The following is a 144,179-nucleotide window of genomic DNA, read 5'->3' as shown; positions in this document are numbered from 1 at the left end:
AATATTAGAAAAGGCCGAGGCGGACAAGATACAGGCGTCATCGTCGGAATCGGAAGGGCAAGGGCAGTCGACGGGATGACGGGACAAGCACTCTGCATCTGGGTGAAGTCGGTCGGACTTGCAAACGGCAGAAGAGGTATATTCTTGCAATCGGAGCGCCCAGTGTCTCAGACGGCCAGTAGGATCTTTGAGGAAGGAAAGCCACCACAAGGCATGATGGTCTGTTATAACAGTTGAGAGGCGTCGAACAAATAAGGGCGGAAATTTATAATAGGCCAAACAAGAGCGAGGCAGTTGAAATCTGTCACAGAATAAATTTGTTCGGCCGTAGATAGGAGACGGCTGGCATGCGTAATCAACCTTTCGCGGCTGTGTTGCCGCTGAGCGAGTATAGCTGCAATGCCATAGCCACTTGCGTCGCTGGGGAGTTCTGTAGAGGTGGATGGGGTGAAATAGGCCACAACGGTGAAGTAGTGAGAGCAGGAATAATCTTTGAGAAAGATGCAAATCGTTCCGGCCTCGAAGAGAATGAAGCATTTTTCTTCAGGAGTGAGTGGGAGGACGAGAAGGTGCTGTGATGTTCGGGAGGAATTGTCGGAAATAGAAACATCAAACAATAAAGCTTCGAAAATTGCTGATGAACGCGAAGTCGGAACATCTGACAGCATGAATATTGTCAGGGTCAGGCTGAATGCCAGCAGCGTTAACCAAGTGACTAAGGGCTGATTTTTCACGGACTCAGGCTGCACTTCTTGTCGAGCGCGACAAAAACAAACGAATGCAGAAAGGCGGCGGAGGTCAAAAAAACAATTACATTGTTAATACAACACAAACAATGGTCCACTTGAAGCCTCAGAGCAGAGTCTGTCATGCGTTTTAAGGTTTCTGGCGCATTGCAAATTCCAAAATGCCTGGCTTTGAAATGGTAGTGGCCGTCAGTCAGGGTTGATGAACGCAGTTCTTTCGCGTTCTCTTTCGTCGACAGAGATCTGGCAGTAGCGGGATCAAAGGTCAATGGATCAAAAGTAGCTGGCTCCTTGCAAACTATCAAGTGCCTCGTCAATACAGGGTAGAGGATAGATATCTTTCTTGGTTATCTTATTCAAATGGCAGTAGTCAACACAGAATCTCCAACTGTTATCTTGTTGACCAACACGACAGGGGATGCCCAGGGGCTACATGAAGGCTCGGTTATGTCATTTGTCAACATCTTCTCGACCTTCGTTTGAATGATTCGTCACTCGGCAAGCGAAACCTGATAGGGCCACCTGTGAATAGCATTGGCGTCACCGATGTCAAAATGGGAGGTGAAAACTGTAGTTGGACCCAAAAGGTGGGCACTGAAGTTAAAAGTGTCACTACAGGCAAATAAAAACTTGTGTATCTCCGCGGCAAAGTGAGGTCGAAGATCAGCTGTAATGATGTAGTTAACAGGATCAGGACGCGATGTGGAGGACGGGAGACGGGCTTCAGGGATGGCAGTTCGATGATATGTAGGCAAAGCTAAAATGGCACAATCGGTCAGCCGGCACAGCGCAGCTAATGAAATTCCTTCTGGGTTAACAGTTAAGGACAAGGAGATTGGTGCGGTTCTGGGAGATGTGTAAATTTATATGAGGAAGGTCGACGTACCGCTGCGGGATGACATCACTTATGGGACGGAGGAGATAGTCACCCTCTATTATGGGTGGGAATGGCGATTTAGGGGTGGAAACTGCAGCTTCAGGAGGAAGGCGGCATAACTGTGCTGAGCGAAGGCGGGTGAGCAGGCAGTGTTTTCAGGGCAGAGTGGAAAGTTCAAGCGATGATGATGATAAGCTCTATATTTACTCCCAAAGAAGGAGAACCAGCCGAAAGACTGGTTGCACTGCTTTGAGAAGGTCAGCAGGTATCCCTTGGGACTCTGTGGCCTCCAATGCGCGCACAATGAGCTGGCGCTGTTGGGCGAGCTTGGTGGTACGCAGGAGGGACTCCCACGCATCCACTGTAGCTGTATTGTCGGCGTTGTGTCGTGTACATCTCCACACCATGTGAATGAATGTGGCCGTTTGTGAGCAGTGTTTGCAACTAGGTGCAATAAGAAGTGCTTGAGATTGAGCTAGTTTGAACATCTCACAAATGCTGCTTTTCTAAGAAATAAAACTTCAGTTGGTAGATTGCGCTTAACCTCAGCGTTTGTCCAGTTCCTTTGTCCGTGTACAACTAAGCAGCGCAGCATTTGTGAAAGGAGGAGCCATAAGATTTGGGAAAATTTTGCTATATAGCTATGGGGGTTAGGAAAGGTTCCTGCTGGAGGATGTCCTTGTATGTAACAAGGCATGATTGAGTGACTTGGGGAGTGTCAGAGGATGCGGCAGGCTGAGGAGGGTGCTCCGCCCGGTAGCTGAGTTCTCGGGCTAGAGCATGCGCCTGTGCCTTCCCGCTGAGTGCCTCATGGGTTGGGGCCAATAAGACAAGACGAGGTGTAGATGGTAAGGGGATAGATATACAACTCCCGATGCAAGTCGTATATCCCTGTCGGGATGTACGACTTGTATCGAAGTTACGAATTGCCTGTTGGGAATCGCTAACGACTACTTTGGTGGAGGGGTCGGTTAGAGCTACGCGATGGCAGCCTTTTCCGTGGTGGTAACAGTTGCGGTGTTGAGGCCGCTGCAGGCGTTGTGCCAGTTTCGGTGTGGTGCCAATGCAACCGCAACCATAGCGGAGTGACGGGGGTGGTGGCAGGCATCTGTGTATGCAACGTCGGGGCGACCGGTAAAACGTTTGTGGAGTTGCCGCGCTCGTTCGGATCTGCGCTCTGTATGATACTCTGGATGCATACATTTAGGAACCGGAGGTATACGAAGACTGAGTCTCTGCTCAGGTGCGAGGTGCAAATACGTAGAAGCCGCCCTCAGAGGGGTGATTCCTACCTGGCTCAGTACTGCGCGGCCCGCATGTGTCAGCGAGAGGCGCTCATATTGGGAAGTTAGAGTCGCTTCAATCAGCTCTTCGACTGTGTTAGAGATCCCGAGTGTCATCAGTTTGGTGGTGGAAGCGGATATGGGTAGACTCAATGCTGTCTTGTATGCCTTGTGTAGTGATGCTTTCAGTCGCTCCCGATATGTTTGCGTGAGGCGAAGGTAAGGGGCAACGTAGGCAATGCGCGTACAAACGAAGGCTTGTACGAGGCGCAAAAGGTTGGATTCGCGCATGCCCTTATGCTTGTTGAAGAATCTCTTGAGCAGGCGGCTGATCTGGATTACAAATTGATCTGTTGGCTGAAGAGTAGTGGCGTTTCCTCCATTATCTTGTAGATGAAGGCCCGGGATACGGATTCGGTCGGTACGGGGTATGGGGGTGCTCAGTACTTGCAGATTGAGGGATGCCGGAGGTGATCTGGGGCGTCTACCATGGGTTGGGACAATAATGTATTCAGACTTGGTGGCCGAGCAGGATAGGCCGACTGTGCCCAGGTAGGTACCAACGCGATCGATGGCTGTCTGCAGAGTCTCCTCGATCTGGCCGTCACTGCCATGTGTAATCCACAGAGTGAGGTCGTCGGCGTATAGGCTGTGGTGCAAGTGGGGGATATCAGGAGTGGAGAAATCACTGAGCCTTGGGGTGTACCCCGGCTTTCAGGAAATGTGATGGAAGGATCTCCTGAGCCGGTGTAAAGTTGCAATGTGCGGTTTGTGAGAAAGTCGCGTATATATATATATATACGTTCGTTGTCCCACACCTAGGGTCTGGAGGTTCTGCTTAATGGCTTCGTGCCGGACATTGTCAAAGGCCTTCGCGACATGTAGACGAACTATGACTTTGGTGTCCAAAGTGCTGTGTGTCAGCACCTGATGCTTGAGCAAGAGCATGATGCCGGGGGCCGCAAGGTGTGGTCGAAAACCAAACATCGTGGCTGGAAGTAGGTGATGTTCTTCTAGGTAACGAAGAAGACGGATCTGAATTGCATGCTTCAATAGTTTTCCCACACAGGACGTGAGAGAAATGGGGCGGAGGTTCGAGAGAGTAGGTGGTTTGGGCGGCTTGGGGATGAGCACGAGGTTGGCGCATTTCCACTTTTGCGGGGTGGCTCCCCGCTCCCAGCATTTTTGCAAAAAGTCTGTGAGTGCATGAATAGAGGCGTCGTCGAGGTTCCGAAGCATACGGTTAGATATCCGGTCCGTGCCTGCAGCTGAGTTTGTCTTGAGAGGATGGAGCTCGGCTCGTACCTCCGGTAACATGATGGGAGCATCTAAACGGACGTTTTCCTTCCGCTGATAAGGAGGGAGAGATTTCACTGGTTCTGGGCGGATGTAGGTGTCTACTAGCTCCGGTTTGAAGGCGTCTGAGGTGCCGAGAAATTGGTGGAAGATACGCTGGAGCTGCTGGCGATCTTGAACTTGCTCCCTTCAGGGTCGAGGAGGTGACGGAGTAGTTTCCAGGTGCTTCTGGTGTTAGAAGCCTTATCCATCTGGCCACATATATTGTGCCAAGTTTGGCGTGTAAGCTCTACGGCATAGTTCTCAATGTTTGTATGGATTCGGGCGAGCCACCGTCGAAGATTCCGATCCCACTTGCGAGTTTGCATCAGGGCCTCCAGCTTGCGCTTGCGGTCCCACAGTTGGGCATAATATCTGTCGCAGTTTGGTACGGAGTCTTCCACAGCTACTTCTGCAGTGACATCTGCAACTTGTTTGAGGATGTCGGCTGACCAAGCGGCGATGTCTGTGATAGGTTGAGAAGAGCCTTGATCTTTTCGCTTGGCGCGAAAGCCGTTTCAGTTGACCACTTTAGCTGGTCGCGTACGTTGCCGAGTAGGCCCCTGAAAGACAATCTCCAGAATGCAGAGGTCGCTTCCAAATGTTTCCCGAGTATTGCACCAGATAGCCGCAATCCCCGGCCCCATAAAGTCGAGATCCGGGGTTGTGTCCCGCGAGATGCCAGTTTCTCTCCGAGTGGGTTGGGCGAGCCACCGGGCGTTAAGGGGTTCAGATGGAGTGTGCGCCAATGGCCCCAAAGCAATTGGCCTTTAAGCGTGTCGTAGTGGTAACCCCATGCTTGATGCGGAGCGTTGAAATCACCGAGGGCAACCTCTAATTAAAGCCCAAGCGAAATAGGCCGATAAAGCAGTCGATAAGGGCACATTGGGCTGTTAAAAAGTCAATCACAGCAATAATGTCCTAAAGCAATGTAGGACGGTGAACAGCACTGGGCATAACGGCCAGCAATGTTAACTCGCGTCTTACACATGCCAACCACGGCAGCAGGGCTGCCATTGTTGACGTGAACTGTGGACGAGACGGCTAGTGTGAGGCCTTTCTTGAGGCGACAGCGAAAGAGAAGCTCAGAACGGACAGTTGGGCACCGGTGTCAATAAGAGCAGAAACTGGAACTCCATCAACAAGGACTCGATGCGGTTATTGCGTAGTGCAGGGGTCAGCAGATGCTTTTCGGTATGCAGTGTCACCTCATGAAGCTGCATTAGCTAGTTTTCCGGTAAGTGGACGGGAAAGGAGGTTGAAGATTTGGGCGAGGAAGAGGAGAACGCGATCTTTGGGCTTGCGGGGATGGCGAACGGTTGGAAACAAGAACAGTTTCACCGGGGTCGACACGGGGCTGGTCGGGGCAAGGTGAGGAATAACGAGGGGCATAGCCTCCGCGGTGGTTGAAATAAGTGAACTGACGCGATGGCAAGTACTAACGGCTGCAGCAGTAACGGAAGATGTGGGCAACACGTAAACAAGTAAAGCAGATGGTGTGATGGTTAGAGGTACGCTATTCATTCGGATTGCGGTACCGATGTCGGATGAGAAACCGGTGTTGGAGGCAACAGCAATCACTGGAAGGGCAGATCGGAAATGCATGGTGTCGTCGACGCAATCAGAAGCTATCCACATATTCTTAACTTCCTCAATTCGTAGCCTGAATTCATAGCCCCATATTCGTAGCCTGAATGTGTAATATAGTAGCCAGGCTGTTGATCGGCGTATGCGATAGGGAGGTTGCGGGAGTCATTGCCGTATGTTCTGGATGGAAGATTCTGGTCGAATAACTGTCGTTGATATGCGCTCGAGTAGTCGCTAGATCAACACAAGAGGAGCTAGCAGCCGTGCTCAGCAGCCGGTCAAAACGGTGAGAAATGAGCCTCTGTTTCGTTTGCCGAAACCTCGGCACAGCTGCAGGACAGAGTCCATGGTGGAATAATTCTTGCACAACAGGAGGTTTAGGGCATCATCAGCTACGCCTTGTAGTACGTGGCCGAATGTATCTGCCTCAGACAGGGTTCGGCCGAATATGCGGCACAGAGACAGGACGTCCTTGATGCTGGTGATATACGACTCTGTAGACGTCTGAATGCGAGAGGCGAGCTCTTTCTTGGGAGCCAGTTGACGGCCAATAGGATTACAGAACAGGTAATGGAGCTTCTGCTTGCAGACAGCCCATAATTGCAGATCATCTTCATAAGTTTCAAACAACGTCCGCGCAATCTCATCCAGGTAGAAGATAACATTGGCGATCATAAATGTGGGGTCCCACCTGTATTGCTTGCTGATGCGTTCGTATTGGGCCAGCCAGTCATCTGCATCAAACTTGTCGGTCCCGAAGAAGGTTCCAGGGTAACTAGAGTGGGTCATGACGACAGAAGATGAAGCAGACGGTGTCAGAGCGGTGTCTGTATACATTGCGGTGGTACTGACGTGGCGGCCGCTGCCGATATCCAGCTTTCCACAGGGGACTCAATGGATTCACCTCCACCAAGAGATGTTACGAGGAATATCAACAAGCGTAGCAGTCCCTCCAAGTAGCGTTGATGGAAGCTCAGATCTTTCCACGCTCAACGTCGTCGTCTTAAGGCTGACTGTCTCACTTCATCGTCCTGTGGTGTACCAACAGCGAATACCGCTGGTAGGAGAATATGCACAATATTTACACCTGCATGATTGTTTTTGTTTTTATTCTGCGTTGTGCATGATTGCATGCACTTGATATGTTTGGGCATATCAAATGTGGTATTGTCTAGGTATAGTAGTGTCTTTAATGTGTGTGTGTAAAGACTGGAGGTACGGCGGAAGCATGGCAGCTCAAAAGTGCTTGCGTATGATGACAGTTTGTGCTGTGATTAAAAGCGACTGCTCTGCTTTCAGAGAAACCCCGGCTGATAAGAAGAGGAGAAGTTCAGTATTAGGCTCCCTGAGTGACACAAAATATAGACCCTGGCGTTTGGTTTGCTCATTGGAGATATCCTGCGTGGTTTCTGCTAGAGGAAGGGAACGACTGTCAACCTGCTGTCCCTGGCCTCCCATAACTGCTGCTACTCAACTTCCGTTCCGTTCTTCCCGTGTCGGCCTCGCATCTCCATTGGGTCACCTCCCATTGACGTACAGGGCCCTTCGGCGCGAACGCGTGCACGGAAAGCGAACGAGGACAATACTACCAACTCGGGCCGCAGCCCTAGTTGTGAACGCGCGCACCTTATATGCTTGCTCGAATCCAGGCCCGAAAACCTTCCGGCGTTCGTCATTGTGGCACCGCCGAGACCGCTGAGTCGTGAGGGCCTGATCTAGAACGACTGGCTGTCACCGCCGGTCTTAGCCGGTGTCCACGTGAGTTGAGCCATCTACTTGCGTCCTGGGTCATTGAGACGTGCCCCACCCATCCCCCATACTCAGAGTCGTCGTCTTTAGGCAGTCTATCTCACTTCATCGTGCTGTGGAGTACGACCAGCAAATACCGCTTGTAGAAATATATACGCACTATTTACAATAAAGATGTGTCGCGCGGGCTTTAATCCCTTAGTTGGCCATATAGCCATGTGTGCCTTAGCTCCACTGTGAGACATGAACAGCCTTTGCACCGGAAGCGCAGGCGTGTTGGGAATGCTGGCTGCGCCCACGCCTTACTCTGGTCCGAACCCGCTATGTGGGTAAAGAGAATGACTGCGCTAACTGTACCGTTTTTGAAAAATAGTCCCACAATGCTAATCACCGAGAATATGGTGCAGTCAAGAGCGCCCGCAGTGCTTTTGTATATACTTTGAAGATTGGCCTAGTCTGTGGTGATTGAAATTAGTATTTGTTCGCACTCAATTGAAGGAAAGAAAATGTTTTAGAGTTCTTCATCCACGGAGCTCTCGAAACTCCTTACAGTCTTTTTTGTTCCGTGCGCCCTTTTTTGGCGTGTGTAATATACCACAAAGTTCGCCAATCATAAACGTTTGAAGGGTTGTTATAAATTAGTTTCTGCGAATGCAATCATTACAATTGTAAGTTTTTATTGTTTTGAAAACAGTAATCGCTTTTCAATAATACCTTTCAAATTATTTTGTCGCAGCAATGTTTTTACCGATGGAGTATATTCCTGTGCCTTTTTCGAACTGTAAAGTGCCACATTTTTCTTACAGACTAGTAATTGGCTATATTTTGCATCTATATTTCAGCTCAAGTGGCTCACAAGATCTTCTACACCTCCACGTTCACTGCTATAGGGAGGTGAGCATGTGCGTTTATATAAGCATTTCGTGCAGTGAAACAACCCAATGCCCAATCTACGGTAGTATATGCTTTCCTACAGCCTCTGGGAGTGAAGATGTGCTGTGAAAGCTTGTTCATGGGTGCTCGATGAACGCACAGAGGATCACCATTGTCCTCTACGCGTGCGCGCACTGCCTCGCGGCCATAGGAGCCTCTCGCTAATGTCAAAGATGATTTCGAGCGCCCTATAAGCCGTGAGCACCTCTCGACGTGGCTCTGCGGATGCGGTACAGTCAAGAATCCTCTGCTCTAATGGCCCACTGCACCGAGTCAACCCACGCGTCGCTCGAAGAAGCTCCGGGTCTCCCCCTTCTTACACCGGGCCACACGCAGCCGACGTGCATCAAGATCATTGTTGCACGCTAGTGCGACAAAGAGCGCACGACGACAATAGAGACGCACTTTTGAGCGAGGAATTTAGGGAGGCTCTGAACTTTGTAGGGGAGAAAGAATACCAGGGCTCTGATTTATACCGGCCTCTAGGGCCTTAAAATAAAAAATGAAGAACGATTCCGGTTGTTCCCGTTCGCTGTTGCTATGGAAGCCGCTCTGAAGCAGGATAACTATGAGTTTGTCGCATTCGTGACTTTTTTGTTGAAGGTGTTTGGATAGGGGAAGCTGCGGGAGCGATTTATTGTGCGTGCGATGGTTGTTGAATCGATTGCGCAAGGAGTTCCTATCGAAGGGCGTGTTATGCATGCAAATGCTGAGAAGGAGCAATAGATCACACACACACAAAAACACACATACACATATATATATATATATATATATATATATATATATATATATATATATATATGTGTGTGTGTGTGTGTGTGTGTGTGTGTGCGTGCGTGTGTGTGTGATCTATTGCTCCTCCTCAGCATTTGCATGCATAACACGCCCTCCGATAGGGCTGTAGTATATATATATATATATATATATATATATATATATATCATCACCCACTGCAAGGCGAAGGCCTCTCCCATATTTCTCCAAGTAACCCGGTTCTGTGCTAACTGCATCCACTTGACCCCAGCGAACTTAACCTCATCCGCCCAACAACGTTCTGCCGCCCCCTGCTACGCTTTCCTTCCCTTGGAATCCAGTTTGTTATGCTAAGCGACCATGGGTTATCCTCTCTTCGTACTACATTTCCTGCCCATTCCCATTTCTTCTTCTTATTTTCCACTAGAATGTAAGTAACGAGTTATTTATCAGACCCACTCTGCACGCTTCCTATCTCTTAATGTTACCCTTACCATTTTTGGTTCCACAGCCCTCTGAGTTGTCCTCAACTTAAGTAGAACCCTCTTGGTTAGCCTCCACGTTTTAGCCCCATAAATGAGTACAGGTAAGATGCAACTGTTGTATACTTTCCTCTTGAGTGATGTCGGTAAGCTGCTAATCATAATCTGCGAGTGCTTACAAAATACGCTCCATTCTAATCTTATTCTTCTTGTTATTTCCTTTTCATGGTCCGGATCTGCAGTTACTACCTGTCCTAAGTAGACATATTCGCCTACTACTTCCAATACATCGCTACCTAATGTAAACTGCTGTTCCTTCCCGATGCTGTTGAACGTTACCTTAGTCTTCTGCATATTGATTTTTAAGCCTACCTTTCTGCCTTTCCTCTCTAGGTCATCAATCGTTATTTGCAGTTCATCCCCCGAGTTACTTAGCAAGGCAATGTCATCAGCAAATCGCAGATTACTGAGGTATTCTCCATCAACCCTTATCCATAACTGCTCCCATTCCAAGTCTCTGAATACTTCCTCTAAACAAGCTATGAATAGTACTGGGGAGAATGTGTCTCCTTGCCTAACACCTTTCTTTATGGGAATTTTGTTACTTTCTTTATGCAGAACTATGGTTGCTGTGCAGCCACTATATATATATATATATATACATATCTTCCAACACTTTCACGTACGGCTCGTCTACCCCCTCATTTCGCAATGCCTGCATCACCGCCGAGGTTTCAACTGAGTCAAAAGCTTTTTCATAATTAATGAATGCTATGTTCAAGGACTGGTTACATTTCGAGCATTTTTCTATCACCCAATTGATGGTATGGATATGATCGACAATAGAGTACGGGTTCCGAAACCCTGCTTGATCGCTTGATTGAAGTTTAGGGTTGTCCTGATTGTTTTAGCGATTACCTTAGTAAGTACCTTATACGTAACAAACAGAAAGCTTACTGGTCTGTAATTTTTAAGGTCCTGAGAGTCCCCTTTCTTATGAATGAGGGTAATGTTTGCATTCTTCCATGGTTCCGGTGCCGTCGATGACACCAGGCACTGCGTATACAGGGAGGCCAGTTTTTCTAGCACGATATGCCCCCCTCCGTTCTTTAACAAATCTGTAGTTATCTGATACTCTCCAGCTGATTTCCCCCTTTTCATAGTTTTAATGCTTTCTTGACCTCGTCCTTCAGTACCGGTGGAACGTCTGACTATTTTTCCCTAACGCCAATATCATTACAGTCCTGACTACTTTGGCTATTGTAGAGATCTGTATAAAACTCCTCGGCTACTTTGACTATCTTGTCCATATTCGTGATGACGTTGCCCGCCTTGTCTCTTATAGCATACATCTGGTTTTTGCCTATGCCCAATTTCTTTTTTGCAGCTTTAAGGCTTCCTCCGTAATTTACAGCATGCTCAATTTTCTCCTTGTTATGCTTCCTTATATCGGCCACCTTGCGCTTATTGATCAGCTTTGATATCTCGGCGAATTCTATCTGGTCTGTTAGATTAGAAGCTTTCATACTCTGGCGTTTCTTAATCAAATATTTCGTCTCCTTAGCTTACCGGTATCCTCTCTTACTATCCTGCTGCCTACTTCTACAGCGCACTCAGTAATGATATATCTGAAATTATTGTTCATTGCTTCTACGGTAATGTCGCCATCCTCAGTTAGAGCTGCATATCTACTCTGTAGCCAGATCCCGAACTCGTCTGCCCTTCCCCTCACCGCTAATTCATTGATGGGTTTCTTGCTTACTAATCTGTTGCGTTCCTTCGCCAGATTTAGGCTAATTCGGGACCTCACCATCCTGTGGTCACTATATCGCACTTTCCCGATTACCTCTACATCTTGCATAATGGCGGAGGTTGAACACAGCACGAAGTCAATTTGATTGTTAGTCTCCCCGTTAGGGCTTTTCCATGTCTATTTCCGGTTCATCCGTTTGCTGAAGGAGGAATTCATGATTCTTAAGTTATTGCGCTCTAGAAACTCAACTAGAAACTCCTCCCTGCTGCTCCTAGAGCCAATGCCATAGTCACCTACAGCCTGGTCTCCTGCCTGCTTTTTCCCTACCTTGGCATTGAAGTCGCCCATTAGTACAGTATACTGCGTCTTTACGTTTCGCATTGCCGATTCTACATCTGCGCAGAAGCTTTCAACTGACTGGTCATCATAACTACATTTGGGTGCATAGGCCTGTACAACCTTCAGTTTATAGCACTTATTAAGCCTCGGTGGTGATGCAGCTAGGCATTACGAAATCAAGGGGTAGACGAGCCGTACGGGAAAGTGCTGGAAGATATATATAGTGGTTGCACCGCAGCCATAGTTCTGCATAAAGAAAGTAACAAAATTCCCATAAAGAAAGGTGTCAGGCAAAGAGACACAATCTCCCCAGTACTATTCACAGCTTGCTTAGAGGAAGTATTCAGACTTGGAATGGGAGCAGTTAGGGATAAGGGTAGATGGAGAATACCTCAGTAATCTGCGATTTGCTGATGACATTGCCTTGCTAGAAACTCGGGGGAGGCACTGAAAATAATAATTGATGACCTATACAGGAAAAGTAGAAAGGTAGGCTTGAAAATCAACATGCAGAAGGCTAAGGTAATCTTCAACAGCCTCGGGAAGGAACAGCAGTTTACATTAGGTAGCGATGTATTGGAAGTAGTAGGCGAATATGTCTACTTAGGACAGGTAGTAACTGCAGATCCGGACCATGAAAAGGAAATAACAAGAAGAATAAGATTAGAATGGAGCGCGTTTGGCAAGCACTCGCAGATTATTACTAGCTGCTCACCGGTATCGCTAAAGAGGAAAGTATATAACAGTTGCATCTTACCTGTACTCACCTATGGCACTGAAACGTGGAGGCTAACCAAGAGAGCTCTACTTAAGTTGAGGACAACCCAGAGGGCTATGGAGCGAAAAATGGTAGAGGTAACACTAAGAGATAGGAAGCGTGCAGAGTTGGTCAGAGAAATAACTCAAGTTACCGACATTCTAGTAGAAATTACGAAGAAGATATGGGCATGGGCGGGACATGTAGTGCAAAAAGAGGGTAACCGATGGTCGCTTAGGGTAACGAAGTGAATTCCAAGAGAATGAAAGCGTAGCAGGGGGCGCAGAAAGTTTGGTGGGCGGATGAGATTAAGTTCGCAGGGGTCAAGTGGATGCAGCTAGCACAGAACCGGGTTAAGTGGAGAAATATGGGAGAGGCCTTCGCCCTGCAGTGGGTATAGTCAGGCTGCTGCTGCTGCTGCTACTGATGATGATGATGATTAAGCCTAATTACGATGTCTGCACCCTCTCATTAATACTATAGAATTCATCTATATTACCCGCCATGTACTTATTGAGACGGAAACCTACTCCTAGTTCTCGCCTCTCCGGTAAACCTCGATAACACAGTACATGCCCATCCATCAGTACGGTATTATGCTTCATTCGGCCTCCTAACCTCACTAAGCCCGATGACATCCCATTTCATACCCGCTAGTTCCTCTAACAGTACTGCTAAACTAGCTTCACTAGTTAGAGTTCGAACGTGAAACATTGCCAGGGTCAGTTTTCAATGGCGGCCTCTCCAGCGGAGCCAGAAATTCTAAGCACCCCCTGATGCGTCACAGGTCTGACCGTCGCCGTGGCCAGTTGTTCCGCAGCTGCTGGTGACTAAGGGCCAGGGTTTTATAAAGCTAATCATGAAAGGTTGCTGCCAATTACTGCACCAGGGTGGCCAACTCTTGTTCTGGTGAGGGAGTGCGTTGCCGGAGGTGTTCACCGGCATCAGGTCGCACCCTAAACCTGTTTATGCAATTCCAACGACACGCGGATAGTTTGTTTTCCCCCGGTGGAGAATTGCGCGGCGCCGGGATTTGAGCCCCGGTGCTCTTGCATGCGAGGCTGATGTTCTACCGCTACGCCACCGCTGCACTCATTTATATATATATACATATATACATATATATATATATATATATATATATATATATATATATATATATATATATATATATATATATATATATATATATATATATATATATATATATGTATATATATATATATATATATATATATATATATATATATATATATATATATATATATATATATATATATATATATATACCACCCTATCGCAGGGCGTGTTATGCATGCGAATGCTGAGAAGGCCCAATAGATCACACACACACGTATATATATATATATATATATATATATATATATATATATATATATATATATATATATATATATATATATATATATATATATATATATATATATATGAGTGCGTATAGGTATGTATATAGCCAGTTTAGTGGGGTCGTCTACACGCAACTGCTGAGATGGAGCAGTGGATACTCTTCAACACATAAAGACGCAACTTTATGCGCAGCGTATGTTCACACCGGAGCATCCTTCGCTTTGTTGTCAAGCAAATAAAATCGCGATGTTCATGTGGCGTTCTTCTTCAAGAAGTATTTATTTTAACTTCTGGTGTGAAATAAAATGAAGGAAGCCAAAGTCTTTTGACCCCATATGGCGGGAGAAATTATTTCTGTTTCTGAATCTGCTTTGTAGTATGAGATATTCAACGCGAAACAGCGTTTTTAAACACTTTTACACTGCCTTTCTCATACTATGGTGTGACTATCTTGGATCACTTGAATACTCTATATATTATGAAGAAAATGATTGTTTGTTCATAGCTGACTCCCTTTTATTTGCTCGTAACGCCATTTAAGATGATGCTTTTTTTTAGGAATCTGAAACGAAGAAATCTGCATAGTGCGGTAGGAAAACAAATGATTCATGTACGATATCCTTCGCCAATGCGAAATCATAATTTTAGATTGTATACGTCCTCAGATCTCCCACTTTCTAGCTTATTGTGGCCTATATCCAAAATAAAGACAAGTTATTAGCCAGAAATTTTGTTTTTAACCTTTGGTTTGCGTACACATTGTAATTAATGTATACCTTCTTTGTAGTCAGTAGTAGCGTGCAATTCACGTAGTGTGGGTGCGGAAGGAGTCTAACAGACACAGCATATGTTTTTCTGCTCTCAATTAAATCCTCAGGGTATTTGTAATCCTTAGGTATGTCTGTTTATTTTTACACGAACACTTACCTGCTATTGAGTTCCATGTTTTTAACCTTCTTGATTTTTTTCAATACTTCAAATTCTGACCCCAGTTTTCCTTTGCTAACCAGTGTAATTCAACCCAGAATTCACGGGAGTGCCCAGTTGGGTGTCTCTGTTTCCCGGAGACCAGTCGTCGTTGGAAAGGATCGTGCCTCGACCCTAGCCTCCCCCTACCTCCGGGCTTCAGTCGTAGGCCCAGGCCCAGGCACAGACCACAACGTCTGACTGGTGTTAGGCGTTTGGCCTTGCATTGAAGAATAATTTTGATTTAAAAAAAAATCTTTCAGTGTTTTTGGAAGCTGAAAGAGCAGCAATAATCAAGTGTGAAACTACGATGTCAGTAAAAATAAAGCGATCTCTTGAGCAAAGCAGGCATGTGGAAAAGAAGAAATACATATGGGGTATACAGTACTCCACTAATCTGCATCATTTGCTTGAGGCCTATGGGGAATTTCCAAAAAGCAGTTTTAAAAGTGAGTGACCTCCATGAAATAAAATTTATTTCAAAAGAATATAAACTCCTCTCATTTTTCCCAATTGCCAGTTTTAACTTAAATCTGCTTTCGAAAGCATTAGGTTTAGTTGTTTGAAATCATTGTTTCGTACTCTTATAAAACGAACAGTTTTGGTTAATGTCATATTACAGTAAAATAGCAACTATTTGCTGCCACGCCAGGTTCACACTAAAGCTGACATCTTTCTTGATGATGGGCTTGTTGTAGGCTCGTAGCACATGACGAAACTGTTCGCAAAAAAATCTCAAACTGCCTCTATCTAATCTTTAAGCTAACCTGGGAAGAACAGCCTTGTGCAACGTGTTTAAACAAGCCTAACTAAAACTGTGAAGTGAAGGGAGATTCTCTCCTACCTCTGGTGCGAGGCCATAGCAGGAGCATCGATGGACCCTAAATCTACATGAACCGCACTCTCATAAGCGGCGCCGCCTCTACAATCACGTAAGAGTTACGAGTAACTATTTGCCTTCTCGTGCTCCCTCAACTGACACAAAAGACAGCAACTCTAACCCTCTTCTCCACACGAGCGCTGCAAATGTGAAAGACCCAATTGCCTTGAAAGGCAAATCGCTTCCGCGCTAGGAACTGCTCGAGGATTGTTTCCACCAAGCAAGCTTTACGCGCACTTTTCTTTATTTACTTCGAAGCAGACGCTTGACAGAAGAGATGATAAAGTGTGCGAGACCTGTCTACCTATCTTCGACAGCTGTAGCCGTAATTTGCTGAGGTAAGAGAAAAAGCAGTTTGACGGAAACGTAATAGAGTCGAACGATGAGCTAGTTGGTCACACATCTCTTGGAAGAAGGCAGCAGAGCAGGTAACACCAATAGGAGCAGCGTTGTCTTTGTGTGCGTGTGTGTGCCTCTTGGGCTGCGTGTTGGTGTTACCTGCTCGGCTGCCTTCTTCCAAGAGCTGACGGAAAAACTTTATCTACATTATGCAGAACCAACTATTGCGACAGCACGTTAGTTTAAGCTACAACCATGCTTTTGGAAGCATTTCTCTTTATTCAACATATCTGGCGCCACGCGTTCAAGGTTTGGTCCGAAAATAGTTCGCGAAGAAAGCCTATGCTAGCGTTTACAGGTCAGTACCAGTAAGACGGAACTTTTGTATACTTCCTCCTTGAGCGATACCGGTAAGCTGATTGTAATATTTGGTGAGTACTTGCCAAATGCGCTCCATCCCAATCTTATTCCCCTTGTTATTTCCCTTTCTTGGTCCGGATCTGCGGTTACTACCTGTCCTAAGTAGATATATTTGCCTGCTACTTCTAGTGATTCGCTACTTAACGTAAACTGCTGTTCCTTCCCGAGGCTGTTCAACGTTATTTTAGTCTTCTGCATACTGATTTTCAATCCTTTTTTTTTCTGGTTGTCCTGTCTAGGTCATTATTTATTCTTTGCAGCTCATCCCTAGTGAACTTAGCAAGCCAATGTCATCAGCGACTTGCAGATTACTGAGGTATTCTCCCTCTACCCTTATCCCTAACTGCTCCCATTCCAAATTTTTGAAAACTTCCTCTAAGCAAGCTTTGAATAGTACTGGAGAGATCGTGTCTTCTTGCCTAACACTTTTCTTTACTGGAATCTTTACCTTCCTAATGCAAAACTATGTTTGCTGTGCAGCCACCATAAATATCGTCAGTACTTTCACATACTGATTAGGTGGCACTGACAAGCTGGCAGCTTATCTAACGTTACGTGACCACATGACATAGCCGAGCTAGTAACCGCCATTTATAAACTGTAGTATGTGATCTAACCTGGTACACACTGATCAGGAATCGGACATAATACTGACCCACAAGCTACGCAAGCATATGCATACGGCCTAAATAGAAGTAGGGATTTATTATATGTCCGGTTATCATTTGCTTAATGTCGTGACTTATGACTGTGAGCAATTCTATTTGGAAATATATCGTACGAGATTTTCGCAATTAACGAATAGCTAAGTACAATGGGGTGGTGATTGCACAGGCGAATGAGTGTAAATGCAGCTGCAGACGGAACAATTTACGCTCAGGTGTCGTAATCATAATTGTCTAGCCTAAAGTCTGCCACAATGTTGTCACTCAGTTCTTGTATAAGCTTGAAGGACCTTTCAGATGTTGACGAATAAAATCCAAGTTATGGGTTATTGCCTTCAACGATAAAAAGCCATTAGGGCTAATAGGGACACCTTAGGGGAAGGAGGGCTCCATGGTTCCAGGTTTTAATGTGTGTTCTTACTGCAAAGCAAAGCGTTACGGGGGTTTGTAGCATCACAATAATTTCTTGCGCAGAATTCGGCGCTGAAAGACGAGCGACAGAAATAACCATGGAGAATGATGTCCACAACTGCTGATCCAAAATATAGCGCCCTCTGGTAGACTGTTCTGACTATTGGAAATCAGCTGAACCCTTTCATGTGTTCCTGTGTATCAGATTTGCAAGGAGTGGCAACAATATTTTAGCGGCTGTATAAAGAATGGGGGACACTGGAACCAACGTATAAAACCAAGACATTGCCACCACAATCTGAGAGATGTTGAGGTGCAATAGCGCTAGCTCATAGAGTTTTCTGTGCTCACAGCATTTGAGATTAGAGCATGATTTGAGCCATAACTGTGTACGGTCAGAATTTCTTTGTTCATTTTTTTTTAATCGTCTTAAAACCCAATTGCATCATTTTATTCAATCACTGTAATCAGCACTTTCAACACTGAATGGATGGATTGTAGCGTCCCTAATGAAACAGAGTTCTCATAGTCATCACCAAGCTCAAACTTTATTTTTCATGTTTTTATCTTAGATAACCCATCAACTTTACCGACTTTCGTTTTAGTCACGGGTTATCGTTAAATACCCGTGTTTAATTTCGATTTAGCTTTCATGCGCTCCTTCTCTGCTCTTTACCCACCAATCTTCAGATCGTCTGCTGCTTACTTTTACTGCCGATTCATTCACGCCTCTTTTTTTGCCTCTATATCTCAGCGCCTCGGCTAGAGTCAATATGACCGTGTCTAAATCCGGATGGATATTGCCATACTCCAGTATTAGTTTCTGGGCATCTGCCGCAGATAACACAAGCTTCGTTTTCTTGGTGAAACTTCCTTGTGTTGCACGGTTTCTAAGATATCCTGATCTGGCTTCATATAGAAGGTAGCTTTATCTTGAGTTGTCATAGAATGTTTTCTTAATCCGAGCTTCCCATTTTCTCTGTACGTTTAGGATTGGCGTCTTTTTCATTCATTTATTCCAGTTTTGAGCCCCTGTTTTCGATACCTGTCATTTAATGATCTTTGTTTCTCCATCCTGTCTTGCTATGTACTTACTGGCTAGTTTTCTGTTCCTTTTCCGCCCCTAAAGTATATGTCCTTTCGGTATAAGTATTTAAATGCTTTTGCTGCCCACCTACTCTCGTCCATTTTACTGAGGCGTTCTTCGTAAAATATTTTGCCCTGAGCCTATCGTCCAACGAGACACGCTCAGCCCATGCCTTCCTCTACTGCTTCCTTTGTAGTTTTGCCGTGGGCTCCAAGTGCTGACCTTAGCACTTATATATGATTTATTTCTAACCCCGACTGGACTTCTGTCCTTAAGCCCAAGCCGCGATCTCGGAGGTAAGTCTGTGTACCATTATTCCTTTCCAAATGCAGTTGAGTATGTCTTATTTGTTGTACCCCCATATTTTCCTTTACTTCATTATTGCAGCATCCATTTGCCCCCTCGCCCGTTAGGCCTGGTAGTCTGTTCATGTTAATAAATGTATACCTGTCTTTTATTTACCCATAACCCGAGGTACTTATAACCTGCCAGTTGTGGTACCTCACTTTCTTGTGTTATCAGCTTTTTATCACTGAAACCTTTGAATGACATCAGATCCGACTTAAGCACCCTAAAGATAACGCCAACTGCATCTCGTTCTTTTTCACATATATTAACAAAAACTTGTTAATTTTCCTGGTTATTAGGTATTAGAAAAATATCGTCAGCGTAGCTTAATCCTGGAAACTTGTACATGTACGTCCGTTCCACCCAGCTTATACTGGAGGCCAAAACTAAGGTTGCTTTCTTGCAGACTATTTTTCATGTTTTCCATATTCTGTGTACAAAACATGAAAAACAGCAGTAATAGCGGTCGTCCTTGCCTTAGTCTATTACAAACCTCGACAGTAGACGTACTTTTTAAAACCCTCTTATACACTCTCAAGTCTATTAACTCTGTATATTTCCTTTAGTGATTCAATTACACTACCGATGCCTTCACATTTGAGTATGTTCCACAGAATTTCCTTGCTTCTGCTGTCTTATGCACTGCTTACGTCAAGAAAGGCTAAATTCAGCGGTCTGTTTTCTGCCCTGGCAATTTCTACGCATTGGGTTATTACAAAAGTACCATCAAATAAGCGCCTACCACTCCTGAACCTGTTCTGCAGTTCGCACAGCAATTATGGCTTTCAATCCATAGCTGCATGTTAAGTTTTACTGCATGCTATGCCATTCTGTACGTTACTGACGTTATCGTGATCGGTCTAACCCAAGTAGCACAAAAGTATTGGACAATTACAGGCTCAGCATTGGACTAAACATGGGAAAATGTTGTACTTTTATTAGCATTCGACCCAAACTCTGGCCGAGCCAATATATAGTCGGGCTAAAAACTGATATAGAATCGAAATTTATCCATTGAAAAAGTCGGCATACATACGTTGCTAATATCACAGTTTTAAACCAATAATACATATTTTTCTAATGACTGGCTGTTCTTTATTGGGAACCCCATCGTATTTGTCGGCTATCGCAATATTTGCCATCGGATGTTCTCCACATGCTTCTGAATAATTTCTTGCTCTATAATTCATTTGCACCGCAATATTGTAAGCCAAGCCTACCTTCTGGCATGCATAATGTTATTATCGCGATTTATATATCGGTTTCACTTTTTCTTGTCAATCTGTAGCGTGGGGCATTCAGATGCATAGAGCTGTTTGTGCAACTCATTGGAAAATGCACTGAATACAAACCAGAAATATATATTGCTAATAAGATTTGTTTAGTAATAAAAGAGCGCGCATATTGCGCAGAGGTTTGAGTAATATCCACTGCGGAAGTTGTGACCGCTGCCAGGCTCACTGGAAAGCCCAGCTACAATGTAAGGCAAGCAGCACATGTGTTTAGGTCGCTAGTGAGTATCCGGCGCCGGTATTGTCCGAGACCAAGGCAAGACGCTAAATGATGGGCAGTTCCAGATGCGGCCTGAGAGAAGTCAACCAGATATCTCCTTCAGTCTTTCCCGCGGTCGATTACACAGGGTATTCATTTGATGATGGACACCGGTATTTTAGCGAAGTCGATGTGGTCCTTGTAACAATTATGCCATCTGTAGAAAAAAAGAGAAAATCAAGCACGTTTACATTTCGCGGGACTTCCCACGCACATTAATCGTGTGTCATGGCTCTATTATAGAGGTCTCAGCAACAGTCTACGTGTCACACCCTAGCAAGACAGGTAATATGTTCTTAATCATTTTCTTCTGCATGAATCACAAATGCACTCTACTGTTAAACGAAACGCGTGTTCTGTGGAGACACAAATTATAAAACAGCCGGGGAGATTATGGAGGCCATTATAATAAGAAAGGCAGGCGATAATTGTGTGACAACGCCATTGAGGTTATATTACTGGACTCTTGGTATACATATCTTGAACATGTACTTATTCTTGATACGGTTTGAATTGTTACACGTGCCTTTTTGATTTGACATGAACTGGACTGCACATGTCCCTTTTTGTTCTTGAGTTGATTTTTCTGCTTTCTATATAATTGATGTGTGCCATTAAATTTTGTCATATGATATGAGCACTTGTTCTCTCCTTCGTCTCAGTTCTCGTTCTTGTCGTGCCCCAAAAAAATGGATTTCAAGAATGTTGTTAATATTCATACTCCATTCTGACCGTAAATTACATTTACTACTATAGATAATCGTCTACACAATGAGCACTATTTGCACGTTTGTGTTGAAAAGAACGCTTCAATGTGCTGGTCAACATAAGATAAAATTTATACCTTAAAGGTTTTTTGGTAAAACGCACAAAAGAATCTATGCTGTTCAGAGCTATTTCAGGGAAAAAGGGTCTCGGTAGGGCACTTTGTCTTGCTTCACACAGCGGCACCTTAGAGATATTCCGCTAGATCTGTTTCTGATTAACATTTGGATGGCATTCTTGAGTACTCCTCTGAATCTGGAGCTTCCAGTGAAGAAGCTTTCGCTTTTTCAGTTGATGTGGAAGATTTGTTCTCGTGTACAGCTCATCCTGAGTTATTTCACGCAGTAAAAAATTTTGAGGTTGTATCTCTTATTCCCGTGTATCACCTTTATTGAGCATCATTATTTCCAACAATAACTGCATAGGTTCCTGCCTGCCAAGCGACATGTTTAAGTGATACTTTTTGCGATGTTTATTACCCCGGGGATAAAACGAAAGTTATGAAGCATGGAGGATAAGGCCGAGTAAAGTAAAAAATGTTTTCTGATGTAATGAACTCTAGAAGTGAACGATGAAGCGGTCCCTGAGTTCAATCGGCATATGACGACAGGTTATGAGGGACAGGAGAGCTGCCACCAGGTGCCGGATCCACGTCGGCTCTAGCGCAGGACATTCCCATAGCATGTGGCGGATATCGGCTTCTGTATATTGGGGGTTGCAGACGGGAACCCAGGACGAGTATACAAATCTCGAAATGGAGGCCACTTCCGAGTCACTGCTGTTGATAGGGCTACTCCAACTCGAATCCTCCGAAGCGTCGCCTCCTCTCTACGGGATAGACCGCGGGGGTGGTTAAACCTACCCCGAGCTATGGAGCCCGTGCACGACGTCGCAGTTGCTTCTTTCTGTTTTAAAGGAGGGTAGCTGTATCCAATTTTAGTACGCTTGGCGATGACGAGTTGAAGGTTAAAGGCGGGTAACAGAATCAGCATGGTTTTGAGAACTTAAAAGATCACGCTGGATGTATTCAATCCGAATCGGCAACAGTATGCGCACCGCCTGCCGCTAGACTGTGTATGGTTTGGAAAATTTTTGTGATGCTGCTGACACGTCTAAGTAGCTGTGTAGCCTAGAGAGCATCAGTGCGTATAACAATGCGAGCCGTACGGAGCAGGGTATGGTGATCACGGAGCGAGGCGCTTCTTGCACAGCGAGCAGCTCCACATAAAGAGAACCTGGAAGTTACGGTCAATGAAAAGTTGGTGTTTTTCTCAGGGCTGACTAGCAAAGGCAGTAAACAGCAGTTGTCACTTTGCAGGCCTTTGAGCTTCCGTTGACGTAAATTACGATGGAACCTTGTGGCAAGCGGGCGCCTTGTTTCATAAGTCGGTTGCGAAATGACGTTCCGATTCCTCTATTCTTGGCCGTCGTAAATCTGTTGGCTTGTTGTCACGCAGTTGAACAAAACGCCAAGAAGGAAGAACTCCCAGTGGCGGCGGTAAAGTGAAATGAGGTGAACCTTAATCCCTAAGTGCGCAAATTGTTTTAGAGTGGATGGCATTAGGCCTGGGATCATGACGTCATTGTTTATATATTGGGTTCAGCTGTGCGTTTCCTTGGAACACTTCGTTTGAGTTGATGTGAGGATGGTTAGTCATAATCCTCATCGCCTGTCGATAAATAACTTCAAGGCGATCCCATTGTGCGTTTGTGAAATGCTTAAACTGGCTTTGATAAACAAAGCGCAGTTGCAAAATTGCCCCCGCAAATTGTCATGCATCATGTGAGTGTGCACGGCTTGTTTTCCAAGCAATGGGTCTTATCATGCATAAAGTTTGCATCCCCTGTTTTTTAGAGCGAGAAAGCCATGCAGTTTCTTTTTCTTACTAATAAATTGTTAAATCTAATACTTTTTACTTTTGTACTTTCCTGAATTGGGATTCTGGACAAATGTTGACGAATAGCTGTGGAAGCTAGTTTACGGCGCCCATAGGGATTGGTGACTGACATGAATGCCGTTTTACTGCGGAAAGTGTAAGTTCAATTAAAAAAGAATATGTAGTAGTAATATGTACACCTGATTGCAGGGCAGCGGATTGAGTCAGCAGATTGTTGTGTGCGCTCCACGTCGTAATGTCACCAGCGTATATTAGGAATTCAACATAAGAAACCTAATTCCTGCCATGCAATATTAAAAAATTAACACCACTACAGAATCTGCACTGGAATAATGCGAAAGCGCGGATGCTGCTTTTGATGTTGCTTAATTCTCTCCTTGTTTACCCATTTTAGTCTTTAGTACTTTCAAATTGTGCACCAAACAGTTCCTATGTCCTTTTCGTATCTACTTCCGGTTGCGTGACGTCACATTCTCTACGTCACATTATTTACTTCTTTTTTATTCATTTTATTTTTGGTACTTGTAACCTACCGATAACCTATAGTCGTCATCTTTTCTAGGAACGTGTTGGGCACGAAATGTATTTCTGAAAACTGCACGAATATTGCATCCAGTTCTTAGATGTGTGCCTTATATTTGATCAAACGCGTGTGTACTGGCAGTACAAGCCACGTACGTAGAGACAAATTCTTAAATACCGATCGGCGCGTTCCCGGCTCGTGAAAGAGCTTTGAGCGTGCGATCATCAAGTACCTGACAGCATGCATGCCCAGCTAAGACGATTGGGAAGGCTGATTTTCCTGCAAAATTGTGGCCTCTGTGATGGAAAGCTATATTCATAAGGCGAAATCTGATGAACGGGGCATGCAAGGAGAAAAAGCGTGATCGCAATAGTGACGTGTAGATGTGCTATGCTGCTATCATGTGTCACAACGCTTCAGAGCGGCTGTGACGTTTCCCATCTTGCACCGGTACGAACTACCGAGGGACTTGAGCGAGAGCGAGATTTTGAGAACAGTTCTTCACGTAAGATTGGTTTATCAAGCCGCCCATTTTTGCCAAATTTTCTGCCACTTAGCAGGCTAATATTTCTGTACTTGTAAAGGGTGGTATTTTTTCCACAATACTACCACCAGCAAATGCGGCGAGAACTGGTTCTGAGAGCACAAGTCCTGGATGAATTGCTTGTAAGAGCATGCCACGTATTTTATTAATATGCAATCCCCTACACACCGAAATCGGGGCGAGCAGAACTCTCCATAGTTCCTTCTACTTGGCGGATTGCTGACTCAACCACCTGAACGATCTTGCTTTGAAGCGCACAGAGGCTTAATGTTTTGGCGCTCGTATATACCAGACCCAAGCGTCGCCTAAGTAATGTCTGGGGCCAAGATATGTCTGGAGCGACCCCGCCACGAATAGCGAGAGATCACAACCTTCCCAAGCCATATTTCTTGGGCGAGTAGATTTTCTTTGTCATATGGGATCGCGGTATTGACTGTCACCACTGATATCTTGACAAGGCTATCGCACCTTAGCAGATTACGTCAGGACTATGAATGGACGGTAAGGGGCAAGCCGAGTCAAGTGGCGTCGCCTCACCACATTCTCAAAGCTCTTGAGCTCAGATTCATTTCCTGAGCCTTTATCGATCATCCGCTCGTCGTGACGCTCGCTGATTGTAGAGAAGATTGTGTACCTGCCTTGTTAAAATTTCTGCGGGGACGTCTTGACCCGTACAGGCAAAAGCTGCGTCCTGTCGATATCCGAGCGGCAGATATCTGTAGGGTACGGCGAGAAGGACTCTGGATTGCGCAGCATGCACCCACTGAATAACCTGTACGGCTAAATGCTTAAAGTGCTCATGCGGCTCCTCAAGCATTGAATGCACGATAATCTATTTTGTCCAGTAACGTATTTAGGAATGCCCATTTTTGTATCCCCGGTTGCATTAAGGCCGCCATGTGCTACGCGGGATATGTCAAAAATTTTCTGTGTGTGAAGAAGAAGCAGGCGGGTGAAAGTCGAATGAAGAACGGAACTAGTGAAGCTGTACGAGACGTTCAGAGCGTTGAGGCCCCAGAAAGACTGGCATCGATGCAGCGGAAGAAAAAGTCGACAGAAGGAAAACTGGTCCAGCGCAAGAACAGGCGGTGTGAGTACAGCCAGTCAAGAGGCTGCGAAGCGGGTGTTGCGTCAGCAGTGAGAATAGAATCAATGATCTGGATGGTGCCGAGGCATTCACCGCGACGCAGCCATACGGAAATGAAAATAGATTAGAAGTCCAGAGTGCGGTGAGGCCAGCTGATATAGAAAATACGGCGTAAGGCAGAGGACGATTTTTGCGGTTTAGAAAGATAGGCGAGGGGGTTAACAGTACATCTGTACGGCGTGAAAAAGCACAAGCGATGGGCACAAGAACAAAAGAGGACGCAGGCAGATCAGTATCTTCGGCAACGACGACTTTGGGAAAAGGAACGTCCGGCGACGGTTCTTCTAACGCAAAAAACTCCAGTTCAGCACGAGCACAGGTAATAACCGTATTATGATGTGGCAGAAAATCCCAACCCAAGATGAGATCAAGAGCACGAGGGCAAAACGACAAACTCAATTGCGTACACAACGTTTGAAATGATGACTCGAGCTATGCACACCGCTATAGCCTCTACAGGCTGGGCACTTGCAGTGCATAGCGAGAATCCTGAAATAGATGTCGTAGTTTTGCGCATTGAATGGCAAAGACTTCAGCCATGGCAGAAACAGCAGCGCCGGTGTCGACCAGAGCCAGTATTACAACCCCCTCAACAGAAACTTCAAGCAGATTTGTGGGAGATAGGTGAGGCCTTTTACAGTTCGCGCGTTGCGCCATTCTCGCCTCAGGAACTGCGGCATTCAGTTTTCCTCTCGAGCCAGATTGGAACGCCGTCGTAGGGGAGATAGGGAGCGACGACGCGGCACAGTCGAGCGGCGAGAATAGATGGCACGGTCATTTGCGACGGAACTTGCAGATGGATCGGCGGCTGCGCACTTATTTCAGGACGACTGCCAGAAAGCTGACATTCAGCGAGGCATACAATAGTTGGGAGCGCAATTTCAGCAGTAACTGGCAATACGGCCAGGAAATTCACAGGCGTAACATATGGGCCTGTTATCACTTGTTCGCCAAGAATTGCGGAGCTGCGGACGAGGTGGAAGCACTGAAAACAATGCAAAACTTGTTATAGGGGGTGAAATCAATGTCAATTTGCTTGGAAGCTATGCTAGAGAAGCTCACCTATCTTCAGTTGTTAGCGTAAATGCGTTTGATATAATATCTACTAGCTCAACACAGGTGACAGGAACAACTGCTACACTACTAGACTTCAATATAACAAACCATCCACTACCACTTGTTAGGACAGGCGCTATAGGCACTGATATCAGCGACACTTGCCGGTCTATATGCTTGTAAGCGGAATAAATAAAAGTGGAAAGGAAAAACAGCTTGTTTTTAGAGAGATATCGGAGAACAATTTAAACCGATTTAGAAAAATTATTCAATACGTTTCATGGGATCAAATGTATAATGCAAATAGCCCCGATTAGGCATATGAAGAGTTCTTAAGTTTAATTTTGCCCAAATATAACTCATCTTTTCTTGTAAAACCTACGAAGAAGGCACAATGGAATCGTGGGCCGTGGGTAAGCACGGAAAGATTAGAAAAGATTACCCTAATAAATCGCTTATATCAAAAATTGATTCAAACTAAGGACGAAAACGTTATCACAGAATTCAAGTGCCTAAAAAATAAACTTACTACTGTACTGAGAAAGGCAAGGGCAGCGTATTACCATGATTTGTTTTAACGAAATGCAAAGAGAGCAGATTTGCAATGGAAAAACCTGAACTCTGTCGTCTGTCGAGGACAGGGAAAAAGCGATGTCCAATCAGTTTTTTTTATGCTGGTGAAACTTTTGCTGGAGCTCGGCTGGCAAACCTTTTGAAGGCATTTTATATAAATCAATTCTCAAACTCACCGGAAAGAGATAATGTGAGCAATTTGTGTTCACAGACGACAGCAAACACTTTGTTTTTATCCCCGGCTGACGAAAGCGAAGTTGAGTCTACTCTTCTGAATTTGATCAACAGTGGTGCTTGTGACGCGGAAGACCTACAAGTAAAACCAGTGAAGTTTGTAGCGTACCTTATAGCATCGCGTTTCACATATATATCTAACTTGGTTTTATCAACAGGAATGTTTTCTGACAAAATGAAAGTTGCTAAAGTGATTTTAATATATAAAGGTTCCGATAAAGATATCTTAAAGAACTACAGACCCATTTCAATCCTACCAGTTTTCTCAAAGCCGTTTGAAAGACTTATACACCGCAGACTGACAAAGTTCCGTCTAAATATTCATTGTTAAATAGCTTTCAACATGGATTCCGAAGAAATTGTTCACCTGAAGCAGCGTTATTAACACAAAAAAGAATAATTTTGCACAATTTTTTAATTATACTCCTAACATTAGTTGTGTACATAGATCGGTCGAAAGCATTTAACATCCTCTGGCACAAAAGGTTATTGCACAAAGTCTTCTCTTATGGCGTACATGGCGTAGCGTTTAACCTCTTCACATCATATTTAAGCCATCGCAATCACTGGCTGCGCATTCCTCGGAACTGAAATCCATTAAAAGAGGTGTACCACAAGGAACTGTCTTGGCACCACTGTTATTCTCCCTATATATCAATGATTTGCAAGATATTGTAGCGTGTGCAACAGCAGCCGCTAGGCGGCTGCTCATCGAGAGTCTCGTGCGCGGACTCGAAGAAGTGGCCCCGTGGCGTTCGAGAAGCTGAAGTCTGCTGCTGTGCTCACTCAGTGCTCTCTGGACCTGCTCTTCGGTGCTTACTAGGCCAACCCCCTATTAAAACCAACCTTCTGGTTACGGGCCTGAACGTCTACGTGACACTGGTAGAGGTGAGGCCTTGAATTACATGCCTCGGGCCTTTTGCAGCCGCTCATCGAGTCCCAACCGGTTTCCGCTCGTGTCGACACCCGTTCATCGTTGCAGCCGTCGCCTCTGAGGTCTGGCGCCGGAATTCGCTCCTCTACCTGAACCGACGCCAGCTGACCAGCAGTTCGAGACTTCTGTAATGGCGCAGGCAAGTCAGCATCAGTTGCTGCTTCAGCAGCCTCGTACGCCCCCCAGTTTCCATGGCGCTACTGCGGAAGATGTTGACGACTGGATCGACCAGTTCGAGCGAGTGGCGCAGTTCAATCAGTGGAGCCCTATTCAGAAGCTGCGCAATGTATATTTCGCCCTTGAAGACTGCGCAAAAACGTGGTATGAGAATAGGGAAGCCAGTCTTCAAAGTTGGGATTCCTTTCGCCAGTAGCTTCGGGACACTTTTGCCAGCCATGACCGCCGTGATCGCGCACGCCGCCTCCTAGACGCTCGTGTGCAATTACCTAACGAGAGCGTGGCCATGTTCACTGAGGACGTGACCCGTCTCTGCCGACGGGCTGATTCCGACATGACAGAATCAGCAAAGTTGCTCCACCTGATGCAGGGCGTAAAAGAACCCCTCTTCGCTGGTCTGGTTCGCAGTCCACCCCAAACCGTCGCGGACTTCACCAATGAAGCTACCCAAATTGAGCGAGCCCTGCAGCAACGATACCGGCGCACGGAGTCTGTCTGTCGTCAACCCTTCAGCAGTGTGGCCACAGTGAACGGGTCCACTGAAGATCACTCTCTGCGTGAGCTGATCCGCGAGGTAGTTCGCGAGGAGCTCCTCAAGTTCAATCTTGGATCGCCTAACCCGACTGCCGCGGCTGTCAGCGAAGCCGTGCGTGAAGAAATCCGTCAGACATTTTCACCGCCTGATTCACTATTGGAGCCACATTCTATGAACTACGCAGCGGCTCTTCGACGGCCTGCAGTGCCTCCTGCGCAACAGCTTCGTTTCGAAGCACAGCCGCCGCCCACTCTGCAGTCACCGTTCTACCAAGCTTCTTACTAGCCGCCAACCCAGCAGAGCCTCGCCATGCAGCCGTCCGCTCCTCAGCCACTATCCTACCAGCCTCCCTACCAGTTGCCATCCCAGCAGAGCCCCGTCATGCAGCAAACGGTTCGGAAGGCAGACGTCTGGCGCTCTCCTCGCCAACGGCCGCTGTGCTACCACTGCGGAGAACCTGGCCACTTGTACCGTCGTCGTCCATACCATGAACTCGGTCTTCGGTGTTTTGCTCGTGCTTCCCCGCGTGCCCGGGTCGGCGAACGCCCTCCAGAAATCGAAGAATATCTGGCAACCCGGGCAACCTCTTCGAGCCACAGTACACAGTCGTCCCCCGTGCACTACTCGTCACCCGGCCGCCATGAGTTTAATCATGTGCCGAGGCGCCGGTCGCCAAGCCCACACCGGGGAAGCTGAAGGCGGCGACCTCAGGGGGGCAGGTTGCTGACGAACGGAATCGATGTCCCGAAGACCCTCCCGTGACGACTCAGCCCGATGCTGTGACTACGATGCCTCCGCCGCCCCATGAACCCGAAACTCCCAATCAACCTCAAGCCGATCACGTTGTTAGCGCCGACCTTTCCGTTCTCGTCGACGGACACCCAGTAACCGCTTTGGTAGACACCGGAGCAGACTTTTCAATAATAAGCAAGAATTTCGCAGATCGGCTCTCCAAGGTTAAAACTGAATGGCTGGGGCCGCCAATTCGTAATGCTGGCGGTCACCTTATGACGCCGATCGGACGATGCACTGCCCGAGTAACCATCGCCGATTCAGCCTTTGTAGCCGTTTTTGTTATCCTGCCGCACTACCGCAAGGACCTCATACTCGGCATGGACTTTTTAAGTGAGCATGGGGCGATTATTAATGTTCCTCGCCGTACTGTAACGTTTTCGACGCCTGCAACAATGACCGCTGATTCAGAACGACGCCACGCTCCTTTACGCATCGTTGACGCGGATGTATTCATGCCGCCACGTTCGTCTGCTCTCGTCACAGTCAGGTGCGATGACCAGTCCTGTGCTGCCGGTGTTGCCGAACAGAACACAGAGCTTCTGTCACATCATGGAGTCTGTGTTGCACGCGGTATAGTTCATCTGACTAATGGCCTAGCTCACGTGCTGGTTACGAACTTCGGAAACGAACGGCAACGCATCGCTAAAGGCACCACGGTAGCTTACTTTGAAAATGTCGCAGAAGCTGCCCACGACTGATTTGTTCTTGAGACCAACACGTCTGCCAGCCAAACGCCCAACTTCTACCCTGATGTGAATCCCGCTCTATCATCGGCAGAGAAGGAAATACTCGTTGGGCTACTTTTTCAGTTCCAAGACTGCTTCTCATCCGCCTCCGTGGTTAAACAGACGCCCTTGACCAAGCACCGCATAATAACCGACGACCGCACCCGACCAGTCCGACAGAACCCCTACCGAGTGCCACCGCGGGAACGCGAAGTCATTGCTCAACAGGTCGAGGAGATGTTAAATGACGGTGTCATCCAGCCATCGAGGAGTCCCTGGGCTTCGCCTGTCGTCCTCGTTAAGAAGAAAGACGGAAGTTTAAGGTTCTGTGTGGACTACCGTAAGCTCAATCAGGTCTAAAAAAAAGACGTCTACCCACTGCCACGCATTGATGACTCATTAGACCGGCATCGCCACGCGCGCTACTTTTCATCGCTTGATCTTAAGAGCGATTACTGGCAGATCGAAGTCGATGAACATGATCGCGAGAAGACAGCGTTTGTCACGCCCGATGGACTTTATGAATTCAAAGTCCTATCTTTCGGATTGTGCTCCGCTTCAGCGACATTTCAGCGAATGATTGACGCAGTTCTATCTGGTCTTAAACGGCAGATGTGTCTAGTCTACCTGGACGACGTTGTTGTGTTTTCACCAACGTTCGAGGAACACCTCCAACGTCTCTCCGCTGTGCTACGGGCTATCAGATCTGCCGGCCTTACGTTAAAACCACAAAAGTGTCACTTTGGCTATGAAGAGCTCCTGTTCTTGGGCCGCGTCGTCAGCCATTCGAGGAGTTCGTCCCGACCCCGCTAAAACAACAGCCGTCACCAAATTCCCTAATCCATGTAACAAGAAGACAGTTTGCCATTTCTTGGGCCTCTGCGCCTATTACCGCAGATTTATTGAAAACGTTTCACGCATTGCCGCTCCGTTGACACGTCTCACCCGGGATGATGTCATCTTCACCTGGACGGACGAACAGCAAAAGGCATTCTACGAGTTACGGCACCGCTTGCAGACAACACCTGTGCTTGCCCATTTCGATGCGAATGCCGAGACTCTGCTCCACACAGATGCCAGCAACGTGGATCTAGGCGCTGTACTCGTCCAGTGGCATGACGGTGCTGAGCGAGTTATCGCATACGCCAGCCGGACTTTGTCCCGTGCCGAATCGAACTATTCCACCACCGAAAAAGAATGTCTGGCTGTTGTATGGGCGGTGATGAAATGTCGACCGTATCTTTTATGGCCGGCACTTTCGGGTTGTCAGTGACCACCACTTTTTGTGCTGGTTAACGAACTTGCGAGACCCCTCGGGACGCCTTGCACGATGGAGCTTACGGCTACAGGAGTTCGACATGACCATCGTGTATAAGTCTGGACGTCAGCCCAATGACGCTGACTGCTTGTCCCGTTCACCTGTGGAGGCTGTGCGGGAAGACGAAGAACAAGGCTTTCCCCTTATCGCAGCCGTCGATGCGCTCACTGTTTCGCAGCAGCAACGTAACGATCCGGCTCTCGCACCACTTATCGATTTTCTGGAAGCGCGCACTACAGAAGTTCCCCGTCTCTTCGCCAGAACGCATTCATCGTTCTGCATGCGAAACAATGTCTTATATAAGATCAACTTCGCTCCGACGGGAAGAGATTACCTCCTCGTCGTACCACAGTCTCTTTGCGAAGAAATCTTACAGGCATGTCATGACGAGCCCACCGCGGGTCACCTGGGGTATGCTCGAACTCTGGCCCGAATAAGGAAGAGTTATTACTGGCCAAACCTTGAGGCCGCAGTACGACATTACGTGAGAACATGCCATGATTGCCAGCGACAGAAAACACCGCCTGTGAAACCGGCCGGCTTACTGCATCCTGTTCAAGTGCCAAGATGCCCATTTGAACAAGTTGGCATGGATCTGTTGGGTCCTTTTCCAATCTCTGACTGCGGCAACAGGTGGATAATTGTCGCTACAGATTACCTCACGCGTTACGCTGAAACGAAGGCCCTCCAGCGTGGTACGGCAATCGAGGCAGCGAAATTTTTCATCGAACGCATAGTCCTGAGGCACGGCGCCCCGACAGTTATAATGGACCGAGGCGCTGCTTTCACTGCCAAGCTACTGGAATCTGTCATGCAGCTAAGCGGCACTACCCATCGCAGGTCAACCGCCTACCATCCACAAACTAATGGCTTGACAGAACGTCTGAACAAAACTCTCGCCGACATGATGTCCATGTATGTGGATGTTGAACATCGGTCTTGGGATGACGTCCTCCCGTACGTCACGTTTGCGTACAACACGACGCAGCAGGAAACAACGCAAATGACGCCGTTCTCCTTATTGCATGGCCGCGAAGTTTCGACAATGCTCGCAGCCATGTTGCCCCACGACGGCCGTGACCTCGAAGTTGGCGCTGAGGAGTTCACTCAACGCGCAGAAGAAGCGCGACAGCTGGCGAGGGCACGCATCCGGAACCAGCAAGGCCGAGACGCCCAGCGTTACGATCACCGCCACCGTGTAGTGACTTTCGCACCGGGCGACAGAGTGTGGCTCTGGACTCCGATTCGACGTCGGGGACTATCTGAAAAACTTTTGAAGCAGTACTTTGGGCCATACAGGGTGCTCCGTCAGCTGAGCGACGTCACGTACGAAGTGCTTCCGGACGCATTTTCTTCTACTCTTCGCCAGCAGAAATCCGAGGTTGTCCATATCGTGCGCATGAAGCCGTACTTTTCGCGAGAAAATTAGCACACCGCCTAACGCATGTTTCTTGCTTTTTTTTTCTTTTTCTCTCTGCTTACGAATTCATCAAGTTAACATTTATTTTTTTTTTAGAGAGGGGGTGATGTAGCGTGTGCAACAGCAGCCGCTAGGCAGCTGCTCATCGAGAGTCTCGTGCGCGGACTCGAAGAAGTGGCCCCGTGGCGTTCGAGAAAAAGCTGAAGTCTGCTGCTGTGCTCACTCAGTGCTCTCTGAACCTGCTCTCCGGTGCTTACTAGGCCAAGCCCCTATTAAAACCAACCTTCTGGTTACGGGCCTGAACGGCTACGTGCCAATATTGTATCTGATCCTCATGCCACTCTCGTATGCTACGCTGATGACACAACACTTTAATTGCCGGCTGTGACATCGAAAAAAACACTAATACGATCTTAACACTGGTTTTAGACTATATAAGGACAAAACTGTTACCTTACCCAAAATAGCTTATGATGAAATTTTCATTGACATTGTTGAATGCATAAAAACAGTTGGGGTTCACTTCTACTGCAGTCTGAGTTGGGAGTCCCAAATCAATGGACTACATAAAAATTGTGCAGGATAAATGATCTACTTAAAGGTCCACGGAAACGGACCCCAAGAAGAAACTGATAAACGTGTTCAGTGTGTAGAACACATCCTTTTGAGCATTAACGCAAAGTATAACTCCTTGGAACAAAGGCAGCGATTTATTATTAATTTTTATAAACAGCGTTTTTTGAAATTCGCGGGCAGAGAGAATGTCGCTTGGCGGAGTCGCATGGAACTATTTCCTTAAACCATGACGTCACGGGTGAGTTGACTGGCAAGGCTTGCTAGAAGCTGCCATTCCCTGCGGCCGCTGCGGCCACTGCAGCCATGACGTCACGGACACACTTCCGGTAGCTGCGAAAGTCGTCTGCTCGTGCGCTGCTCGAACTCTGTGCGGGCTGTTACACATCTCGCCGCCCTCATCGGTTAGGTGACCATTGCCCATTAAGCACAACCACCGAAGCGACGCAGGGATCGGCAGAACGAAGCTGCATTTACAAATATCTTATTTATGTAACGTGGTTTCAGGAGTACCGGAGTGTCGTCCGACGAGGCATCAACAGCACGGTCAAGCACCGCACGATGGCAACACCTCCTCGACCGCCGTAAACACCACTGCTGTGGCCCCTCCTCCCGCATACCGTTTGCGAACGACACGGCGCATCGTTAGCAGCGATGTCCGAAATAAAGCGTGCCAAAATTTGTTGGCGTCTGGAATGCTGAGCCGAATATCAAGTATGAAGCCCTCGTGAGGATCGCTGACCAGCAGCAAATTGCTGGTAAGAGCGATAGCCGTGATACAGGCTAGTTTCTGCTCAAGCCAGCTGCCGCTGGTGCATTTGGGCTGATCCGAACTGCTCATACTAGCTCTGCGATTAAAGCGGGAAACGCATGTGAGCGAAAAAGCGAGCGACGCGACAAGGCGGCGCGGCGAAAGCGACCATGGTTCGCTCCGTCGCCTACTGGGGAAGACGCATAAACGCGACAGCGCAAACCGAGCGAAACGGCGACGACGCTCTGTGTAGGTTGTGTGTCTGGCATTTGGCTGGAGTAGTGGCTTAGTACACCGCAAAACTATTGCCAAATCCAGCAACAGTCATAACGATTGCAAGAATTAAAGTTATTTTGCGACAACATGGCAAAGTATGTATATACAGCAAACCGTATTGAATGTGTGTGAACTTGCACTGTAGTCGGCCCAAATGGTCACATGACCCCTTGTTTTTATTGTTTCGGTTGCGATTAGACGTTCTTTGAATCCTTGGATATTTACCATTTTTCGTACAAAGCGAAATATTTACGCGATAATGCACAATCACAATAAAACACAGCAAAATAAAGAAAGCATGCGAAATGAGCGGCAGTGACGTACGGTTGCTTCCGGGCGAACGAGCGAAATCTTCTATTTCGGCAGATCCGAGCGACAAGCCAAGCGACACATGCATTTCTGTTCGCGCAAAGGCTTCGCGCGACGCGTGCCGCCGTCGCGTTCGCGTGAGTTTTCACGTGCATGCGATTCATCCTTAATGCGTCGGCATAGTTGATCCTATAATTATTTCACTATGGCAGGATAGGATTCACTATAAGGCAGTTTCATAAGTAGACGATTTACGACAGTGTTGATCATGTTCCAAAACGTCGTCCGCCGCGGCTTCGAAGCGAAACAATTTAGGCCTAGCGACGACTACGGACTGTCACGCACGGCGCCGTTGTTCGCCGCGTTCACGCGCCCCACCCCCGCGGTAATTGTGTAACGTACCTCACCCTGCTCGCGGCATCCCGTGCTGCAAGCGTTGCAAACTCGTGTACTTCCATAGCTAAGGCCGCGCATTTTTTGACGTTCTGCTCAGCAACAAGCCGTTCAAACGATACTGCAGGCAAGACAAGGCTTCAGTACGCAGTCGCTGCGCTGTCGGCCGTACTCGAAGACGTCGGGCGGGAGCATATTCTATACATCGATCTTTAAACGTGATACAGTGGGCAAATGAATAACTTTGTGAAGCAGACCCGCTCGTACGTTTCGCGCACTCGGGCGCCGACGAGTAGCTTCCGTCAACAGACGCCAAACCAAGGTCGTCAAGCTAGGTTTGCGATAACCGCGGTTAGTGGTGTAACCATGGTTTGGTCCGCCGTGTAACATAGGGTAACCACGGGTTCGCGGTTACACTAACCGTCGCTGCGCGAACTGGCGAACTCCTCAGGCGAGTGCGAGCGAGGACAGGTTGATGCGAGTTACACAAGCGAGCGCGCGGCAACCGGAAGTTCGTCGAAGGGACGTATGTCTGGGCGGAGCTTTGAACTTGCTTGTATTTTTTTTTATGGCTCCCTTCGGCGTACGAGTTGAGAGGGAAAATTGTAAGGGTCATTTTTATTCGCCGATATCTCTGGTGTTGCACAAGCTAGATCGAAAATGTTTGCGGGAGAATGATGGGTGGCTTAATAACTATCAGTGTTATGGCGTTGTTTACCCTTCTAGGTGACACCTTTCAGTGGACCTTTAATAAATATAGATATATATTACCAGAACGATTAAAATTGTTGATATATACTTCTTTAATTCTGTCCAAAATAAATTACGTAGTCTTGGTTTGGCGGACAACAACCAGAACCAATATCAACAAGTTACTCATTCTGCAGAAAAAGGCGTTAAGGGTAATTGCAAATATTCCCTTCGACTTTCCCTCTGCAGAGTTTGACCATTTTAAAGCAGTTAGAATGGATAATTTGTATAAGCATCATTAGGCCGACTCGTATCTCATGGCCACTAAAGGAAATAATCCGTTCTTTGCTGATCTCTCTAAACTCACGCCAAACTCATTGCTGTATAATACCCGCCAACCCGAGTACTGGCATGTTCCTACACCCCGAAACAACTATTCCCTGCAGTCCTTGACATATACGCTTCCGTCATGGTTACATAATTTTCATCACTGAAAAATTTATATCCCTTGTATGTCAAAGAAAGGCCTTCGAAGGGTTTTCATTTGATTATGATTGTATTCTAGTGTTTCCCCGATGCTCTCGTGCTTGACTGTCGATTTGGGGTTTGTGTACAATTTTTTGTGTTTTCCGACTCTCGACTCTTTCTTACTTTATCATGTGTGTATATAACAATCATGTAGTTTGTGGGAATTCAAAATTTCCCTCGCTGGCACGACGAAGCGAACACCCTCTCTCTCTCTCTCTCTCTCGGGGATCCCTCATCTTTCACCTTCTGACCTCTTTCCTCCGGTGCTGTGGCGGAGAGCGCAGGGGTGAGAGAACGACCCCTCCTTCCTCCTCGCCTCTCATCTTGGTGGACAGCAGCTTCACCCAGAAGAACGACGCCGCGACGCCGTAGCGCGCGGATGCTGCAATGACATCGAGGAAGAACATGGGCGTTCCCAATAAACAGCTTGGCCCGCTGGCTATGTTTGCCTCGGTGTAACGTTCTTCACGGCCACCGTTGTGGTCAGAGATAGCGGTGTGGCCCCGGTTCTCAGAGCGGAGCCGGAGCCTCATGAGAATCCCCACAAAATGGCGCCCCATGTTGGGCTCCAAAATGTGGGATTCTCTACGGGGCAGCGGCTCCGCTCTCAGAGCAAACAACACTCCGCTAGCTCAGACCACAGTGGTGGCCCCCAAGAACAACACGAACACCGAGGACCAAAGGGTAAACCGGTTTAATGGTTTTCATCGGCCGCGCGCGCGCGATCAACCAATTCAGTTCTCCTGGTTCCAGTCCCTCTTTTCCTGGTGACTATGGTTTATTTTTGGGGAGGGGTACTGGTCACGTCTTATGTTAGCCATCTTTGTGGCATCACTCTTGGTGACCAGGGGGAAGGGGAAGTTGGGATTAGGGGAAAGTTGGGGAGGGGAAGGTTGCTGACGCCGCATATGTCGCCGCCATTTCCGCACGAAGCACTATAGGCCCATGCAGGCCTACAGAACAGAGCTGAGGCCAGACTCCTCCAGATAAATCAGGAGGAGCCGGTGAGCAGAAAGTTGGTTCCGAGCTGGGAAGAGCAATTGCCCTTCCGTATCAGCAGGGAGGCCAAGATTCCGATAGCCATTCAGAAGTTTCTGGCGATGGCCAGCGGAGGCTGGACACACGAGGAGCAAGTGTCCCAGTGTGCCAGTATTGCCGCAAGAGGGACAGGCTGGGCTGGGAGCTCGGCCACAGGCATACATGCGGGACGGAGTCCCCGTGCAGCCTATTCGAAGTCGTAGGAGGAGGGATTTGTCCTTTCGTGAAAGTTTGGCAGAGAGCCGTTGGAGATGTTCACCAGCGGCAATACGACGGTCAGGATGGAAAGACCTTATCGACCTTCTCAAGAGGGGTCTTGAAAAGTCAAAAGTTGTGACAGCCTCAGTGACTGGGGCGCCGTTGTCGTGCGCCGCTTTGGCCAGGGCATCCGCCTCTTCATTGCCCTGGACTCCAGTATGTCCTGGAACCCAATGTAGGGCCAGTTGATACCCCGAGTCCTGAAGGGCTAGGAGACGGGCTCGGAGAATGTTCACCGAGAGGTTGGTGCCGTGGTAGATATTCAGGAGCTGCAGAGCAGATCTGGAGTCGCACAGAACATTCACAGGTCCAGGAGGGACACTGGAAGCGATGAACTGTGCGGCTAGATGTAGACCGGCCAGCTCAGCAGCTGTTGAACTGGCAGGGAATGACAGGCGGCAGTACCTAGACTGGTCTAGCTGCGATGCTGTCATAGCAGCAGCTTCTTGGAAGGTAGCGGGTCGAACCGAGCCATCCGTAAAGAGGAGTGTAGGTCCTCTACACTTCTCAAGGAGGGCTGCAGTTGTCTGCTGGAAGGCAGCTGCAGGGGTGTGACGTTTGGTGTGACCAACCGTATCCAAAAAGACAGGAATTGGGGGTCGATTGGGTGGAGGGGGTAGGACTGAGAAACCTGGGACAGGACCGATGATTTCTCTGTACACTGTATACAGCTTACCCATACGAGAATGGAATTTGCTGTGCAGCCGTGCTAGGAGTGAGGCACCATCTGGAGCATGGCTGAGACGATCAATGTGGGTCAGTCCCTCCTGGGCGAGGAGAAGATCCAGAGGGTAGATACCAGCTTCCGCAAGGGTAGCGGGAATCTGTGAGGATTGAGGGACTCCGAGGAATCTTCTAATCCAATGCCTTCGAATCGTGTCGAGACGAATGACTCGAGTCGACCGAAGGGAGACGAAGGGAAGGGCATATAGGATGACCAAAGTCGCCGCTGCCTCGAAGAGCTTGATTGCCTAAGTGGAAGAGCAACCATTGCCATTTGCAAGGAGACGCTGGACTGCTCTTCCCACACGATCAAGATGGGGAATGAGGGCTTTGTCAGCTGGGATCCAGGTGAGACGGTCCTTAATTGTGAGGCCTAGGTATCTCACCTGGCGTTTCCACGGAAGAGGGGTTCCTTCGATATGCAAAGTTGCAAGACGGCGGGAACTCCGTGCTCCTCTGGGATGGTAGACGAGGGCCTCAGACTTAGTAGCCGAGGGGGTCAATCCCTTGGATGATAGGAAGTACTGGACGCCGTCCAGTGCCTGTTGCATAGCCTTCCTAGCGGAGACAATACGCCTCTTTGGAGCTCGGACCCAGAGGGCTATGTCATCTGCATAGATCGCACACCACCACACCCACACAACAGAGCGCACGCCTCCCTCGCCACAGCAGTCAAGAGAGAGAGCGGGGGAGGAGACTGCCACGTGAAGTGGAGAGGAGATGCAGCGCCTCGCCCTCGCCGCCTCGCTGTAGCCAGGAGAGGAAGGAGTGGTAATATGTGCCTTCCCACAAATTGATTTTGTTAACCGTGCGGTGCATGCAAAGCAGAATGTGTATATTATTGTGAACTGAAGTGTTTAAAATATGCTTGGTTTTATACTGCTCAATGTACGCGCGCTGCTGCTGTCATCACTTGTAGGGGTAGCCAGCTCGTCAAGCTACCGCGAACGGTAGCTTTATGTGGCTGCTCCTTCCTTCTACACAAGGAAAATAAAATGAATTTGAATTTGACTGTGGCACCTGACAAAATTCCTGAGAAGGTCCGGGAGGCGTAGCGTACACCAAATGGTAGCTAAGGTGGCCTTGGTCGGGCAGCGACGGCAGCGTGCGTCAGTGGTGTGACAGGAGCGGCTGCGCATGCCATTGGTGAAGGGACAGGGACGTCGGCGTATGCGAGGGGTTCAACTGCTGGTGCGGTCAGAGGCATGGGGGCTGGCGGAGTGACACAGCGAAGGGCCTCCGCCACGCGTCGGCGATGAACTGTCGAATGGGCTCCACATTGCGGGAGAGCTCGCCGTTTGTGGACAGTAGTGATATCTGGCGAGCAACGTCCTTCCGGATGAAGTCTGAGCTGGTGCAGAAGCGAGGATGTATCAGATGTAGAAGGGAGGCCAGAAAGTGATTGCACAGGCGCGGAATGCTGCCGAGGGAGGAGGCGCTGCTTGCGAAACTCTTCGTAGCTCTGGAAAAGGGCGAATACTTGGGCAACAGTAGTCAAATCCCGGAATGTTACCCTTTGAAAGGCTTCATATTCGATGCCCTTCAGGATTTACTTTATCTTTTGTGCCTCGGACATCTGGGCGTTTATGTGAGTGCACAGGTGGAGCACATCTTCAATGTAACTGGTAAATGTCTCGCAGAGTAGGTGGAATTGCTATCGCGCAGATCATCGTGCTGGTCTGAATCGCCCTGCTTCCAGCCGACCTTGCAAGCCTCTCTGTCTTGGACTCCGTGCAGTCTTGGATTGACGTCAGGGACATGCCAGCCGAACAACGAAAATATCCATGGATCGCATCTCTTACTGACTACCTTTCCACACATTCAGTGAGTACGCCTTCACGCGCCCTTTGCCGTCAAGCTTCCCACTATGAGATTCGGGGTAACCAAGACGTACACTCGAATTCATCTTCACTGCTATTGGCGCGGTATATACAACTCACGTTTTAGGTACGTCCGATCATGCCTGACTTGCCAGCGCCGCAAACCTTCCTTTCCCCGTTTGGCTGGTGAGTTATAGCCTCTCACATGCCCGCTTAGACCCTTCGCTCGCATGAGAATTGACCTATATAGCCCTATTTTGTACACAGGTGATGGCAATCGCTGGGTCATTGTCGCCGTCGACCACCTGACGCGCTATGCCGAAACCACTGCGCTCTCAGTTGCAACAGCTCGCGACGTGGCCAGTTTCCGATTGAAGAACTTCATTCTCCGTCACGGTGCTCCTCATGAATTTCTCTGCGCCAGAGGCCATGTTTTCTTACCCGACGTTATTCAAGCCCTGTTAACTCATTGCAAAATTATTCACTGGACGTGCACCGCCTACCACCCGCAAGCAAACGGCCTTACTGACCTATTTAATCGCCCCCTCGGTGACATAATCGCGAAGTATGTCGGATCCAGCCACACGAACTGGGACATTGTCTGTCCTTATATCACATACACGCACAAGGCTGCTACGCAATTCAGCACGGGTTTCTCTCCGTTCTTTCTGCTTTACGATCGGCATCCATCTGCTCCCCTTGATATTGTTCTCCCCCACAATCCTGACGCACCACAATGTACTACAGTGACCGAAGGTGCACAGTATGCCAAAGGATGCCGCCAGATTGCCCGGATGTTCACTACCGACTCTCAGTGGCGCCAGAAATATCGCCATGTCCCCGATCAGAACAATGCACCACAGTTCGAGGCCGGCTGTCACCCGTCAATAATAAGGACGATTATTAACGATGCGCCCTTAACGGTGCGCACACTCCCAGACACCCTTAGAGTGAGGGGGGGGGGGGGGGGGGTAGCTTTTCCGGTAGCAAAGGAGATGCCCTCGACTTGCGTGGCAAGCTCACCCGGCATTTAACTACCTTTCAGTGACAGAAGAAGGTTGCCGTTAGGTGGCCAGCTGTCGCCGGTTCAAACCAGAGTAAGGGTCGGAGTCAGAAGTAACAAACAAAGCACACTTTATATACGCAGCAAGAGACGATACAGAGGAATACAAAAACACTAAAATTGCACAGACGAGAGGTTCACAGAAAACCCAAACGATAAGCATGCAACTACAGAGGTATTCAATAACACAGAGGCTTTACAACACAGATCAGACTCGGGAGAGTCGCCCCATAAACAAACACCAAATTATTCACCTGGCACTGTTGCAGTCCGACGCCTCGAGGGTCAGGATGTGGCTGCCATTCAAGACGAGGGCCGCTCCCTCGCAGGTCCGTGGGCTTGCTAGCAGCGGGTGATTCCCGGGAGTGCAGTTGTAGCACTTGCGAACACGCCCCAACCACTGCCTGACTGACTACACAAGCGGCGCGGCCTCCATAAATAAGACGCGCCGCGTCTGTCTGTTGAGGCGCGCTAAGGCTAGCGCGCACACGCACTTAGCTTCGCTGGTTAGAGCGCTCCCTTTTCCTCCCGTCGAGCCGAGCGTCGTCATTGGCTAGGACCCGTAGAAAGTTCTGGCGACGCCTGGCATCTTCCGAACTGATGAATCACCGTCATCGCCGGGTGATGAGAAAGAGGGTGACGGCGACGCGTAAAAATCTAAGTGCTCTCTCGCGCGGGGAAGGAGGCTTTTCTCGAACATTGTAGATCCTTCGATGCGGTGCCGCGCGGGCCTTCCGCCGCAGCCTCGGCCTCTTTGCAAAACTGATCTCCAGTTATCATGGGTGCTACCTTGTCGTCGAGCGCACTTCACCAGTGAACTGCATTGTTGAGCCGCTAACGCCATCTTCTGATTTTCGACGCCGCTGCCGGGAGACTTTGGAAGTACAGTGCCTTAAGCCGTTCTACGACCCCATTGTATATTCGTCTCTTTAAGTCGGCAGAATGACTCTTTTTTCTATGGTGGGCAAGGTGAAGAAGAAAACGGACACCTTCGCTGGAAGCTGACGAAGAAGATGGAGTCTGCGGAATTGTCACCGCGCAGATCATCGTGCTGGTCTGAATCGTCCTTTTTTTTTTGTCGACCTCAAAGCTGTCATCGGCGTGTAAATAAACCTTCTCCTAGATGTGAAATATTTAAGGGATATTTAAATTATTGTATCTAAAAAAATTAAACCGCGCTGTATAAATACGTTCCTGCTTTTCTGCATTATTGGCTGGCTGTTGCAGAGATGTTTTGGATCAACATTATTCGATTCAAAATCTGAAAGCAATCAAAGACCTCTTCATTAGATACTGGAATAAATTTTCTAAGAAGCGTAGATTCCTACATGAAACATTACCTTCAGCATTATTCTAATAAATTGCATATCTGAATGCGAAAGTCATACAGATAGAAGAAACTAACACCGGGAGTAAACATTTTACAGGAGGAAGGTAAGACCCTGGCTATTACTAATAGCACAATATTTCCTTTTTTTTTCTGATAATAGCATCTAATGAGCGGCTCTTTGCAGTCTTACCGAGGATTGGGCTAGCATCGGTGGAAACTGCAAAACGGAATATTAAAAACTTTCAGTATATGCGATCATAATATGCAAGACGCGATAAGAGCTATGCATCCGCCCTCATCATCTGTGTGTGATGTATCTCTCACATACTCGATGCAGCGACATCCGCACTAATTACGCTAACAAAATGTTTTATTCCTGAAATTTCATGTCATATATAAGGCTCGGCGACTCCGTTTCGGCATAAGCTTTAAGACATCTTACGTGGCTCTAGAATCTTGCGTTTGAACGCAATGAAGTGCTTGTGCATTTTCTACTTTCTATTGCTCTTCACAAACCACATAAAGTGAGTATAATTTCATGTAGCTTGGAAATTAAAATTGAAAGAAAAAATCAAAAAAAGATTTGAAGCTTGTATAGCCATAATAACAACGCCGTCTGATTTATAGAGTAATGTAATTGAAAATTCTAGCGTTCACTACTCATCCAAACATTCATTTTCAAATAGTATTTGAGCAATGTAATATTTATTTTGCTACACATGCGTGATTCCTCGTTACAGAGGCCATGACAAAAGATTTGTTTCAGCCTGAAAAGAATCAGAAACTATACCTTCAACCAATCTATGGATTGGCCTGAGCTCAAGCTCACAGATGTATCATGGGAACGACGTCATCCATAATCTGTGTCCCGCCACCAAGGTGCAAACAGACGTAATTTATCGTGAAACAAATTAACGCGGGGAGGAGCGGCAGTAGAAAAACTCTGATAGTATAACCTACGAATGTGACGAATTAAAAGCGAGTTGACTGTAGCAGGATTTTGTTGAAGCCGACACCTTTTGTTACATTCGTTTGACTTGAAGTAGTCGGATACTGACATCTAAAAACTGCAACCTGACCTAAACAACCACTGCGGAAAATATCTAGGTCTAGCAGCTGTTCATATCGACCTACACGTCTAAAACGCCAATAAAGTTTTTTCCTCCTCCTCCTCCTCTAAATTACTGTAAACTTCGGCACCCTTCCGTGGTCAGAGAGAGCATTTGTGCTTTTTTACAAAAGGATACGATATATCGTTTCTCGGTAAAGCAACAGAAGAAGAGCCTGCCTTGTAGTCTCTACCACAACTTATTTGTACGCCAGGCCGCTTAAATAAAGTTCGTTTGGTTATTGCAAAAGTTAAAACAACAAATTAGGGACTTTCTCTTAAGATTCAATACATATTGCGATGTGCTGTTCATAGTTCTACTACTATTCTGCATTTAAAGACGCAAGCATTATAATGAGCATGTATCATCGCTCAATATAGTGTAGAAAAATTCACCATGATGTTTTTGAAATAATTGCTCTGTAGTTCTTTCTGACGAGCACGTTTTTCTAAAACCTTCGTGATAAATATATTTCCGGTTAGCGTATAGTATCGAAAGTTATTAGTGTCATTACTGGAGAAATGACGAATGTATTATTGTTTTTGTGCAGACCAATCCTTTCTATTTTGAGTGTTCGTGTACGTGCTCTGCTAGATTTGTGGATTGAAGGACTTGACAAATAAGGTGGACGATGCATATCCCTGGTGTTTATAGTGCATAACGTCCTCTACTTTGATTTAGCGCTGAATAGCTGAGTGATGGAGGTGATAAAAGGTACGGAACGCTCAGATCTGTCCGTGTGAGTTAGTCTTCATTTGACATTGAAGGCCACTCATTGACTGTTATGTGTTAGTAGGTAGCTTATAGTTTATAATACATTATTGTGCTGTGCGCATATGCAGTGCGTGACGCTGCTTAGAAAATTACTAACCTTTAGGAACTTGCGGTAAGGCAGGTATATTTTTAGGCAGATTATCTAGTTCCTTTTTTGCACTACAAAGACGTGTTTTGCTTTATTTTGAGCCTGCACGTCTGTTTTGTTATTAGTAGATAAACGTGCAACATATTGGCAAAATAAATTGGGTGGTGCTTTGGCAGTTTTTTCTCGTTTTGTAACTGCATGAATAGAAGCAGACTTGCGTTAGGTTGATGTGGCTGATTACAAAACAGAGAAAAGTACATGCAGAACTCTAGTTACAGGTGTTGCAATCAGTAGCACTGCTACGCTGTCAAACATATTTCCGCTTACGTGAGATAAGCAATGGTGACATCATCAAAATTGTATACTTAAAATTAGAGAAACCATCGTACTTCGGCTATCAAAATAACTTTAGAAAATTCACAATTTCTTATCTGCATCTACTACCTCAAAAACGGTCGAACATGTTCTCCTTGTTCGTGTCAAGAATGTTACTTCAATGCATTGAAAGACGAGATTATGATATAACGTTGGGTATGCTCATTCAGCCGCATTCTGTGCAAACTTTCAACCCGTACAAACGCAAACAATCCGTCCGCATTCCAGCGTGGATAATAGAAATTATTCTGCTCGAAGGGAATTCGCATACTTGCAGAACTTAGAAAAGAATCGCTGTTATTTTTAATTGCATGACAATCTGCACCGAGTTCTCTCTATATCAAACATTCTATAATAAGCTTTCTCTTTATCATAGATCGAAGATGAATAGTTAGTTTTGTATGCTGTCCATCACCCTCCTTTCTCTTAGTATGATAGTTGATAGTATGATTGTATGAAGTTACGAATATTTTAGGCAGATGCCGAGCAGGACTGCATGAGCGAAGCCACATTTGCTCACTCTTATGTTCACGCTGTAATAATATCGCCTGAACGCAAATAAATGTTGCACAATCAATGCCTCTTTTTTTTATTGTTTTATGACACTTCTCTAGAACAAACAAATTTATACAGACAGCCCAAATCCATATTCCACATTGAAAGGATAAAACACAAAGTGCGTTTCTTTAGAAATTTTAAAGGTGTCTGAAAAGCGAAGCCTGGACAAATAACACAAAAAATAAACAGAAAACATAGAATTCATAAGAATACACATGCAAAAAAAAAACGTATTTTAGGCTGGGTGCAAAATATTTTGCACCGTTCAATTTCCTTTCTTTTTCCTATTTTCAAGCTCTCATATAAATGAGGTACATTTCCTCAGAAATGCCTAAAGTAATAAGGTCAATGCACTCTCACTCTCTTCTAGGGCTTTCTTATTGTCGATATCGGGAGTCCCTATTTCACGCACTACCCCCGTTGGCTGTTTAAAAGCACTGCTGTGCAATAAAATTCAATTTAAGCAGCTTTCGCGTCGGATAAATGTTCATTGATGAAAAAAAGACAAAAAAACATGCTTTTTTTTGGTCTTGCAGTTGAGTACGATGTGGCTGTCTTCTCCACGTGCGCTTAGGTTCTGAACTTTTTCTGATGAAAAAGAAAAATTATTCCTATACATACCAGAAGACGAGTATTGAGAAAATTTGAATGCGAAAGCGAGAAAAGCATCGGGGTTTAATAAGGCCCTTGCTGCTTCGTACGCAATTTCATTATTCTCGGAAACATTTTTAGAATCAGACGCGCTGCTGGTGGAAACCGCGCCCATTTAGAAAGATTTAGAAATGCCTTTTTGTTTTGTTTTAATAAACATGCAGTGCATTGCTCTTTATTAATACCCCAATATATCTTTCCTCACTTGATTTTCAAACCTATACATCTTCAGCAAAACAATACTGAAGCATTGTCGCCATGAACACAGCCTTAACTAGGGTAACCCACATAAGTACTGCGAAAAGTAAGATATTTACCTAAGTACATACGTTCGTCCGCCTACGTCATATATTGGGAAACTTCGGTTCAGGCGGTTAGCTACAAAGAGTCAAAAAATTTTTAACTATGATTTTTAAATAGGTAATATGTTTTCTGATTGATCATCACTATGTTCCGCTATCCGTCACAAGCCTCAGGCGCCCACCTCTGATAAAATATCTTGTCTTTGCACAGCAACAAGCAAAATGAATATTTGCGATAGCGCTTTGCGGTTATTTGTCCTCTGCGTTCTTCTACACATAATTTCTTTACAGCAATTTTGAGAATCGATTGTCGTCACGCACCAAGAGGTTATAAAACTCTTTGCATCGCGCAGTGATTGGAGGAGCGTATCAGAATTCCAAAATATCCCCAGGCCTGTTGCCTAAATGAGAATTGTAACCTATTTATTGCCGGCCTGGGTGAAACTACTGCTCATTTCGACAAGGGACGCGTCGTTGTCGCACGTCTATTAAGCAAATAACTTGAAGCAATACAGTGCAGGAAACAACGCAAATAAACTGATGTGAATTTTCTCAGGTCATGCAACGGTGCACAAGATGCAATGAGTCCGCAATGAGTATCGCCTTTTCGACTTGAAACATTCAGAAGTGTAACAGTCTACAGGAAAGGGCGGGAGAAAGGAATTTTGTCTGAAAGCCACTTGTAACTGTTTTGACAATTTGGACAAATCAAAGCTCTGTCAAATATTTTGTTACCAGTTCGAATGCAACCTGCGGATATAACAAATACTGTTGCATTATTGAAGAAAACATGTTCTCGCTCATGCTGTCCTCTGTTTTCTTTTCAGCAGCTCTTTATAAGTTGACATTTTCTCTGATAATGTTTTTTCAATAAGTCCCATATTTTATGTTTTTTGAGTAGCATTGGTAGCCGATGTGTATCGCCTCTACATTTCAGGGCGGGTTTCACTGGTCCTCAATTTTTTGGTCACCTCCACTGCGTGCGAACGGTACGTTTCTTGCATATTTTTAGCATTACATCAGAGAAAAACAAGCTCCAATTTAATAGCACTACGCCGTCATCTAAAGACGATTAACCTGTTTGAAAGTATTTCCAATACGTTTCTATGTAACAGAAAAAAAAGCTAATTATCAGAGTGCTATTTGTGGATAACAATTGCATTTGGCATCTAGCATACCATGTATGGAATCATAATATAGCTGCACTGGCGTAAAATAAGTAAATCTACATAACAACACACTGGAAACTAAAGACAGGAATACAGCCCGTTATATTAAATGAAGGTACTTCAGCCACCTCAGTAAAAACAAGAATACAGCCCGTTATATTAACTGAAGGTATTTCAGTTACCTCAGCATTGATCGCAATAATATATGGAGTACAACGACCTAAAGCTTATCTCTGCTGCGCGAGGCACCATAAGCAAGGTGTTTGCGGAGGTCGGTTTGCTTATATTTCTCTAACCGGCATTTATCTAATTTTAAAACCAGCAGTTTTCGATTCGGCTTGACTTAAATGATCCACTTTGGTCGTAATTTTATATGAGAACGCTAAATCCCGCAATTTCTCATTGCATCCTCTTTCAAACAATAAAAGTGCGCGCTCTCTCGTTTTAAAGGCGCTCCTGATCACTTTAGTTCCCGCCGACGCCTTAGCGTCAATGGCACCTATCACCGCCTTCCTTAGGAGATCATGGCTAGCGCACAGCCGCCCAAATCGTTAAAGGACGTGCGGGACGGCAGCATGTTTTGTGGTTCTGGGCGTTACAGAGGAGCTATATTGCACAAATTCCAAGTATAAGCAAGCTCGCACCCACCCTTGCGTAATCTTGACCTTCTGGCAAGTGTTATGAGCACTTTGGTGCAGGAGCGCAGAAATATTGGGCGTCGCGCATACAAGTTACAAATTTGGGCTTCTGTCCATGCTCTTTGGTACTCCTTTAACCTTGAGTCGCTTTATTTGTGCTTTAACTATCCTACAAGTAGTCATTGATGTGCAGTCCTGAGATACGAAACTGGTTGGTTTGTGGGGTTTAACGTCCCAAAGCAACTCAGGCTATGAGAGACGCCGTAGTGGAGGCCTCCGGAAATTTCGACCACCTGGGGTTCTTTAACGTGCACTGACATCGCACGGCACACGGGCGTCTTGCTTTTCGCCTCCACCGAAAAGCTGCCACCGAGGCCGGGATTCGATCCCGCGTCCTTGGGAACAGTAGTCGAGCGCCGTAACCACTGCTCCACCCCGGCGGGGTGAGATACGAAACTGTGTGAAAGGCCACTACGCACAAAGCTCCGCTTCTACCGGTGCATAAGAGTGTGAAATAAGTGCGTCCATCAAGGCCAGTTGGTGCATATTAGCGAAAGATATCAAATTTGCGCAAAACGTTAAGGAAGAAAGAGACGTCTCGTTTTGAGCGCAAACTTCCAACATGTTTATTTGAAACGGCATTTGCATATACCGTGTCCCTCTGCTCAACTTGTGGGCTGCCCGTCGACAAACAGAATTGATTACAACTACAGAACCGACTCCTGTGCACGCACGGCGCAAAACATTGAATTACATTAGTGATAAGGCTCGACAATATGAATGGGATCTCTCACGACGGCAATGGCATCTATGGTGCGAGTAGTCTTCCGCACACTCTTGGAATGATCTCTGGCGAAATTTTCATGCCACGGGGCTCCGTTGTCGTCGCCAGGCACTGATGCCATGGCACGCTTTGCAGCGAAGATGTCTCTGGATGATATCACAAGGCAAGCAGCGCGCATGTTTTTCCACAAAATACGATGTGTTCCATGCACCAGTTGGAAGAACTTACTTGGTTCGCATACCATTCGACGTTGATAAGCTGATGTCTACTGCCGTAACCGAAGGAACGCCTTAACTGCTTTCAGCTATAGATGATGCGAGCGGAAAGACAGAGCCCGTTCCAGACTTCACTACGTACGAGGTTTACGAGGACTTCACTTGTGATGCTCTTCCACTCCTTGACACTACAAACAAGATACAGCTAGACGGCAATGAACCATTGAGGAGGAAAGCGGCTGTTGTCACCCCTATTCCGAAGCCGAGGAAAACTCCAAAGCAACTTTTGACCTAAACCCTTAACGCCAAAAATTTGCAAGCTTTCAGTGAAAATGCTCGCCGCACGACTCAAGTTGTTGCTTTCACTTCACGGTTTCTACCACCCGGCCCAAATTGTTTCGTCAATGTATGGGCACAGCAGACGAGATGGCTGTCTTGGCATCCTCAATATTATCATCTACCCGCCGCCACAATGTGCACATCGCTTTTGCCGTAGATGTCGAAAACACGTATGATAATATCAGTCATGTTGCAAGTCGGGGCTCATTTGACGGGCTCATTTTAGCGCTTAGCGTACACGATTTTGTAAAATGTTTCCTTGAAGGAAGGCAACTTATAATACATCTAAGTAGCGATGCCATCGGATCATTCGTCCCTCTTCTTGGCGGCGTATCCCAAGGATCAGTGTTGTCGACAACCTCGTTTATTATTGAATTTATCTCCCTTGCATGGGGGTTACATGACGTACTGATGTTAAATTCCTAATATACGCTGATTATATCACGGTGTGGGGCACACACAACGACCTACTGATTCAATCCGCTGCCCTGCAATCAGCTTTAGATATTATGTCTACATGAGCCTCTTAGCTTGGGTTGAACTTTCCGCCAGCAAAACTACGATCATGCGTGTCGCCTTCCGCTGGCTGTGGCGTAAACTAGCTGCAACACCTATTTGTCTACAGCTGCCCGGAACCACAGTTCACGAAAGTACGACAGCAAAAATATTGGGTTTGACAATTCATGACTAAGGAATTAGAATTGCATGCCTGTATCGCGCTAAAAAATAGGCGATCCAGACTCTAGGTCTAATCAGACGCATTGCTCCAAAAACAAGACGTGGCCGCTCAAATGATGCAAGACAGTTTGTTTGGGCGGTTGTGCAACCACGCCTTGTTTATCAAGCCCAATAACAACATTTTACAAGCGCACAGTGTGATCGCCTTGAAGCGTTAGATCGAAAGCCGATGAGGGTCATGGCATGCCTTCTTCGCTTCACCTCAATCATGGCTCTCTAAGAAAGCGCACAGATGAACACAGTTGCTGAAGAATGACGCGATGCTCGCCGGCTGAAGGCCACTCCCTCCTGTCATGCAACATGCACTCTCAGGGCTTACGTTTTGTTGCATTACATTCTACCGCCGCCGCGTTTTGTACGACTGAGTGATTACAAGCTAACGGATTTACAGCGATCAAGAAAGCAAGAATTGTCGTCGTCACTTCGCAACCAAATTATGCAGCAAGACGCCTGCTTCCAACATGGTTCCATTCTAATTTGCGTTGATGCAAGACAACTGTAGTTTACTGCCATTGCGAGTCTGCACTGAATACATCAAGGTTTCAATTACCAGAACCTCCATCTTCATTTTGTCGGACCTTCTTGCTGTGCAAGAGGCGCTTCGCTGCGTGAGTGCCATTTCCCATACTTACCACTGCCCGTATTATCATACGCACCGATGCCATTCACGTAAAAAAGCTACTTATAACCTATACGCGTCAGTACATGCAGAAATATGCAAAAATCTACTTTCTAGCGCTACACATTCCGCAGCCAATTCGTGAATTCCGCCTGACTTCCTAAGTTCTCAAAGCCTTGCGGGTTTCGCGACCCGCCCCCACCCCAACCTCGTCATCGCCAAAGCCCCTAAAATTAGATAATGCTACCCTTCTTTTCATAAGAAAGAAAAACCTCCGACGCCGTACACGTGCTCTCATACCTACGTGTTTGGTAAGCCTCCACAGCGGTGTAACCTGTCAAGAGGAGGTGGCGCTTCGGAGGATTCGAGTTGGGTTTGCCTCAACACCAGCAGTTATTAAAAACTGGCCACAATTTCGAGATTTGCATCTCCCTTCTGGGAGCTCCGTCTTGCAAGTCCGGAGATGCTGAAGCCGATATCCACCACCTGCTGTGGAATATTCAGTACTTAAGCCGACGTGGATTCGGCCCCTGGTGTCAGCTAGCATGTCGCCCGATAATCCGTCGTCATATTACGTCAGCCAAATTGTTTTCATTTATTTGACCACACCCTCTCTTCCTTCATAGCATATCCTTTCATGCCACGAGGCAATGCACATCGTGAAAAATCAGTTTTCGCAAGTATCCGATACCAAAACGTGCGCACGCAACAAGTGAGAATGCTGCCAAGCAGGTCAAATAACTGTCCATGCCTCAGCCTTTTGAAGAAAGCTTACCAAATGTTCCTAGCGTGATACGTATAGCCGAAGATTTAAAAATATGCTAAACCCGCTACGCTCAAGCGCTCATACGTGCGAGACTGATCGCAGCCCAGCGACCAACAACACCCAGGCGCGTGCGTGCGCGCACGCACACACACACTCACACACACACACACGCGCGCACGCATGCACGCACGGAGGCACACGCACAAACAAACAATCAGAGCCACGCACACCTGTGGACAGCACACATAACCACGTAACACCGTGGCAAGGGCAAGTAATTTCAAAAGCCGCAACAACCAACAAAAAAAAAAGAAAAAACAGAACGAACATTGAGTCCAAAACTAGAACTGCCAAAATGTAAAAAGAGCCGCTTTAAATGAATGGTTTTCCAAGGCATAAGCCGCGTCAATCGTAAAACAAATATCCAGACCTAGATAACACAAAATAGTAATTTATTAACGAGGGTCAACGAAGTCGAACTAGCACATTTTCACCGAATATCCTTATTATGTAGGCTGCAATGATTTCCGTCCTCAATTTGGTTTTGGCACGTTCAAGAACAACGGTGCCCCCATAGACAGGTTTGAAGTTGAGATACCTATAGTCATACAGATTGCCATTTTTGTAGTTTTCTACATTACTATTATGTTCATCGATTCAATATTTCACACAACTTCCCCTCTGTCCGATATGGTGCATCCACAAGTGAGCGGCAGGCTGTATACAGCAAAGACGGAGCATTAGATAAAATGAACTGCGCATCATGTTTCTTTCCATACCGTACATTTTTTTCGTGAGTACAGTACATACGCCTGAGAACTTTATGGGCGCAGAGAACACTTTCACATTACTCTAGAGTCAATCTTCTTCAGCTTGTGCCAGATTTTATCCAGATATGGGATTACTTCAAAGTGCTGTTTAGGTGGAGGCACGATGGAGTCTTTCTTACGCTCGTAATTTTCGCTCCACATTAACACGAGTGGCTCCACATAAGTTCTAGATAAAAAGCTTGTGCAATTACTCTATATGGAAACAGACGTTTGTATCTTGATCAATGTGGAACGAAACACTTACGTCGTGTCTGCGTTCCCGTTTCTAGCTGAAACAAGCTCGATTTAATAAAAACAGCTGGTGTGGTACTTCGCTTTGTTTAACGTAATTACACCATCTTCGAAAGAAACATTGTGGTGTTTTAGATGAAACTCACCCAGTCGGAAAAATATTGATTGCATTTTTAAAATTTCCAATTGTGCTTGGCTCTCAGTTGGAGCAGGTGGCATCATTTGAAATTCGTCCCCAACGCCGCTTAGTACCCTGGGTTCAAATGGGGGCAAATATAATTTGTAAAATTTGCAGTCGGAGTAAAATGTTGTTTTTTGACTGTATACGGTTGCTGCAGAGCACTATGGCAGCAAGCACAGAGCGCCTTGCAAATTTTTGATTCCTAGTTCGAAAATTTTCTTCTAATGGCTTCACATTGGTAGGCAAAGGTATACTTGGTGAATGTTCGGGATATTGCACACAGGTAAGGCTAAAGCAGCGGAAATGAAATAATGAGATATTAAATTTTTCTACGTTTTCTATATATTTGTCTTGTTTAGTGGCACAAGCTTTTAGTTCTGTGCACTGATGTGTGGGTCTTGCAGTCGTGGAGACGCAAATTGTTATTGCATATATTGTCTTTGAATTTTACCCGGCTGTTCTTTAGTCAAACAAGCAACATTGCTTTAAGCCACTTCGAGAGCTAAATATATATACGTCTGTCGCCTTCCGATATGGTTGCCAGGTAACCCGAAAGGCTGTGATGATTGGACGTGTCTGAAGATACACTAAATATAAATTATCCATAAACCATTGATGGGCCAATTATTTATTTACATAATCGCACGCATTAGGGATACGGTGTCTTGAAGTGTGAAGTTCGAATAACACCCTGAGAAAGGTCTTAACGATTGAACGTCACCGCGTCACCGCGCTTGAAATTCTTCTTCCCGCGAAACACAAAATACTGTTTTATCATTCTTTTCCCGACTAAGCTATTGCTTCCTAGATTGGGGAACAGCTGCTGTAAAGATAACGTATATACATAATGTAAAAAACAGTTTTGAGCATAACTTTACATGTGAAATTGAACTCGGTCGCAATTGGATATCAATATAATTCAATTCTCGCTTAATTCTACCGGACCTCAATGAAATAAATTCTGCTTAACTCAAGGAATATGAAGCTAGGAATCTACGTCACATCGGTGATGACGCAAGGAGAGCAAAATTATGCAGTTAACATAGTCACAAACTAATATGATCATCAGATTATACGGTACCAGTTAACGAATGGATTATTTTATTATGACCATTTTACCCCTCCTAAAAGCGTAGTCTGCGTTTCTGATCATCCCATATCGATCCTTTTTACTCGTAATAATAATAATAATTGGTTCACACGAAGGGAAAGGCACACTATCGGTCACACTTGCTTCCGTGGACACCTGAACCGCGCCGTAAGGGAAGGGAGGAAGGTGGGAGTTAAAGTGGAAAGAGAAAAAGAGGAGCCGTAGGGGTGGGTTACGAAGTAATTTCGACCAGCTGGGGGTCTTTAACGAGCGCCGACATCGTACAGCAAACAGACGCCTCTTCGTTTCGCCTCCATCGAAACGCAGCCGCCGAGGTCGGGTTCGAACCCGGGTACTTCGGCAGAGTGGTCGGGCGTCTTACCACTGCACCACCCCGGCGGAGCCTTTTGTACTCGTATATTATTGTTTTCCTAGCCTGCTTTCTTCTCGGCGTACATATGTAAAAATACCGTTTGACTATGTTTTCCGCAGTCATTTTTTGCTTGTTATCTTCATCGTACTGTGATTTCTTGTTTTAACATCTGTTGCATAGTTGCACTTCAAGTCAAAATGAACAGTACTGAACTTGCACTAGCCAAGTTTTTGCACGCCGAATTTCAGTGGTCCAGGTGGCCAGTGTGTTGGTGTCACCTAAACGTGGAGGTCATTAGTGAATTACAATAATAAAATTAGGTTCGATACCAAATATTGTTAAATTCGGGCAAGGTAATATGTCGGATGTCCAGGTGGCCGGATTTTGAGGGTGCGGCCAGAGATTCTGCATAGATATTGTGCTGTACTAAAGAAATAATATAATGAAGGTTCGTTGCTGCATGGGCACCGCTATTTTTATCGCCTGGGTCGGTATACATACGCATGAACAGCGTAGAGCCGTTGCCTCTGCGATCAGCTCCGAGCTCGCGGCCTGAGTTAACCGCCGAGGCAGCAGCAGAGAACACCAGCGCCCTTTGTCTTTCGCCTGTGTATTCAAATGCAGCTGCCGCGGTCGGGTTCAAACGTATTTGCTACTCCGGTTGAGGCACCCCGAGAGTTGGGTATGATGCCCTCGATGTTACATTCGCAGCGGCGGCGGTCTTTATCCACGTCGATGAAGGCAAAACCTCGCTGCATGAATTGAAGTGGAGCCCTCCATTTTACAGACCAAATCGCTTTAAGTAGGTCCTATTCCTCCCATGCATTTTAGTCCATATTTGTGACCCTTTTTATCATGATATGCTAGGATTAGAGCATGCATATTGCTATTATTGTAATCAGCAATTCGATATAGTGATACCGAACTAGAATGATTATTTTCTGAATGCTAAATTTTTTGTTTCAAATGTTTTACTAGGGCTACCAAAATTTAACGACAAAATCTGCAGTACATAGCCTTCAAATCAAAACTCCACCCATAAATGGGGCTAATTCTTGTTCAGTAAACTCTCTGGAATGTAAATTTCTATTCGCCAAGCTCCTGTAGTTTCTGAAAAAAAAAGGTCAAATGTGCCAAAATTTTATGTTTTCAGATAACTGCCTTTAGAATAAAGAAAGAGATTTATTACAATATAGCACTCTGTAAATGCAAGCTGACGAATTTTTTTATTAACCACCAGCCTGTTAGTCACCTCCAGTATCAATACTTTCTTCTCGTGCTAGCTGCCTTGCCCTACGGACTGGCTTAGTGACTGGTCGTGTAGCCCTCTACAGGAAGTATATTCGTCGTCAGTCACCTTCCGATAAACAGGGGACTGTGAACCACCCTGGACAAATTCGGAATGACCTCAAATGTCACCTAGAGCCATGTGCCTGATATATTTCGTTTGAATGTCTAGAACAGGTGCACGGAAAACTGCTTTAAACACTGCTGGGAGAACGTGCAAGCAACTCCTTATCGGGCAGCGTCTTTAACGAGGTACATGCTTTACACGAAAAGCTTTCGGTGGCAGCACACGAGAGATGGTTAATGTCAATCAGGCCATTACAACGGTTAAAAATTTTACTTGCCTTTATGGTTTCCATGCGCCCCGCTGAGCACGAAAGCTTCAAAGGAAAGGCTCACCGTAACGGCGGCGACCGCCGCTGGATTGTTGCGGAGATTTGGTGTCATTGGTGATCGGCATATGCCGGTTGCCTTGGAAGCTTTGTCTTCTAATCCACTTCTTTGTCTTCGTCATTGAATGCGCACTAATTGTCCAGCTTCAATATAAAAAATGTAGCTAAATAAAAAGCAGCGGTAGCAAAAGATAGGAAACGCAAGTCGCGAGAAATCTGGCTGCGTCTTAATATTTGTTTGGCAAAACAAAATGTGCGATGTAGCTTTTCACTGTCGTCAGATGAGGGACGACTATCCTGTTAAACGTGAATAAAACAGGCGCTAAAATGTTTTGTTCCACTTCAGCAGACGCACAGGTCTCAAGCAGGTGTAAAAGAGGCAACCTGTATGACCATATGTTTTACAAAAATAATTCTGTGTCTGAGGGCGCCACTATTCTTGCACATGGCAATGCCAAAGAACAGAGCGAAATCATTGAAGCCTTTTTAATAAAAAAAAAATCGGTAAAAACTGTGGTAGTTTGATTTCTTTCACCCTCCTAATTAAAAGCTTGTATATTTAGAAGGACATGTGTAATCTGCCCCATAACCTGTTTGTGTCATGTAGATCTATGTTTGATTATTATGACTAACGCGACTTTTGCCTAGGAAATTTTTTATTCAGAGTGATTCTTTTTACACTTTGGCAGCTTTCGCCAGTTTTAGTTTGGGACTGAATGCCTTTCGTGTTTTCTTGTTTTCTCTTCGTTACTGCTGTTTCAGAAATTACTTGGAGTTGTCATGGTGATACATTGTTACGCATGCCGAATACAGGTGTGATTGCTTGTGCGTTTATGTTTTCGTGTTTATTTTGACGTTTTAGCGCCCGTAGTCTCGAGTGGCGTGCGTTTATGCTTGCGTTAGGTGAGTTTAGCATTTGTTTTTCTTAGATCGTCCATGAGACGCAAGGAATAGTTGGCTTGACTTTCTTCAACACTGTGTAATGGACGGTTATTTCAACTACTTGGAAGCAGTGTCACTGCTTGAGTGCGTAAGCGTTAATATCAGATCCATACGACAACAGATTTCGCATTGGTATAAGATGTTTTTTTCAAATATACTTGTTGGAAGTTTGTGCTCTGACCAATCGTCCCCATTTTCTTCCTATGCCTTATGCGCGAGTTCATTACCTCTCTGCTAAAAAAAGTGTGCATGTGCACAATAGTAGTAGTGGCCCTGACCGTTACATGTTACAGCGTAGCAGTTTTTCTGCAAGGCAATTCAAACGCAAAACCTGTCCATACTTTGTTGTCAGAAATCCGAAACTAGTCGATTTGGTTTCTAGCAAGTACGCAAGCTTAATATACGAACAGCAATGAATTTAGAAACATTGCCAGTGAAACTGCGGCCGCACAGAAGAGTAATGCTCATTTTCATTCTAATAATTAGGTAGTCTTAATATTCTGCAATCAATTTGTTTTACACCCTTTGATTTTTGATCTAATTTCACATTCATTTTATATTATACCTTCTTTTATCTCGCTAACTGGAAACTCGGATGTGGTGTAGAGGAATTGCCACTCCTACCAATGCCTTACACCCCATGCCTATCAAGTGCTTCATCTTTTTTTTTCATCGAAATGGTTCTTCTATATTCTGCTAACTTATAAGCGGCTCTTCTGGCCCGTTAGGAATTGCGAAGAGCTTAAACTGTCACCTGTTCTTTAGTTAATTGGATGTTTATATTTAGGTGCACGCCAATCACCCTATCCGTCTCAACAAGCATGCAAGCGAAATTTCATACGCTGACGCCATTTCTCTTTTCTTCGTACACCAGTGCTATCTAGATGGAAGAGGACGGCCGTGCGAGGTTGGATGCGAGTGCTTTCCAGAGAGAGGTAACCACATTAGGGGAATGTGCCTGGACCCTACCCGCGAGCTGCCGCCTGGCTATGGTCCCATGGTCAATGGACCTCCGCCGCGTGTGCAGCGGCATTTAAAATATAGTGGAAAATAACAATGAATTAAATGTTCTGTCGACGCTTCTCGTTCATGTTTTAAGTAAATATGCTTCATATCAACGTTTATTCTATCTTTCAAGTTTATTGACACAAAAATGTAAGCAAACTCCTGAACCGCAATTCTTCACCTTGATGTGTGGCGTATTCTCGTTTTGTACTTCGCACTGGTAATCTTTCTATTTATAAGTAAATATGCTTCATATCAACGTTTATTCTATCTTTCAAGTTTATTGACACAAAAAATGTAAGCAAACTCCTGAACCGCAATTCTTCACCTTGGTATGTGGCGTATTCTCGTCTTGTACTTCGCACTGGTAATCTTTCTATTTATAAGTAAATATGCCTCATATCAACGTTTATTCTATCTTTCAAGTTTATTGACACAAAATTCTAAGCAAACTCCTGAACCGCAATTCTTCAGCTTGATGTGTGGCGTATTCTCGTTTTGTACTTCGCACTGGTAATCTTTCTATTTATAAGTATATATGCTTCATATCAACGTTTATTCTATCTTTCAAGTTTATTGACACAAAAAATGTAAGCAAACTCCTGAACCGCAATTCTTCACCTTGGTATGTGGCGTATTCTCGTTTTGTACTTCGCACTGGTAATCTTTCTATTTATAAGTAAATATGCTTCATATCAACGTTTATTCTATCTTTCAAGTTTATTGACACAAAATTCTAAGCAAACTCCTGAACCGCAATTCTTCACCTTGATGTGTGGCGTATTCTCGTTTTGTACTTCGCACTAGTAATCTTTCTATTTATAAGTAAATATGCTTCATATCAACGTTTATTCTATCTTTCAAGTTTATTGACACAAAAATGTAAGCAAACTCCTGAACCGCAATTCTTCACCTTGATATGTGGCGTATTCTCGTTTTGTACTTCGCACTGGTAATCTTTCTATTTATAAGTAAATATGCTTCTTATCAACGTTTATTCTATCTTTCAAGTTTATTGACACAAAAAATGTAAGCAAACTCCTGAACCGCAATTCTTCACCTTGATGTGTGGCGTATTCTCGTTTTGTACTTCGCACTGGTAATCTTTCTATTTATAAGTAAATATGCTTCATATCAACGTTTATTCTATCTTTCAAGTTTATTGACACAAAAAATGTAAGCAAACTCCTGAACCGCAATTCTTCACCTTGGTATGTGGCGTATTCTCGTCTTGTACTTCGCACTGGTAATCTTTCTATTTATAAGTAAATATGCCTCATATCAACGTTTATTCTATCTTTCAAGTTTATTGACACAAAATTCTAAGCAAACTCCTGAACCGCAATTCTTCAGCTTGATGTGTGGCGTATTCTCGTTTTGTACTTCGCACTGGTAATCTTTCTATTTATAAGTAAATATGCTTCATATCAACGTTTATTCTATCTTTCAAGTTTATTGACACAAAAAATGTAAGCAAACTCCTGAACCGCAATTCTTCACCTTGGTATGTGGCGTATTCTCGTTTTGTACTTCGCACTGGTAATCTTTCTATTTATAAGTAAATATGCTTCATATCAACGTTTATTCTATCTTTCAAGTTTATTGACACAAAATTCTAAGCAAACTCCTGAACCGCAATTCTTCACCTTGATGTGTGGCGTATTCTCGTTTTGTACTTCGCACTAGTAATCTTTCTATTTATAAGTAAATATGCTTCATATCAACGTTTATTCTATCTTTCAAGTTTATTGACACAAAAATGTAAGCAAACTCCTGAACCGCAATTCTTCACCTTGATATGTGGCGTATTCTCGTTTTGTACTTCGCACTGGTAATCTTTCTATTTATAAGTAAATATGCTTCTTATCAACGTTTATTCTATCTTTCAAGTTTATTGACACAAAAAATGTAAGCAAACTCCTGAACCGCAATTCTTCACCTTGGTATGTGGCGTATTCTCGTTTTGTACTTCGCACTGGTAATCTTTCTATTTATAAGTAAATATGCTTCATATCAACGTTTATTCTATCTTTCAAGTTTATTGACACAAAATTCTAAGCAAACTCCTGAACCGCAATTCTTCACCTTGATGTGTGGCGTATTCTCGTTTTGTACTTCGCACTGGTAATCTTTCTATTTATAAGTAAATATGCTTCATATAAACGTTTTTTCTATCTTTCAAGTTTATTGACACAAAAATGTAAGCAAACTCCTGAACCGCAATTCTTCACCTTGATATGTGGCGTATTCTCGTTTTGTACTTCGCACTGGTAATCTTTCTATTTATAAGTAAATATGCTTCATATCAACGTTTATTCTATCTTTCAAGTTTATTGACACAAAAATGTAAGCAAACTCCTGAACCGCAATTCTTCACCTTGATATGTGGCGTATTCTCGTTTTGTACTTCGCACTGGTAATCTTTCTATTTATAAGTAAATATGCTTCATATCAACGTTTATTCTATCTTTCAAGTTTATTGACACAAAATTCTAAGCAAACTCCTGAACCGCAATTCTTCACCTTGATGTGTGGCGTATTCTCGTTTTGTACTTCGCACTGGTAATCTTTCTATTTATAAGTAAATATGCTTCATATCAACGTTTATTCTATCTTTCAAGTTTATTGACACAAAAAATGTAAGCAAACTCCTGAACCGCAATTCTTCACCTTGATGTGTGGCGTATTCTCGTTTTGTATTTCGCACTGGTAATCTTTCTATTTATAAGTAAATATGCTTCATATCAACGTTTATTCTATCTTTCAAGTTTATTGACACAAAATTCTAAGCAAACTCCTGAACCGCAATTCTTCACCTTGATGTGTGGCGTATTCTCGTTTTGTACTTCGCACTGGTAATCTTTCTATTTATAAGTAAATATGCTTCATATCAAAGTTTATTCTATCTTTCAAGTTTATTGACACAAAAAATGTAAGCAAACTCCTGAACCGCAATTCTTCACCTTGGTATGTGGCGTATTCTCGTTTTGTACTTCGCACTGGTAATCTTTCTATTTATAAGTAAATATGCTTCATATCAACGTTTATTCTATCTTTCAAGTTTATTGACACAAAATTCTAAGCAAACTCCTGAACCGCAATTCTTCACCTTGATGTGTGGCGTATTCTCGTTTTGTACTTCGCACTGGTAATCTTTCTATTTATAAGTAAATATGCTTCATATAAACGTTTTTTCTATCTTTCAAGTTTATTGACACAAAAATGTAAGCAAACTCCTGAACCGCAATTCTTCACCTTGATATGTGGCGTATTCTCGTTTTGTACTTCGCACTGGTAATCTTTCTATTTATAAGTAAATATGCTTCATATCAACGTTTATTCTATCTTTCAAGTTTATTGACACAAAAATGTCAGCAAACTCCTGAACCGCAATTCTTCACCTTGATATGTGGCGTATTCTCGTTTTGTACTTCGCACTGGTAATCTTTCTATTTATAAGCAAATATGCTTCATATCAACGTTTATTCTATCTTTCAAGTTTATTGACACAACAATGTAAGCAAACTCCTGAACAGCAATTCTTCACCTTGATATGTGGCATATTCTCGTTTTGTACTTCGCACTAGTAATCTTTCTATTTATAAGTAAATATGCTTCATATCAACGTTTATTCTATCTTTCAAGTTTATTGACACAAAAATGTAAGCAAACTCCTGAACCGCAATTCTTCACCTTGATATGTGGCGTATTCTCGTTTTGTACTTCGCGCTGGTAATCTTTCTATTTATAAGTAAATATGCTTCATATCAACGTTTATTCTATCTTTCAAGTTTATTGACACAAAAATGTAAGCAAACTCCTGAACCGCAATTCTTCACCTTGATATGTGGCTTATTCTCGTTTTGTACTTCGCACTGGTAACCTTTCTATTTATAAGTAAATATGCTTCATATCAACGCTTATTCTATCTTTCAAGTTTATTGACACAAAAATGTAAGCTAACTCCTGAACCGCAATTCTTCACTTTGATATGTGGCGTATTCTCGTTTTGTACTTCGCACTGGTAATCTTTCTATTTATAAGTAAATATGCTTCATATCGACGTTTATTCTATCTTTCAAGTTTATTGACACAAAAATGTAAGCAAACTCCTGAACCGCAATTCTTCACCTTGATATGTGGCGTATTCTCGTTTTGTACTTCGCACTGGTAATCTTTCTATTTATAAGTAAATATGCTTCATATCAACGTTTATTCTATCTTTCAAGTTTATTGACACAAAAATGTAAGCAAACTCCTGAACCGCAATTCTCCACCTTGATATGTGGCGTATTCTCGTTTTGTACTTCGCACTGGTAATCTTTCTATTTATATTATTAGGTTTTTTTATTCACCACCTTACACGTGAACATGCAGTTACCTCATCATACTTTCAGCAGGTTTGGAACTGCAAAAATGAAATAGGACCTGCAGGTTGAAACGGGCAAGTAAAAATTCTGGTCTGTAAACTTTGAACCATAATAATCCGAAGTATTTATCACCATATTTTACTATATGAAGGAGCTCTGAACAAGGGTAAAATGAGGGGAAACAAACGTTCCGACAAGTCGACTTGTCTTCGTCTGGGCAGCGCGAGCATCACTGACAGGGGTTTAAATACAGTTTTACTTCCGAAGAAGAAACGCTGAAGCGGGTGAGATTGTGTGAAAAGAAAGTAGGGCAAGGAGTGACAAAAATTAAAAAAATGGTCCTTCAGTATGTATATCTCAGCCTGGAACCGGTTTTATACCGTTTTTTATATTTTCTCGCCCCTTGACCTACTTTCTTCTAATCCCTCTTCCCTCTCCTCGAAATACTTTCTTCTCACAGAATATTCCCCTTCCAGCTTTTCTTCTTTGGAAGCAACAGCGTATTTAAACCCCTGCCAGTGATGATCGCTCTACCCAGACGAAAACAAGTCTAGTTGTCGAAACGCTAGCTCGACCTTCGAAGCGAGGCTTCCCCCCTCTACCCTTCTGCAGTGGTTTCTATTACCGTTAAGTCATCTTCTTCCTCTACTTCTACCTGGACCATGCTGCCGCGCGGTCCATTTAACTTTATCTGCGGAATAGCAGAGGAATGGGGCTTAGGTCCAATCACCTTAATAGTGACCATTCCTCCTCTTCTAGAGTGGTTTAAATTGCTTATAGTTATTATAGAGGTATCGGGAACCTGCACTACCTAGACAGTGCTGCAATTATGACACAACGCGAATAAAAGTGCTGCTGTTGGCCGCTTGGTTCGCAATAAACGACCGACCTTATTCTGCAGCATTATAGATACGCGGGTGGCAGACAACATTCTTGTCCAGATGCTCTCCGCGTAGCCCAGTATTATAAGGCGCCATGCAGGGCTTCGGCAGTGCGTGAAAACTGATCCCTGCAAGCGTATCCAAGTGGCGTGAAAACGCCTTACGGGAACGCCTATAAAGTGTATGCTCTTCTTGCTAGGCTGTGCGTTACGACACGATGATCGATGCTGCAATTTTCATTGCATGTTCCCTATACAGGTGTTAATATTTATTGGGGTGCAAGATGGGGTTCAGAGACGATTTTTCGAGAGGTTCATGCAGTGTTGGTTGCTCAGGAGCTGCAGAGACGACCAGCAGTCAAACAGCACAGCTACAGGCTCAGGGGAGTATGGTGGGGCCGATGAACTATGCCACCAGGTTCACACTCGCCAGCTATGCAGCATTTGTTCTAGAAGGAAATTAAAACCGGCAGCACGTGGACACCTCCAGCTGAGGTATTGCAAGGGCCGCTACTACCTGACCCGCAAATGGCAGCATCGCATCATCCATGAAGAGGAAGGTTCAGTATTTCCAATCTCCCAAGAAGGCCGAGGGCAGCAGTGAGTGTGCGGCGCTGGATGTGCTATCGAGGCCCGTGATAACCTGCAATGAAGGACATTTAGGTGGAGAGAGTATTGAGCATCTTGACACTGATCACGTTATTTTCTAGCACGCAGCTGACAGTTTCCCATCATGGAGCTGTAGCTGCGCGCACTATCGCAGGGAAGGCAGCGGTATCTGGGGCGAGGCTAAGACGGTCAACGAGCGTCCGTCTCCTCTGGAGGAGCAAAACACGCAGGTATTATACGAAAACCTCCGCCATGGTTGCAAGGATGTGTGAGGTCTGCAGTGCTTTTAGGAGTCGGCAAATCCATCGCATATAGACTGCATCCAGTTGGTGACGCGCGTGGGCCGAAGGAAGACGACGGTGAAGACAACTACTGATGTAGCCGTTTCTCCGGAGTGTTGGATGTCACAGGCGGCTGTTCAGCTATCGCCTCGACTAGGAGGCGTTGAACAGGTCCGCTATCGTAGTGACATGGAGTAGAGGGTCGGCATGAGTCCAGATGTGTCGTTTGTCATTTTAAAGATCAAGGTGCCCCTCCCGCGGCGTTCATGGTAGTAGGGTTCACATATCTGCAGCGAAGCAGGGAGCTCCGCAATGGCTAAAAATTATGGCCTCGGTTTGAATTACCAAGGTGTCAACCCCTTAGTGTAAAGGAAATTTTGAACGCTTTTGAGGCCCGTTGCATAGTCCGCCTGAATGAAATAATGCGCCTGTTTACGTCATGCGTCGGGGTAACGCCGGAAGCTACGATGCTTCTAGCTCTCTTTTTCCTCACACCTCTACTGCCAAATCTTCGTGATTGACTAAGCATGAAATCAAGAAATTATTAACGACCGCCGCTTAATGGAAGCGGACCACGTGCAGCAAGCCGCATGCCCGAAACAGGTGAGCGGCGCTTTTTCATGTTGCCAGGGGGCGCTCGGAGCGAAAGACGTTGAAGTGGCGCTCGGAGAAAAAGGACGAAGTGAATCGGCTCCGGACTAGAAGGACTTACCAAAAGCTTGGACAGTGTAATTCCACCTGCACCGGTTCTGATAACCTAGCCCTAGTCGCCAATATCGCGACAAATCTGGTGGAGGTCAGGTCTGATGTCCCGTACCCCTCCGCTAAGCAGGAGTGCTGATCATGTATTCGAGGAAACGCCTGTTCACCGCACCAGCCGCCGGCAACGAGGCCTACCACCTGCGTTTTCCCCATCGGCTATGACTACCGGCAGCCACGACGTCGTCGCAATGCCTGGAGCAGCCCCTACTTACGTGACATTTCAGAACCCCCGCGTCCCAAAGACCTTTCACGGGGACACCTATGAAGACGTCGACGACTGGTTGCAGCACTACGAAAGGGTAGCTACCTTCAACCTCTGGGATGACGCCGCCCGGCTTCGCAACGTCTACTTCAGCCTTGAAGATGGCGCTCGGACATGGTTCGAGAACCATGAAGACCAGCTGTCTTCCTGGAGTGAGTTCAAGCGTCATCTTGCGGCTGCATACGGTAGCTCAGATCGCCGCGAACGGGCCGAACGCACTCTCTAATCTCGTGTTCAAATGCCTAACGAAACCGTCGCTGCATATATCGAAGACATGACACGTCTCTTCAAGCGGGCAGACCCTACAATGTCCGAGGACAAAAAGCTGCGCTACGTCATGCTTGGCGTTAAAGAGCAGCTTTTTGCTGGCCTGGTGCGCAGCCCACCGAAAACTGTCGCAGAATTCCTTGCAGAAACATCCACGAGAGAAAAAGTGCTTCAGCAGCGAGCTTCGGCACAGAATCGTACCGTCCACGCCACCTCCGTCTCTGCGGAGTTACAATCGCATGGCATGAACGCATCGGCGCTACGTGAGCTCGTACGTTCGATTGCGCGCGACGAACTCAGACTGCTGTATGGCGCACATCAACCAGCTTCTACCTCCATTGCGAGCGTTGTCCGCGACGAAGTGCAGCAAGCGCACCGGCCTCCGTTTCCAAGCGGTGAACCTCATCCTGCTCCTCCTCTTACGCCACCTGAGTGCCAGCGTCCCACATACGCCGAGGTGCTACAATACTCGCCACCCCAGTCGCCGACCCTCATTCCTGCTAACGTAGCTGCACCAACAACACCGGCCCCCGTGATCCAGTACGTAACGGATTCCCGACAGTCTAGACGGAAAGCAGACGAGTGGCGTACCCCCGACCGACGGCCTTTATGCTTTCACTGCGGCGAACCGGGTCATGTCTATCGGCGCTGTCCCTACAGTCGACTGGGCCTCGAAGGTTTTTCCGCTGATTCTCCGCGGCCCCGCTACGGCGAACGGCTCCGAGCCGTTGAAGATTTCCTCAATGACCAACGCCGTGGTGTTCCGTCTCGTCTGCGGCAATCTCGATCACCGTCGCCCAGGGCTCGCCCTTCGCCATCTGCTGCGAGGTCCTCATGGGCAGCGCAGGGTCGATTGCCCAGCCCCCAGCGGGAAAACTGAAACCAGCGACCTTCGGGGGTAGGTTTGCTGGACATCGCTGCGCGGGAGACCCCCCATCGACGCGGACACGGAAACTCTACGAATCGACACTGGAAAAGTCCGCGGTTGCCGATTATAATGCTACCTCGACGCCATCACGACGCACCCGTAACAATGACGAATTGTCGGTGAAACAGACGACTCAACAATGCACCCGCAACAACGACAAATTGCCGGTGGAACAGATGACGCGACAACGCACCCGCAACGAAGACGAATTGCTGGTGGAACGGACACCGCAACAACGCGCCTGCAACAACGACGAATTGCAGGTGAAGCATACCGCGTACACCGACGCAGAGCACTTAAACACTCAGAAGCCTGATATTCGCGAGAAGCTGTCGTCACCGCCTTAGCGCCAGGACTCCGTGATAAGGAGCGAGTGAGTGAGTGAGTGAACTTTATTAATTGCACGTGGATCTTATTCTTCGCCTCTTCAATCGAGGCTGACGAGCGGTTGGCTCCCCTAGTCCAGGGCACCACTGGCTTTCGCCAGTTTGCGAGTTCTTGTGACCAGGTAGAGCTGAGCCTCCGGGTCAGCGCTGGCCAGCAAAGGCCCGACTGTCTCTCATTTGGGTTTTCAATTTTTTGTAGTTGATGTGAGCTGCATTCCCATGTTATGTGGTACAGGGTAAGGGTCTTCCCGCACCACGGGCACTCGTGTCTGAATGTCGTGGGATGCATCATGTGTAATATGTGCAAATTATTAAGGTGCCCGTCTGTAGCCGCCTCAGATCTATGGCCTCCTCGTTGCTGAGCTTTTTATGCCGCTCCGGATATACTTTCTGCAAGCCTCTGTAGTGTTGTAGTATTGTGGTGTAGTCAGGGTCAAGCGGAATCAGGTCCTCTGTCCCGAGACTGTTGGCCGCACGTTAGGTTGCATGTCCTCGTGCTACCCTGTCTGCGTACAAATTCCCCGTGATCCCTGCATACCCCGGAATCCACACTAGTGTTTGAGTGTATTGTTTTGTTGGCTCGCTTGTGGAAGAAAGGATTTGGTGCGCTACCTTAGATAATTTACCCCGTTGGAAATTTCTGCATGCGGATTGAGAGTCTGACAGTATCATCAGACTCTCTCCCGTTTCTCTTCCTTGCCTAATGGCCAGTGCGATAGCCACTTCCTCTGCCTCCGTGACTGTACAGTTTTGGATCGAGGCGCTAACTACCTCCCGGCCTTCGCAGTCTGTGACCGTGGCTATCGCCCTCTTTGCGTTGGTTTCGTATAAGGCTGCGTCGGTGAACCTTGACGTGTCTTGTTGGCCGAATGTTTTTTCATAATACTCTGCCCTTGCCTGCCTTCTTCCCGGGTGTAGGCGGGGGTCCATGTTTCTTGGTATGGGCCGAACTCGGTACCAATTTCTCACTTCCCGCGATACCTCTCTTGTCTTGTTATAAGCCTGTAGGTGTGTGCTATATCCCAGTCTTTCCAACACCCGTCTTCCTGTTCTCGTTTGTAGAAGTCTGTTTAGCTGTGACCTGATTTGCAGCGAGTATCCTGCACCAGAATAGGTGCAGGATAGTGGCGGCCTCATGTCGTGCAGATCGAACCAATGACGCTGCAGAACCCGAACTGTCCAGCTCGACACCAAGGACGCACATCGACAAAGTGGTGGTGAGTACATGCCCTTTCAATGGCAGCTGTATTGTGGCTCGTAAATGTCTGCGTCCACCCATCTGTTCGTGATAAATTATTTAAAATGTTTTTAACCCCAATCACTGTCATCGGTTACCTCTGCATGAAATTTATTACCTTTTCGTTAAAGACCGTGCGCGCTTCTTGGTTCGTAGTACGCGCTGTGTATTATTGTGCAGAAGCGTCCTTGGCCTCATCTAGAACAGAAAATAGAGTACGAGACCTTTGTTCTTTTTGTTATAAATTCAAACGTCTCTTATATTGATACTGCTCCATATACCCTTCTGAGAGTCGGCGCAATAAGGTCCTCGTTAAGAGGCCGTGCATTCAATCGACTGAACATTTAAATTGCAATTGCTAGTCTGCCTTGGATAAATGCTCCAACCCATACGCTGGCATGGCACACTGCTGCGGCCAATTTCGTCGTGCACTACTCCAGAGCAAGGGTTGTCACCTTCTCTATAGCTGATGCTCCTATAATTTTCTATATATCTGCATTTATCAGAGATGCTTACTTCGTAGCAATCTAATAGACGACAAGTCAAATCATAAAGTTCACAAAATAATAACCAGATTTATTACAAGAGCTTTAGGTTGCAACAGCAGTTTTTCAATATACTTAAATGGCACGGATAACTATGACGTAGAGAAGCGACTTTTCTGCGGAACACATTCTTCTCGCAGGATGTGCAACCCAAATTAGAACTACCACATTGAAAACGACGAATTATTTTGTTACAGGTGTTCACCGTTTCTACGCTTGGTTTGGTTCTGAATAGAAATTATACTCCACCATGTATTCTCACTTGCCATGAAGATATTTGCTACTAGACTTTTCTATATTTCTGCATTATCATTGATGCTTACTTCGTAGCTATCTAATAGACAGCGAGTCAAATAAAAAAGTTCGCAAAATATTAACCAGCTTTATTCCAAGAGTTTTAGGTTGCAGCAGCAGTTTTTCAATATGCTCTAATGGCCACGGAGCACCGAACATGCGAAGGCAGTGCTAGAAACACCTGCTCTAACTAGCACTTAGAGCGTGTTACTTTGGACAAGTGTGGTAAATAAAGTGCGCCGATTGCATACTGTGCTGTAGAAGGATGGCTTGAAATTTTATAAATGGAGTTGTCTCACTTGCACGGAACAATTTGAAGTTGTTTGCACAAGTGCGCTGAAAAAGTCCTCAACGCCTCTGCAGTGGTTTGGGGCCTAACAAAGTTAAAGAAGAACCATCTAAAAAAAGTGCGAGTAGAGCTAGGAATAACAATGACCTTTTGCTAAAAGTATAGGTTGGCACCTATGATTTTAGTAATGTGTGATTGCAGTGAACATCTCCGTGTATTCTTTTGTTCAGACAAGCAAATGTACGAAATTTAAGAGGAACGTGGACATTTATTCGCTGTTATTGTCTACTTGCTTTATTTCGCACATTAAACAATCTTTCAAGTAACATTAATTCTCTAGCTCACGACTGTTATAACAGAGGCCCGTGCACAACATCTGCCTGCGCCGCCAAAGTGCCTTATCGACCTCGTTTGGACTAACACGTGAATTACGTTAGCACGTTTCTCTTCAAGATCATATTTCACAACCACATGTTACGCATGAGCCCAGGAAATTGATCTTCACCATTCTCCTGAGTACACACTGTACTCTCCAGCTTTACTTCGCCATGTTCCTGCTTTTCCTTCCTACACCGCGCTCTTGACTTTGGCCACGTGACAGAAAAATAACGACGCGCATGGGATGTGCTAGATGGCTGGTGATCAACTCTGCAGTGACTGGTGGGCAGGCTGCGTCAAGACACAAGAGAGGCATGCCACCTATAGTTTCTCCTTTTAGATGGGAAGATGACATCAGAATCGACCCTTCCCGTGTTGTTTGGATCCCAAATTTAGGCCGTATAATTCCTAATCCAAGGGAAATGTTCGTAAGCCTATTAAGAACCGGGGCTTTATATTTTGCCAGCAAGAGCATTCCACGTTGTGACAGCTTAAAATAATATGCTAATGAGCATGTATAAAACTAAGGACACGAATTGCATGTCCCCAAACAGGATCTGCAAGGGGCATGCCAACGCAGGCTGTTATATTCTATTTCATACGAAAACAATATTCTTCGATGCAAAAACAAACCACAACATAACACGACCGCTTCGCTAAACGAATTGTGGCATTGAGTTCGCAAGTAATCACATTATTCATTGCGCCTAAGTTTTCTAACTCACGTCATATGTAACATATTGTCCCAACATTTTCAAAAAAATCATCACCTTTAGCTGAAGCAATCACTCGATGTCGCAATTTGTTACCAACAAAATGTCAATTAACGGGATCTGTCTCTTATATGTTCCTGCAGAATATTAAGGGCTATTACTAAAAATGCTAAGATGACCAAACTTCAGTGCCTATAGAAAATATTTATAAGACATGTGGCAAGCATTGGTTATATCTCCTAAAGACAAGCTGCATTCAGGAAGTACAACTTCTGTTATTTTTCAATCTCTCTCACTCATTTTATTTTTCCTCTGAAGGGGACAACAAAATTCTGAGATATTGATATGCTTTTTAAAATTTAACTTCATTACAGCGCGCATGCTCGATGCTTCGAGCCTATTTCAGGGTTCTGCGCACTAATTACAACTTGTGGATAATGTGGTATAATTTTTCACATATTCTAAATAAATACCGAATGTCACACCATTCGACATTAACAGACGTCCGATCGGTTAGCTGGATCAATAAGGACGCGTAGAATGTTCCAGGTTTTGGAAACGCCGAGTTTGCCCCGGAGATTATCGCATAGGGTACGCCAGTTTTGATGAGATAGAGTAGTTGCGTAATAGGCCGCCCGTCGGGTGAGGTCGGCGATCCGTTGCTTAAGCTTGCAATTAAGCTTTTGCGTTTTCCAGCGCCTTTTTAGGGCGCGGCAGGCCTCCTACAGGTGAATTAGGTGGGGGTCAAAAGCCGGAGTCTCATTAGATGTGCGGAGAGTTTTGGTGTGCTTCTCGACCTGTGCGAGTTGGTCAGATACCCATTCGTCGATATCTGATATATGTTCCGTGTGAGTAGTAGACATAGCCTCGCGCCATTTGTCCCATCTAACAATGTTGGCAGTACCTAAAGACCGACTGCACTTTTTACTTACTATAGCGGTAGATAGAATACAATGGTCACTGCAGTGTTTCATTTAGGTTTGTCCAAGAGGGATTACGACAATTTTTTACATAGGTGAAATCGGGACAGGTGTCCAGAGAGACGCTGTTGCCCATTCGTGTGAGGAGAAGGGGGGGGGGGGGGCGAAGGGTCCGTAAAAACATAAAAAACGAGTTGTCTCAGACGCGCGATCTCCTCGAACCTTTCAATCGCTATAACAATTGTTTTGTCACGACGTCGAGGGCTCACCACATGCCCGTCGCCAAACGCAGTATTCTGGATGGTGCAACATATGCCATTCGACAAATGCCATTCTGGGTTTTCTTTAAAGAGAAAGAGACGATACAGGAACAAGTGCGTGAAATGCTAAACGGCTCACAAGAGCGATGTGACGGGCTAAGATGGTATTGCATATCAGTGTAAGAGCAACGCACTATAACGAGACGCACAAGAAAGGAGACACACACATGGGCGCTGTGTGTCTGTGTCTTCTTTCTTGCGTGGCTCGTAATACTGCGCTGCTCCTATACTGATATGCTAAACGGCGGCGTCATCCAGCCTTTCAACGTCCCATGGTCTGCACTTGTGCTGGCGAAAAAAGACGGGTCGCTTTCGTTCTGCGTAGATTACCGGCGATTGAAGTCGAAGAGCGTGACCGGTAGATTTTGTCGAACCGGATAGCTTTTAAGAGCTTAAGGTGATGCCGTTTGGCTTATATACCGCCCCTGCAACACTCAAACGAGTCACGGGCACTGTAATCGCGGACTGAAGCGGCAGACATTTCTTGTTTTTTTTTTTTTTCATGCACCTTCGCCAACCAACCTGTGCACCTGGACGTGGTTATAAACCAGTCTTATACTGAAGTTATCAAAGGGACGGTTCACGTGCGAATTAGTTTCTTGGGCATATCATCAGCTACGTATACGTGAAGCCAGAGCCTCTGAAAACAGTGGCAATAGCGTCGTTCCCACCCCCGTCGGACAAAAAGAATGTGAAAAGATTTCTTGGTTTGTGCGCCTACTGCAGACGTTTCGTCCAGAACTTTGCCTAGATCGCCGTGCCCCAGATCACTTTAAAAGAGACCGTCGCCTTTTACTGGATCGAGGAGTCAGAGTAAGCTTTCAGCCAGCTAAAACAAGCCCTTCAAACACCACATATCCTAGACCTCTTCGATCAAGCTACCAACACTGACCTCCTCACCAAGGCCAGAAACACAGGACTGGGAGCAGTACTTTTGCATTCGCAGGATGGCGCTGAGCGAGTTATTGCGTATGCTAGCCAAGCAACTTGGAAGGCCGAGTGTAGTTACTTCCGTATTAAAAAGGAGTGTATAGTTGTCATCTCGGCAACAGCCAAGTTCCAGCCTTATCTCTATGGCCGCCATTTCCGTGCATTCACTCTACACCAGTGATATGCTGGCTGTACACCACCAAGGACTATCCGGGGCGGTCTGCTCGACGGAACCTTTGACTGCAGTATGACATAACTATCGTGTATGAATCCGACTAAACGCATCACGACGCTGACTCCTTGTATCTTGCCCCCAAGAAACGATGACGCAGACAGATTTGTTGCGGTATTAAACACAGCAGATATGGCGATCGACGGAAGCATAAGCCACTGCTTGTTCAGCTGATGGCGAACCTCGAAAAAGACAAAGATGCGGTACCTCGTATTCTCCTGCGTGTCCTACCCACTTTTAGAATTGTGAATGACGCCCTTTACAAACAGAAGCCGGGCAGCAACCAGAAATCGTGTATTCTTGATATGCCGGAAGGTCTTCGGAGGGCGATCACGGAAGTTTGCGATGACGATCCTGCAGCTGGTCCCCTTTGGTTTTCGACTGACACTTTCACGGATTCGGAAAGCGTTTTATTGGCCGAACGTTGAAGTATGTGCGTAGGAACGCAACAAATTATTGCAAGTTCCAACGGCGGAAGACTCCACCCACACGTCCGACGGGCCTTCTTCAGCCAGTCAAAACGCCAGGTGCCCCGTTTCACACAATCGGAATGAACTTTCTGGGCCCATTTCCCACGTCCCAGTCGAGCAACAAAACATCATATCGACAGACTGCGCCCAGTTCCATCTTTGACAGCTGCGGAGGCAGCCAAATTTTTCATTGAGTGTATTTTCTGGAGGCAAAGGCACACCCACAGTTTTGATCACAGACCAGGGTATCTAATTGCTGGCAGAGCTTGTACAAGAGATTCTGCGTCTAAGTTGTACGAGCCATCGTCGAACTACTCCGTATCACATGCAAACCAATGGGCTTACGGAGAGGCTTAACAATACTATGGCCGATTTGATCGCCATGTACGTGGACAGCGATCATCGAAACGGGGACGAGGTGTTACGTTATGTTATGTTCGCTTTTAATACTGCAGTCCAGGAGACGACATGTTTGTCAGAGCTTCAGCTGGTACTTCGTAGAAAAGTGACTACAATGTTCGATGCTACGCTGCCGCACGAGATGCGTGACGGCGTAGTTGATGATCAGCGACTAGTATTCGCGGGGAGGCGCGACCACTGGCACGACTCAAAATTCAGCACCTGCAACGTACCGACACTCATCGCTACAACCTCCGGAGTCACATCGTTGATTTTCGAACTGGTGATAAGGTCTGGGGTTGGATACATGTTCGCCATCGGGGTGTCTCGGAAGAACGTACTAAGCGCTAGTTCGTACCCCAAAAAATTATTCGTCGCATCGGTTACCTCATCTACGAGGTGCTTCCTAGCTGAAGACGGCCATCAACGCACTTTTCTTTATGTCCTGAAGTTGCTCACGAAGTCCGGCTTAAGCCCTATTACGTGTGATCCTAGAGGAGAACTTTGTTGTTTTTTCCACTACAGTTTTTATTGCAAAGCAACACATGCACACACTATGCCTGCTTGCGCGGGTACTTTTTTTCCTTGAGCGTAGGACCGGGTCGATTCTTTTTCAGAAGGGAGGCAGTGTAGCGCCAGAAGAATACGAAGCGCGATCTCTTCGACAAGGACGGTGATGCTGCTGTTAATTGCACGCGTGCTGGCTCCACTTGTGTTGCGCTGGATCCTCCCGTCGGCCTGTTGATCTGATGTATGTGCTGCCATACTGTCCCTGTGGGTCAGGATGTGACAATTTTATTGCAAGTAGTCTTTTCGGAGCCCTTTAACAACGTCTTTTCATTTAAGGATTGTTTTGTATTTTTAGGTGGTTTGCAGGAAAGGAAGAAACAGTCTCTCTCGCTTTTAGCAGGATTGCTTCACGTATTTAGGCCAAGGTGATTACCACCGATACAGGTGTGTCCAAGCTTATTAGGATACTCATATTACATCCAGATTAGTTAAGCTTTGAGATTAAAAGCCAGAAGACAGTCAGAAACTTATTTGGTTCTCTTCTGCGCTCCACTTTCTCAACTTCGTTCACGCGAGCACCACGCTCCCTCCTCAGCGAACATTCAACAGGCTTTTGCACTGGTAGCATGTTAGCTTTACCATAGGTTTTGAAAATCCTACCAATAGATGATGAAATAGCTGTAGTATTTGTCAAAGAGGCGTAACTATTCTAAAGCATAAGGTAACTACAACATTGGTCATCTTCGGCCACCAGTCGGCAATAGAAATGTTTGTGCACATCTTCGGCGGTTTCCGCAGGTCACAGGTCAAATATTCATCGCTTTAAAACTTGCCTCTGATATATTCTATACATTCTGCATTTCAAATGGCTTGTTTGTGCGATTGATGCCAGTTTTTGTGCGTGGCCTAAGGGAGCAAATGTCAAGTTTCTCTTTTCAGTTCTGCACAGTGAGAAAAATAAATCATGCGTTGCGGCCTGCTGAGAATAAAGGAAAGTAAGCTGAAACCGAATATTTGGATGTAAAGTGCACTCGTAGACGAAGACACGCGTTTCAACCACCGTTTTAGATATGCAGCACGGGCAAAATACTTCGTCTTTTTCGCATTATGCCCGGTGAGCTGTCCCAAATGGGTTTGTTAGGCAATGACAATGGTAATGTGAGGGAATGCATTTATATATATTAATATGCGTATCCTCAGCCTCTGAATACCACTCTCTGAATGTTTTCTGTATATGCGGGATGAGCAGCACTGGGGCAGACACTGCTTAACTATATATGACGTGTTGAAAAAAAACGCAAGATTTGCTCAGGTACGCATCCGTTACCTACGAGGCTTCCCGAGGTTTCAATGCTGAGCAAGCGGCGTCGAATGTCTTGTGCTGCTTATGACTTCAGTAGCAACTGTGCTAGCGCCATGTCTTTGCACCTTGCGGCGGCAAATCCACATACAGCTACATTACCGGCCGTGCAAAATCAAATATGCTGGCAAGCAACATGCAAAAAGATTTCTTTCTCGCAATCGCTTTAAGACATTATTTCCGGTCCATTTTGTCTTTCTCTAATAAGTGTTCTGGTCATATTCCGGCCATGCGTTCGGTGAGGGGGGTACAGAGATTTAAGGCCCTCACTATATATTTATTTGTTTATTTGCATTCATTCTTCTGATACTTCAGACCTTTTTCGTCCAAGCAGGAAGGGCAAAAGTCAAATACAAGAAAAGGTTATTTTTCATTCTAATAACAGCCAGTTAAATAAATACACACATGTTTTGAAAATCACGAAGGAAGATTAAAATACTTCGGGTACATCTTCGTCAAAAATAAGTGGCAAGAAGTCACTTTCATAGGTTAAAAATGTTCTACATAACCTGTTTGTAATTATCACAAGTAGAACCATCCTCGCGTAGTGACTTTTATTCCCAGATTGTTTTTTGAAACAAAAAGAGGTGAGAATTTGCTTTTGCAAAGATGAGGAGTCGAGATATAATTTGTGTCGCGTTTTTCGTGCTGACGATGGTGTAACATAAGGCGTTGCCGAGATGCCAAACTTTCTCCGAAGCAAGCAGTGCAAAATTTATAACATTGCTACCTTTCTTCTGATTCAGAGTGGTTCTATTTGGTTAGCTTTCATTATCCCAGACGGAGAGCCGGGGTTTCTATATTTATTGCAGATGTAGCGCACAGCACGCCTTACAACGTTTTCTACCGGTGAAATTAATTTTCGTGCGAGAATCCCACACCACGGTGACGTACTCGAGTTTCAGCCTAACAATGAATTCATTAGCTAATGTTTTCACATTGCTTGGTGGTCCCATTAAAATGTGTCCTAAACACCCCAGCTTTCTCACTGTTATGTGACTGTACTAACTTCAACTATCTCTCTTTCATAACTTTTATATCCACTCATCCCCTTCCCCCAGTGCAGGGTAGCAAATCGGTTGCTTTTACTGGTTAACTTCCCTGCCTTTCCTCCTCATCTTCCTCTTGCTCATTGTAGATTAGGGTATATGAGAACTGTGGTCGCTCCAGGTATGTTGCTCATTAATCATTACGCCTAAATATTTGTATTTGGTGGCCTGATTTACAGATGAATAGTTTACAGTGTAGTTAAACATTTCAGGCGCATGGTACAAATCCCTAGAGTGCTTACACAAGACGGAAAAATATAAAATCTTTCCCAGGAAAGCACTGCCCTTTAAGCGTAGTAGTCTATTTAGTTGGCCGAAGCAAGATCACTGTATCCTACAGCATGTGAGGAATTTGCGCCGAAAACACTGCTTGCTGCACAGAAATGTTTCGTGCTATAATATGCAGGGGCCTTTATTAATGAAGTAGAATATAAAGTCCAATCATGAAGACACGGCATCGTCGGCTGTAGGGTTTTGTATACTTACCACCACCTGTGGTTAGAAGGCGACAAATTGGGGAGGTGGTGATTTCCTTAACACATGCACGGAAGAGGAGGCAGGCACCGAAGGTACCCGCCATTGGCAAAGCCCAAAAATGAATTTGAAAATGAAAACTGACCAATCTTGTTTCATCATAAAACAAATCACTAAGGGCGAAATTTTAGAACCTCCCTAAGTAAGTGATGTTGCATTGAGAGCAGCGCGCCTTCCTTAGATCAATATTTAAATACGTGAGATATATGAAGTGCTTCGTGCAGTTGGTTTAGTCGGATAGAAAAAATTGCGAAAGGAGGGCGCGTCGCTCCTCAGGCAACCTCACTCAGGTAAGGAGACTCCTATAACTTGGCCTAAGAATTGTACGAAAATATTTGAAATAATGAACAATGACACAGGAAATATTACAGCCGAGTCAGCTAGAAGGAGCTTATTTATTCGAAACATGCCGAAAATCTTCTACCTTATCCTTTGTTAAATCATCCCAGAGAAAGGATTCAAACGTTATACATAACTAGAGTAAGCGAAAATGTGTTCTGCATATAGATTACACGAAACCGATGTCGCACTCATGCGGAGACCTAGATACGCCATTGTCAGAGAGAAAGGCTAGTTAAACAATAAGTTCCAGAGCATTGTTTACAGGATTTCGTGGTTGATTGCGAGCATGAGTGTAGTGCAGCTGTGAAACGGATAATGCAATAAAAACGTTGCAGCACAAGAAAGATGTCAACAATAAGCCTATTGATACGAACGCTCTGGCACAACATGCTACCCCCAAGGGAAACAAGTCGACGGCGATGACGTGAAGATAATCAAAATTAAAACACTGAGAGGAGCAGCCTTTATCCAGAATCCTCTATGTGAGTTTATTTATTAAATACATTTATTGCTCTTGATAGTCAGAGCAGGATTGCATGCATTTTTGCTTAAATTAATGCTTTCTTGCATTTCGCAATGCCATGGTGACACAAAACTACCGTTCCATAACCCAGATGGCTATGGAACGAAAAATGGTAGGGGTAACATTAAGAGATAGGAAGCGGGCACAGTGGGTCAGAGAAATAACTCAAGTAACCGACATTCTAGTGGACATTAAGAAGAAGAAATGGGCACGGGCAGGACATGTAAGGCGAAGAGAGGATAACCGATGGTCACTTAGGGTAACAAACTGAATTACAAGGGAAGGAAAGCGTAGCAGGGGGCGGCAGAATGTTAGATGGGCGGATGACGTCAAGAAGTTCGCAGGGGTCAAGTGGATGCAGCTAGCGCAGAACCGGGTTAAGTGGAGAAATATGGGAGAGGCCTTCGCCCTGCAGTGGGTATAGTCAGGATGATGATGATGATGATGATGATGATGATGATGATGATGATGATGATGATGATGATGATGATGATGATGATGATGATGATGATGATGCATTAAGACATGAGAAGATGCGCACAATCAACAAAATGAGAAAAAGTCGGAATTGAAAGGCGATGGCGAAGAAAAATATGTTAAAGAAATAATTACAGCAATAAAGATTAGTGTCCTGCCGATACAAAATGTTCGTGGAAGTCCATGTCAATTACTTCATACCATTCGGCGATTCACTTGGCCATGTTTCAGGAAAGGAAGAAAAGCGTTGGGTGTTAGTTTTAACCTGCGACATTTTAATTGTCGCGCTGTGCTTCCTTGCCTTTGTCACAAAGCCGGAATCCACCTTCAATAATCTCCTGGCTTGTATATCCTGTAATTAAATGTATATACGTAAGCTTCATACCATTTTTCTCACTGTCAATAAGTTTCACTTAGCGGGGCGTAAACGCGTTTATGAAATTATTTTTCATTCATGATAGCCTTTGCACAATGAATTAAGGCTACAGTACCAAACGTATGCAGACATGGTCAAATTAAACATAAGACTCTTTTAAATTTTAACATTTGTCCCGCTTGGTCTAATTTAAATCGAAGCAGTGCTACGTTCGCGCTGCCATTGAACTTTTATGCACTTTTTCTCTAACAAGCAATATTTCTCCACTTTCTAAAGGAAAGAGCGGGATTGCAATTGCCAGAAATATACCAGTTCCTTTGCTCATGTCCGCATTCGTGCTCCACAAGCTCCAACTATCATTAAATAATGTGGTTTGTAGTAATATAATTACCGCGATATATGTGCGTAAAGTTGGCGACATGACATATCATCTTTCATTGAAGCATTCATTGCTTAAATTCCAAGTACAATGGATCAAATATACACGAAACTTCACGAACAGCCTGAAACGAGAAATGAGACTTGATAGGCGTCACCATAGAGCAGGATATTGCTCCGGTTCATCGTCGCTTCAGGTACAGATGAAAACGGTAAAATAAATACACCATGGGCCTTACCTGCCTATATCGGCCTACGGTGGTAGCCAGCAGGAATCTCGAAGCGTGCGTCGAAGCAAGATCCAATAAAGGGTCTATTTATCTCCGGGAAGCAGCGACAAGCGGGTTTGCACGACCATCCTTGTAGAATATGGCACTGCACCGGTACGACACCAAGGAGGTAAGATTCTCAAAAGTAACAGCCGCATGATTAAATAGGAAGTAAAATGAACCTATAGTAACAAAGAGTGGGGAAGAAAGGAAAGACCGGGTATTAATAGCGTTTAGGTCGCCTCGTTTAGGAAATCGCTGACGAATGGATAGCGGAGGCACATGGACATAGTTGACTACACCTTGCAAGATTAAACGGTCTTCTGTTCTTTTATGCCACGTATGGATCCTAAGAAAAAGTTGCTCACTGACGCCACTGTACGTGTTGCTCGCTCTTCTCTAAGCAATGTGACGTCACATATCTTGTCCACCAAGCGGAGCTCCAGGCGTGCCTTGTCGTACATTCAACTGACGTCACACTCGCTTGAAAACACTTGACTTATAGATCCAGGCATAGGCATGATGTCATCATCCGACGTCACTTGGGGTTCTGTGATGTGACTATCAAATACATGTAGGTTGCCACCCAGAACAAAAAATGCAGATCTTACTCTTTTCGTTAATTTTGTCTAATTTCTGTCAAAATCACTAAGGCTAAATAAAGATAGTATATTTTGACCCTCTGCATATTCATCCGCCCTAACTTCCGTCCTTCAAAAATCCTTTTCCCACACAGAGCTAATACCTCCCAGCTATGGCATGACGCCGGTTATTGACAAACCTCCGAAGCTTTTCATAGATGTCTGCGTTCTCGACGCGCTTACACCGGTTCTTCAGCGTTTCCAACAGGATAATTGTATTTGGTTTTCAGATTTTCAACCTCTAGGCAGACAATTAGCAATTATATATGCGTTTTGGAAGAGGCTAAAGTATTTTTCAACACGAGAAACTACTTGTCAGCACATGATCAAGGAGACACATCTAAGGGAACTTGGGGAGGCAGTTAAGCTTCATTTCATAAGGGATAGAGGAAGGAGCTCTATTAGTGCCCCGTTGGTCATGTGCGTGCTTCAAAGAATTAACCCATCAAAATTTTATTCAAATTCTTCTACGAGGCATGATACCATTTTATTCGCTGGTTCATAGGGTGTGACCGCCCAAAGCGACCGGGAGACGCCTGGTGGATAACTAAAAATAGATCCACCTGAAGTTCATTCAGTACCGAAGTTCAGTACTCGGCCGCCTCCATAAAACAAAATTAGCCACCGTCACAGGCGTGGAAAGTTCCGTGTCCTCTGATTAAGAAATCGAGTACCCTAACACCAGATCCAACGCGGCGAACTTTATTGGCTGTAAGTTGCTACAGTGACGACACTGATACCTCTGTAACACGGTAGTTTCCATCATTATGGAATCTTATGGGATCAGGAAAAAAGTTGCCTTATCTTTGGTTAACGCTAGTTGAAATGCGAAAGCAACGGCTGCATGGCTACGCTCGGAGCCAAATGAAGAGTCGGATGCATAAGTGTCCTCGTCTTTAGATCATTAGCAGGCTCTGCAACCATTATTTTTACAGAAAACAAATATGAAAGCAAATAAGAGTAGTACAATGCTTAGAGGAATTTCCTGAAGGGGATAGGAGCTGCAATAAAGTACTAATCACGTATTTACATTCCCTTAAGCGCTTTGTTACATCCCCCTCCCCCCTACGTGTGGGATCGCCGGTAAGGCTGCAGCAGGTGCAAAACCATTAATCGCAGCGAAGGACAGTTCGGCTTTATACGCGCTACAATATTGGCTCCGCTCCCAGCGGCGTACCAAAAGCGTCGCTTTTGCCACGTATCTTCGTGTGTGTGTTTGTGTGTGTGCGAATGCCTGTAGAAGCTCGGCGTTCGTGGGTAAAAGTTGTAGCCCCCCTGCTACGATGATGCGTTGGCCAATACAAGTGTCCCTCTCGACATCTTCCATCTTTCCCTCTGGACTGAGAGGGTATTTAGGCAGCGGTTCATTTTCAGCTCAAGCGATTCGCCATAGAGATACTTTTTGTGTTAATGGGACACTAATGGCCGCCCAATCTTAGGTGATACGATAACAAAAGCCAATGATAGTACATTTCCTGCCGTTGTTTCTTGTCCGACATTAAAAGACCTATTTATTTAAGAGATTTTGAGATTAAAATATAAGGAAAAATGTTCTCAATGCTGCGATTCCAAGTACCTTCCTCATCTTCGCAATTGGCTGAAATGACGCAATCTGTCACGTATTGCGGAATCCGTGATTACTGGCTCACAGCGCGTGGTGGGCTCTAGCAGCAGCCTAAATTAATGCTGCCACAGATCACAGCCGTCGTTTCTTTAGTGCCAGCCATAGTTCCCGTTCCTGGGAAAGACAACGATGCTTTCGCGGCTGGCAATGGCCAGCACGTTTGCCTGCAAGTGTTGTGGTAGTAGTCAGCAGTACCGGCAATGCACTGCACCGCTAACCAGCAGCAGTGAGGTGACAGGTTGGGCTTCTAACCGGCGCGCGGGACTTAGCGGTATTAAGCGTCTTATGAGCTGCGTTAAGACTAAGAGCCATAGACGACCGCCATGCTGACCACATGAAACGATGCCAATAAATCTTGCCTTCTTAAGTAACAAAAATGTCAGATTAAACAATACCAAAGCAACTGGGGACCCTCACCTGTAATATTACGGGACTGCGCTGAAAAGTGCTTAAGAGAGAAAGTGGCGAAAGGCACGTTGCAGGAGTTTTCACCAACTGCGTTGTCAATGTCTTCCCCTATTGTGATCATCGTCAATATTGGTTCAATCATGGTTATAAACAGAAAGTATTGTCGTTGTCATTTCTACTATTATTATCAATATCACTGACAGTATCGTAGTTGGCATTGGTACTACTACCCTAACGCTAGAAAAGGAGAATTATGTTCGGATTTTCAGGAGCCCAGGAGCCACACGGTTTGAGCGCTGGAAGCGCAGGGGTAATGGTTAGAGTCCCGATATAGAACATTTTTAACTATCTTCACTATCGGTACTACCATGATTTTAAAATAAATTCGCCGTCACTCATAATTACTATCATCATTATCACTATAACTGACTCCGCCGTCGTTGTCAACATTATTATTATCTTCCCGCTAGACAAACAGAATCGCGATCGATTTTCATGCACCGGCGATTGCCTAGTGATTTACAGAGAATCGGAGAACGGTGGGTACAGATTTGACTCAAATGCCATTTCCTGCGAACATTTCCTCGGCAATACCGCATGCCAAGAGCCTATCAAGGCTCTCGCCTTACAACCATCTTTCATTGAAGTTAGTCTATTTATGGAAAGCTGATTTCTGATCTCAGCTTCCTATCTCAATATCGAGCCCGAGACAGCACTGCTGGAAAATTTTTTCCTGATGTGCACTCTTGTCACACCGCAAACGCCGCCTACAAATCAGTGCGCGGGTGTCATCTGCAAACTACCACCTTCCTGAAAAAGCTAGAAGCCTGAGAAATCAATGGTGGTGGCTTCAGATCTACCAACAGTGCTTTATTTAAACCGTGAAGTGTTGGTTGGCATAAAAAGCGACAAGTGATGTAGCTTCTTCATGGGTAAAATAGAAAAATTCTATACGAAATCTTATCTTATTTTGTTGCAGTATGATGGCAAGTTGGGAAAGTTGGTTTTGTTCATCTTGAGTAAATATATAGCACGAACAGACACGATGGACGTGTTGTGTACCTCGTCGTCCATCGCCTCTGTTCGCGCTGTATACTTCCGCAAGATGAATGTGTTATCCCCTTGGGTGGTTTGCACCGGCAGATAGCAATTACAAGGGTGTTCTCATAGCCAGCGAGTTACTTTCAAAATCTACGAAACAAGCAGTACTTTTCCTCCGAACACCAAATCAATTTGCGTCGCATAATTGTTATCGTGAAGGGCTAATAGCCCATGTCAGAAAAAGTTTATACTGGCCTCGTCTTCTGCACACACAGTTTAAAACCTGGCATCCTAGAGTAATCCCTACATTGTGTCTGAAACGACCAGCAGGCTTTTGGCGGTTGGAAATTTGGAGGCGACAAGCACTGCAACCCCTCCAACCCACATTTAAGCTTCACAGTTTGGAAACGTCATGAGAATCCTTCTATCAGGTGAGATGGAAAGGTAGATAATAGTCAGTTGTGCACAATCGCCTGTGCCAGTGCATCTACAAACTAAGTTTATATAAATGAAACAAATACATAAAATTAGAAATGAGCGACGTTGCTGCGGGACTTGTCCATTTCTCTTTGGTTCATGTTTTAGGCACAGCAACTCTGATTGGTCGGCGGGCTTTGTGAGGTCCGTGAAAGAGCCGCGATCTTAGTTTGGTTTGGTTTGTGGGGTTTGACGTCTCAAAGCGACTAAGGCTATAAGAGACGCCGTAGAGGAGGACCCCGGAAATTTCGACCACCTGGGGATCTTTAACGTGCACTAACATCGCGCACCACACGGGCGCCTTGCTTTCCGCCTCCATCGAAAAGCGGCATAGCTTCTTTTATATGAAGGAATGAGATGGGTATCGAACAAATTTGGACTCATGAAATCTGGCCGCCCAGAAATAGCTTGAATATGCCTCGAGCAGGCGGCAGAAGCGTACCCAGTTCTAGTTTGAGGTATATTATGGCCATATTGACCTGAGAATCATCACCTCATAAAAGCCCTCAATGGCTGTTGGACCTACCTTATAATCTTAGTCACGTCAAAGATGTTTGCTACAGCATGTTGATTGAGAAACGAGCATAATGTTCCTCCTAATTTTTCGCATAGCTAATAGCTTATCATATAGCAATCTTTAAAAAAGCTTTGATCACGAGTAGGTGTAGCTTGACTGTAATAGCTTGTCTGTGAATCTTTTACTTCAATTGCAATATTCCATTTAATGACCGTAAATATATGCCACCCTTGTATAGAAGCATGAAAAGCAGGATTTGACGTACAAAATCTATGCAGTCTCTGTGTAGTGCGTATCTTGGACCTGGGCCAGGCTTTGCACTGAAATGGAAAAGGAGTAATTCTAATTAGCTCGCCATTAGGCACCTAAAATAAGGAAATCATCATTTTTAAGACAGATGCAATTCGTATGTCATGATATCATCTTTGTCCAAAATGCCGTACAGTAATACTACTTTTGTGTGAAACATCGGCGACGCTTCTCATTTATTCATCTTAGCAAGACCCGTAGATGCAGTGACTACCGCCGTGTTTTATTCTAATATTGTAGGAAGCGTAAGCAACTAATCTCATCTTACGTCACAATCAATTTTACTGTATCTGCATAGCAAAAAAAAATATTAACTGGGAGAGTTCAGTTGCATATTTAAATGGATGACATTGTAGCGTAGGCGACCACCCGAGGATGTTGTCTTCTAAGGGTAAACTGTACAGTCACCATTTTAGTCATTGGTATAGCGTGAATATTAAGTAGTTCGCTCTGCCTGAACCGGTACTTTAACCCACAACATACTGCAACGCTTATGGCGCAACCAGTTGCCTGGCTTGCTGCCAACGTTGCTGCTTGCTAGGCAATTGGCCAGCTTTTTAGTTTTTCTTTTTTTTTTTTTTTGCAGGAATCAGATCACTGGGAACGGGATTCAACTTACACAAGTGCAAGCGTGACTAAAACTAAAGAGAAGGCTGGTGTGGTCTTGAACGTCCCGCCGACGGAAGTGTTCATCTTGCTGCTGCCGCGCTGCATTGGTCGCCGTAGCTCGTCACCGAGTACACGCTAACGCCACTCTTCCTCACTTATTGTTTTGTCTATGTCGTCATCAGAGGGTACAACGGTTCACTTAGGAAATCAGTAAAAGCGACAACAAAAGCCACGAAACGCTAAAATATTAGTTTCGCCTAGCAAAATAATTCAGTTTTATTCTTAGGTGCTCCTAAGGCCCGCAGCCATTGTGTACAGCACAATCCCAGACTATGATGAGCACAAATGTTGTGCATTTGTATCACATTTTAGCAAAGAAATCGACCTGTAGCATGTATTTCTATTGTTTTATGATGTTTACTGTTTAATAATTAGGAGCTAATTTAACTGCAACACGAGTTTCTTCCTGTGCTCCTCGGCACAGCCGAGACTATATGAGAGTATTTATCTGTAAAACATCAACATTGTTATACAAATAAACATTTACCAGGGAGAGAATTCACTGTTTAGTATCTGCCCATCATAATTGGTTCTACGGAAATCGACTTTCCAAAAATTCGGCTTTCCGATGAATTGACCTGAAAAAACTATAGCAGTTGTTTCCCGATTTTTTAGAATATCACAGTTCTCCCTCCTTTCTCTGATTAAGCAGATACATAGATTGCAATTGTACATTTATTCCACATGCGACAAACCCAGCTTTTGAAAAAGACTGCACAGTTGTGTCATAGTGGTAGTGTGCAATATTTATAAGTCCCTGTCTTTGAAGTCAGCTGAGATTATGCACAATAGTCACAGTTGTACTACTTGCACGAGGAAGCAATAATTCAATTGAGGCAAAAAGTGAGTTATATAGAGACATCATAATATTGCTGGGTAAGAAGTAGTTGCTTCTATGCATAATGCCAACTACTAACGCAAGTCTCGAAGAAATGATTTTTATGTGCTTTTCATGAAACATTTTATCCATAAGGATCAATGCTAATGTTTTAAATTCACACATAATATCTATCTCAAAGTCATTTTGCTTTAGGTTTGTCTCCGAGCAGCTCACTGAATGCATTGACATTTTGCTGACTTGAGAAACAGGCCAGCAAGTGGGCGCCTTGAACAGTACCCAAGCATTTCACTTGCATTTTGAACGTATCCGAGAAAACAAGAATGTCGTCGAGATATGCCAGGCATATAGTGAACTAGAATATTATCCTAGTGGCGCGACCGGGGATGCCTGGCCGTGCTCTTTGGCGTAGAAGGCACCAGATGGTGCCACCGCAACATTTTCTAGCGGCGTTGTTGGTGCTGCTTCGGGAGCTCGCGCGTGTTTCTCCATGTCGTTGCCCGTTGTGGTGCACTTATACACCTTTAATAAAGAAACTGCATGCCGCTGGCTTCAAACAGCTTCAGTGTAACTATCTACATCTTTATTTTTTCTTACCTCGCCTTTTTAAGCAGTTCGGCAATGATGAAAAATCCCGTCATACCATGTCGTCTGCTACCGATACAGGGCGATGTGAAATGTTTGTTTTGCTGGCGGATGTCAGTTATTTACATGCACATCTCGGGCTAAATTTGTTTACCTGCGATTATGGTGAACTACACCTGTGATTCATCTGTAAGTGCGCTCTACTTATGCGCACTTTCTTCTTCTGAAGCGGTTCAGGGGCCTCAGAAACCAATTTGATTCTCAAAATTTTACCCACTATCGAAAATATTCCCATCCCAATTGCCGGCAAGTCTCTGCAGCGTGTGCAGATGTTGCCAGGTTGACAATACACGGGAGGCGGGCGTTTTATTGTTTATTGTCAAATGCAAGGAATTTGAAAATAAACATTGAACCGAGACTTTGTTTCATGGGAGGCAGATTATTGTTGTAACCAGCTGAAATTTGGTTACATGGAAATTTCACGCACAGGAACAAGGAAACAAGGCTGGGCTTCTAGTCACTCAAACAAGGTGCTTTGCAGATCTAAGTGCACCGACTCATTTTCAGGTACTTAGAAGCTTGGCGCTTCCTGTTGTTGCTGCTATTGATACTCTTCATGAAAAAGTGAAGGCGGATTGTTAAGTAAAAGGCAGTGAGCTCAGCTGCCACATTTTCACAGTGGTCAGGACAGCCAAGTCTTAGCTCTGTTTTTGCCTTAACTACTTCCACAACATCAAGGATACTGTCTGCATGTAGTTCTAGGAGGCTAAAACATGTCGTGAAGGCATTTTCCAGGTCAGATACAAATTTGTAAAGGGGGCCAGCGGGATACAGAAGACCACCGTTGTCTTTAATGCGAGTGAACTGGGCTAGGTTTAAATTCACAGCCGCTTCTTTGGTGATTAGAAGCAAATTCAGGCAGCTTTCGCAGCCAGTATTCAGAACACATTTTCTGGCTACATAACCAGTTATATAGAAAATTAGCCGGCTGTCACTTGATGCTACAGTTCAAGTAGAATGGTCTGGAAGTACTTTCAGGAGCAGTGCGTCTGCTACATCTATATTGCCTGAATCTAGCAGTTTATCAACAAGTTCCTGCCTTCCACTAGGAGAGCTTTGCTGGCCAGCATCTGCATCCAAAAGGGAACTGAGGATGCCAAGCTCACAGTTTCCCGTCGACACAGAGTGGGCCAGGTTATTAAATGCAAGGCAGTTCACAGTAACTACGAACTGCTGAGGTGTTGGGTGGGTATTGCAACCAGAAGACTGGCGCACAATCTTAAAAAGATGCTCAATCGGATCTTGGCTCAGCCTACTGGTCATTAAGTACTTGAAATTTACACGTTCTGATAGGTACTCCAACAATGACAGCACACTAGACAGCGTCACACGTAGCCCTGTGGCTGTTGACTCGCTTAAAAAGCCCTGCTTTCCATTTGTGTGGTTTTCCCATGCACTCAGGTACGACAAAAAGGAACGGAGCTTGTCAGCGGATGCAGAATTTGGACGTAGAGCCTCAGCAGTGAAGCAAAACGTCATCACATGGATAAGGTCACGGATGGTCCTGAAATAGAAATAAATTCTTGAGCACAAACCAGGAAGCAGTCGACAACAAGGAGGCTGTCTTGTGGTTAGGTTACGATGAAAGAATTTTCAGCTGCAACGAAATAAGTTTTGCTGCTTACTCAAAAAATTGGATGGTAGCTGAAATGTTCCCACAGGTCTCTTCAATCCCAGTCCTGTGCAGCTGCAGTCCCTTTACAACTTTGTAGCTGAAGAGTTGAAAGGCTAGAGACACCCTCTGAACTTCAAAACTGTTTGGGTTTGTGTGGCTGGACGTAATACCATACAGGGCTTGCAATGCCACATTTTTGCCATCTAGAGCAACGGCTCTGCGGACACTATTTAGTGACATCTGAAACGTAGAAAATCGGTAACATAATTATTCTCTATCCAGAAAAAAAAAAGAATATTGTCATAAAGAATGTGGTTCAACCGGAGTACAAAACTTACACGACCCTCCGGCAGCAGGTAGTCAGAAGCTAGCAAGCCATTGCGTAGACAATTTATCAAGTGCGGGAAGTCCGACAGAAAATATAGCCGGCGTTCTGGATCAACAAGATGTGGTGCACCACATTTTGCGCTTGTTGGAGATGCACGGACGCCCATCATTGTCCACATCTTTCTACTCCAAGTGGCGCCGTCAGACGTGATAAAGTCTACCTTCAAACCTGCCTTTTCAGACAAAATCACAGCTTCCAGCATTATTTTTGTGAGAAGAGTTCCTTTTATGTTTCCTTTCGTGGCAAATGCTGCAAGCAGCTGAGTCCACTTGCCAACAAATGGGACGAACATTACAACCATCCCATGGTCGCAGACTGTGTGCTTATCTTCTTGTGATGTAAAGGGGCAAAGATTAACAAAACCCTCAACGTGACCTGCAGTATTGACTGTCAAATGCTCAGACAATTTCATCTCGTCTACGATGAGACCTCCATGTCGTCTGAACTCATCCATTGAGCTAGTCTTTTCGCTCAGCACGTCAAATACTTTCATGTTGAAGCCAAAACCCGTCTTGTATGACTAAGTACTTCCTGAGAGTTGTTTTGCTCGGGATTGCAAGTATGTTTTCTTTTCTAAGGTGCTCATACAGTGCGGGGCTCTTCATTTTCATCATCAGACACTCAAGCACCCACTCATTTGAATACCTCATGGCATGACTACTTTTACGCGTCGAGGCTTTAAAAACATGATGCACAGCTTCACGCTGTTTGGCAGGAAGACTTGCAATTCTTCTATTGAAGTCATCTTCGGAAATCGTTGCGTTTTTGGCCTCCGTTGCTGCAAGCTGGTCCTGCATGGCTGATGCACGCCTTAGTAGTCGTGCTGCCTTTTGTTTTTCCAGCTTTAGTCGCCTAGCTGTGACTTCTTTTTTTGACACATGAAGCCTAGGTTTTAAGGTGCACGATTTCCTACTCTGAAGGCTTTTTCGTGCGGATTTGCACGCTTCACAAATTTCACCTGAAAAAAAAAAACGTGGTGCACATGTATGACTTATATGTAAAATATAGGCACAGAGAGGTCAAAAGCAGTAAAGGTTGTGTACTGTGATAGCCAGCACTTCAGCCATCGACATGCACCAGTGCGTTGTGCGACGAAGACAAAGAAGTACGCTGGGCTCGCCGTTGCAAGGTCCTCTCCTCACAGCTCTAAATCTGAGCGTCAATAAACGCCCTATTACAATTGGCGGAGGTGCCGGAAACGATCCCATCCAAACTGGAACTGCGAAGCCGTACACTGCCCTCTACGACCGCCATGCAAGACGAGTCCACTTCGACGCTGCCGGCCGTTCCACACACGATCATGTGTTCTGGCGTCGTGCGCCAGCGCGACCCTTGCCTCTTCAGTGGCACGGTCGATCAAGATGTCGACGACTGGCTGTCATCGTATGAAAGAGTAAGCAGCTACAACAAGTGGGATCTCTTACAAGCTCAGTAACGTCATATTCTATCTGACGGACGTGGCGAACCTCTGGTTTCGCAACCATGAGGCTGACCTGTCTTCTTGGTTGGAATTTAAAAAGAATTTCGCGGAAGTGTTCGGCCGCCCGGCTGTGCGTAAGCTTCGTGCCGAACAACGTTTACACGATCGTGTTCAGCCTGCTGATGAGACCTTTACCAGCTACATAGAAGACATCGTTAATCTCTGCAAACGATTCGACCCGGCCATGCCGGAAGCGAACAAAATCCGCTACATCCTCGAGGGCATTACTGAGGACGCCTTCCACATGCTGGAAGCGAAAGCTCCCACCAGCGTTAGTGAAATCGTGAAGCTTTGTCAGAGCTACGACGAGCTCCGCAAGCGGCGCGCTTCTAGGCGCCGCTCCAGTGTGTGCGACGAAGGCATATCCGCATTAGCCCTGGGTGGTTCGCCAACTTCTGAAGGGAGCCCGCTGAATCAACAGATCAAAGATTTTATTCGTGAAGAAGTCGCACGTCAACTCTCACTCCTTCCCTATTTTCAAGACTCGGGCCGCCTAGTTCCTGAACTGGCTCCATCTTTGGCCCTTACTATACGCCGTGTCGTGCAAGAACACGTCGCTGATGTCTTGCCGTCCAACCCCGTGCTGCCCCCTGTGACGGCACCTCTCACGTATGCCCAAGTAACGGCTAGGCCACAAACTTCGCCCACGTCTGGCTCCTATGTGCAGGTCCCTGCCTACCGTTCACCGCCGCATGCTGAGCCTTCGTTCCATGCCCCACCCTCAAGGTTCCGCCCACATCCTATGAAATCTTGGCGTACTACGGACAACCTTCCGATTTGCTATGCCTGCGGTCGGCCGGGCCATGTTGCGCGCCTTTGTCGCCAGCGCCTCCAACCTTCACAGCCTCACATTCGACTTTACCCGTACGATACCGACTCACGCTCGCAAATGATTCCGCCCGGTTCTCAATTTGTCTCACAAGATCGCCAAACCTATGCCACTCGTCGATCACATTCTCCTCGGCGCCGATCGCTTTCTCCAATGCTGCGACGTCCTACCAGCACTGTTGAGGGAAACTAACAGTCGCAGTTCCGGGGGCAAGAACTGCGCTTGTTTCGAATTCCTCAAGTCCTCCGTGTCGTCCCGCTAATGTTATCAAAGTTTCTGTAGAAGGCGCCACAGTTCTCGCTCTCATCGATACCGGTCAGCCGTCTCCGTCATCAGTGAAGCACTCTGCCGTCGAATTCGCAAAGTGACCACTCCGATTTCCGACTTTTCGCTCCGCACCGCCTCATCACAGCACATTCACCCCTCCGCATCTTGCACAGCCAGTGTGCTCATTCAAGACGACTTGTACCCCATCGAGTTTATTGTTCTGCCGAACTGCTCGCATGGTATCATCCTCGGATACGATTTTCTATCGACTCATCAGGCCGTTATTTACTGTGCTCATGCGCAAATTGCCTTCGCCCCCCTCTGTGATGCCCCCTTCTGTGATACCCCTCCCCGCACTGCAAAACTTCTCGTCGCCCACGGCACCGACATTTCTCCGTTTTCTGCTGCCCTCGTACCCCTGTCTTGTGAGTGGGTAACTCCTTTGACTGCGATTTTTACACCTTCCGAAGCCGCCTTCCGTCATCCCTGCCTCCTTTTTCCGTTCGCAGTTCTCGAAATTCAAGACGGCGAGAGTGCACTTTACGTCTCCAACCCATTTTCTTGCCCAGCAGTCCTGCTCCGTGGCGAATGCATTGGACGTCTTGAAGAGCTTGATCCCGGTCATATCACCACTCTTGCTGACTCAACCCCCTCCTTCGACGTTAGTCTGTGCTCTTGCGATGTTGCGACCGCTTCGACGCCCTCCGACGTTTTCCAACATGCTATTGATGCTGATCTTCCACTTGCGCAACGTGATCAACTTGTCGCCCTCTTGCAGAACTTCGCTTCTTCATTCGACCTTCCTCAAACTGACTTGGGCCGCACGTCTGTCGTAGAGCACACCATCGACACCAGTAAAACCGCACCTTTGCGCCAGCGCCCCTATCGCGTGTCGGCTTCGGAGCGCCAAGTAATTGCTGATTATGTGGACGACATGCTCCGTCGTGGTGTCATTCGGCCATCCCACAGTCCCTGGGCGTCTCCAGTTGTGTCGGTACCTAAGAAAGATGGCTCCTTCCGGTTTTGTGTCGACTACCGCCGGCTCAACAAGATCACGCGCAAGGACGTCTATCCTCTGCCACGCATCGATGACGCACTGAGCGGCTTGCAGGGTGCCGAGTTTTTCTCCTCGTTGGATTTACGATCTGGCTACTGGCAGGTTCCAATGGATGACGCTGACCGCTCTAAAACTGCCTTCATCACACCAGATGGATTATATGAATTCAACGTCATGCCCTTTGGGCTTTGCAACGCCCCGGCCACATTTGAACGCCTCATGGACACTGTGCTTCGTGGATTCAAGTGGCGAACCTGTCTTTGCTATCTCGATGATATCGTAGTCTTTTCTACCTATTTTCAATCCCACCTGCTCCGACTGAAGGACGTTCTCACTTGTCTCGCTACCGCAGGCCTCCAACTGAATCTGAAGAAGTGCCGCTTTGCTGCTCGCCGACTAACTATTCTAGGTTATGTCGTTTCTAAGGATGGCATTCTTCCCGATCCCATCAAACTTCGTGCAGTTGCCGAATTCCCACGCCCAAAATCACTGAAGCAGCTCCGAAGTTTCATCGGCCTGTGCTCCTACTTTCGCCGCTTCATCTTAAATTTCGCCTCTATTATTGCTCCTCGCATCCAGCTCCTCTCCGGCAGCTCCGACCTCTCCGCATGGACACCTGCTTGTGATGACGCCTTCAAAACTTTACGCCGTCTTTTGGTTTCGCCTCCCATCCTCCGCCACTTCGACCCGAATTCGCCAACTGAGATTCACACTGACGCTAGCGGTATTGGGATAGGCGCCGTTCTCACCCAACGCAAACCTGGTATCCGAGACTATGTGGTGGCGTATGCAAGCCGCACCTTGACCAAGGCAGAGTCCAATTATTCTGTTACGGAAAGAGAATGCTTGGCCATTATTTGGGCCATCGGCAAATGGGGTGGCGTACGCAAGCCGCACCTTGACCAAGGCAGAGTCCAATCATTCTGTTACGGAAAGAGAATGCTTGGCCATTATTTGGGCCATCGGCAAATTCCGTCCGTATGCCTATGGCCGACCATTTTATGTGGTCACTGATCATCACGCTCTGTGCTGGCTGGCGTCCCTCAAGGACCCGTCCGGCCGCCTTGCTCACTGGGTTCTTCGCCTCCAAGAGTATGACATTCGTGTCATATATCGCTCAGGCCTCAAGCATACTGACGCGGACGCTCCTTCGCGCTCACCGCTGCCTCCCTCTTTATTGTCTGATGAGATCTGCGCCTACGATTTGTCTTCGCTTGCCACTATCGACATGGCTACGGAACAGCGGCGCGGCCCGTGGATATCTACACTTCTGGACTTTCTTCGAAGTCACTCTCCAGGTCGTTTGTCTAGGGCGCTTGCCCGCCGAGCTCACCACTTTTCAATTCGTGACGGGCTGCTCTATCGCCGCAATTATCTTCACGACGGAAGGAAGTGGCTTTTAGTTATCCCCCGTCATCTCCGCGCCGAAATTTGTGCTGCTTTCCATACTGATCCCCAGTGCGCCCACGGCGGAGTGTTGAAAACCTACACGCGCTTGCGTCTACGCTTCTTCTGGCGTGGAATGTACCGCTTTGTCCGCCATTTTGTCCGCTCTTGCCAGTCTTGCCAACGTCGAAAAACTCCTCTCAAGTCTTCTGCTTCGTTGCAGCCGTCGCCCTGTCCTGCCCGTCCGTTTGATCGTGTCGGCATAGATCTATACGGTCCCCTTCCTACAATTTCAGCTGGCAACCGCTGGATTATCGTGGCAGTGGATCATCTGACCCACTACGCTGAGACATCATCATTGCCCTCTGCTTCCGCACGCGACGTGGCTGCCTTTATTCTGAAAAACCTGGTTTCTTCGCCACGGTGCCCCTCGCGAACTGCTCAGTGACCGCGGACGCGTTTTGTTATCAGACGCTCTTGAGGCTCTCCTGGAAGAATGCCGCATCATACACCGCACCGCTACCTCGTACCACCCTCAGATGAATGGACTGACAGAACGTTCCAACCGCACTCTCGGTGACATGCTGGCTATGTACGTGAACACCGACCATTCCAATTGGGACCAAGTTCTACCGTTTGTTACTTACGCATATAACACGGCGACACAGACCACTACTGGATTCTCTCCATTCTTTCTCCTTTACGGCTGCGAGCCACCCTGTACTATGGACACACTTTTTCCCTACCGCCCTGACGTTCCCGAATCTTCCCCGCTATCCGATGCCGTCACGTACGCAGAAGAATGCCGTCAGCTCACCCGCTCTCTCACAACAGAAAATCAGTGGCAACAAAAATACCTCCGTGATACCGGCGAGGCTTCGTCATATCTCCCGAACTCTCTGGTGTGGCTCTGGGTGCCCTCCACAACCCCTGGCCTTTCAAAGAAGTTTCTTGCTCGCTACCACGGGCCATATAGGGTCCTCCAGCAAACATCTGCAGTCAACTATGTAGTTGAGCCCGTCACGCCCTCTGCGGACTTGCGTCGCCGTGGTCGTGAAACAGTTCACGTGAACCGATTGAAGCCATTCGATGGCCCCGCTGTGCTTTCCGCGCCATAAGTCACCAGGATGGCTCCTTTTTTTTACCCGGAGGGAAAATGTACTGTGATAGTCAGCAATTCAGCCATCGACATGCACCTGTGCGTTGTGCGACGAAGACAAAGAAGTACGCTGGGCTCGCCGTTGCAAGGTTTTCTCCTCACAGCTCTCCATCTGAGCGTCAATAAACGCCCTATTACAGTTGCAATGAACAAATTACCTTGAGAGGAAACCTTTCCCAGGCACTTTGTGCCGAAGGGGATACCTACAAATGTAGCTGTTGCAGACCGCAGCTTCACAGTCAGAATCCGCGACACGCCACTAAACTCCACACTCGTCATGGCCCCTTCGCAGGTTGGGATGGCATCAGTTTCCAGCAGCACGCGATTTGCAGCAGTGAGTGAATCAACAGTATGGTCTCCGCACAAGACGCCCCGGATAAAAATTTGTGCAGACACTTTGTCTTCATTCGCACAGAAGAGCGCGCATTTTTCATGGAGAATTTCAAGTCCCATGTCTCTTCGTACAGTTGTTGCGAAGAGCACGCAGGCGTCACTGCTGCAATTCAGCCGGCACCAGTGCTTTGAAGGAAGCGTCACTCCTTGAAGCACACCAAGTGTAAAGGGCACACACTCGGTGGGGCCCCAAGCTTCATTCAGAGTGTTAAGCTCAGAAGCAGAAACATCGCTTAGGGGCAGACGAAGCTCTTCTTTCGCGGTATATGCGCTCTGTCGTGGCTTCTTGCTAGTCGCCGAAACGCTTGCTTTTGCTTACCTTTTTCTTTCTGGCCTCTGTTTAACACTTCGCACAGAGAGGTAAGAGGGGCAGTCAGGCAGGAGTGTAGGCACCGCACCAGGTGCCAGTGATGGTTTCCCACGAGGTAGTCGCACTTCGGAGCTATTTATCACGCGCACATAGTCCCGCAATATGCACTCGGGCTCAAAGTGGCGCTCGCAGACCGCTGAGGATTCTGTTAAAGGTCTGTCCTCTCTCCGCAGATTGCGCTGCCACTTCTTCCTGAGGTCATCGTCAACGGGTACAGCGAACAAAGACGCCTTAGCAGCGCCCGGATAACCACTCCTACAGCCCGGTGCAAAGCAATGGCAGTCCGTCTTCCTTTTCGGCATCGTGCCTCCTAGTACAGTCTACATAGCACTGAAGTCATACGATAGCACACACGAGGCTATTTTCCTCTGTGTATCTCACAGTTGGTTGCTCGAAGAGCCACTGCGAGAAGCAGAATGTACAAAAAACGCAAGGGGCCTCCGTCTGGAGAGCCGTTTCGACTGCGCTCAGCAGCACGGCGGCAGCGGCGCGGGGCCAGCGGGGCTAGTAAAAGGCGCAGCAGCGCCCCCTGCGGGCCGGAGAGGCGTTTTGCTTCAGCCGCTCCGCTGGCGCGCGCCGCAGTTCGCGCCACTAGGATAGTATTCTAGTTCACTATAGCCAGGCATAAGGTTGCTGCTTTGGGCCACGCAGCTGTAGTTGACCGACCATCGGTGTCGTTGCTGGATCTGCTTCGGCGTCATATCGTGACATAAAGTCTTTGTTAGAGTCGAAGCAGTGACAAACTTTGGCGAGACACCGCAATCTCGCGGGTAAACATACCCGACCGCTTCATCAAGGACCCTATCATGTGTCGTCCCAAGAACACCAAGCCTTATGGGATCAAGTAGAAGACATGTTTCGCGACGAAGTCATCGAAGCATAGAGGAGCTCCTGGGTGGCATCAGTTTTAGTGAAGGAAAGGTCAACTTTGCTTCTGCATCAATAACCCCCGCTTGAACAACATAAGGAAGAAAGGCATGTACCCTCACCACACATCACATCTGATAGCAATGCATACATTGCTAAAAGACGTGATGTATGGTGATAAGGCATGACATGTGATGTGTGTACCCAAGCAGAAAAGGAAATATGTGCCCATTCGTGTAGTATACAGCAGCTGTGTACAGATATTAGCGACCATGGCAATCTAAAGGGCCTGTCGAACTAGCACGACAAGACACAGACGCAGACCTGGAAACGACACCAACGGTCGACCAACTCGTCGGCCGACACTGTCTGCTGCCGATCAAGGGTTCGCACCACGCTGACAACGACGTCAATACGACCAAAAACCAAATATCTTCCCAGTGTGACAGTTTTTTTGAGGGAGGCCGCGGACACCGACAGAACCAGTCTGCCGACTGTCGGTAGTGGAGTATTCGCGAGATCGGCCACCGAGCAAAATCATTCTCAAAACGAGAAGCTGACTCTGTACACAATGTCGACGGCGAATATCTTTCAGCACTACTATAGGTAAAAGTATACTTAATGCAAAACCCCTCACCAGCACGTCAGCATGAGCCGCCAAAACATTCCGGGGCGCCAAATGAGCGCGGAATGTACGTAAACTGCAGTATTTTCCATTCGAGGTGAGTGAATTCAGTGCGCGTAGATTTTCAGCGCGCGCCAAAGCCGCGAGTAACCTTTCCACGTTTCCTAACTGCACAGTAAAGTGCAAAATGAACACAGTATGTAATAAAGAAACGACAAAGTGATTATTTTCTGCAACTACCCTAGAGCTGCGGACCCTCCTGCATTTCGATTGCTGAGTTTACCGTCATAACGACTAGTCGCTGCGTCGCTACTTTGCGAGCAAATTTCAACGCTACGTTACGCATCACGCAATAATGTTTTTTTTTTCCGTAATTCAATGTGGTTATAAAATTATGTGTGCAAAAGGCGCAGAATTTGCCTTTAACCAACAGCCGTGGTCCCGCGGCCGGCCCTGGAAATCCACCTACGGTTTTACGAAATCCGCCGAATGTTTTACCTGCTACTGTACTACAACACATGATTGAAATTATCAGCAATTTGCTAAACTGGACAGTCTAGAGTTAAACGGTGAACTGCTATCGCTCCTACTGCCTTCGCGACTTTCACTCTCAATGATAGCACACTTGCTACAGGCCAGCTTCCACTTGACTGGAAAGTTGGGAAGGTCATTCCAGTCTTCAAATCCGGTAACACCAATTCTCCAATAAATTATCGGCCCATTTCTTTAACAAGTGTGCCTTGTAAGATCATGGAACACGTCATATTCTCCCATATCATTGCCTTCCTGGATTCAAACAATTTTTTTCATTCTGCGCAGCACGGGTTCCGGAAAGGCTTTTCTTGTGATACTCAACTAGCGCTTTTTATACATGACCTGCATGCCAACCTAGATCTTAACCTACAAACTGACGCTATCTTTCTTGATTTTAAAAAAGCTTTCGATAAAGTTCCTCACAAACGCCTGTTACACAAGTTATCTCACATTAACCTCGATCCAAATGTGGTTATATGGATTACCGAATTTCTAACTAACCGCACTCAATCCGTCTTCGTAAATGAATATAATTCCAGCTCCCTTCCTGTAACATCTGGCGTCCCTCAAGGTTCCTTACTAGGTCCCCTTCTGGTTTTAATATACATAAATGATTTACCCTTTCAAGTGTCCTGTAAAATCCGCATGTTTGCTGATGATTGTGTTCTTTATCAAACAGTTAATAACACCTCTGATCAATTATACCTCCAAAACGACCTTAACAAGATTCAGGAGTGGTGTGAAATTTGACAAATGGAACTAAACCCTCACAAATGCAGTGTACTGTCTTTTCATCGCCGCCGCAACTCACTCATATCCCTTTACCAAATTGCCTCCGTTCCCGTGCTACCAGTGCTATCATACAAATATTTAGGCGTAACTCTGTGCGCTGATTTGTCCTGGAAAACTCATATAACTACCATCATTTCTTCAGCTAACAAATCCCTTGGTTTTCTAAGACGTCATCTTCGCGATGCTCCCGTGCACGTCAAGTTACTAGCTTACGAATCACTTGTGAAATCAAAGCTAGAATATGCATCCCCCATTTGGCACCCACATCAAGCTTACCTCACCAATGCACTAGAACTTTTGCAGAATCGCGCCGCCAGACTTATTCATTCGTCATACCATTACAGCACCAGTGTATCATATCTGAAATCCCTTTCAGGTTTACAGCCACTAGAGATACGCTGCCGCATAGCCAGTCTTTCACTGTTTCACAAGTTTTTTTACAGCCATCTACAAACTGCACCCTATATGGTCCCACCAGCACGCATATCTCACCGCACTCTCCACCATCTCCAGATCAGCCGTCCACGTGCAGAACCGTCACCTTCGCAAACTCATTTTTTTCACGCGCCGCTGCGGACTGGAATGGCCTTCCCGAAGAGATTGCAACAACAACCTGTCCAATAATCTTCGCACAAAAAGCCTACAGCTATTTATCATCATAGCACATGACTTTGTACCATCTCATCCAACATTTGTATCCACCCCTTATGTAATGCCCCTCAAAAGGGGTCTTTAAGGAAATAAAAATGAAATGAAATGAAATGAAATCTGCTAAAAGCATTGCTCAACCTCTGAAACCACCGATTGGGACTAATTTCTGTTGCGTAGTGGTCATTGCAGTTGGCTATCAAACTTTAGGTCATAAGTTCGATCCCGCTCAAAGATCAGCGGGTAGCGTTTTTTTTTTATTTTGTCCTAGTTTTTAGTATAAACTGTGGTTTATTTGCCGTGGACAACTTTATTTTTTAACAGTGTCGTTCTGACCCAGCAAACACAAGCCGTGAAATACTGAGCAGTATTCAGTCTCGGTCCATAATCGCGACTAGAAAGGCGATTATTTTGGTATGGTCGAATTTATGGAATAGAAAAAAAAATAATCTGTCTCTTATGTTGTCAATTATGATAATACACGAATTAAAATAAAAAAGGGAAGTAGCTATAGAAAAGAGAATATCGCATGCCAGAACAAAAAAGGATTAAGAAAAGGAACGGTATAGTGACACGATAAGAGAGTGAGAGAGAGAAAGAGGGCCTAGCAGGTGGGAGGTTTCGGACGTTGTCTCGCTAATTTTACATAGGAGTTGCGCGACCATGGGCCGACAGCTGGATTGCGAGCGACGCGGCTGAGACGCCAACTTTCGGCCGACTGTTTCCGTCAGCCCAGAGTGACATGACGCAGACATCAAGAAGACACGCTGTTTCAGACCAAATCGATGTCGTGTCGTACCGGTGGGAGCGCAGCTTCACAGCGCCAGCCTAAATGAAACTTTTGGTCGAGTTTTGGTATGGGCTGCTCCCTTATCACTAGGATAGTGCTCAGACGGTGGAAATTTGTATGCTACACACGTTACCCACTTGCTTTTTATCATCCCAAAAACCATTCAGAGGGGATATGCTTGAGTTGGCCGACGGGAGATTAGATTACAGCTAAGATTACCGCAGTGCCATCACCAGGCGAGGAAGGGCAGTTACTTGTGTGCAGAGATGGTATATGGCAGCTATCCGCATGATGCCTTATAACATGCAGTGTTCAAAACACCATAGCAATAAACGTGCGCAAATAAAACAACGGCGAACAAGCCTTCGTAACCAGAAATCCACAAAATGTGAAAAAAAATTTACTTCGATCAGCTTCGCAACACTGCCTTAAAACGAGTGAAGTGAACTCGGAATTTGAATGTCACTCAGGCGTAGTCTCGTTAGAAGTTTATGTTTCTTCATATTGGCTGCGAGGACATACCGTGGCGCCACCTCTTGGAAGCGCCCGCAGGACGAAGTGGGATAACGCACGTTGAACTGCTGCTGTAGGATGCTTTACTATGCAGTTCAGTTGAGCGTTAGCATTACGTTCATTTATTTATTTATTATTCACCTCGGTCTGGGCCCTGTACAAGCTTTTGTGAGGTAGAGACCCACTCATTCGATAAAAAAAAACACTTCACCGAATCAGAGTTATCGCAGTTGGCGAGCTTTACTGCTACGACGATGCGCACCGGCTCCAGCATTTCGGCTCTTATGAATTAAAAAAAGACAACTGGAGCTACCACACAAGCAGTCAGTTCACAGGTAATGGGATTTCTCTGCAAAAGCAGAAAACTGCCGGGAGCCTGACAGATGCTGAGCGCCTTCGCACAGCACCGGCGTAAGCGGCCCCTTTCGCCTGCGCCCTTGAACGTAGTAGAGCAAGCAGGTTTGACTTTGGGGATAGCATGGTATAATTGTTTAGCAAGTGTGAAGACGTGCGTTCCACGCAGAGAATTCTTGCGCACTGACTACCGCCATCAGTACTCGAGCAGATATTTGTATTCTCTGCGCACAGTAGTTTCGTTGTTACGCATATTTCGATCAGCACATGACAACATGGATGCAATGATCTATCTTCCGAAGGATCTCTGGACACTCGGGGTTTGACGGTAATGAGCTGGCGAACCAGTTCGCCCGTGAAACTCATAACCGGTCACCGTTCATACCCTGCCCAAGAACCTTGGAGGGCGGGTCGAGACTGTCTCTTCGCGCCACCATCAGCGAATATTACAATGCTGCTCGCTTAGACCGGAAGCTCTATCTGACCCTCATCCTAATTTTTCCATTCAGAAGGCTCATATCCATCGGCAAATACAGTTGAATACGCTCATAAAACTGGCGCGGCTATATCTCTACAAATTCGGTCGTGATCCATCATGCCCCAACTGCCCTTCCCCTTATGTCAAGCTCTCACAGTGCCTATTTTCATGTCCGGTTGCATTGTAATCGAGATTCTTTCCAACCTCCTATCATACAATCTGGACCTGGGTGGACTGGCTTGGTGCGGAGGGTGAACAGGAATAGCGCCTGCTCGTCCAGCAGGCCATCGATGGATTAGGCGCCTAAGTGTGGCGCCTCAATAAAGCCTTCTACTACTACGACTACTCTATCTTTCGTTCATTCACGGACTCTGTCGTTTGAAACTACTACAAAACTGGAGATGCTGCCTTAGACAACTCGCCATTCATGGCGCTGCACGAGGGGGCAGAATCGTCTAGTTCACTTCAGTTAAACTTCCGTGTCAACGCGTTTATTAGGAATATTTTGAGACCTCGCTTTCGAATGATCCTTCTTTTCTTTGAAGCGGGCTGCTTCATGAAGAAGCCATCATCTTTCCCATCTTTCCAGCAATAATATCGTTAGCTTCACAAGCGCAAATTATAACGCGCGCGCCGTTCCTTCTGCCGCTCACCGGACTGGTTAGCGCCAGCGCTATAGACTAAATTTCGCTCGCTTAAATTTCTGCTGCGCACATCATGAGAATGATCACTCGCTTTTTGACCATTTAAATTTTGGTTACGGAAGATTGTGTGAGCTTATGTTTCGGGTAGCAATGGGAGCTTGCGCCGGGTTTCCTCACGGTACAGAGCAGTAACGGACCGTTGCAAAAGCTTAAATAAACTTCGGCAGCTTCAGCAATGATTCAAGATCAAAAGGTGTAAAACTGGCACTCTTTATCAACCAAAAGTACATAAATAAACGCGAGTATTAGCTTTTAAAACGCACAAATGCAATCGAGCGTCTGCTTCAGCAGTAGTAAGAGGAGTCACGTGATCCCACTTGCTCCCCTAGGTTGACGCTAGCGCCTTTCGCTCCAGTGATGGCGCTCGTGCCCAATACTTTTCACATACAGGGATCTCAAAAGAAATTCTTCAGATGAAACGTCCTTAGCCGTCTATTCACTTCTAACAACACTACTTGGCGCGACGACTCTTGATTTCGCAGAGCCAGCTTTCTTAAAAATATCTCAGCCTGAATAATTTAACGGGATAGCGTCAGAACGCACGTCCGAAATACATCCTGTAGCCGCAACACAATTCCCTTGTTGGTAAAAAGAGTGATGACACATAGGTGACAATTTTTTCAGCTAGGATTGAGAAGTGCCTATTGGAGGAAAAATGTGGACGACAAGGCATCTACACCAATACCAAAGAGATCATCTCAAACCTCGTCCTAAGTACACTGCTATCATTCATTACATTATATCTACGGGTGAGCCTTACAAACCCCTACGTATTAGTCCTACAACGTAGCACAAACGATTTCTTTTATGTTCAGGAGCAATTTTTGAAAAAAAAAATGTGTATTCTCCACATGACGATACTACCATAGCAACTTCTAAAGACAATTAAATGTCTCGTAAATTGAAACCCATAACCTTACCTCAAAAACATAAGCATATATTAATTCCAAGTGATCGATTGTATACTGCTTTGATGATTTAATGATTTCTGCTTTCATTTCAAAGTGTCCAGCCAGAAGGCGTTAAGAGAGGTAAATGCTATTCCGAGCTAATTTTCGAGTCGCGATAATAAAACGTAAATCTTAGAAACATTGGTACCGAATTCTAAGTGGCATCTTTTAGGTAAATATTTCAATATATCAGTTTTTGTTTCATATGGTACAATAATAAAAATGAGGAAAGGATCGAAAGATGATTTTTATATCATTATCTGCATGGAGTTGCATAGTTTCATCCATAGTCTACCTTTTTTAAAACTTTGTTCTGAGAACCTGCAAACAATTTATGAAGACGCGAATGCTTGCACAAAAGTAATACATAGAGCACAGTTAAACCGCTACAACTGCACAAATAACGGAACCTTGCAGATGCTTAACGGAAATTAACTGATGAACTTGCAAAAGCATTCGTTTGATACCATTTCTCTTGGTGATAAGTAATGATGGTGATAGAGCCAGTTTGATCATTTCAGAGAAGCATTTCAGAGAAGGCAGGGTACAAAGACAGCGCCAGAAATGACGAGCAAAACGGTGTGCTTAAATGTTTGTACCTTCGTTACCCCCTGTCCTCGTGTACCCACAGAGCGCACGTATTACGAACACTGAAGAAATCGTGCACGTATGCTTCTCGAAATTGGTAGATGGGAGACGTATCTGATGTCGCTTCCTTATTGCTATCCCCAGCCACATCATGCTCGTGGGGAGGGTTCTGATGCTTTTCGCAGAACTTGCCTCAAGCGGCATAGAATAAAGTCTCTTTTGATCCTTTTAGCCATGCCATGCGCGCATGCCTACGTGCTACTTACATAGCGTGCTAACGCGAGATACAAAGACCATTAAAAGGCTGCATTCTCTTCGCTCCCCCCCATCCCAACATCAATGCTTTTGTATCCACTGCCAATCTGACAATGCACAGAATCGATGAACCGGTTAGAAATAGTGCTTTGCCACAAAAGCACTACTGCATTCAATTTGCTTCTTGTTTTATGTTTTCTTTTATTTTTTATATTTGATTGAATGATTTCAATGTTGTAATGCAGAGATTGTGCCTGGAATTAAGGTCTTGCAACGTTTTTGCGCGTTTTTTGTACAGTGTTGACGTACATTTCGCAATTTCGACGTCCGTGGACATTTTACATCTGCATGCTATACTAACGTCATTGTCTATTTTATCGTCGAATGAAGATTTTGCTTTTAATTAAATATTTCCTCTAGATGAGCGACATTTTGCACACAGAGGTTTTGACCATCTACCTCCTATAAAAAAAATCATTTTGTTATCAATCAGTTCACTTCTCGACAATAACGTCCTGACACCGTTCACTAACGCACAAATAGTGTCCACGCTCATGAGCCTATAGAAAGATTCGCCGTGACAGTTTTAAACATGATTCAGAATGTATACGAATTTTGGACGTCCCATGTGCTAATACAAAGACATCAGCTGTTAACTTAGACATCTAAACAAAAAATAAACAGCGCAAAATAACTAATTTTTCAAGCACCTTATATTGAATAATCACATAACTGCTGGAGTATATCTGCATATTCGGATATTCGGCTCCCGTGTGCATCGCTAAACATATTAAAGGAATTTCGTTCAGAAAATAAACATTATTGAAGACGCGTTTTGAAGTTATACTCACTGAGTTGATGCGGAAAAATACAGCAGCAAAATGCAGAACAGCAGAATGGATCTCATCTGATCAATATTTGCAACAATCGGGAACTGAAAGCTGCCGAAAAATATAGCTGCCATAAAGGCAAACCCTGAGCGCTTATAACGCTTGAGAAACAGCCCACTTAATGACGGCGGTAACAACATAGTGAATAGAAGGAGCAATCTATTACAAAAAGAATTTTGAAACGTAATATAACTACAGCTCGACTGTCGATGCCGATGGGACGAAAGGAAAGCATCGACTTTGTCCTGTTTTGCAATTTTAAACTCTAATTTACCTTTTAAAATAAGTTGCAATTGTTAATGAAAATGCGGAGGACTACCATACTCTATAGCCGACATGTATAAAATTCATAATTACTCTTTTTTCTACAAGGAAGGCGGCATCAATTATTCATCGAAGGCAGACTGCTCCTAGCAGAAAAAGTATACTTTATGCTTTGTCGCCCTGCCATTGTATGTTATCTTCTTATAATTTCCTACTTGATAAATGATAAATTTCTTGTGTGCTATTGTGCGATATGCACTGCTTTCATTCTGTGTGTCAGAGAAATGCATTGCTGTGCAGTTCTCCTTAGGAGTGTTTCTGTCCGTCAGGGTGATAGGGGCGGTTATTGTTTTAATTGCTCTCGCTGCCTGCCAATACGTGTTCTTAAACCTGCGAGATGGGATGATATTTCCAAATGATATTCAAGTGTATGTTATTCGCAAGGAAAAATTATTTTTTGAAATAATTTAAAGTTGATTTAGGTGAATTTGTATAAGGTTATGATTTCTTCATGGGGAATATTATGATATAGATTATGATATGATATATTATATTAAAATATATATTATGATATATACATTATAATATTATGATATGATATTGCATTTAAAAAGTGTTTTTGCCTGTTGCATAAAGTACACAGTTGAGCTCAGCTGACAATCATCGATCAGGATGAAGATCGCTTTTTTTAAGATCAACTTTTAACAACTAGTGGGTATGCAGGTGTATCGGTAATACGGCAGTTAGACTAAGCTGAAAGCACTGCCAGACCGTGTTAGTGGTTGTAGTGGTTTCTGAAAAAGCAAATCTTTACAATGAAAACAATGCTGCCGGCCACACCCGCTGCTCTATAATATCAGCCTTAAGCACTCTAACTAAGCCGACAGAAGAAGGCAGAGCGCAGTGTGCGAAGGCAGCGGGATGATCTGCACATTGATGTCAAAAAAGGCAGCAGAGCTGGATTAAACCTCTCATTGAGTCTTACTTCGTAGGTTGAGGAAATCAAGTGCCTCTTTCACCAAGCTAAACCTAACGCGACCAATGAGGAGATATTGTAATTTTTGATGCCAGGCGCTAAAGACTCGGTTTTTGCTGGCATTGTCATATATTCCCTTACAAACGCTGCCGAATTTGAAATGAAAGCGCCACCATTAAGACGATTAGGAACATCAGGTAACCGTAGTACCGTCGACCAATTCAGGCAATGTATGCAACCTCCTCCAATGGGAAATCTGCGAGTGGAGATAGCCTGCAGTACCTACAGCGAGAAGTAGTCCGGGAGAAAACTTTCCGGCTGCTGCTATCATTCCAACAGCTCCAGGTAGTGACGCCTCGACCATCGTCCGCGAAAAAGAGAGCAGTACGCCCTTGCCGCAACTCCGAAGCCGACGGGCACTGCACAAGTATCATATTGCGCCACCTTGAGTGGTTAAGATTAAAAGACTGAAGACTTCTGTTCATAGCTGGATCCTTGAAAGTAACTTTAGGTTATTCTAAATATTGTTAGAAGTTGTTTTAGCTTACTTCCACCTACGCAAGGAGGCTTTCCGTGCACTGGCCCTTATCAACGTTCCAATGAGCTAGGGGTAATAAAGATTTTTGTAAAATGGTTATGGGCACAACAAGGCACCCACATTAAGGTGAGTTTCTTTTACCACGCTCTTAGAATGACCACGACGACTTTCTTTATTGAATGCCCTTATTAGATGCTCTTTTTGCCTTGTGTAGGCATTCACCAACATGCATTCTCCACAGGATGGCTTCTTAATTGCTATCTAAACCGGGTAACGACGGTCAATTTGTTTTGTTCGTTAATTTATTTACACATACGCTTCCAGTGCTGTGTTAGAACACTGGAAGATAAAACTCCTGCTTGCTTTTTTTTATTCCGAGAAATCCTTACCTGCTGACCACGCATAGGCGAATTGTCCTATATCAATCTCCATTGGAAAAGTAATAGACCGAATGCTGCCGGCGGGACATCAATGGTTTATTGAAACGAATGACCCTTATGTAGACCTGATGACCGGCTTCTGACAGCGGCATTGAGATGGTGGTGACCACGTAGCACAAACGTCTTTGCCGACTGGTAAATGCTGTTTAAGATATAACGGAGCAATACGATACCTTTCATGACGCCATCCTTCAGGGTTCGGACTTTTGGCGATGGCGGCTGACTGTATCGAACGATTCTGAACTCACGCTACCCAACCATTTTGCGTGACTGCACCTGCTGGACAGAATGCTTATTAGTAAGTCTTCCGTGGATGGTTTCGTTATCTCAACGGTAGGTAGGCGCTGTGGCTAAATGCTACATATTTCAAAGCCAGAACAATGGTTGGAATTACTTCGTGTAATTGTTTTTATCCACTCATATCTTTTAATTTCCTAAAATCACATATTTTACTAACATGTTACTTGGAGTATGTTCTATGTAGTCTGCTTTATGCTATGTTTTTGAATTTCAATAGCCGGAAAACCAACAATGAATGAAGCAGAGAGGCGACATCAAGTTCTTGGGTGTGACTCACACTATGCAATTGTGTGTTCCGTATTGCTTTAGTTGAGCTCACACACTTCTCAGCCGCGATCGCTGTTTACCTTGCTTACAACCTGTGAAGAGAAAGAAGACGTTGTGTGCCTACTGTTGAAAGACTGGGCAGATGTCCCTTCCGTAGGGCTCCACAGGAAAAACTCTCAGCGCAACTTTGATAACATGAAGAAACTTAGCCATAATGCACAACAATGCAAGTCCGTAATACATCTGCACCTAGACGTCTGGATCCTCACGCACACAACTGCGTTTCATGTTGAAACTAGCGTTGTAATCGGCATCACTGCACCCACACAATCAGGGTTTGCGGTTCAATGGCTGGTCTTGAGGGAGGAGAGCTCTTCTTACAGTTCGCAATGGGGTCTGTTTCCACCTCCCGCCGCACCTCCCTCAGTGGCGTCACCACCTGATCACCACTCCGCATCCTCTGACACCATTCACGCGCATGGAAAGCGAGTGCTCGCTTCTGGCTCCACCGGCATATACTGCAAAAAGTAAGTCATCACTTTTCAATGCATATAATTCACAAAAATGACCGCGTACATAAAACATCGGACGCAGATGCTTACTCTGCAGAAGTGTGATCAGTTTTAAAGAAAATTAAAAAAAGGAGAAAATTATATACTCCGTATCAAGAACTGAGCATTGCTTTAAAGCTATGTCCGTTATTTCACCTAAATAGAATCTGTGATGCGAGGGGATGGGGTTGGCATGCTTTTGGAGGAGAAGGAGGAGAAAAGGAGGGCGGGAGGCAAGGATGTTAACCAGAAAGAATGAATTCCGGTTGGCTACTCTGCACTGAGGAAGGGGAATGGGGGATTAAAGGGGGATTGTAGAATAGGAGAGGAGGTGAGAAAGTCACAGTTTGTAAATCAGGCTAGTCTCTCTTATAGGCTTTGAGCGCAGATGACGTTTGTAGCCATGGTGCAAAGATCTTCCCTTCCATTAAGGGGTGAGCGTCCAGACGATCCAATGCAGTACGCAGCGTATGTCCTGCAGTTGCAAAAACAGGGCAATCACAAAGGAGGTGCTCAATCGTTTCATCAACGCCACATTGTTCACAAGCAGGACTGTCAGCCATCTCGATCAGGAAAGCGTCGTCACAACTGTCACTATGCTTATATAGTGTTTCTAAAGCTGCTGGCGAGCGGCAAGAGTCTTCGCTCGGAGCCCATGAACGGGCTGGAGAACTTTTGATTTGTCGACAGTGTCTCTTAATAAGCATACCGGATTTTATTGAACTGTAAACATTTACCACACCTGCCACGGGAGAGGCCGTCTTATTTTCCATTTCAAAGTCTTAGCAGGAGAAGCGTGCCAAGCTATGAATAACTTTAATCATAGAATTATAATTTGTTATTTCTTCAAGTTATTCCAAAGATATATTTTCAAATTATCTATGCAAATTGCAAAAAAAAAATTTGTGTCAACGTAAACCATGTCTATTTTGATAGAAACTGCCACCATGCAGACAGTACAGTATAATAATCGGTTATCCTCTATGTAAAAAAAAACGAAATTTTGTGACAGTATTATTCATAGGTTTTTTTTACAGGGCAATATCAGGAGAGTGAGCTTGAAAGGTTTTAGTGTTCATTTCTCTCAGCTTCACACTCAGCCGCGACGGCCGCGTCTGGATGGGAACGGAACTGGTTTGGTCTGTGGGTTGGAACGGGCTAAAGCGACTCTACTATGGGAGGCGCGTAGTGGAGGACTGCGGGAATTTTGACCAACTGAGGTCTCTTAACGTGCACTGACATCGAACGGCGCACCGGGCGCCTTCCGCTTTGCCTCTAAAGAAAAGCGGTGGCCAAGGCCAGGAGTTTATCCTGCATCCTTAGGCACAGTAGTCGATTGCTGTAACCACTGCGCCATCCCGATGAAGTGGAAGCGGTACTGTCTAGACGCCGACAGTGCACGGTTCAATGCAGTGCACAATAATTAAGAAAAACGGGGTGATCGAAATTTCCAGCACCTCCACAAACGCCTCTCATAGCCTGAGTTTATACGATCGTTTTTTTATTCATTACATAAATTCTAGGGTTTGTTATTCCATCTTATGTTGATACTTGCTGACTATTCAGTTAATGCGCGTTTCATATTTAGTTTCTTTTTTTGTTCAGCTCCTCATGTTAAATATTCCTTCTTTGTATCTTCACGCTTGCTTTCTTCCCACCCCCTATGCAATACTTTCATGACGAGTGCCTCTAGGGGTTTGTTCAAATAAAAAGAAAACGAAGCGAGGGGACTCAGGCTATGAGAAGCGTCAGTGAGGGGGTCGGTGCGAAGTTAGCGTTATTGTAACCTCTCTACCGTCTCGTATCGCACTTTTAACGTTCTTGTTTCGGTTCCATCAATCAGGTGATAGAAAAATGCTCGGAATATAACCAGCCCTTATACATAGCATTCATTGATTACGAAAAAGCATTTCACTCAGTTGAAACCTCGGCGGTGATGCAGGCATTGCGAAATCAGGGGGTAGACGAGCCGTACGTGAAAGTGCTGGAAGATATATACAGTGGCTGCACAGCAACCATAGTTCTGCATAAAGAAAGTAACAAAATTCCCATAAAGAAAGGTGTTCGGCAAGGAGACACAATCTCCCCAGTACTATTCACAGCTTGCTTAGAGGAAGTATTCAGAGACTTGGAATGGGAGCAGTTAGAGATAAGGGTAGATTTAGAATACCTCAGTAATCAGCGATTTGCTGATGACATTGCCTTGCTAAGCAACTCGGGAGATGAACTACAAATAATGATTGATAACCTAGACAGGAAAAGTAGAAAGGTAGGCTTGAAAATGAATATGCAGAAGACTAGGGTAATGTTCAACAGCCTCGGGAAAAAACAGCAGTTTACATTAAGTAGCGAAGTACTGGAAGTAGTAGGCGAATATATCTACTTAAGCGCAGATCCGGACCATGAAAAGGAAATAACAAGAAGAATAAGATTGGAATGGAGCGCATTTGGCAAGCACTCGCAGATTATGTCTAGTAGCTTACCGGTATCGCTAAAGAGGAAAGTATATAACAGTTGCATCTTACCTGTACTCACCTATGGCGCTGAAACGTGGAGGCTAACCAAGAGAGTTCTACTTAAGTTGAGGACAACCCAGAGGGCTATGGAACGAAAAATGGTAGGAGTAACATTAAGAGATAGGAAGCGTGCAGAGTGGGTCAGAGAAATAACTCAAGTTACCGACATTCTAGTGGAAATTAAGAAGAAGAAATGGACATGGGCAGGACATGTAGTGCGAAGAGAGGATAACCGATGGTCGCTTAGGGTAACAAACTGGATTCCAAGGGAAGGAAAGCGTAGCAGGGGGCGGCAGAAAGTTAGGTGGGCGGATGAGATTAAGAAGTTCGCAGGGTTCAAGTGGATGCAGCTAGCACAGAACCGGGCTAAGTGGAGAAATATGGGAGAGGCCTTCGCTCTGCAGTGGGTATAGTCAGGCTGGTGATGATGATGATAATGATGATGATGATGATTCGGCGCCTCATCACCTCTCATCGCCGCTGTTACCTGCGAAAGCGCTAGGTGCAAATTATAGTATAAGGACAATAGACGTCTGCTTGCCCTACCCTGGTTTGTGCAGCTGGTAACCATCGTAACTACCATTGCATAGTTACACAATTGCAGGAAATGCAGTTCGCCAGCACAACAGATATTGTACAGGCTCCATTATCCTTGCACCAACTTTGACCAGTGTTAGCCATCAAGTGCTTTCGCGGCTGCCGCTTCGATCTTGTCTCGGTTCCATGCTTGATAAGCTACTCGGCAGCGGGCTGGTCTGGTTTCTATTTGTTTGATGTCCTCGGCTGCCTGTCTGGCACAGCTCCGTCCTCTGTCAATAGAGAGAATTGATTCCTCTACGCCACGCCTTTCTTGTCACGCCGCCTAGTAGATTCGGTCGACACTACGCCCGTAGTGACGGCTGAGCTCGTCCAAAGGAAGTATGTGCTGGCGCATTTACCTAGTTTAAACGAAGCAGCGGCGCAAATGAAGCTTCGTGAAGACAACAATGCTCACCGCACAGATGGGGAGTGTTTTCCAGTTCGATTGGGTGAAATCGATAATGTTTGTTGCACAGTGGTAGTGTTATAGTTTCAATCGTGGCACGATCGGCTGGAGCAATAGCATACTGCTCTCATGCCTGAGGCAGTGATGCTAATCTGTTCGTTCTGAACAGGGTTTTAACCCACCCCTGGCAATATTCTTTTAATTATAGCAATTTCGTTACAAACGAGATTGCGTGGTACGTGCTTTTTCTCTGCAGTAGATTTTTTCTGTTGCGTTAGCAACCGCCGTTGTTTGTACATTGGCAAATAACAATGAATAACCAAACGTGAGCAGTAAAGCTAACACTATTATGTTATAGTGCTAAATTGCCCGTACCTAACACTCGTCGGAATTTACTTGCAGTTTTCTGCTGCTCTAAGCAGAACTAGCTGTTACCGCAGCTAGATAGCGTTCGAATTTACTAACTGCAATTTCAATGAAAGGTTTTCCAAACACTCAACTTTTATTCACTTTTTTCTATGCAATAGTGGGCAAAACGATAATTGACTCACCATGCGAGTTTACTTAAGCGAATACTTTATAACAGAATTGTTTTGTCGCTCTTTTAGGATTTAGCTCAGGCACTGAGCAATCACTATCACATCGTATACAAGCACTTTGTTCACGCGACTGATGAAAACAAGTTATATATATAACAGTGCTTATTCATTTTTGTTTTACTTTTTGGGAAGGCTTAAGTAAGCGTTCGGGTGAGTTGATATGAATAAAGCAGCGATACCTAGGGCGGTTTCTAACGCCTCACATGCCCTCTGCACGTCTATGAGGTCATAGCCGCCTCTTGAAGTCCTAAAACGAGGCTAGAAGAGAGAAATTTCAATTGTAGATTTTTTTCTGCTTTTGGCTCAATCCACGTGGCTACTCATGCCAGTAATGTACGTTGAACAATTGCAAAGGGCGAAAACAAAAGTAAATTTGGTGTCTCTAATAAAGGATTTACGAAAGTAAGTCTGGCAACCATGAGCGGCACGCTGATCTCGCGGATCCGGCTGGCAGCCATATTTTGATTGCTCCATCCGTTCGTTTTGGTCCGCTTCGTGTCCGTCCGTAGGCGCCCGCCGTTCTGTCCGCGCTTTTCACGTTGTAACCTAGTGTGCTGTGCTTGGACCTCCCTTCTGTCCCTGGCGGTGTCTGTTAGTGACGTCAAGAAGCGTATTTTGACAGCCGAGGCGAAGCGGGGCCAACCGGCCGCGCTGCCGAGCGCAGTTACAAACTGCTCTACGAGTCGTGCATGGGCCCCTCGTCGATCCGCGCAGCGTCATCCCTATCCAGGTACAGTATCCAAAGTTTTGTAATGTGCACATTTTGTTTTTGTCTGCGTGCCTTTGCTATTTACTTGAAGGACTATGAAAGACGATCGCGAGTTTGTTTGCTTGGTTTACGCATCATTGTGGCTTATCCCACTGGTAGATACTTGTTGGTGAAATGTGCGAGGATGTAATTTATTTTGAGATGAAAGAATCGTTCGAAATTTGACTTAAGTTGGAATCGCACTTAGCACTTTCCTGCCTATGCCGTCGACGCAGTAGTCGGCACGGTCTCGGAAATAATCGGGGGTTGCATAAAAAAAAATTTGTCATGGTTTTTTCTCCTTCCAGTGAATGGAGATTGATTGGTGTGCAAAAGGCGATGATGAGTTAATAAAATATTTGATTTAATTGATCAATTGATAAAATAAAGCAACGAAAAAAAGAAAAAAAATGGACATTGACAGTTTGTAGGTGTCAAAATGCTCAGGATCAAAAACCAGTGCTTGGTGATGCTAATGAAGGAAATTTAGAATGTGTAATTGATTAATTGAAAGAATTGAAAAATGTGTTCAATGGTGTCAAATTGCTCAGAATGAAAAGGCGACTTTTGTTGACCCTGAGTATTGGTGTATAATAATATAAAACAATAAATAAAATAAAGAAACAAATAATACAAATATAAACTAAATAAAAGCTAAAAATTTAAAACGTGAACAAAGAAAACATCATGTGTGTGTGTGAGAGAGAGAGACGCTTCCACGTCATACCCATAACGACGGAGCTTAAGTGTCCCCCTAATTTTTTATAACAGTATTATATAATATAGATGTGACTTTATGAACACAGCCAGTTGCACCAAGCACAGACACTTCGCAGTAATGTGAGTTGACGTTTCAAATTTCTTTTCGTTTTAGCCGAGTTCCTCAGCCTCCGAGTTCCACGCAGTTTCCCATGACAGCGCTTTCATATGAGGTTAAGGCTTCAAATGTCTACTATCTGAAAGAGGGAATAAAGGCGTATTTAAACAATCAACTGAATTTCGGGTGGCTGTCAATTAGCGAACCATCGGGTGACTCGACAAAACACACAACACTGAAGCACACGCTTCGTTATTTTATCGGCCGCGCTGGCAGGTATGAAGGCACAGAATGCAAACCTGAGCTGCGCGCTCTGTGCGCGGACCGGACTTCGCATGCATTATTATGTGATAACATCTTCCGAAATGGGCTGAACGTGAGCATATTACAGTACACTAGTAGGATGTCATCTTTTCCTGCTTTACTAGACGACGTGGGTTTAGCAGCCGCTTTTGCAGCGAGAAACACGCACCTCGGACGCACTAGACAGCCGTATTGCTCTCTGCACCAAGCACTACCATTTCGTACGACTGTGAAAAGTAGTTTTGGTAATCATGCCCTTGTCTTAAATCAAATACACAATGGTAAATGGAACCTACATACAAAAGGTTTCAAAGAACGTATTTGAACTATAGCGTTCGTTATACATGCATTGCACCTTTTCCGTTGTCCTCCATCGAAGCATAAGCTTATGATTCAAGTTAACAAGGCTTCATTGCACGCGAAACAACCTTGCTGTTTTAGGTGATAGCACGTTCTGTGAGCTAGCTCCCAGTCAGAGAGACGTGCAGTAATGCTTTACATGATGAAAGTTACACTTGTAAAGCCGATTAGGATTGCAAACGAGCGATCGCATACACGCGTCTACAACGGTGCGCTTGCTGCATAAGGGTACGCAACAACATGCTGGCATCATTCCGAATAGAGATTGGTGCTAGCAGCGACTGCTGTGATGTTAAAAAATGAAGCAATCGCTTGTAATCATTCCAATGCACCTTGCGGTGCAAGCGCGGTTTCCACGAAGGCGCGCGTTGACATCGTACTCGATGGGAGGCGCGGGCGGATTTAACAAAACATGTCCGACGCGCACAGTTTCTGTCTCTTTCACTAGATGGCGCTAACCTTTGTAAAGCCTCTATTATTTCGAATTGAGTCTTAGAAGGGGGCTTCGAAAAAAACTACAACTTTCTGTCTCATAACTGGATTTCGAAAAATATTCTACATTACTTTTCTATGACTTCTCACATAATTTTGCCCTTTTTCTGATAAAAAATATGGGCAAGCTTCCTCGCTGAAAAACATCTTCGCATTTTGGGCCCGGAGCGCTTCGCTAATTTTGATGTCTTGCTATAAAACCTTAAACGAATGCGAAAAAACAAACTTCTTCCTGAAACCTTTGCAACACTGAAGCTGCCTCGGCAGGCAAAGCAAACTATCTCTAGCCCTCTTGGTTAAGCTGATTTTGCACCTTTAATGATAATCACCAATAACACGAATATTATCGTAATCACCAAATTTTTCGCCATAACGCGTGCCCTTACGTAGCGATTAGGTTTGGCTAGCAACTTAAACTTCCTTACACGCCTCAAGGTATGAGGGACGGCATAGTTAAGGTTCCGGAAATTCCAAGCACCTGAGGTTTTTATTGTCCGGCATCCTCGCACAGAATACGGGTGACTTGCCTTTTGCTGCATTACAAGGGTGGCTGCCGCGGCATGGATTTGGTGTGTTGTCTTGGTGTTCAGCAGTTATTGTCAAATCAACTGAGATTGTCCCACAGATTGTAGTTCATGAATGCTACTACCCCATTCCTATCCCGCATGAAGAGAATCGTATTCCATAGTGGAAAGGAATAGTCTCAATATATGTTTAACTGACTCGAGAGACAGGAAAAATTGCAACACTACAGATACACAGGATATTTTTGTTATATTAAGTGCTACTAAGTGGGCATTTCCTTCGTGGGAGCAGGATGTAGGGATCGCACAAACGGTAACCACTTTATAAATATGAACACATTCTTTAAGAAACGGAAGAGCTGGAAGTAGATACTGAAAGCCCTAACGGGAGACTAAAATGAAATTGCCCTCATATTTTGTTCTAACGCTGGCACTATGCAGGATGTAAATGTATACGGAAAGATGTGATGCTGTGACCGCAGGATGGTAAAAGTCTCGTGATAATCAAGATCTCGCTAGAGATTCCTAGAGAAAACTTTAACTGAGGATTGATTCAGTGATTGACACACGTTTATTGACAGCCTTGAGTCATGCACTTTTGCTTCTGTCATCTGTACGGGCATCAGGCCCCACCACAGTCATGGCGGCCGAAGCAGGTGCTAGTTTGTTTGTCTTTGACATCTGCCGCAAAGCTTGGCTCTGGGGCCTAAGTCAACAAACTCTCCGAGCTTTGCTCAAAGCATAGCGACGGCCGCGTTGTCGAGAGAGGGACCCAATTGATGTAGATGGGCGGGAGAATGGCAATTAGAATTACGGCTAGAGTCCTGACTCGAATGGCAGAATACTCTTGACAGTCCCATATTATATGGGCAGCGGTCGCTGGACTTTGGCAATGACAGCACATCCCCTCGTTGGAATCGTTGTGGAATATTTTTTTCTCTCAATTACGGGGCTAAAAGAGTGTTAGTTGTAAGGCGGCGAAATAATGTTTGCGTGGCCCTCGATAGCGCTTCCGGCATAGGGGGAATGGGGCGCGCCTCTTCCTCCGTTCCTCTCCTCCACTGCGGAGGTGCTCAAGGGCCTTGCGCCGTCCCTTCCTCGCGATTGCTTTGAAGGCGAGCGTTCCAACGGGCAGGGTTTGGTACCCGAAATGATGGAAAGTGCGCACGTTGCGGTTGATACTTTGCGTGCTGCTGCTCGCGTCTCGCTGTTGGCCCACTCGTTGCCTTTAATGCCTGCGTGTGCAGGCACCCAAGAATTTGTCCCTCTACTTTTAGCTTGAGATTGAGGTCGTCAAATGTCGCTAATAAATCACCGATCATTTTAGGGTACGTTTACGGACTCGAGGTCACTCGTCTGCACACTTCATACGCGCGAGATGAGTCCGTGAAGAGATAGAGTCTGTGTTTGGAGAAATATTTTGGAAAGTTTTGTAGGACCCACTACGCAGCTTTTGAAAGCTGCAAGCTCTACTTTCACAGTGTCGACTTCATCGACGATGTGCAGTCGGGATGTATTCACCACACGATGAGTGACATCGACCCACGCAACCATCCGATATACCTGGGAACACCAGTGTCGCAGTTATTGGCATTGGTTGTGGCAAATATTGTTTCTGCCATATCAGGATATATTATTGTGGTAGTAGCGATTGGTTTTTTTCACTACTCTGTGGCTACGCGCATTAATGAAACGCTTGCCTCGCTCCGAGTTGCCACAGCGAGGAGCCATATTTCGTGGCAATGGCCTGCCATCGGTCAGCGAAATTGCCGGGGCCCAAGGCAGATACACATATTGATTTGGAGGGCAAATTTCTTTGTTTGGCGCAATATGAAGTTTGTCTAAGATGTTAAGAAGTGCTTGGAACAGGCCTAGTTGGAACATCTTCTCATGAATGCTGCGCTGCTTAGTTGGACACGGACAAAGGATTGGACAGACGCTGGGGTTAAGCACAATCTACCAACTGAAGTTTTGTTCCTTAGAATAGGAAAAAGAAAACTCAAGCCCGCGAAGTAATCTGAAGATCGTGAATGCACATAAATCATAACAGTGCATTGTATCAGCAATAACAAATAAGGAATCAAACCATGAAAATGAAAATATAAAAACCTTATCTAAGCCCGGGAAGAAATCGACCGGTGAGATCTTACATTTTGGTGGAAAAATGTCACTGCTGGCTTTTTACTGATAAAAGCAGTTTTAGTTCAGAAGTCACATAACCCATTTTTAAAATAGGGAATTGCAACAAAACTGTACACATCTGTTATTTCTACGTCATCTTTTGCAGATCGCCAAGGTGGGCGCTAGCAACATTTGGGCTGCCTTCAGATTTTCGGGTGAAGATCTTGCCATTTCGATACCACGCAATTTCCTGCCAAGTGCCTTCTTTTTGGCATTAGCAGCCCCGAACAAACGCTTTATTAATTGCTCATTAATGTAAGTCGAAGTGCTGGGCTGCACTTCTATATAGATGTCCTCGGCTGAACGTCGTTGTTTTCTAGCTTTATTCCAAAAATTACAAGAGTTAAACGCTGCTGAGCCAAATATTGAGCGAAAGCATTAGCTGTGGGTGACCGAGCGTTCTTTTTCTTTTTCTCCTTCCTCAGTCCACATATAAAGCCCCGCTTTAACGAAGCCGTATGAACGTGCCTTAGTGACCTATAGGGGTAACGTGAATGCCAGGGTCCTAGAAGGCTGATTCAGACATAACCGACCAATATGAAATGCGAGACCAAGTTGGCAGTTCCTGCCAACTGAGCCGCGGCTCCAACCGCGCCACGCTGACTGCTTGAATTGGGAGCTCATCTCTCGCTTTTGTGCCACGTGGGGTGTGATGTCATAACGTCACATGAGTAAGACGTGGCTACCACTGCGCGACGCCGACCGCTTTAGTTGGTAGCTCAGCTCTCACTCTAGTGTCACGTGAAGTGTGACGTCACAGCGTCAGGTTGGTAAGACGTAAGTGGCTACCGCCGCGCTATGCTGAAGGCTCGAAACCTAGAGTAGTATTGCTTTCGCAATAAAAAGAGTGGCACTTGTTCTGTGTTTGAACTGTACCACAATATTACGGCTTTAGGCGTTCGGCCTGCAGTCCTAACCTAGTGGCAAGCATCAGCACCGTCATCTTCAAAGGGTATATCAGTTCCGCTGCAAGTTTTCTTGTTATTTCTTTAGGGTAGAGGATGAGGTTAAGAAGTTCGTAAGGGTGACGTGGATGATGCTAGCAGAAAACCGCGTTGATTGGAGGAATATGGGAGAGGCCTTCGATCTGCAGCGGGTCTAGTCCGGCTGAACAAGGAAACGATTGTGAGGGATTTTTTGAAAGCAAGAGCTTAGGGAAATTTGAGCTAAGTTGTAACCCATATTTAGCGTGTTGTGGGCATGTTGCGGCGCACAGCGTGTTACGGGCGCACAGCGGTCATGTCGACAATTGGCGCGCGGTAACCCCTACTCTAGCAGCAGAGGCTTTCTCTAAACGCAATAGCCTCAACTGCATGGCGCGAAAGTAACAGAAAACGATAAACGACAAGGCCTATTACACCTGACACCTCTTCGTTGACTGGGCACGGTGGCACTGCTAGCATACGGCACGCTGACAACCCGTTTGCATTCATTGTGCAGCTGTCCTTTGGCCTGCTGCTTCATACCGGCGATGGAGACACAGCGCAAGCCCGGGTGACCGGGACTGCGCAGGTATTCTACGCCAGCACAAGCCAAGTGCTGGATCTGCCACCGCTTACATCGTGGAAACCTCACCATCACCACCGGACGACAACAAGCTCGGAACTCTTGGCACGTGGTCTACCATCAACGCCACCGCTCTCCGCAGCTATATACAGCCTACCGTGGGCGTACTCTGCCACTGGGCACGGTGGCACTGCTAGCTTGCGGCACGCTGACAACCCGTTTGCATTCATTGTGCAGGTAAGGAAAGATTTCGGATATTGCATCCGCTCAAGTGACCCTTTTCTGGTAGTGCTGCCGTGCCCATCTCTTTTTTTAGAGGTTGTTGATGTCGCCCTTGCCTTGAAAAAATTGTTGCTGCTGAGTGGAGATGTTGAAACTAACCCTGGCCCCGACCTAAACCAAATTGCTAAACAACTGAAGGACATTGCAGCTGACATAAAAGATATAAAATAGAAACGTTTGACCGACATAGAAACCAAACTAGACAAAATTGCTGCCCTTGAAAGTAAAGTTGAGGCTTGCCAGCAACAAATGACTGACATGAATCAAGTCATAGAAGCACTTGAACAGAAAATTGACGATTCAGAAAATCGCAGTAGGCGGTCTAACCTAATCATTTATGGTCTTCCAGAAAATGACGAAGAAACAAGCGAGTCGCTCGAAGAAACTGTTAATAATGATATTATTGTTGACACATTAGACCTCGAAAAAGTGGCAATAGAAAGAATACATAGGCTAGGGAAGCCCGCGACAGGTAAGGTTAGGCCAGTAATAATGAAATTATTGGACTACAGACAAAAAGTAGCAATATTAGGAAGAGGATACAAACTTAAAGGAACCGACTACTCAGTTGAGGAAGATTTCTCCAAAAGAGTGCGAGATATACGGAAGAAACTTTGGGACAGTGCGAAACCGAACCGCGACAGAAAAGAAAAGGTATCACTTTCCTACGACAAATTATACACTAACAAACGCGCATATATTTGGGACGAAGAGAAGAACGACAAAGTGCCGATGCAAAAAAACGACGCAGAAAGCACAACAATCCGTCGAACAACCCGCCGAGCAGCACAATCAAAAGACTAACCTTGATGAACATAAACGCCCGCAGTGTTCTAAATAAAACCGTGGAATTGGAAAACCTACTAGTTGACTATAACCCAGATATAGTGGCCATCACGGAAACATGGTTATCACCTGCTGTATTTGATCACGAAATTGCCCCACCAAACTACGCAATCATTCGGGAAGACCGGCCTTCACGGGGTGGCGGTGTAGCGTTACTGATAAAAAAATGCCTTCCCTTTGTCCTTCTTCCCGATGTGGCTAACGCTGAAGCCGTTTTCTGTAAAATATTATGCGACGGGATGACCATTGTTACCGGTTGCGTTTATCGCAGTCCATCTTCTGACAGCACATGCCTTTCAGCCATTCAAGAGTACATGCAGCGTCATGTCCATCAATCCAGGGTTATTCTTGCGGGTGATTTTAACCTTGCCGACATTGACTGGGACACAATGCATCACGCATCAGAAGCTTCAGATGCGCTAATAGACGTGATGCTAAATTTTAACCTACATCAAGTGGTTTCTCATCCCACTCGCACTCAAGGTACAACGAAAAACATCCTCGACCTCATACTTCTCAGCAACCATTTTCAAATCAACCAAATAGAATTGGACATTCTCGAAGGTATATCTGACCACAGTATACCTATGTGCACATTCCCACTCTGTGACTCCATTACTAGCCCTCCTACAGTTCAAAGTTTCATTAATTTTAATAAAGCAGATGACGTAAGCATACTAAAATATCTAGCTCATGAATTTCCATCCTTCCAAGAAAAAGCCACTCATGTATACAGTGATGTGAATTCATTGTGGCTTCATTTTAAGAACATTGTGCTAAACTGTGTAAATAATTACATTCCAATGAAACAGAGTAAACAACACCTGAAAAATCCCTGGATCACGCGCGAAGTTATCCATGCTAAGCGACGTGTAAAACGGCTTCGCAAGGCCAACAAAAACAACCCGACATCCTCTACGACTTCCAAGTTGAAATCTGCATTACAAGAATTCAAGGAAAAACTAAAACACTCAAAACAACATTACTACAGAGTAAAATTTCCCAACTTCCTTAAAAATAGCCCACAAAGATTCTGGAAACATCTACGCAATACCCAGCCTACAACAAACTTAACAAAAGAAGAGAGAGCTACAATGGCTAATAGATACATTTTTTCAGTCAGTCTTTACGAAAGACAACGGTACACTTCCTCCTCTCCCATCACCTCATACCTCGGTACTTGATCCATTAATAATAACAGATGCCGGAATCCTCAATCTTCTACTCAACATTAACCCCAAAAAATCCAACGGCCCTGATGGAATTTCGAACGAATTCCTTAAAAGATATGCTGAATGGTGTAGCAAATAACTGGGACAGATCTTTCGTAAGTCGCTGTCAACTGGTAACGTACCGCATGACTGGAAAATGGCTAAAATAATACCGATTCACAAGACAGGAGACAAAATGAATGTTGCTAACTTCAGACCAATATCATTGACAAGCACTTCATGTAAAATACTAGAGCATATCATTTTCAAACATATAACCACATTTCTAGAACGTGAAAACATACTATCTCCTCACCAACATGGTTTTCGGGCTGGGTTATCAACCATCACACAACTAACAGAAGTAGTTCATGACCTTACCCTTTGCATTAACAACCGTTCACAAGTTGACATGATTCTACTTGATTTATCTAAAGCTTTTGACTGCGTGAGTCATAACAAGTTAACTGCAAAATTAGAGAACATTATTGGAAAGGGAGAAGTTTCTGCTTGGATAACAAATTTTTTAACAAATCGTTCACAGTTCGTTATAGTCGATCATACGCCATCTGATACTGTCTCTGTCACATCTGGGGTACCACAAGGCTCAGTTCTCGGCCCACTTCTATTTTTGATCTATATCAATGACATAACGAATGATATAGGGTGCAAAATTAAACTCTTCGCGGATGATTGCGTTATATACAAAGAAATTAAAAGCCACAATGACCATCTCATCCTTTCCGAATCCCTCAGCAGGGTATCCGAGTGGTGCTCCCTCTGGCAAATGTCTATTAATGTTAAAAAATCAGTAGCCATGACAATTACAAGAAAAAAGCAATCCTCTCTCTTCACCTACAGCGTTAATGGTACACCACTTTTAAAGGTTGATGAATATAAATACTTGGGAATAACACTGACATCAAATATCAATTGGGAGGCATACATAAATAATATTACGACTACAGCACTACAAAAACTATTTTATTTAATAAGACGCCTTAAGACCACACCAATGAATATTAAGCTTCTGGCCTATAAAACATTTGTCAGACCAATTTTAGAATACGCTAACACAATTTGGTTTCCTTATACAGCAACTAACATAGCTAAACTCGAACGCGTGCAAAGAAAAGCAGCAAGATTTATTCACAGCAAATACAGGCGTACAGACTCACCCTCCCTTCTCTTAGCTCGTTCAGATTTAAACACATTATCGACTAGAGCATAACAAACCCGACTAAAATTTCTTTATCAACTACTACACGGCCAGTACAAAATTGATACAACTACGTACATATCGCATTCACTGTCTAGAATAACACGGCACCACCACGAGCATGCGCTAACGGAATACTCTTTTTCTAACGACGCATTCAGGTACTCTTTCTTTCCTCGCGCGATAAGAGAATGGAATCAGCTAAGCTCATCTCTAAAAAACACAAATTCATTGTCGCAGTTCGTAACCCAACTAGAGTTAATCACAAGAGACCATTAATGCTTCTTACTTTTATTCCCGGTTGTCTTTACACGTTACTAACAATTCATAGGAATAATATGGGGTACACCGACTATTGTTATCTTTTTATTTTGTTTGTTTGTTTTTTATGAAATGCTGCCATACTGTTGTGAGTATTGTTCGATTGTTTTTCCCAAAAATTGTATACTTTGTTGTCCGCATTTATTGGAACTGTTTAGAACTCTTTCATTTCTTTTATATTGCTTGTAACATAACATGTGTTTTGCCCGTCTGCTAGGCTCTCGATTGAGAGCGGCAGTATTGTTAAATAAATAAATGAGTCACGTGCAGTAAATTGTAGCAGTCTACCTGCTTCCCATAAAGTCCAGCCCCATAGGTCATATTGTCACGTAGTGGCGACAAGGCCGTTGACACCAAAAGAAACCACAGGCTTGATGGTACTGAAATTAACTCTTTATTGGGATTACTTGCACCCACAAAACAACCAAGCAAACTCGACGGCGGCGATAGCAAGAAACGTGCTCGTCGATCGTCGAACAAAGAATGCCGGTCGCACTCGTCAACGCTCAATTTAAAGGCTGCTCAGAACAATCTAGATTCGTAAACTGCTAGTAGCACAACCTGGAACATTGTAGACGCATACGCGAGAGGTCGGAATCTTGGATACAGATCTCGGCGCATCGTTCGCGACAAAGATAATAATAACGCGTCGTATCTTGACAACGAGCGTGAAAAAACACGGGATACAGAATAGATACACGTGCCAGAATCACAGTGATAAGGCCGCATGCCGGCAACTGTTAAAAAAAAACTACACATAACGGTTTGAAGCTTTCGCTGCAATATGATACATATATGATCAATTTCACCTTAATTTAGTTGAGAATAAGGTCCCTTAATGTTTCTAAACATCTTTCTGTTCAAGTAGCTGCTCAACCATAACCAATTTAGGCTCGAAATTTAGATTCACAAAGTGTAATTAATGTGAATGGAGCTTCTTATAAGTGTGAAATTCGCGCCTTTGATATATGAACGCTGACGGTGAACCTAGCATCCTTTATGCGGCCAAACAATGCTTATTTTTCGCATGAAAGTCTTGGTTGGACGTAGGTGCACGAGAATGCGTAGTACGCATGGCTTGCAAGAATTCACATACTAGCGGGCAATAATTTCCACGAAACATGAATTATGAAACTATGTGGGGCGTACAATTTGACTAGACCATGGCGGCCATTCGCCTGCACAGGCATGTAAAGGCTACTATGCATCCTATATAAAAATGCGAATTCCAAATAACAGTGTAGAACAGTCTATGAATGGCCTATGTAAAACTTGTGGGGGTTCTCACGGGGCTCGGACACCGCTCTGAAAACTGAAGCCACACCGCTAGCTCTGACCACAGCCGGGGCCGGGACGAACGACACCCCGAGGCACAGCCAGCGAGCCAAGCGGTTTATTGGGAACGCCCAATGCTCTTCCTCGCTGTCGTAGCAGCATCCGCGCGCTTCGGCGACGCGGCGTGGTCTCTCTCGATGCTGTCCGCTGAGATGACAGGGGAGGGGAAGGAGGGGCGCTACACCAGTTCTTTCGCTTGCGCCCTTTCTTCCACAGCTACGGGGGAAGGAGGCCAAGAAGGGAAAGATGAGGGGTTCCCGGTGAAGGAGAGAGAGGGCGTTCGCCGCGTCGTACGGACGAGGGCAATGTTGAATTCCTACACCCTTCCTCCCCTAATCGTGACCTCCACCTGGGCGCCGTTTCCCCTTTGAAGCTGCGCGGCTGATCCTTCAGCAGCTCCATGCTGCAGGACAGGACTCGGGACTCGGGTTGGTAAGCTCTGTTTCTGGCGCCGCGGCCACATACAGGACGGTCTCCCTCACGTCGGGCTGGCTCCGCGTTCAGGCCGCACATCGGAATCGTGCTGCTGAAATCCCCGCCGCTGCTGTCGTCACTAGGGATGAAGAGGGTGCGAAGTGCGCTGGCCCGCCATCCGGTCGCGGGCCGCCAGCACGCCCGCAGTGCGCTGATCGCCTACGACCGCGACCGAAACGACGTCCCGCAGGTCGTAAATCAGGGCAGCAGGCTCCGTCCCTCCGCGTTCAGAAACCACTCCGGCCTGCGTATCTACACGAGCCGGGTTCTTCAGCCAGGGTGAACCGGCGGACTCGAGTCTGGGGAATCCCAGACGGCGGCGGGAGAGATCAGAGTGTACTGGTATATCCTCGCCCCTCCGGTTCGCTAGTTATTCGGTTGAATTCGAATGCGAGCTGCTCCAGGAACGTTTGTAAGCTTGCGCAGCCACAGGGCGCGCCATCTAAACATCACTTTCGCCACTCTCGCCACCTGAACGCAAACAGCGTGGCCCGTACGTGCACCCGGAGTGCCGGTATCGTAAATAAGGCCAATCGGCGGGCTCGGTCCCTCTAAACGAGCTCAGCGCAGACTTCGCTTAAAGGAACGTCGCCGGCTTGTTTATCGACACGTGCCGGATAACTTCACACAAGACCTCTCGTGGGCTTGCGGCTGACATTCGGCGATTGTGCCTACCTTCCGCACTGTAAGATCGTGGAAAAGGCTGCCTTTCCTTATGTCCGCTCGCGCGTGAACTTACGCTTCTGGTGCTTTCCGTCGTCAGCTAAAGCTGCGCAGGCCGCCGGCGCCGCTCAGCGTGCGTGACCTCCAAGCACGGAACACTCCCTCTTCTTTCAACAATCGCGCTGACTGAGGGTGTTGTAGCCATGCCCACGGAGTAGCTGTGCCCGTGATCTCACATGCGCAGCATTTGACAATCCTTCAGCGATTTCGCAGGCTGTGGTTGCTAGAGAGCCGCTGATTGAGCGATTGCACGTGCGCGGCATTTTTCCCGTTGTCGCAGCGACTGCGCTGGCTTCGCGGTTTGCAGCGGTGCCCGTAGAGTCCGCTCTCGGGATCGCCTTCCGACGCTCTGTTATGCGCATGCTAGGTCCGCTTCTACAGTTAGTTTCAAAGGGAGTACTGTTGGCATGGGGCAGCTGATTCCGCCCGACCTCGGCCCTTTCAGCTTGCAGCCACGAAACAATCTCAGCAACCTCTAATGGTCCCACTCATCTGGGCGCTCCACTCGTCGCGATATCGCGGTCAGGTCGCTCAGTGAGTAGGCATAGCTAGCCATCGGACTTGCAATGTTCATACCGCTGCTGCGGTTTGCCTTCCCATTGGCATTGAACATAACCTCGCGCTATCGCTTTGCGTAGTCATCGACATTGGTCTCGCCTTTGCGTTCATGCGCAGAGCTAAAAAAATGGCGTGCCAGTGCACATTTCGATAGTTATGCGATCTCGCCTATTCACCCTAGAGCGGCTCCATATTCCGATCTCGGCACTCGCTCCATTGCGAATAACGGCTCTTCTTTCCTAATTTGAGGCGTCATTGCCTAGCACGTATTTTAGAAAAGCTTAATCATAGACCAACTCACACGTAGCAATACCAGCTACATTAGAGTTAATTCAACGCCAACCACACTACGAGAGCTTCACAGTGCAATTTGGCCTGCATTGTTGCGGGGTTCTGTCTATTTAATAAGACTTGCGACCCTCCGAAAGTTTTTACACAAAGGCTGTTCTGCGGCGGATTCACAATTCAGAGGTGCTGATCGTGGAGGCAGTTGCGGTTAAACTTAGGCCATAAGAGGTAGCGGCAACCAGACGGCCCCAAATCTACAATTGAACCTGCAGTTTTTGCACAGTGAAAATTTAGTCGCAAACTTCTCTTTGTTTCCTCTGTTTTTCCGTTATGCTTATACGTCTGGGTACAGATGTAAGGCAGCACCATATGCTGTCACTTCGTTTTGTCACCTAGACAGGCGCTCACAACATTTCTTTTTATGAATAGGATTCAATGGTACTGCTGGACGCGACCTCTTGAGTGTTTCCTCCATGTTGGGCATACAGTAAAAACTGACTATGAAAAAAGGCAGCCAAGGTTGGATTTCCAACTGACAGCTCCGTATGGGCTAGTGGAGCTTTAAGCCTGCCACATGGGTAAATGCCTGGGAAGCATTCCTTTGATTCGTAGCCTTATTGGCAGGTGTTCTGGTGTCTTCGCCGCCGTCGCGCTGGTTCCTGATGCTGCCCTGCTGACCTGCTGTCGCTGTCATCGTCTCGTCCTTTGGCTAGGACGTGGCATTTGGTTAGGACGTGACAATAGCTTTGGCAAGGCACGTCTCTTATTTCTTCCTTTATTCTCTCTACACTTTCGACTCTCCTGTGCCCGCATGTCGCAGCGATGGAGTATCAGCAGAATCTGTAGTCAGGCCCGCACACTTTCCTTCTATTGCAACCACAAATGAGAGTTAGGCGTCTTTAATCCGTCTCTCTTGTACATTAGCACACCTCCTCCAATTGAGTGACGAACGATTCGAAGACCTGCTGCCGCGTGGGCTGGGGTCGTCACCCATGCGACGTCATCTAACTGACACTGTGTTTCTTATCCTGAACCCGTGTAGCCCGGAACCTACTGCACACGAATAAATGCAGCTGAGCCAAGTTTCTCTCTTTTTGCTCGACCGGGTCAAGGGCATGTACTTTATTCTACAATCTGCTGGCAGTGCGACAGAGTAAGGGCGATCACGAGGAATTAGGATCATAGGCACATGATTGTTCTTCTACGCTTAGTTATATCAGCACATTGCAGTCTTTGCGTCCGTTCTGTGTTTTAGACCAGAATCTACGAAACCTTTACTAGCGCTGAGACAGGAACAAAGAAGATAATCAAGGATAAGCGCTACTATCAAATGAAGTTGATTTTAAAATACATTAGCTGATATTATCTCCACAGTCTTTCCTAAGGTGATGGAAACTTCATTTTTGTTTCTCTAACAATCGATTGGTTAGACGTGTCGTCTGATTTCTCATTTGTGTCTGTTGCTGCTAAGGGCGGATACAGATGGCTTAAATGCAAGTTTTTGGGGTTAAACCAAGACTGATTTCTTCTAATTATGGTTTATTCATGTTGCAATTTTCTCCTTGCTTATTTCTTCTTGTTTCAAGTTATAAATAAAAAGTTAACTTACATTGCCGCCCTCGAGTAATGTGAATGTTTGCAAGCCCGAATCATCAATATCAAGAACCCCGATATCATCATCATTGAGCATTTTCGCACATCTCCACCTGAAGAGGAAGCTCAACTGGCGCAATCGTGACAGGATAGCAATATCTTTCTACCCGTGGCATTGGACAGAAGATGAGGTGAGGATGTCGGTGTAAAGGCTGCAGAAAAGTTCCTCCTAAAAGAGAAAACGTGAGCTGCGCCTAGAAACTGTCGCCGAGAAGCTTGAAGACCAGTGGTCGAGTTGGATAGGACGTAGGAGGCTCAAGTCAGCGAGTAGCTGAAGAAGCCGAGCGAAGACCATTCTTCGAGGGCTCGAGACAGCAAGCTGCTGAAAGGAACCAGGCGTCCACATTGAAAAGGTGAGAGCAGGAATCAGGCCACTAAGTCAAGCAAGGTCCAAGACTGTGAGCTTCTGAAGAGCCACGATCAACTCGTGGACATCTGCCTTCTTGGGAGCCCGCTGTCATCACGCTGAGTTGCGGCAGCAGTACAGTCGATGGAGCTTCGAATGCGGTAGGACACCTTTCTGCTTTCTCGGAAGTTTCCGTCTGTATAGTTATTGTATGCTATAGGTAGATAGAATGACTTATACTGGGACGGACGCCTCACGGTATAGTCTATCACCTGTCGTGCAATCCACGTCAACAAATCCACTGCCGGCAACAGAGCAGGCACTAGGAAATATGACGCAAGTGTTGCGGGTTGAAAACAGGCATAAGGAACTGGTGTGTGAAACTGAGAAGGTAATGCTCAAAATAAGTAGGAAAAACTAAATGTGGCTCAAATGAAACTTCAGCCACTAGCGGACGTGCAACATGGATAGAGATCAGGCCGAAACTTGCCGGATTATGCAAAAGAACTGAAAGCAATGCTTGCTCTTATGCCAGAAAAAGGTTCAGTCGTACCCGCGTTGTTCTAAAGCGTACCACCACAGGGACACCATTAAAATCCCGGAAAAAATTCGTGGGGTCATTCTATGGCCATTTCTCATTGAGAACATGAGAGCGCTTGCGGCCAGCCGATCAGATAGAAGGGTCATGCTGTACAAAGAGCTTAAGGAGAGAGTTTTAGAAGAGCCCAGAGTGACTTTAAATAAGTACAAGCGGTTGTTCATGACGGTACGCAAAGAGCGAAGTGAGTATTGGCATTGGACAGCGACCAGATTTCAGACAATATTCATGTACAAGTTAAAAGCCGAGGCGTCGAAAGTGTGGAGGTTGAGAGCTATTCTATGGTAGCAGAGCGTTTCAAACAAGTCTTGCCAGACTAAGTCAGGACATACGCCTTGCAAAGTGAGAATTCGAGTTGTTTCATGGCTGGTGATATTGCCGAATTAGCGGAAACTTTCGAGGAAAGTCGACGGGTAGGGAAACCGCGTGCGCATTTGAAAGGCTCTAAACCACCACAACAAATTGTGAATAAACGGAAAAAGCAGCCGCCAACCCAAACCTTGTATGCTGAGGCAAAAATTGGTATGTAGGAGTAAAGTGCTTTCGTTGCAACATATATGGGCACATCTTAATTTATAACCCAAATGCACAGCAAACGCAATAAGGAGCAGATTCCAAGAAAAATACGAGCAAACTCGTAGCTCGAGCTGAAATCTTCGTCCTTGATAAGATAGACTCCGAACTGCAGAGGAAGGGTAACCCTGATCAATTAGTTAAGTCTGACTCCCTTGCCTAGGTATTGCTGCAAATTGGGGATAACCTGGCCGAAACGTGTGTGGGCATGGGGGCCCAGATTGCAGTGTTGAGGACAGATACGCTGCCTGCGTCGTGTCGAGTATAATGCTCAGGTCAAATACAAGAGAGAGGTGCGCGACAGAGTGTGGACGCAGTTAATTGCATCTACATTTGTCTTTAGTACTTAAAAACGAAATAGTAAGTAAGCAATTACCAATCCTGTGCGCTGTCACTACATATCAACGCGACGGTGTAGGTGCGTTACTCACGCTCGAAACACATTCACAGCTCCAACAATTTGACGGGGATCAGAAGAGGTAGAAGAGAGGACTGTCCTTAAACAAGAGGTGAATGCTAAATACGGGTTGGTTGAGAACAAACAGAGGTTTCAGTGGAGTTCGAGGACGAGAATACGGAGCCAGCAGTCGTTCAACAGTTGCAGTTGGTCAGCAAAGAGTATTGTCAGCAACTATGCCGAGCTTCTAAGATTTTAAGGGGGAGCAGCAAGACGATGTCTCTTTACGACATTTGTAGATAGGCGAGAGAAGGTAGCCACGTGCGAACAGTCGATGACGAGCTAAATTTTCGAGAAGAAAATGCTGGTGGTAGGTTGTACAAACACCTCATGCTATGAGAATCTTAGTCGTGAAGCACACGCGAACGGGACACGACCCTATCTTTCATGAACAAAGAATGCAGACTGGCCTCCTACAGGAAAAGTGGATTCTATGAGATGCAAGGAACCTCACATTTCGGAATGCAGAACAACCCTTTCAAGTTTCAGACCTTTGACGTAGCTTTATTTAGTAACAAGGACTTAAGCTTTCTCAAGCTGTAACTAGGGCACCTCACGTTTGTTCCGAGCATCCAGGTCAATGCAAATCTGTCTGCCAGAAAATAATGCTGCTTCCCAACAACAAGCAGGAGTCTGATCATATAGGAATCCTTTGTCATTCAGAAAGGCGGTTGAGCGTCAGTACGAACCTAAAACTAAAGAGCCGCGTAATTTACAGGGCCCACTGCCAGACCTCATCAACAGGCGAGTCCGAAATATCATTCCTTGGAATGAAAAGGCTGAGGAAGCTTTCTGTGTGAAGCAAAGAGCACTGACGTTGCTGCCGGAGCTTGTCGCGCTTGATCACTAGGTGTTGCTCATCACAGCAGACACCTCGTAGGTAGCGATAGGAGCATACATGTCGCCATCAGTTGAATAGGAACTCAAGCCGATGGAAATTGTGAGCACGAAATTTAGGCCTGCTCAAACAAAATGGTACGCAATCGAAAGAAAGTCTTTGGCTGTTATGTGGGCGCTTGGGAAACTGGATGAGGAATAATTCGGCGTTAAGGTGGCGGATCGCGACAGGCCACAACCAGCTCACTTACCTTATCCGTTTAACGACCGCTAGTGCGCGATTGATTCACCGGATGATTATATTGAAGTATGTTGCAGAGGTTGTGCATACCAAAAGGTTTATTAAACAAGTTTGCTTGAACAGCCGCAGAATAAACAGCCGCAATAGGAGACTGTTTTTGTTTGTTTGCGTGTTTGCTTTCTAGCAACCGGAAACGGAGTGATTAATTGCTAGATTTCCGTTGTGCATCAGCAATTCTATCTTTATGTATCAGGATGAATATCGGTTGTGCAGTGCTGCTCTATTTAGCTCGCTAAGGCGATGACGGTGGGAAGGGGCTAACTTGCAGTTGCCATATAGAGAACGGACATGACAAGTTCCGGAATGTGCTGGTTGGTGTCCAAACCTTGTGTGCTCATAATGAACCAATTCTGTGAACGTTCGCAGTAATGCTTGAAACTTTGCGGCTGAACTGAAATCTCACACTGAAAAAGTGTCAGTGAGACATTGTTGGTTGGAAAGTATGAAGTTCGCTGAACTTCCTAATGCGCTATTCTGTTTTCGACACAGAGTGTACGACGCCAGGTAGCTGCGTCGAGATGTCAGTGGGCACCTGTCGTCTGTTGCAGGGGTAACCAAATTGGCTGTGCTTTTTTTACCGACGGTACCACCACCAGCGCGCTCGTTCCATCCCTATCTTGCCTTCCCGCTGCCAATGTCTTTCCTGCGCGCAGCTTTTTACAGCGTGCACAGCGTTTGAATAATCTAGTATTCATTTCTTTTGCCAGTAGACAGTTATGTGTCCGCTCGTTTCGCTACGTGCGTGTCATTCCCTCTGTTCATGTGCATTGTTTATTGTGAGGAAGTACGTGTACGATGGCTGACCGGTACGTGATGCGGCGCCAATGGGTCGTTTGAGCTTTGGGTGCTCAGAAGAGGCGACTGGTTAAGCTGGTGTTGCCGCTGACCGCTTGACCTCGCAACAACAACATTCTACTTTTTTATAAAGAACCTTAGCGATTGCTCCCACGGTATACGTTCGCCCCGTATTCACGTGTACGAAAGAAGAAACGTAAGGGAAGGAAGATGTTCGGAATGCAGTCACTTCAGTCCTCAATTGAAGCGAATAGGTTCACTACGAAGGTCGGAGAAGAACGTCTCGTGCGCCGTATATCATGACGTCACAGCCAAGGCCAGCTGCGCAGCCCCCTCGACAATCTGCCAGCGATGCCTAGCAACACTTGAGGTGCGCCATTTCTCCTGATAAAAGAAATAATTCTTCATCCGCCAATCGAACTTCCATGCCTTGGATCCCCAGCCGAGCGCTTTACAGCTGTGCCACGACGTGATTTTTTCCTTAGTTTCTTCATTCCCTGTTAACAATGAAAGCGACAGTGGGACGAAATCAAAGTATAATACCACGAAGAGCTCTAGCAAACGTAATGCTTCACAAAGTTTCAGAAATGGTCTAGGTTAGCGAGTTCGCTTAAAAGCGGCAGCCATTCAGCTTTCTCACTTTAGGCATTATGAACGGCGATCAGGTTGTTGACACTTTCAATAAAATACTCCCTCCCGGAGCGAGCATCCGCGTGAGCGTGTCAGCCACTTTCGTTTTCCATACACTGTGGAGCTAAAGCAACATGAATAAGCCGTATGGCAAGCCCGGCGTCGAGAAACGCTCTTCATAATTCCGCTTGCCTATTATAAGGATGATAGCGGGATTCCGCGAGCGGCAGATACTGCGATTGGCGCGTAATTTGAAAGTTCCAAGTCTATAGTTAGCTAAATTAGGGTGACGTCAAGGATGTGACGTCACCCATGTGCCGTCAGCTATGAGGACCAAGTGGGAACGAGTGCGCTCCAACCCCGCCAGTGGCGCTTCTTGCCTTCCGCGAGTGACAGATGGTGCGCCTTTCCTTTCCTGTAAAGGAACTGTAGATGCCAGTGAAAGTAGACGCGCTAGGCAGAAGCCGAGGAGAGTTTATTTGCTGGCGAATGGCGCAGAAACTGCAGAAATTTACTTCTGATCCCGCCCGCGTCGAGAAACGTTCTTCGTAATTCCGCTTGTCTGCCGTGAAGATGATAGCGGGATTCCGCGAGTGACAGATACTGTGATTACAGTGCAATTTGAAAGTACCAAAGACTTGAATAGTTAAGTCACGCAATTAAAGTAATGCCAGGGATGCTACGTTACCGATCTGCTGTCAGCTATGAGAGCCAAGCCAAAACGAGTAGGGTGCCTCGATGCGCGCGCCCCCATCCGCCGATTCGGAAAGGGCGTGCATCGAGGCACCCTAGGATCGAGTGCACTTCAACGCCGCCGGACGGCGCTTCTTGCCTTCCGCGAGTGACAGATTCTACGCCTTGCCTTTCCTGTAAAAGAATTACAGAACGCCAGTGAACTTAGACGCGCTCGAGATGGAAGCCAAGGAGAGTTTAGCTTCTGGCGAACGGCGCAGAGGACTGGAGAAAACTGTTCCTGAGGTAGTAACTACTTTTCGCTGCGTATATCCAGGCATAGCTGATCTAAGCCATGTTTCAATTTTTGTTTCCTTGGGACCTCTCCTTTTCCAAGTATTATCTTAGCTGATCTCCTTTCTCTAGTTTTTGAATAAAACTTTAGTTTCTTTTATCAGTAGTGTCATCTGATTTCTCACAGGTTGCTGTCCCTGCCAAGGGCGGAGACAGAGGGCTCAAATGTATACGCTCTGGGTTATACCAGGGCTGATTTCTTGTATTCATCAGCTCAGTCATGTCGTAAATAATTTTCTACCTGCCTGTTTCATCTAGTTTTAAGTCACAAACAAATAGTTAACTTCTCTTCCCTGCGCTCGTGTAATGTGAATGTTTGTGAGTCCAAGTCATAAATAACCGAAATCCCAGAGTTCATCATTACGAGCGTTTCCTCTTGCCATGTCGGGATGGTGCAGTAAAAAGGCGCCCTACTACGGTGCCGCAGTTCCCGGGTTCGATCCCCCGGAGGCGGCTGTGTTTCAATGGAGGGGAAACAAAGAGGCATCTGTGTGCTCTGCGATGTTGTTGTTGTGGTGGTGGCTGTAGGCAGAATGAAAAGGAAATGCACAGGCCTGCTACTGGCTCTGTAGCTGAGCCACCTCCGCTGCTTCGTGCGGACAGAGGAGAAAATATAGAAGAAAGGAAAAATAAGAGGGAGAGAAAGGTATGTTTTTAACGCCATTCAAAACTTCTTAATAGAACCAAAACGTCAACCTGGCTAATATGCTTTGAAGTTTTAATCTGTACATATAAATCTTACTATTCTCCTACTGAGTGCGTTAGTATTTACTGTTATATATTTTGGTTTATCATATTAACATTTCCTTTTCTATTCCCTAGCATTTATTTTTTTGTTTTTATTTTTCCGATGTAGGTATACATCTCAAAATCTAATATCTCTGCACCCCAATTCCAGGCCGATCCCCCTGTGTGGGTATGTGCCATCACATTATCGGAGAACAACAACAACAACAGCCGCCGCCCACAACCGAAGCAGCGGCGGGCGCAACAACGGCCCAGAACCGACGAAATTCGGTGGCTGGCAAACCCCCACCGCAAGCGGCGCCGAACTACCGTCCCAGCCCCGCAGGGCCAAGAACTGCCACTCCTCGCCCTGCGGGGCTGGGACGGTGGGTCGGCGCATGGTAAACATCCCCAGGTGGTCGAAATTACTTCGTAGCCCTCCACTACCGCTCCTCTTTCTCACTTTCCGTAGTCGCTCCAACCGTCCACCCTTCCCTTACGGCGCGGGTAAGGTGCCCAAAGAAAGAGGTGCGCCTGGTACGGCGCTGTTCCCTTCCTGTGAACCAATAATTAATAAAAATAGTATTATTATCGCCCACATCTCCGCTTGAAGGGGGATCGCAGCTTAGGGCATCAACTAGTTCCGAGGATTTTTTATTTGTTGGCCGCGCGTTCTTAGCAAGCATTGAATTTAGGAGGTGAGATTGTTCTGTAGCCTCCGCACTCGCAGGAATCTGCAGCGTTATAAATATGAGAGTCAGTTTAAGACACCACATTGTTGGCGGTTCTGGATCTCCTCGGACAACGGTTAATCTTATCAAAACGTAGTGATATTGGCGTACTGCACAAATCCCATCGTTTTCGATTACGAACCTTCTATAGCTCTCCGGCTGCTATAATTTGCTCGGCTATATGCTTCAGAACACAGCTTAAAAGCAAATAAGTATTCAAATGCGTTCTAAAAATTGGACTGCAGAAGAAAACAGAATATATAATATCTTCTAAAATAAAAGTGCTATATCACCGTTTATGCTAATGAAGATATACGTGCATGGAAAATATACCCGTTTAGGCATGTCAACATATTATCTTACCTTGTTTGGGATAAGACAGCTATGGATAGAACCAATGTTTTTAGAATTCTACAAGAAATGCATATTATTTTTGGAGTTTTATTTCGGGAATAGATGAATGAATTATGAGGAAGGTCATAAAAGAGCGTTGCGGAATAATTTAGACAATTTCGGCTATTTTAATATGTGCTGACATACCGCAGATATCTGGCGCCATTGCATTTTGTCTCCATCGAAATACGGCAGCCGATCCGTCAACGACAGCTCGACATTTTGATCAGCCGCCAAGCATCACACTAGCCCATCGGCAGATTGAAATTAAATTGAGGAAAGGGACTGCAGTCAGAAGCACGACGTAATTAAGACTGATAAGAATCAATTGAATAGCGTTGCACATATCTTCCAAAGCCGCATTATCTGAGCTCTTCTTGTAGACAGAGATCATCCTTTAGCAGAATTTGACCACTCTACCGCACCGTTTGGGGAGCGCGTTTTCCGACTTTGCACGACAACAACCGCACCTAAAGAAAACAATATACTGTGCCAATTTCGGCCAAAATTTGTATACATGTTGGCAGTTATGCCATGCATTTCAAAGTATGTTACAAGACGTCAGTGCTCCCATTGAGCGAGCTTTAGTTTTCCTTTGCATTTAAACGCGAGGCATATCATCATCATCAGCCTGTCTATACCCACTGCAGGGCGAAGGCCTCTCCCATATTTCTCCACTTAACCCGGTTCTGTACTAGCTGCATCCACTTAACCCCCGCGAACTTCTTAACCTCATCCGCCCACCTAACTTTCTGCCGCCCCCTTCTACGCTTTCCTTCTCTTGGAATCCATTTTGTTACCCTAAGCGACCATCGGTTATCCTCTCTTTGCACTACATGTCTTGCCCATGCCCATTTTTTCTTCTTAATTTCCACTAGAATGTCGGTAACTTGAGTTATTTCTCTGACCCACTCTGCACGCTTCCTATCTCTTAATGTTACCCCTACCATTTTTCATTCCATAGCCCTCTGGGTTGTCCTCAACTTAAGTAGAACTCTCTTGGTTATCCTCCACGTCTCAAACCCATAAGTTAGTACAGGTAAGATGCAACTGTTGTATACTTCCCTCTTGAGCGATACCGGTAAGCTGCTAGTCATAATCTGCGAGTGCTTGCCAAATGCACTCCATCCCAATCTTATTCTTCTTGTTATTTCCTTTTCATGGTCCGGATCTGCGGTTACTACCTGTCATAAGTAGACATAATCGCCTACTAATTCCCGTACTTCGCCACTTAACGTAAACTGCTGTTCCTTCCCGAGGCTGTAGAACATTACCTTAGTCTTCTGCCTATTGATTTTCAAGCCTGCCTTTCTACTTTTTCTGTTTAGGTCATCAATCATTATTTGCAGTTCATCCCCCGAGTTGCTTAGCAAGGCAATGTCATCAGCAAATCGCAGATCACTGAGGTATTCTCCATCTCCCCTTATCTCTAACTGCTCCTATTCCAAGTCTTTGAATACATCCTATAACCACGCTGTGAATATCACTGGGAAGATTGTGTCTCGTTGCCTAACACCTTTCTTTATGGGAATTTTGTTACTTTCTTTATGCAGAACTATGGTTGCTGTGCAGCCACTATATATATATATATATATACATATATATATATATATATATATATATATATATATATATATATATATATATATATATATATATATATATATATATATATCTTTCAGCACTTTCACGTACGGCTCGTCTACACCCTGATTTCGCAATGCCTGTATCACCGCCGATGCTTCAACTGAGTCAAATGCTTTTTCGGAATCAATGAATGCTATGTATAAGGACTGATTAGGAGGAAATGAGGGTGCTCCTTATAATACATGAAGGAAAGAAGCCAACAGTCGGCAAAGCCAAGGAAGCGTTGGGGATGGTACTTTGTCTTTTTTTTATTATTTACTTGGATAATCACAGAAATTACGTAATCTGTTTAGGGGAAAGATAATTAAACACAAAGTAAAAGAAAAAACAACGTGCCTATGATGGGAACCGCAACCACGACCTCCGAATATCGCGTCCGGTGCTCTTCCAACTGAGCTACATCGGCCGCTGTCGCCGCTGCTACTTGCGTGGGTATTTATGTTGTCTGTACACGAACCTTGAGAGTGTTCACCAGCGCCACCCTCAACCATAGCGGCGAACGTGGAACGTCCTTTGTTACCGCCAGTGTCACGTAGAACGTGATCAAGAGCGAGGGCGAAAGCTGCGCTAGAACCCTCTTACGCTATCTATGGCTTCAAGGCTGCCAGAACCGAGACCCCCGTAAGCTACAAGCAGATCAATTAAGAGGAAATGAGGGTGCTCGTTATAATACATGAAGGAAAGAAGCCAACAGTCGGCGAAGCCAAGGAAAGCGTTGGGGATGGTACTTTGTCTTTTTTTTAAATATTTACTTGGATAATCACAGAAATTACTAACGTAATCTGTTTAGGGGAACGATAATTAAACACAAAGTAGAAGAAAAAACAACGTGCCGATGGTGGGAACCGAACCCACGACCTCCGAATATCGCGTCCGGTGCTCTTCCAACTGAGCTACGTCGGCCGCTGTCCCCCCTGCTACTTGCGTGGCTATTTATGTTGTCTGTACACGAACCTTGAGAGTGTTCACCAGCGCCACCCTCAACCATACCGGCGAACGTGGAACGTCCTTTGTTACCGCAAGCGTCACGTAGAACGTGATTAAGAGCGAGGGCGAAAGCTGTGCTAGAACCCTCTTACGCTACCTATGGCTTCAAGACTATCAGTACCGAGGCCCCCGTAAGCTACAAGCAGATCAATTAAGAGGAAATGAGGGTGCTCGTTATAATACATGAAGGAAAGAAGCTAACAGTCGGCGAGGCCAAGGAAAGCGTTGGGGATGGTACTTTGTCTTTTTTTTAATGTTTACTTGGATAATCACAGAAATTACTAACATAATCTGTTTAGGGGAAAGATAATTATACACAAAGTAGAAGAAAAAACAACGTGCCGATGGTGGGAACCGAACGCACGACCTCCGAATATCGCGTCCGGTGCTCTTCCAATTGAGCTACATCGGCCGCTGTTCCCCCTGCTACTTGCGTGGCTATTTATGTTGTTTGTACAAGAACCTTGAGAGTGTTCACCAGCACCACCCTCAACCATAGCGGCGAACGTGGAACGTCCTTTGTTATCGCCAGCGTCACGTAGAACGTGATCAAGAGCGAGGGCGAAAGCTGTGCTAGAACCCTCTTACGCTACCTATGGCTTCAAGACTGCCAGAACCGAGACCCCCGTAAGCTACAAGCAGATCAATTAAGAGGAAATGAGGGTGCTCGTTATAATACATGAAGGAAAGAAGCCAACAGTCGGTGAGGCCAAGGAAAGCATTGGTGATGGTACTTTGTCTTTTTTTTTAATGTTTACTTGGATAATCACAGAAATTACTAACGTAATCTGTTTAGGGGAAAGATAATTAAACACAACGTAGAAGAAAAATGAACGTGCCGATGGTGGGAACCGAACCCACGACCTCTGTGGATTCGGTTCCCACCATCGGCACGTTGTTTTTTCTTCTACGTTGTGTTTAATTATCTTTCCCCTAAACAGATTACGTTAGTAATTTCTGTGATTATCCAAGTAAACATTAAAAAATGACAAAGTACCATCCCCAACGCTTTCCTTGGCCTCGCCGACTGTTGGCTTCTTTCCTTCATATATAAGGACTGGTTATACACCGAGCATGATGGTATGCCTGTCTGCCTGCCTGCCTGCCTGCCTGCCTCTGCCTCTGCCTCTGCCTGCCTGCCCTATTGAAAAAACCAGCGTCTCCAGTGCGAAATCAGTAAGATTTTCGCACTGGTTTTTGCACTGGATCTGGTGGGCACGCTGGAGGTCTGCGATATTCACTGCAACAGTTACTGGAAGACATTGGTTGCGCTGGTACGTTGGGAGAAAAACGCTGGGATTAGCTATTTGACGCTGGGTGTGTCGCTAGCATCCGCGATGCACTGGGAGAAGCGGTGTATGTGCGCTGAGGCCGCACTGGTCCCAGTGCCCCAGTATAGCCGGTGCGGCCTGCGGTGTCAGCCGGAGTAGCATCCCTCAGGGGCCAACAGGGCAACAGCGTACTCGCAATCGACCATCGTGGCGCATATGAAAAATATGGTTCAAGCAAGCGCTTTTTTCGGCGAAGTTGTTGCGCATTTATAAGAAAACAAAGGCAGTATCTTTTTTCTAGAGTTTCCATGTTTCGATAGGTCGTTTCGAGCGTTTCGAGAGAGACCACGACCGCCACGTCTCTGACATATCGCATGACACACTGACGATTAACGCACAACTAAAGCTGGAATTGAATAATGTGGGCTGCCATGCATAATCAAGTTCACAGCTGCTCTTAAGGGCACTCTAACACACTGATTACTGCCAAAATGTTCAGTGCGGGCTCAATCGCAGGCGAGCATAGCCTACACCACGGCCCAGTGTGAACAGCAAAAAGAAAAACTAAAACGAGGAAGAGAGTAGTTTACCGAGCGATAGGCCCATGAGAAAAAAAAACAACATACAGCGCTTGCAATGCATAATATTTGGCGTGTTTCTCAAGCGCTTGCGCTCCTTCTTACTCTGCGTATGAAGCAACCGAGCCCTCGGTCATCGCAACGCTTCCCGAAATGTTTACATACGAATAAGGTTTAGTTACACGCAATATATGGTCATCGCTGCTGCGCTTGCCGGTATTGAACCTTGGTCGCACTTTCTTCCGTGATGGTTTGTACTAAAGCTCCGTGTTCAACGAAAATTACGCCCATGGTAGCAAGCACCACCGAAGAGCCGGCGTTGGTAAATTTGCCGGTATTGAAACTTGGCCGCACTTTTTTCCTTGAGGGTTTGTACTAAAGCTCCGTGTTCAGCGAAAATTACGCCCACGGTAGCAGAGCACCACCGAAGAACCGGCGTTGGTAAATTTGCCAGCAACGTCAAACGCCACATGTTAAAATGATTCCAGTGCACAAAATAGCTCGCATAGGCACCCAGAACATTAGTTGCAAGTCGTGAGAGCAGACAGCAAGCTCCAATGATCAAGAAGTTGTGATTGTTAGAGCGGTAGCAATGCCGTGCAGACTGCGAAACATGAAGTCCCAACCTTATAAATGCTGATCATGACATAAAATACATAAATGTTTCCTAGTATTCCAGTTCTCGGATTGGCCGAGGGGTTAGCGTGGTGAGCTAGATATTGGTATCTGCCTAGAGACTGAATTCGAAGCGCGCTTGGTCGAATAATTTTTTTTCTATTTTTTTTTAATTTTTTAGGTTTTGTTTATGTACCTATCTTGTTTTGTTACTTTTTATTTTTTATCCCACGCCTTTTTTTCTCCGGGCGAACAGTGCCGCCCGTGCGGAGCGCCCCAGTATGCCGCGTCCCAGTGCACCCAGTTTCCAGCATCATACTGGGACCATAATCAGGTATGGCGCTGGGGCGATGGGATCCAGTGGCACTGGTTTTTGCAATAGGGTGCCCCTGCCTGCCTGCCTGCCTGCCTGCCTGCCTGCCTGCCTGCCTGCCTGCCTGCCTGCCTGCCTGCCTGCCTGCCTGCCTGCCTGCCTGCCTGCCTGCCTGCCTGCCTGCCTGCCTGCCTGCCTGCCTGCCTGCCTGCCTGCCTGCCTGCCTGCCTGCCTGCCTGCCTGCCTGCCTGCCTGCCTGCCTGCCTGCCTGCCTGCCTGCCTGCCTGCCTGCCTGCCTGCCTGCCTGCCTGCCTGCCTGCCTGCCTGCCTGCCTGCCTGCCTGCCTGCCTGCCTGCCTGCCTGCCTGCCTGCCTGCCTGCCTGCCTGCCTGCCTGCCTGCCTGCCTGCCTGCCTGCCTGCCTGCCTGCCTGCCTGCCTGCCTGCCTGCCTGCCTGCCTGCCTGCCTGCCTGCCTGCCTGCCTGCCTGCCTGCCTGCCTGCCTGCCTGCCTGCCTGCCTGCCTGCCTGCCTGCCTGCCTGCCTGCCTGCCTGCCTGCCTGCCTGCCTGCCTGCCTGCCTGCCTGCCTGCCTGCCTGCCTGCCTGCCTGCCTGCCTGCCTGCCTGCCTGCCTGCCTGCCTGCCTGCCTGCCTGCCTGCCTGCCTGCCTGCCTGCCTGCCTGCCTGCCTGCCTGCCTGCCTGCCTGCCTGCCTGCCTGCCTGCCTGCCTGCCTGCCTGCCTGCCTGCCTGCCTGCCTGCCTGCCTGCCTGCCTGCCTGCCTGCCTGCCTGCCTGCCTGCCTGCCTGCCTGCCTGCCTGCCTGCCTGCCTGCCTGCCTGCCTGCCTGCCTGCCTGCCTGCCTGCCTGCCTGCCTGCCTGCCTGCCTGCCTGCCTGCCTGCCTGCCTGCCTGCCTGCCTGCCTGCCTGCCTGCCTGCCTGCCTGCCTGCCTGCCTGCCTGCCTGCCTGCCTGCCTGCCTGCCTGCCTGCCTGCCTGCCTGCCTGCCTGCCTGCCTGCCTGCCTGCCTGCCTGCCTGCCTGCCTGCCTGCCTGCCTGCCTGCCTGCCTGCCTGCCTGCCTGCCTGCCTGCCTGCCTGCCTGCCTGCCTGCCTGCCTGCCTGCCTGCCTGCCTGCCTGCCTGCCTGCCTGCCTGCCTGCCTGCCTGCCTGCCTGCCTGCCTGCCTGCCTGCCTGCCTGCCTGCCTGCCTGCCTGCCTGCCTGCCTGCCTGCCTGCCTGCCTGCGTGCCTGCCTGCGTGCCTGCCTGCCTGCCTGCCTGCCTGCCTGCCTGCCTGCCTGCCTGCCTGCCTGCCTGCCTGCCTGCCTGCCTGCCTGCCTGCCTGCCTGCCTGCCTGCCTGCCTGCCTGCCTGCCTGCCTGCCTGCCTGCCTGCCTGCCTGCCTGCCTGCCTGCCTGCCTGCCTGCCTGCCTGCCTGCCTGCCTGCCTGCCTGCCTGCCTGCCTGCCTGCCTGCCTGCCTGCCTGCCTGCCTGCCTGCCTGCCTGCCTGCCTGCCTGCCTGCCTGCCTGCCTGCCTGCCTGCCTGCCTGCCTGCCTGCCTGCCTGCCTGCCTGCCTGCCTGCCTGCCTGCCTGCCTGCCTGCCTGCCTGCCTGCCTGCCTGCCTGCCTGCCTGCCTGCCTGCCTGCCTGCCTGCCTGCCTGCCTGCCTGCCTGCCTGCCTGCCTGCCTGCCTGCCTGCCTGCCTGCCTGCCTGCCTGCCTGCCTGCCTGCCTGCCTGCCTGCCTGCCTGCCTGCCTGCCTGCCTGCCTGCCTGCCTGCCTGCCTGCCTGCCTGCCTGCCTGCCTGCCTGCCTGCCTGCCTGCCTGCCTGCCTGCCTGCCTGCCTGCCTGCCTGCCTGCCTGCCTGCCTGCCTGCCTGCCTGCCTGCCTGCCTGCCTGCCTGCCTGCCTGCCTGCCTGCCTGCCTGCCTGCCTGCCTGCCTGCCTGCCTGCCTGCCTGCCTGCCTGCCTGCCTGCCTGCCTGCCTGCCTGCCTGCCTGCCTGCCTGCCTGCCTGCCTGCCTGCCTGCCTGCCTGCCTGCCTGCCTGCCTGCCTGCCTGCCTGCCTGCCTGCCTGCCTGCCTGCCTGCCTGCCTGCCTGCCTGCCTGCCTGCCTGCCTGCCTGCCTGCCTGCCTGCCTGCCTGCCTGCCTGCCTGCCTGCCTGCCTGCCTGCCTGCCTGCCTGCCTGCCTGCCTGCCTGCCTGCCTGCCTGCCTGCCTGCCTGCCTGCCTGCCTGCCTGCCTGCCTGCCTGCCTGCCTGCCTGCCTGCCTGCCTGCCTGCCTGCCCGCCTGCCCGCCCGCCCGCCCGCCCGCCCGCCCGCCTGCCCGCCCGCCTGCCCGCCCGCCTGCATTCCGCCCGCCTGCATTCCGCCTGCCCGCCTGCCTTTCGCAATAGGTTCGAGGGACTTGTGGTTGTCACCGACAGGTCCAATGCACGAGACACGCACAAATCATTACTCGATGTTATATCTTGGTCTCTTTTGCAATCACACCTGTTACCAACACAAACCTTCTCCAAATAGTGCTGGGCGCTTCAATCTATGCTTCTTATCGAGCTTCTGCTAAGTTTGTGCCAAACCCAAAGCAAAGCGCCACAGAGGCCTTTAAATGTACCCCACCGATTACAGGGCTGCAAGCCGGACGACGAGTGGGCGGACGCTGCTTTTACAGTTGATGTAGTAACTGCCACCATGGTGGTCTTCGCCATTCCGCTTAATTGAACCTCCTGCCCTTCAAGACTCTCTTGGCGCTCCAGAATACAGCTAATCTTGCGCACTTACAATCCCATTACATTTTGGATGTGCTTAAACTGTGGATGTAAACTCTGCGCGAAAACGGGTTTAATTATCCACTCTTTGCACACTGGGCTCACCCGTTCCACTTCAACACTACAATCTATGAAAGCTGACATGGCTTTAATCACTCGATCCAGGGAAGAAATGCGCAATTTGAGCTGGCTGTGTGATATTTTCATACAAAACATTTTGTACCTGAAATTAACGTTGGGCATGCTTACGTATTTGTTCTTTACCGCAACATTTATTCTTATCTTCATCGTCCCAAATTTCCACCCGAATTCAAGCGCAGTAGATTATGACCAACAGCTATCACATTGGCCTTTTAGGGAATGTTAAATGGCCGGATATTACAATGTATGACCACCAGGTCTCCAGTCGGAATTTCACAGACCATTCGGTACACTCTACCACTGCATTT

At 46.1% G+C, this 144,179-nt stretch overlaps 1 protein-coding gene, 1 long non-coding RNA gene and 2 pseudogenes across 6 annotated transcripts; 3 read left to right on the top strand and 1 right to left on the bottom strand.

Annotated features, from left to right (window-relative positions):
• Window positions 1-43,421: 43,421 nt before the first annotated feature.
• LOC146181043 (uncharacterized) lies at window positions 43,422-59,031 on the top strand. 4 transcript variants are annotated; one of them, XR_014700145.1, is made up of 5 exons: window positions 43,422-43,552; window positions 43,769-43,907; window positions 47,823-47,874; window positions 55,570-55,660; window positions 58,354-59,031. It is a non-coding gene; the product is annotated as an uncharacterized LOC146181043 (long non-coding RNA). The 4 variants fall into 4 exon arrangements; XR_014700147.1 differs by lacking the exon at window positions 43,769-43,907 and having other exon boundaries at window positions 58,354-59,030; XR_014700148.1 differs by lacking the exon at window positions 55,570-55,660 and having other exon boundaries at window positions 58,354-59,030.
• Window positions 59,032-62,363: 3,332 nt separating this feature from the next.
• LOC146181042 (uncharacterized) lies at window positions 62,364-86,844 on the top strand. Of its 2 annotated transcripts, XM_084576234.1 has the most exons (3): window positions 62,364-68,446; window positions 78,087-78,233; window positions 85,378-86,844. In XM_084576234.1, the coding sequence occupies exon 1, from the start codon at window positions 65,887-65,889 to the stop codon at window positions 66,793-66,795; it is 909 nt and encodes a 302-aa protein (XP_084432360.1). In that variant the 5' UTR covers window positions 62,364-65,886; the 3' UTR covers window positions 66,796-68,446; window positions 78,087-78,233; window positions 85,378-86,844. The 2 variants fall into 2 exon arrangements, with proteins under 2 accessions (XP_084432360.1, XP_084432361.1); XM_084576235.1 differs by lacking the exon at window positions 78,087-78,233.
• A 1,981-nt stretch (window positions 86,845-88,825) lies between these two features.
• LOC146181041 (uncharacterized) lies at window positions 88,826-89,819 on the bottom strand (annotated as a pseudogene).
• Window positions 89,820-115,591: 25,772 nt separating this feature from the next.
• Window positions 115,592-120,343, top strand: LOC146181040 (uncharacterized; annotated as a pseudogene).
• The last annotated feature ends 23,836 nt before the right edge of the window (window positions 120,344-144,179 follow it).

The sequence above is a fragment of the Amblyomma maculatum genome, chromosome 8 (assembly GCF_055883805.1).
Source record: "Amblyomma maculatum isolate TAMU_Amacu chromosome 8, ASM5588380v1, whole genome shotgun sequence".
Taxonomy (NCBI): domain Eukaryota; kingdom Metazoa; phylum Arthropoda; class Arachnida; order Ixodida; family Ixodidae; genus Amblyomma; species Amblyomma maculatum.
Note: the sequence above shows the minus strand (reverse complement) of the source record. Positions and strands in the feature narration are given on the sequence as shown.

Coding starts and splice junctions, on each gene's coding strand:
- LOC146181042 (XM_084576235.1), top strand. CDS start 65,887: ATGCCTAACGAAACCGTCGCTGCATATATCGAAGACATGACACGTCTC.